This window comes from Oncorhynchus gorbuscha, linkage group LG04 (genome assembly GCF_021184085.1).
Source record: "Oncorhynchus gorbuscha isolate QuinsamMale2020 ecotype Even-year linkage group LG04, OgorEven_v1.0, whole genome shotgun sequence".
Lineage (NCBI taxonomy): Eukaryota > Metazoa > Chordata > Actinopteri > Salmoniformes > Salmonidae > Oncorhynchus > Oncorhynchus gorbuscha.
This window is the reverse complement of record NC_060176.1, coordinates 58,131,032-58,275,210: the sequence shown is the minus strand read 5'-3', so window position 1 is coordinate 58,275,210 and position 144,179 is coordinate 58,131,032. Positions and strand designations below refer to the sequence as shown.

The 144,179-nt window shown below is 41.6% G+C and overlaps 1 protein-coding gene across 6 annotated transcripts; it reads right to left on the bottom strand.

Annotated features, from left to right (window-relative positions):
* Window positions 1–31,648: 31,648 nt before the first annotated feature.
* Window positions 31,649–123,964, bottom strand: LOC124034360 (pre-B-cell leukemia transcription factor 3). Of its 6 annotated transcripts, XM_046347455.1 has the most exons (11): window positions 123,009–123,964; window positions 122,209–122,282; window positions 52,268–52,509; window positions 48,706–48,896; window positions 47,242–47,377; window positions 45,853–45,882; window positions 40,124–40,289; window positions 39,442–39,519; window positions 38,880–38,992; window positions 37,346–37,435; window positions 31,649–31,861 (listed from the first exon to the last, which is right to left on the bottom strand). In XM_046347455.1, the coding sequence occupies exons 1-11, from the start codon at window positions 123,200–123,202 to the stop codon at window positions 31,769–31,771; spliced, it is 1,407 nt and encodes a 468-aa protein (XP_046203411.1). In that variant the 5' UTR covers window positions 123,203–123,964; the 3' UTR covers window positions 31,649–31,768. The 6 variants fall into 6 exon arrangements, with proteins under 6 accessions (XP_046203411.1, XP_046203413.1, XP_046203412.1 ...); XM_046347457.1 differs by lacking the exon at window positions 38,880–38,992; XM_046347456.1 differs by lacking the exon at window positions 45,853–45,882.
* Between the last annotated feature and the right edge of the window lie 20,215 nt (window positions 123,965–144,179).

The following is a 144,179-nucleotide window of genomic DNA, read 5'->3' as shown; positions in this document are numbered from 1 at the left end:
AGCATTTCGCTACACTCGCATTTAACATCTGCTAACCATGTGTATGTGACAAAAAAAAATTGATTTGATTTGATTTGATTTGATTTACAAGCAAAAATTAAAGCATGAAGCACCAGTGACTCGGCCTATAAAAAAGTGATCAGATGAAGCAGATGCTAAAGTACAGGACTGTTTTGCTATCACAGACTGGAACACCTTCCGGGATTCTTCCGATGGCATTGAGGAGTACACCACATCAGTCACTGGCATTATCAATATGTGCATTGAGGACGTTGTCCCCACAGTGACTGTACATACATACCCCAACCAGAAGCCATGGATTACAGGCAACATTTGCACTTAGCTAAAGTGTTAACCTCTTGATTCTAGCCATCCCGGATCCGGGATCGTGAATACAGCCTCAAGCTCATTACCATAACGCAACGTTAACTATTCATGAAAATCGCAAATGAAATTAAATAAATATATTTACTCTCAAGCTTAGCCTTAGCACTGTTAGGGATGATGCAAATTGTCTCAGCTTTTCTCAGCTTTTTGTTAAAAATCGCGCAACATTTCAAAGTCCTGCTACTCATGCCAGGAATATAGTATATGCATATGATAAGTATGTGTGTATAGAAAACACTCTGAAGTCTCTAAAACTGGTTAAATCGTGTCAGTGGCTATAACAGAACGTGTTTAGGAGTAAAAATCCCAGGGAAAACTGTTCACCAAAAACACACAAAAAATATTCATCCGCCAGTCAATGTATTGTCTAAGGCGACAGAAAATAAACAAGGTTCCCATTTCAATGCCTACAGCTTCCACACGATGTCGCCAGTACTGGCATTTCATGGCTGCTTTATCCTTGGTTAGATGACGTATAGGCACTTCCTGTCTTGGGGCGCACCGCAGGATGTTATGAAAGTGAAAACATGGACGATGATTTCAAGACTTGCTGCTATCGAAAACAGATCGCCCCGTGATCAATTTGATAGATTATTAACGTTTATTAATACCTAAAGTTGGTCTAGAAAAGTAGTTTGAAGTGATTTGTAAAAGTTTATAGGCAACTTTTGTAATTTTTAAAAGTGACGTTGCGTCTTGTAAAGGGGAATTTTCCTGGATCAGACCGCCATTCATAAAATGACATTTTGGGTATACAATGACGGATTTAATCGGGAAAAGGACCCAATTGTGATGTTTATGGGACATATAGGAGTGCCAACAAAGAAGCTCGTCAAAGGTAATGAATGTTTTATATTTTATTTCTGCGTTTTGTGTAGCGCCGGGTACCGCAAAATCTGTTGTTTAGGTGACGTTCAGGTTTTTTGGGGGGTGCATGCTATCAGATAATAGCTTCTCATGCTTTCGCCGAAAAGTATTTTACAAATCTGACTTGGTGGCTAGATTCACAACATTTACATTTACATTTAAGTCATTTAGCAGACGCTCTTATCCAGAGCGACTTACAAATTGGTGCATTCACCTTATGACATCCAGTGGAACAACCACTTTACAATAGTGCATCTAAATATTTTAAGGGGGGAGGGGGTGAGAAGGATTACTTTATCCTATCCTAGGTATTCCTTAAAGAGGTGGGGTTTCAGGTGTCTCCGGAAGGTGGTGATTGACTCCGCTGTCCTGGCGTCGTGAGGGAGTTTGTTCCACCATTGGGGAGCCAGAGCAGCGAACAGTTTTGACTGAGCTGAGCGGGAACTGTACTTCCTCAGTGGTAGGGAGGCGAGCAGGCCAGAGGTGGATGAACGCAGTGCCCTTATTTGGGTGTAGGGCCTGATCAGAGCCTGGAGGTACTGAGGTGCCGTTCCCCTCACAGCTCCGTAGGCAAGCACCATGGTCTTGTAGCGGATGCGAGCTTCAACTGGAAGCCAGTGGAGAGAGCGGAGGAGCGGGGTGACGTGAGAGAACTTGGGAAGGTTGAACACTAGACGGGCTGCGGCGTTCTGGATGAGTTGTAGGGGTTTAATGGCACAGGCAGGGAGCCCAGCCAACAGCGAGTTGCAGTAATCCAGACGGGAGATGACAAGTGCCTGGATTAGGACCTGCGCCGCTTCCTGTGTGAGGCAGGGTCGTACTCTGCGGATGTTGTAGAGCATGAACCTACAGGAACGGGCCACCGCCTTGATGTTAGTTGAGAACGACAGTTTGTTGTCCAGGATCACGCCAAGGTTCTTAGCGCTCTGGGAGGAGGACACAATGGAGTTGTCAACCGTGATGGCGAGATCATGGAACGGGCAGTCCTTCCCGGGAGGAAGAGCAGCTCCGTCTTGCCGAAGTTCAGCTTGAGGTGGTGATCCGTCATCCACACTGATATGTCTGCCAGACATGCAGAGATGCGATTCGCCACCTGGTCATCAGAAGGGGGAAAGGAGAAGATTAATTGTGTGTCGTCTGCATAGCAATGATAGGAGAGACCATGTGAGGTTATGACAGAGCCAAGTGACTTGGTGTATAGTGAGAATAGGAGAGGGCCTAGAACAGAGCCCTGGGGGACACCAGTGGTGAGAGCGCGTGGTGAGGAGACAGATTCTCGCCACGCCACCTGGTAGGAGCGACCTGTCAGGTAGGACGCAATCCAAGCGTGGGCCGCGCCGGAGATGCCCAACTCGGAGAGGGTGGAGAGGAGAATCTGATGGTTCACAGTATCGAAGGCAGCCGATAGGTCTAGAAGGATGAGAGCAGAGGAGAGAGAGTTAGCTTTAGCGGTGCGGAGCGCCTCCGTGATACAGAGAAGAGCAGTCTCAGTTGAATGACTAGTCTTGAAACCTGACTGATTTGGATCAAGAAGGTCATTCTGAGAGAGATAGCGGGAGAGCTGACCAAGGACGGCACGTTCAAGAGTTTTGGAGAGAAAAGAAAGAAGGGATACTGGTCTGTAGTTGTTGACATCGGAGGGATCGAGTGTAGGTTTTTTCAGAAGGGGTGCAACTCTCGCTCTCTTGAAGACGGAAGGGACGTAGCCAGCGGTCAGGGATAAGTTGATGAGCGAGGTGAGGTAAGGGAGAAGGTCTCCGGAAATGGTCTGGAGAAGAGAGGAGGGGATAGGGTCGAGCGGGCAGGTTGTTGGGCGGCCGGCCGTCACAAGACGCGAGATTTCATCTGGAGAGAGAGGGGAGAAAGAGGTCAGAGCACAGGGTAGGGCAGTGTGAGCAGAACCAGCGGTGTTGTTTGACTTAGCAAACGAGGATCGGATGTCGTCGATCTTCTTTTCAAAATGGTTGACGAAGTCATCTGCAGAGAGGGAGGAGGGGGGAGGGGAGGAGGATTCAGGAGGGAGGAGAATGTGGCAAAGAGCTTCCTAGGGTTAGAGGCAGATGCTTGGAATTTAGAGTGGTAGAAAGTGGCTTTAGCAGCAGAGACAGAGGAGGAAAATGTAGAGAGGAGGGAGTGAAAGGATGCCAGGTCCGCAGGGAGGCGAGTTTTCCTCCATTTCCGCTCGGCCTTCCGGAGCCCTGTTCTGTGAGCTCGCATTGAGTCGTCAAGCCACGGAGCGGGAGGGGAGGACCGAGCCGGCCTGGAAGATAGGGGACATAGAGAGTCAAAGGATGCAGAAAGGGAGGAGAGGAGGGTTGAGGAGGCAGAATCAAGAGATAGGTTGGAGAAGGTTTGAGCAGAGGGAAGAGATGATAGGATGGAAGAGGAGAGAGTAGCGGGGGAGAGAGAGTGAAGGTTGGGACGGCGCGATACCATCCGAGTAGGGGCAGTGTGGGAAGTGTTGGATGAGAGCGAGAGGGAAAAGGATACAAGGTAGTGGTCGGAGACTTGGAGGGGAGTTGCAATGAGGTTAGTGGAAGAACAGCATCTAGTAAAGATGAGGTCGAGCGTATTGCCTGCCTTGTGAGTAGGGGGAAGGTGAGAGGGTGAGGTCAAAAGAGGAGAGGAGTGGAAAGAAGGAGGCAGAGAGGAATGAGTCAAAGGTAGACGTGGGGAGGTTAAAGTCGCCCAGAACTGTGAGAGGTGAGCCGTCCTCAGGAAAGGAGCTTATCAAGGCATCAAGCTCATTGATGAACTCTCCGAGGGGACCTGGAGGGCGATAAATGATAAGGATGTTAAGCTTGAAAGGGCTGGTAACTGTGACAGCATGAAATTCAAAGGAGGCGATAGACAGATGGGTAAGGGGAGAAAGAGAGAATGACCACATGGGAGAGATAAGGATCCCTATGCCACCACCCCGCTGACCAGAAGCTCTCGGGGTGTGCGAGAACACGTGGGCGGACGAAGAGAGAGCAGTAGGAGTAGCAGTGTTATCTGTGGTGATCCATGTTTCTGTCAGTGCCAAGAAGTCGAGGGACTGGAGGGAGGCATAGGCTGAGATGAACTCTGCCTTGTTGGCTGCAGATCGGCAGTTCCAGAGGCTACCGGAGACCTGGAACTCCACGTGGGTCGTGCGCGCTGGGACCACCAGATTAGGGTGGCAGCGCCACGCGGTGTGGAGCGTTTGTATGGTCTGTGCAGAGAGGAGAGAACAGGGATAGACAGACACATAGTTGACAGGCTACAGAAGAGGCTACGCTAATGCAAGGAGATTGGAATGACAAGTGGACTACACGTCTCGAATGTTCAGAAAGTTAAGCTTACGTAGCAAGAATCTTATTGACTAAAATTATTAAAAATGATACAGTACTGCTGAAGTAGGCTAGCTGGCAGTGGCTGCGTTGTTGACTTTGTAGGCTAGCTGACAGTGGCTGCGTTGTTGACACTACACTAATCAAGTCGTTCCGTTGAGTGTAGTAGTTTCTACAGTGCTGCTATTCGGGGGCTAGCTGGCTAGCTAGCACTGTTGATTACGTTATGTTGCGTTAAAAGAACGACAATAGCTGGCTAGCTAACCTAGAAAATCGCTCTAGACTACACAATTATCTTTGATACACAGACGGCTATGTAGCTAGCTATGTAGCTAGCTACGATCAAACAAATCAAACCGTTGTGCTGTAATGAAATGAAATGAAAAATGTGATACTACCTGTGGAGCGAAGCGGAATGCGACCGGGTTGTTGAGTGCGGAAGTTCTATTCAGTAGACGTTGGCTAGCTGTTGGCTAGCTAGCAGTGTCTCCTACGTTAAGGACGACAAATAGCTGGCTAGCTAACCTCGGTAAATTAAGATAATCACTCTAAGACTACACGCTCTAAACTACACAATTATCTTGGATACGAAGACAGCAAAGACAACTATGTAGCTAGCTAACACTACACTAATCAAGTCGTTCAGTTGAGTGTAATAGTTTCTACAGTGCTGCTATTCGGTAGACGGTGGACGTTTGCTAGCTGGCTAGCTGCTGGGCAGATAGCAGTGTAGACTACGTTAGGACGACGAAATACGAAGTTGCAATAGAAGTGCTGACTGTTTCACTTTGTTGTCCTCTTTCTTTTCCTTTTTCTTCTGTCCTTCTTTTGTCCTTATCAACGAGTGTAGCTTTAATTCAGTACCTTGCATGTGTGTTTTAATGAAAGTTTGAGTTTTATCAAAAAATATAGGTGGCGCTCTAAAATTTCCGCTGATTTGGTTCCTGCACAGGGACACCCATCCATAAGAAGTTTTAACAACACTGTCATCTCAGATTTTCAAAATATGCTTTTGAACCATAGCTAAACAAGCATTTGTGTAAGAGTATTGATAGACTAGCATAGCATTTAGCCTAGCATTCAGCATGCAACATTTTCACAAAAACAAGAAAAGCATTCAAATAAAATAATTTACCTTTGAAGAACTTCAGATGTTTTCAATGAGGAGACTCTCGGTTAGATAGCAAATGTTCAGTATTTCCAAAAAGATTATTTGTGTAGGACAAATCGCTCCGTTTTGTTCATCACGTTTGGCTACGAAAAAAACCTGTATCCAGGAGTGTAATACTCTCCGCTCATTAGCATAACGCAACATGAACTATTAATGAAAATCGCAAATTAAATTAAATAAATATATTAGCTCTCAAGCTTAGCCTTTTGTTAACAACACTGTCATCTCAGATTTTCAAAATATGCTTTTGAACCATAGCTAAACAAGCATTTATGTAACAGTATTGATAGCCTAGCATAGCATTAAGCCTGGCATTCAGCATGCAACATTTTCACAAAAACAAGAAAAGCATTCAAATAAAATCATTTACCTTTGAAGAACTTCAGATGTTTTCAACTCTCAGTTAGATAGCAAATGTTCAGTTTTTCCAAAAATATTATTTGTGTAGACAAATCGCTCAATTTTTTTCATATCACGTTTGGGTAAGAAAAAAAACGAAAATTAAGTCATTACAACGCAAACTTTTTTCCAAATTAACTCCATAATATCGACAGAAACATGGCAAACGTTGTTTAGAATCAATCCTCAAGGTGTTTTTCACATATCTATTGACGATAAATCATTCGTGGCAGTTTAGTTTCTCCTCTGAAGAAATGGAACGCGCATGGACCTAGAGATTACGCAATAATTTTGACGCAGGACACCGGGCGGACACCTGGTAAATGTAGTCTCTTATGGTCAATCTTCCAATGATATGCCTACAAATATGTCACAATGCTGCAGACACCTTGGGGAAACAGCAGAAAGTGCAGGCTCATTCCTGGCGCATTCACAGCCATATAAGGAGACATCTTGGTTTCACCTGTAGCATTAGTTCTGGGGCACTCACAGAAAATATCTTTGCAGTTTTGGAAACATCAGAGTTTTTTCTTTCCAAAGCTGTCAATTACATGCATAGTCGAGCACCTTTTCGTGACAAAATATCTTGTTTAAAACGGGAATTAACTTATGTGAGAATGCTGTACATTGACTACAGCACAGCGTTCAACACCATAGTACCCTCAAAGCTCATCACTAAGCTAAGGTTCCTGGGACTAAACACCTCCCTCTGCAACTGGATCCTGGACTTCCTGACAGACCGCCCCCAGATGGTTAGGGTAGGTAGCAACACATCTGTCATGCTGATCCTCAACACTGGAGCTTCCCAGGGGTGAGTGCTCAGTCCCCTCCTGTACTCCCTGTTCACCCACGACTGCATGGCCAGGCACGACTCCAACACCATCAATAAGTTTGCAGACGACACAACAGTGGTAGGCCTGATCACCGATAATGACGAGACAGCCTATAGGGAGGAGGTCAGAGACCTGGATGGGTGGTGCCAGAATAACAACCTATCCCTCAATGTAACCAAGACAAAGGAGATGATTGTGGACTATAGGAAAAGGAGCACTGAGCACGCCCCCATTCTCATCGACGGGGCTATAGTGGAGCAGGTTGAGCACTTCAAGTTCCTTGGTGTCCACATCAAAAACAAACTAGAATCGTCCAAACACACCAAGACAGTCGTGAAGAGGGTACAACAAAGCTTATTCCCCCTCAGGAAACTAAAAAGATTTGGCATGGGTCCTGAGATCTTCAAAAGGTTCTACAGCTGCAACACCGGTTGCATCACTGCCTGGTACGGCAATTGCTCGGCCTCCGACTGCAAGGCACTACAGAGGGTAGTGCGTACGGCCCAGAAAATCACTGGGCCTAAGCTGCCTGCCATCCAGGAGCTCTACACACCAGGCAGTGTCAGAGGAAGGCCCTAAAAATTGTCAAAGACCTCAGCCAACCCGGTCATAGACTGTTCTCTCTACTATCGCATGGCAAGTGGTACCGGAGTGCCAAGTCTAGGACAAAAAAGGCTCCTCAACAGTTTTTACCCCCAAGCCATAAGACTCCTGAACAGGCTATCTGCATTGTGTCCCGCCACCCACCACCCACCAACCCCTCTTTTACACTACTGCTACTCCCTGGTCATCATATATGCTTAGTTACTTTAACCATATCTACATGTACATACCACCTCAATCACACTGACTAACCGGTGTCTGTATATAGCCTCACTACTTTTATAGCCTCGCTACTGTATGTAGCCTGTCTTTTTACTGTTGTTTTATTTCTTTACTTACCTATTGTTCCCCTAAAATATTTTTTTGCACTATTGGTTAGAGCCTGTAAGTAAGCATTTCACTGTAAGGTGAAATGTTGTATTCTGTGCACGTGACAAAAAAAATTGATTTGACCTATATCCATCCTGCTCTGCCTTTCTAAAATCTTTGAAATTCAAGTTAACAAACAGATCACCGACTATTTAGAATCACCGTACCTTCTCCACTATGCAATCTGGTTTCCGAGCTGGTCATGGGTGCACCTCAGCCATGCTCAAGGTCCTAAACGATATCATAACCACCATCGATAAAAGACAGTACTGTGCAGCCGTCTTCATCGACCTGGCCAAGGCTTTCGACTCTGTCAATCACCGCATTCTTATCGGCTTCTCAAATGACTGCCTCTTCTGGTTCACCAACTTCTTCTCAGATTGAGTTCAGTGTGTCAAACCAGAGGGCCTGTTGTCCAGAACTCTGGCAGTCTCTATGGGGATGCCACATGGTTCAATTCTCGGGCCAAATCTTTTCTCTGTATATATCAATGATGTCGCTCTTGCTGCTGGTGATTCTCTGATCCACCTCGACACAGACGACACCAATCTGTATACATCTGGCCCTTCTTTGGACACAAACAAGCTTCAATGACATACAACACTCCTTCCGTGGCCTCCAACTGCTTTTAAATGCTAGTAAAACTAAATGCATGCTCTTCAACCGATTGCTGCCCGCAACCGCCCGCCCAACTAGCATCACTACTCTGGACGGTTCTGACCTAGAATATGTGGACGACTACAAATACCTAGATGTCTGGTTAGACTGTAAACTCTCATTCCAGATTCACATTAAGTATCTCCATTCCATAATTAAATCTAGAATCTGCTTCCTATTTTGCAACATGCTGCCAAACATACCCTCGTAAAACTCACTATCCTACCGATCCTTCACTTCGGCGATGTCATTTACAAAATAGCCTTCAACACTCTACTCAGCAAATTGGATGTAGTCTATCACAATGCCATCCGTTTTGTCACCAAAGTCCAATATACTACCCACCACTGCGACCTGTTTGCTCTCGTTGGCTGGCCCTCTACATATTCGTCGCCAAGCCCACCAGGCTCCAGGTCATCTATAAGTCTTTGCCAGGTAAAGCCCCGCCTTATCTCAGCTCACTGGTCACCATAGCAACACCCACCCGTAGCACGCACTCCAGCAGGTATATTTCACTGGTCATCCCCAAAGCCAACACTTACTTTGGCCGCCTTTCCTTCCAGGTCTCTGCTGCCAATGATTGGAACGAATTGCAAAAATCACTGAAGCTAGAAACTTATATCTCCCTCTCTAACTGTACGCATCAGCTGTCAGAGCAGCTGTACACAGCCAATCTGTAAATAGCACACCCAACTACCCAGTATCTCCACTTGCACATCATCATTTGCACATCTATCACTCCAGTGTTAATGCTAAATGTATAATTTTTTCACCCATATGGCCTATTTATTGCCTTACCTCCCTATTCTTCTACATTTCCACAGTGTACATAGATTTTTCTATTGTCTTAATGACTGTACGTTTGTTTATGTGTAACTCTGTGTTGTTGTTTTTGTCGCACTGCTTTGATTTATCTTGGCCAGGTCACAGTTGTAAAATGATAACTTGTTCTCAACTGGCCTACCAGGTTAAATAAAGGTGAAATAAAAATAAAAAGTAGACAATGTGTAATTTAACATGGACTAAGAAAATGTTTCCATGCTTTCTCACTGTTTTTGTTTGTGTTGGTTCCAAGGCAGTCAGGCCCCCTATCAAACAATCATGCAGAGCAGATGAAGCAAAAAACAGACTTGGGTTCAATGACAAACCTGCTTAAAAAATAGTATATTTTGAGCTCAATTCAGGCATAACAACAATATGTGAGGTAAGCCTCACTTGCTGGCCTAAGATAAACCTAGGCATCTTTTGGACTCCTGTACTCCCTTAATTTAATATGTGCTGCAGAACTTTGTTTATAGAGAGGCCTTTTTTTCAGCATCAGTTTTTTCGTATGATTTTCATTTGGAGGAAGCTGCGCTGCATTAACAAACAGCGCCCTAAGGTAGCACTGGCTGGTTAAACAACCACAGGCTATTTCCCCTTACTGTATTGCCTTGAACATTATGTGTAGAACAACAACACACTCATAAAAATATGTATTTCACAAAAGTTTGATCCCTCCCAACAAATGTTTTGATAAAAGGCTAGATATGACAGATGAAAGGCCATTACATTTATTGTTAACAGCATAATACTGTAGCATTATATCCTATACACAGGTACAGATGTTATGTAGCGATGTGTCTTTTTATACTGCCACAGTAAAACGGATACCTCTTAATGATATCACTCATAAATCATACTTGCGAAGTATCTTTACAAATAGGACAATACCTATACATAAATGGTGCCCCGTGTGAGGAAGATTTCCTACAGCTATGTCAAGTTAAGATGAATGTAAAGTTTACATGTCAATTATTAGATGAGATGTGCTAACAAGAGGTAATATCAAATTCACCCATGCATTATAACACATGAGCAAAGGAACAAGTAATGTAATTTATCATACCTGCATTTGAGTCATTGTTGTGGTTGCTAAAACTTCACAATTACCTTCAAATGAGCAGGAGAATCAACATTCTCTGTACAGAACAAAGCATGGCTCACAGCTGTAATATAAATTGGGGAAATTATTGTCACAGCCCATGTTTCTCTCTGCTTTAACATAGTTACATGGCTGTACTAGGACATTTATGGACTGCTTGATCCAGTGGTGGTAGATTAAAACTAAATCTAGCAAACTGGTTTGAACAAACTTCACGAAGGAGTCTCACTGCATACTATGCAATAAATAACATATTATGAACACTGAAGCGTTGTTATAGTTTATTTTCCTTTTCTGATTTAATCAATTTTCCTCCATTTTTGTCTTGAGGACCTTCTTCCTGCTTGTGAAAATGAGGTTTGTATTGATGAGCTGGGCCCAATATTGATTTCCCATCATTCCTGGTGTGGACATGTTCTTGTCTATTATACTACAGTCGCAGCATATTCCCCTAGCAGCCGTAAAGTGGATATATGGACAACCTGACCTTGGCAATATGGAGATAATGAAATATCCTTAATGACCCTTCCTGAAAGATTTTACAGGCCCGACTATAGACTGCCAACCCATGTACAATAATAGTTAGTGGTGGGGGATTTTAAAGGCCTACCTAAATATATAGCTTGCTAAACGTATTGGTGGAACTGTTAACTCTTCTATTTGGCAAAAGTAATGTAACCATTAAGAACAGATGGGTACATATTAGGCGCTAAAACATGAAACATGACCAGTGAGTGAAGTTTGTTTTGAAGGGTACTGTTAGATGTGGACAATGCAGGGAGAGTATTGGAAGAGTTACCTCTTGGCTTGCACTGTTTAGCATTGGTAACTACAACCTTTGTTTAGTGGTGCTTTCATGTAACTTTCATTCAATGAATACCTAAGAAAAATGTTTTACTAAGAGGAGAAACATGAACACTGATGTTAATGATTTAACCCACAATCATATAAATATACCCCAGTGGCATACTAGTTTTGGTTTAGACCTAAGCTGAGCATACAGCATGCAGGTGAATACTGTAGATCATTATTCACTCTACTATCTGACAGGCGTTTCAGCGATAGGTAGTGATAGAAGATAATCATCCACAGAGCTGAGCAACAATGAACTCGCCCCCACCACTACACTATCTTGAGGAGAGCACTTCAAACATGTTTCGCATCAAACACAAAAGCAGCCATCTCCTTTGATGTCATTGTCAAATAATGAGTTTTGCTCCATCACATTTAAACTCTACCTCTCCCACTGGGAGAAGAGGTACATCTGACATGTAGGTAAGAGATGTGCTAGAAACAGATTTTGAACATGAAAAGAGCAGCGGTGTTGTCTGATGCATCCCTCCATCCAGAGGCAATCAGACAAATAATGTGCATCACTTCTAACATAGTCACCATAGGATAATATGAGCCTCACTGTCATCATACTGGATAGGACATCACATTTAATAGGTGTTGATGAAAGTGCTAATGTAATTATGCGAAGCAAGAGTTGTGTTACATATTTGTAAAGTTACTGTTATACTTGTACTTATTGAGTTTGAACCCCTTTATGAGTTGGCTTCTGGTTGAAATAAGGTCCTAACCACAAGTCTACATTACAGTGGAATCTATGTTTTTTAAAATCTATTTCAAATCCATTGCACTCACTTTGAAGGTTGTTTAGCAAAGCATGGTGTATTTGATTGTTAAAAACATGAAACGCTAATGTACTATGCAATTCTGTATTACATCAGCTGTAAAGTGGGATTATGGGCAATTTGAACCACGGTGTAGAGGCTAAAACGTGCATTTGGTAGAGAGTGCCATCTCCATCATCATAATAATGATCATAATCCTCATTATAATTGTCTTCGTCATCTTCACCATCATCATAATCATAATTTAACTATTCTCATCAGTGTAAGACACAACACCTTAGTCCTTTGTGCCTTCCCTGTTTCCTGGTGTTGACATAAAACAGGATATTCACTGATATTAGAGAGATCACATGTTGCACTGCTGACATATTTCAAATGTATCTAGGATTAATGATATATCATGGTAAGGGATCTACAAAAACCATTAGTAAGCCTGACACTTTGATGTCAATTTTTTTTAAATCCACAAGTAATCTTTTTGATTTATGAAAATGTGTCCAGGTTCATCGAGAGTGATTTCAGATGTATCACATCCTGGTTAGAAATCTTAATGATTTTCAATTTGTAAATCTGATGCTGCCATGTTCTGAAGTGCACCGCAGAATCATCAAAGGCTGATATCAAGGTCTCGAGCTTGTTCCTGGAACCATGATTACTTTATCAAAATATCGCTACCTACAGTATGAGTTACATTTCACTTATTTTCCTCTCTTGCACTCCCCACCCGTTCATTTCTTTCTGGTCACGTTTAAGTGTTAAACACATTTTTCAAAAAGTGCCTCAAAACACCACAGCCACAACTTATTTCATTTCTCGGATAATCTTTTCAGGTAAATTAAACATGCCTTTTATATTACCGCTGACTACATTAAGTTATCTGACCTTCAATGCCTCAATAATATTTTACACCACTAATTTGCAGTGGGAGAGAAGCCACAAAGTTTGCATAAAAGAGAGAATGACAGATCAAATATTAGACAATTATGAGTTACCTTTCTGTTTATGCCTCAAATGTATTGTTATTACCATGTACCATTAAGATAAAGAAACAAGCTAAATTCCTGACACATGCACTTTTCCACACATGCCAAACTTTGAAGTGTAACATGCGGACACCTGTACAATGCAATCTTTGTAACAATGCTGATGAGCAGCAAAGCTAGATCATCACTTTTGAGATGGTGGACAATGTCTTAGTGTTGAAGTTTACTAGATGTTGATGGCTATGACATGTTAACAGGTTCACACATCCCTTTCACTCTCGCATTCTCATGGCAGCAACTCAGAGCTGTACTCACTTGTTATGAAGGCTCCGTGGCATTCTGTTCACAACATGCCCATGACAGACATGAATAAGAATGGCACTTTGCGAGTTGGTAGTTTTACAACACAACCATGTATTGTTGTAACACCTCTGCTGAAAGGTGCTGTTTCAAAAGAGTCATTTGTAGCTAACGGGGGCCAAGATTGCTCTTACCTGTCACAATGTCCATTTGAAGGCCCTTTTGGTTTGCTTTATTACGCAGTAATTTTTGCTGCATGTTGTCTGTATAATCAACAGAGGAGGCTGGTAGGAGGAGCTATAAGAGGATAGGCTCAAACATGTGGTTTCCATATGCTTGATGTGTTTGATACCGTGCCATTTATTCCCTTCCAGCCATTACAGTAAGCCCATCCTCCCATAGCTCATCCGACCAATTTAAGAGGAAGTCGTCAACCCTGTTACAGTCAACGCTGTTACTTTATTTGACACTTAATAGATGGGAATTTTTTAATTATTAAGTTGAACACCAATTTTTTTTAACAAGTTACACTACTCAAAAGGCACCTAATTGGTGAAACGACCATACAATAACCTTGATGTAAATAGTGAATAATACATAAACGGTGCCCCATGTGAAGAGAATCCACTACACTTTGCTATCAGACTTTTTCTTGTTTCTCTGTTGCAGGAATTTGCCAGTTGGTAAGTCAGTGTGATACAGTGTTTATTGCTTTTTAGTAAAGAGCCTAGGGGAGTTTGTGTGTCCTAGTGAGGGTGATTAACAAACATGGAGGGGTGGCGGGATACAACTGCAGGCAGGGGCGGATTGGGACCATAAATCGTCCCTGGCATTTCTAACACACAACCCATTTTTTCTAGAGGCCCTAATTTTGTTAATTGAAGCCCTATTTTTTTCCAGATAATGATCAATTCGTGAAAAAAAAAAATTAGACAGGCCCCTGGTAGCCTGGTAGTTAGAGCGTTGGGCTAGTAACTGGAAGGTTGCTGGATTGAATCCCCAACCTGACAAGGTAAAAATCTGTCATTCTGCCCCTGAGCAAGGCAGTTAAACCACTGTTCCTGGGCACTGAAGACATGGATGTCAATTAAGGCAGCCCTGCACACCTCTATGACTCCAGAGGGGTTGGGTTAAATGCAGAAGACACATGTCAGTTGAAGGCATTCAGTTATACAACTGACTATGTATCTCCCTTCACTAGGCTAAAATTGACCAGCCCATCTGGCATTTGCCCAAAAGCCAGATGGACAGTCTGCCGCTGACTCTGTGAGTTTACACAGGCAGCCCAATTCTGATCTTTTTTTCACGAATTGGTCTTTTTACCAATCTTTTTCAGAGCTGATTGGTCAAAATACCAACTAGTGAAAAAAATATAATAATTGGGCTGCCTGTCTAAATGCAGCATTAATGATGGCCTATCTCCCTCTCTAAATGATAACCCCATCTAAGACCCAACATTTACTTCTCTATAAGATACTATTGCTGGACACACTCTCAGAGATGCCCTTGACTTTTGCATGAAGTGTAAACTTGTCACACCCTGATCTGTTTCACCTGTTTTGTGCTTGTCTCCACACCCCACCAGGTGTCTCCCATTTCCCCCCATTATCCCCTGTGTACTTATACCTGCGTTTTCGGTTGGTATTGTCTTGTCAAGTCTTAACAGAATGTTCTCTTGTTTTCCAGTATCTCTGTTTTCTGTTTTCTAGTCCTCCAGGTTCTGAACATTCTGCCTGCCTCAACCCTGAGCCTGTCTGCCGTTCTGTCCCTCATTGACGCTGTCTTGGATTACTGACCTCTGCCTGTGGTGACGCTGAGCCTGCCGTTCTGTCCCTCATTGACGCTGTCTTGGATGACTGACCTCTGCCTGCGCTGACCCTGAGCCTGCCGTTCTGTCCCCCATTGACGCTGTCTTGAATTACTGACCTCTGCCTGTTTTGGACCTGTCATTTGCCTGCCCGCCATTTTGTAATAAACACCTGAGATTCAAACTGTCTTACTCCTGTGTTTGCATCTGGGTCTTATGCTAGTATGAACTGACCATAGCTGACCCAGCAGACTTGGACCAGCTCTACAACGCTTTCTCCTCCCAAGGTGCCACCATTGGAAGACACAAGGAGTTACTTCAAAATCTTATGAAAGGATTTCAGACCTTGGTAGAACGCCATGACTGCACTTTCAATACATTGCTGGAGCAATTCCGCAGATTGTCTGTTAGGCAGCCAGCCACAACAGTAACCTCCCAGCCTCTCTTTAACCCCGTTGTCAGCAATGCGTCTAGTCAGCCCACCCCAGCTTCCCGAGAACCCCGCTAGCCTCCTCCGGGGCACTACGCTGGAGTTTCAGGAACGGTCAGGCTTTTCTCTCCCAGTGCTCCCTCATCTTCGAGCAGCAGCCCTCTTATTTTCCCTTGAACCGCTCGAGATGGTGTACCTTAAAACGCTGGTGTCCGGGTGGGTTTGTGTGTAGGTAAGTAAAGAAATAAAACAACAGTAGAAAGACATTTGAGAAAAGAGTAGCAAGGCTATATACAGACTCCTGTTAGTCAGGCTTATTGAGGTAGTATGTACATGTAGGTATTGTTAAAGTGACTGTGCATATATGATGAACAGAGAGTAGCAGAAGGGTAAAAAGAGGGGTTGGCGAGTGGTGGGACACAATGCAGATAGTCCGGTTAGCCAATGTGCGGGAGCACTGGTTGGTCGGGCTAATTGAGGTATAGTTAAAGTGACTATGCATATAAGATAAACAGAGAGTAGCAGCAGCGTAAAATAGGGGTTGGGAGGGGGCACACAATGCAAATAGTCGGGGTAATCATTGGTTACCTGTTCAAGAGTCTTATGGCTTGGGGGTAAAAACTGTTGAGAAGCCTTTTTGTCCTAGACTTGGCACTCCGGTACCGCTTGCCATGCGGTAGTAGAGAGAACAGTCTATGACTGGGGTGGCTGGGGTCTTTGAAAATTTTTAGGGCCTTCCTCTGACAGCGCCTGGTGTAGGGATCCTGGATGGCAGGCAGCTTAGCCCCAGTGATGTACTGGGCCGTATGAACTACCCTCTGAAGTGCCTTGCGGTCAGAGGCCGAGCAATTGCCGTACCAGGAAGTGATACAGCCGGTCAGGATGCTCTCGACGTTGCAGCTGTAGAACCTTTTGAGGATCTCAGGACCCATGCCAAATACTTTTAGTTTCCTGAGGGGGAATACGCTTTGTCGTTCCCTCTTCACGACTGTCTTGGTGTGTTTGGACCAATCTAGTTTGTTGTTGATGTGGACACCAAAGAATTTGAAGCTCTCAACCTGCTCCACTACAGCCCCGTCGATGAGAAAGGGGAGTTGCTCGGTGCTCCTTTTCCTGTAGTCCACAATCATCTCCTTAGTCTTGGTTACATTGAGGGATAGGTTGTTATTCTGGCACCACCCGGCCAGGTCTCTGACCTCCTCCCTATAGGCTGTCTCGTCGTTGTCGGTGGTCAGGCCTACCACGGTTGTGTCATCAGCAAACTTAATGATGGTGTTGGATTCGTGCCTGGCCATGCAGTCGTGGGTGAACAGGGAGTACAGGAGGGGACTGTGCACTCACCCCTGGGAAGCTCCAGTGTTGAGGATCAGCATGGCAGATGTGTTGCTACCTACCCTCACCATCTGGGGGCAGTCTGTCAGGAAGTCCAGGATCCAGTTGCAGAGGGAGGTGTTTAGTCCCAGGAACCTTAGCTGAGTGATGAACTTTGAGGGTACTATGGTGTTGAACGCTGAGCTGTAGTCAATGAACAGCATTCTCACATAAGTGTTCCTTTTGTCCAGGTGGGAAAGAGCAGTGTGGAGTGCAATAGAGATTGCATCATCTGTGGATCTGTTTGGGCGATATGCTAAATGGAGTGGGTCTAGGGATCCTGGGATAATGGTGTTGTTGTGAGCCATTACCAGCCTTTCAAACACTTCGTGGCTACGGACGTGAGTGCTACGGGTTTGTAGTCATTTAGGCAGGTTGCCTTTGTGTTCTTGGGCACAGGGACTATGGTGGTCTGCTTGAAGCATGTTTGGTATTACAGGCTCAATCAGGGACATGTTGAAAATGTCAGTGAAGACACCTGCCAGTTGGTCAGCAGGATTATTGGAGGATGTAAAAGAGATCTTGCAGCCCGGGAGCAGCCCATGGATCTCAACTCTCTCATCACCTTGACCATACAAATCGATGGGCGGCTACAGGAATGTAGGAAGGAGAGGAGGTCTGTTCCCAGTCACACTTGCTCGGGCCAAGAATCCCACCTCGCCTCTGAGGAATCCCGGAAGTCCCCGACATCTACATTACCAGAGAGAATCCAAAGTGACCCGAGTTCCCCCAGGAATCACTGAGGTCTGACGACTCGCCTCCCCCGAGCCTATGCAACTTGGCAGAGCTAGATTGTCTCCTGCCGAACATTCATGCAGACGGAACACCTAGAGCTGTCTGTATTGTGGTTCTACCGGTCATTTAATTTCTCTGGTCCATTAAAACACCAGGCTAATCAGTAGGTAAGAGTACACTGGTGGGCCATACGGCAAATTTCCAATCTCCCAGTACTTGTACCCTTCTCTATGCCATCCTGCTATGGGGTAACCAGTCAAAATCTCTCTGTGTACTGATTGACTCTGGGGCCGTCGATAGTTTTATGGACACTACCCTGGTGTCAGAGCTGGGAATCCCTACTTAACCCCTCTCCATTCCCATAGACTTCAGAGCGCTTGATGGGCACTCTATTGGCAGAGTCACCCACAATACGGTTCCTATCAACCGGCGAGTGTCAGGTATGCAATAGAGAGTCCATGCAATTTCTGCTCATCAAATCTCCTCAGGTACCCGTGGTTTTGGGGTTTTCACGACTCCAGAGGCACAATGGCCCGGCTGACCGGATTATTGTCCCGGACTCTGCCTCTCCCCGGTCGTGGAATGGGCTCCTTCTTCCAGACTTGCCTGCCATCCTGGCTCCCATCGGACCCTGCCCTTTGTACGACAATGTTTTTGGTGGACCACCATGGTTCCTGATGTCTCCACGTTAGACGCTACCTGCACTGTTTGTGTTCAGAATAAGACCCAGCAGCAAGCTCCAGCTGGCCTCCTACAACCACTCCCTGTTCCTCACCGCCCCTGGTCCCATGTATCCCTGGACTTCGTCACTGGTTTCCCTCCATCAGATGGCAACATCACTATCCTTATGGTGGTGGTTTTCCAAAGCAGGCCATTTCATTCCCCTTCCGAAGTGACCCTCGGCCAAGGAGACGGCCCAGCTCGTCAGCCAGCCTGTCCTCTGTTTTTTCCCCCCAGACCAACAGCCAGTCAGAGCGAGCCAATCAGGACCTGGAGACGGCTCTTCATTGCCTCTTCTCTCCCAACCCCACCAACTGGAGCCAGAAACTTGTGTGGATGGACCACCCTTCCCTGCTCGGCTGCTAGTCTCTCCTTTCAAGTGTTCCATGGGATATCAGATGTTCGTTCTCCGCTGTCGCCATACCTGGAAGAGAGCCCGGTCCGCTCTTCTCAAGACCACCTCCAAGTATCAGAGACAGGCGGACCTCCACCGGACCCCTGCTCCCCGCTATCGTCTTGGGCAGAGGGTATGGCTGTCCACTCGGGATCTGCCCCTCCTGGTGGAGAGATCTTTCCCCATCTCTAAGGTTCTTAGCCCCTCTGCTGTTTGTCTTCTGTTGCCCAGCACCCTCCGTATAGATTCCACTTTTCATGTGTCTAGGATCAAACCTCTCTATCACAGCCCTTTGTCTCCTGAGAATCTAAATGTCTGCATCTGGGTCTTACCCTGAGTCGTGTTAAACTGATCAGAGGACCAATTTGTGTTTATAAATTCAACAGTTCAGTCTTCTGAAAACGTACTAATAATGAATGTGTGATATCATTAATCAATGCAGGATATTACCTTCACTCCATTAACCTGACTAAATAGTGTGTTTATTTCAGCTACAATGCATTAATTGTAAAACATTTGTTTAACATTACCAGATTTGAATTGTGATGGTCTTAATTTAATAATAATATAATATATATGTTATTTGGATAGCTCTAGAGCCACTCTGTCCCTGTACCAGCTCCCTCTGTGGTGGGGATGGAGAAGGACTTGTATTCCCCACCCTCTCATCCCATTTCCATTCATTGTGCTTGCCTGGGGATATAAGGCCACGAACCCTCCAGAGCAGTTGGCTCTTTCTGTTAATGAGGGTCTGGTGCTACGACAAATGCTGTCATCTATATTGCTCAGCTTCTCTGTGTTAGATTTTAAGGTGATTTAGGCAATCTGAAGAGAGATGGGGTTGAAGAGAGATGGGGCGGGGCGTCTGATCATGACCTTTATTGCAAAAATAAAATTCCTCGCTTACACAGCTAATACACTGAAAATATGTGAACATTCCTTTGCGTGTGTGTGTTTTACGGGTTTGAAGTTGCACACTAAATACAGATAAGCTGAACAATCCCATTTTCAAACAACATCCTGACTCTCATTCAGACATGCTGGTTACTTTCTCATAAGAAATCAATAGGAGGATGGAGAGTGAACAGAGATGCGTGGATGTGAAAAGCGGCTGCTCTGAGAAGACTCAGAGACAGGCTGATTTCTCTAGAGGGAGAGAGAGGAAAAGCGAAAATGTTTTCCATACCCCTAGCTAGATACCATTTGGAAATGGAGTTGGAATGCAAAACCCTCCATTGCCCCAGCTCCTCTCTGAGCTGTGAATTCTCATTTGTTAAAAACCTGTCTGTGCTAATTTGGTTTGATGTGCCTCAGTCTGTATGCCTACCTCCCTCTTTGGTCATGTTTCCCACAGGGACTTCAAAGGTCAAGGGTGACAGACAGTACTACTAGTGGGATTGTATATTTAATTCATAGCTGTGGGTGCTAATTAGAGAACTGTCCTGGAGGCGTTTTGAGGTTGAAAAAGTCAAGCGAAGGATCAGTGTGTGAGTAACCATCCACCCACTTCCATCCAGCCCCTGTTGCCCTGACATACTGTGACAAAGAGAGCTGTAAACGAACAGGCTGCCCCTCGCTACAGACTTGACAACAGCAGTCTCTGACAACCAAACAAATTAAGGATGGCTTATGATGAAGTATGGTGGTCTGAGAGGGTAGACTGCAAGTGCCAGGACTTAATTTGTGTCAGACTAGCAATGATGGTAATGAATTCCTGTGGTGTGGCCGGACACTGTACCAGGTTTTGATATTCATGCCATGAAGATACGAGACACAGATTCTGGACAGGCCATGCTGTCATTTCTAGTTGCATCACTTCCTAAATGTATTCTCCTCATATCCATACATGTGGATGAGACCTTCGATTTTAAGTCCAGATCAATTTTTGCACACAACAAACAATAGCATTTGAACCACGTCTTAAAACCACAAAGTGCAAATTATTTTGATTCTTCATGTAGTAAAGCGCCTCAGACGTCTATAAGGCTGTGGGGCCTGAGTATTTTGTAGATTCTGTAAATATCCTTTTATTGAGAATGTCGATGAGGAGATCGGGTTACCGATGCTGGGCTTAATTGCGCCCAGAGAGTTCTGTCTGAGGACTTTTTAGACCCCCAACTACTTCACATTTTCTTCATTTGTGTGGCGACGACCTTCCTCCAGTCATGACTGAAATCAGGCTGGTGTCACTTCATGTCGACAGGTCTCCTGAGACTCATGCATCAGTGATCCTCTAACCAGTAGCTATATTTATTCCATTTTAAGTTCACATTGTTCCCCAGTTTAAAAAAATATACATTCATATCAAGACAATTAACCAAATCATTTTTTGTGTTTTGAAAAAGAAAATCATGTTCATTTTTAAATGATTAGATGCCTTCCAGTCATTTTCTTATTCTGTGACTGAACAGTAGTATCTTCACTCCTGTATTTGACTAATTTCATCTGTACTTTTGTATAAAATAAATACAAATAAACATGGCTGAGGGAGCTGAGGATAGAAAGAGCTGTTTCTCTTAAGTGTACTTTTGCTAATTGTATTACATCAAGGAAAAAGAGGAACTGCAGCCAGCATAAAACAATTGAAATAATAAAAACAATAATAGCACTCAACTGAGCCGCCTGCCATTAGCAAGATGAATTAGTTGGGTCCATACTAGTGACAACAGCTACAGAGGGAAAATGATCCTGGTGCCTTGAAGACCTGAGCTCCCAGACACCACCAGGAAGCAGACAAAGGGCCAGGCAGACTGCTGAGACCCAGTGGACACACACACACACACATGCACGCACACACAGAAACATAGTTGGCACAGAAAATAAAAGTGCCTACATGCAATGAAAAATCTGAGAAATTGAATACAATAGAAAATTATACATTTATTTTTGCAATAATACTTGCAGGAACTTCCAGTATTACCTTTCATACACCATATGAAAAGTGCTCACTTTGGTACTTTGACAAATGAAACAGTGAACACAAAGAAAAAAAAGCATACTATACAGAATAAAAATATAAACGCAACATGCAACAATTAGTTACTGTTCATATGAGGAAATCAGTCAATTGAAGTAAATGCATTAGGCCCTAATCTATGGATTTCACATGACTGGGAATACAGATATGCATCTGTTGGTCATAGATACTTTAAAAAAAGGTAAGGGCGTGTATCAGAAAACCAGTCAGTATCTGGTGTGACTACCATTTGCTTCATGCAGCCAGTGCGACACATATCCTTCGCATAGAGTTGATCAGACTGTTGATTGTGGCCTGTGGAATGTTGTCCCACTCCTCTTCAATGGCTGTGCGAAGTTGTTGGATATTAGCGGGAACTGGAACACGCTGTCATACACATCATTCCAGAGCATCCCAAGCATACTCAATGGGTGACACGTCTTGTGAATATGCAGACCATGGAAAAACTGGGACATTTTCAGCTTCCAGGAATTGTATTCAGGTGATGGCGGCGGACAAATGACATGACAATGTGCCTTGGGATCTCGTTAACAGTATCTCTGTGCATTCAAATTGCCATGAATAAAATGCAATTGTGTTCGTTGTCTGTAGATTATGCCTGCCCATAACATAACCCCACTAAGACCATGGGGCACTCTGTTCACAATGTTGACATCATCAAACTACTCACCCATACAACACCATACACGTGGTTCTCGGTTTTGAGGCTGGTTGGTCGTACTGCCAAATTCTGAAAAATCATAACCATTTGATTACCTGTTCAGGAGTCTTATGGCTTAGGGGTAAAAACTGTTGAGAAACCTTTTTTTCCTAGACTTGGCACTCCGGTACCGCTTGCCATGAGGTAGTAGAGAGAACATTCTATGACTGGGGTGGCAGGGGTCATTGACAATTTTTAGGGCCTTCCTCCGACATCGCCTGGTGTAGAGGTCCTGGATGGCAGGCAGCTTAGCCCCAGTGATGTACTGGGCCGTACGCACTACCCTCTTGTAGTGCCTGCGGTCAGAGGCCGAGCAATTGCCGTACCAGGCAGTGATGCAACCGGTCAGGATGCTCTCGATGTAGCAGCTGTAGAACCTTTTGAGGATTTCAGGACCCATGCCAAATCTTTTTAGTTTCCTGAGGGGGAATAGGCTTTGTCGTGCCCTCTTCACGACTGTCTTGGTGTGTTTGGACCAATCTAGTTTGTTGTTGATGTGGACACCAAGGAACTTGAATCTCTCAACCTGCTCCACTACAGCCCTGTCGATGAGAATGGGGGCGTGCTTGGTGCTCATTTTCCTGTAGTCCACAATCATCTCCTTAGTCTTGGTTACGTTGAGGGATAGGTTGTTGTTATTCTGGCACCACCCGGCCATGCTTGAAACATGTTGGTATTACAGACTCAATCAGGGACATGTTGAAAATGTCAGTGAAAACACCTGCCAGTTGATCAGCACATGCTCGGAGCACATGTCCTGGTAATCCATCTGGCCCTGCAGCCTTGTGTATGTTGACCTGCTTCAAGGTCTTACTCAAGCCGGCTACGGAAAGCATGATCACACAGTCGTCCGGAACAGCTGATGCTCTCATGTATGCCTCAGTGTTGCTTGCCTTGAAGTGACCATAGAAGTGTTTTTGCTCGTCTGGTAGGCTCGTGTCACTGGGAAGCTCACGGCTGTGCTTCCCTTTAGTAGTTTGCAAGCCCTGCCACATCCGACGAGCGTCGGAGCCGGTGTAGTATGATTCAATCTTAGCCCTGTAGTGATGCTTTGCCTGTTTGATGGCTCGTCGCAGGGCATAGGAGGATTTCTTGTATAAGCTTCCAGGTTAGGTTGCATGTTGGCGAATAATATTGATGGTAACGGCAGCTTTCCTACTCGCCTTCTGCGGGTCCTGATGAGGCATCCGGCTCTTCATCCTCTGTACCTGCGTCGCCTTCCTCTTGCGAATAACTGAGATGTCGGCCCTGCCGGGTGTTTGGAGGGTATCATGTGAGTCTTGCTTGTTGTTGAAAAACTCTTAGTCTAATCCGAGGTGAGTGATCGCTGTCCTGATATCCAGAAGCTCTTTTTTTCTGCCATAAGATATGGTTGCAGAAACATTGTGTACAAAATAGGTTACAAATAACACGAAAAAAACACATAATAGCACAATTGGTTGCTGCAATTTCCTCCGGGGCCATTTTAGCATTCCAATTGCACGCTCCCTCAAAACATGAGAAATCTGTGGTATTGTGTTGTGTGACAAAACTGCACATTTTAGAGTTGCTTTTTGTTGCCCCAAGCACAATGTGCATCTGTATAATGATCATGCTGCTATTGATATGCCACACCTGTCAGGTGGAGGGCTTACCTTGGCAAAGAAGGAATGCTTACTAACAAGGATGTAAACAAATTTGTGCACAAAGTTTGAGAGAAACAATATTTGTATGCATTTGGAACATTTCTGAATTTCACATAAACACGTTTGTTTGTCATGATAGTATGAATGGTCAGTATCTATGCTCGTCATTGTTAATGCCAGCGGGATGAGTGATGACATGTGAAATATGACATCATGCCAGTGGTCATGCCAGTGGTCTCCTAACAACGTCCTCAGGGTTCACAACACAACCTCCTTCTGTCCAGCCCTGGGTCTCCCCTTATCCACCCCACCCTGGCCAGTGCAATGCTTGGCTAGCTTCTACGCTCATTGTCAAAGTTGATACTGTGGATCTGCCTTTGTGATAGCATAACATCTTTCCTGATACCTCATACTATTGGGAATAATGTATGTATTTTTCTGCACCTGAGCTTTACCCGGTCAGGTCACAAAAACTCCTGGACTTCAAGGATGGGGTCAAATCGAATTGAAGGAAGTCAATTCAGGAAGTAAATACCGGAAATAAGTAGAAGGTATTTATTGATAATAAAAACAATCAAACTGACTTCCTGAATTTATTTCTGGAATTCAGGGCTCATCTGTAAAGAGACCTTGGTCTCTAGGTTATCAATCCTTGATAAAATAAAGGGTAAATAAAATAAAAATATGCATTTTCACAAGTCCTGTGCCATGGTTATCCTTTCTATAGAGAGCTACTGTATAGCCTTTATGGTGGTCACTAAAGGTGTTGTTGTCACACAAACATTGCCTCTAGCCATCGCCACTAGCCACAGCCTCATATTTGTATTTGTTCTGCTATGAATCATAGGTGGCCCAAAGCTGTCTTGATAAATAGCTACTCCAGGCAAGTATGGAGTATGCTCTCTGACACTATAGGTCACATAACCTTGTTGTCGGGACTAAGACTAATGCAATGTGAAGTGTCAAGTTATTATACTGAAACTAGACTGAGGAATCTGAGCTATTCTGGTGATAGAAAATAGGTGAAACAAGGCAAGGTGAATGTAGAAAGGTCACAGAACAAAGAGATAGTGAGGAGCAAATGAGAGCGTACGGTCGGGGAAGTATTACATATTAACGGTGGCCTGTTGGAGTTAAGGGGCAATGGGGGTACTTGCTAGTTGATATGAATAATAATTGGCTGCACAGAACAATTGAACACGTGAAATGTAATAGCTACACAATGCAGACTTGGTAGCACACAATGTTTGTAAGGAACTTGTTTGTTTATTTCAAGACTAAATAATGCAATAATAATTCAACTCACTGTGTCTCCTGAGCAAATTCCTCAACACCTGTCAGAGATTGCGGTATGGTGCCTATTGAGAGAGATGCTAGATGAAAACATGCTATTATAACAAAGCCAAGTAAACTCAAAGTAATTGTCTACAGATGGTGAAAACAAGCTGCAGCTGTTAATACTGTGTGAAACATGAGATATAAAATATGAATGTAACAGCAAGGGATTGAGAACACACAGCACACAGACCCAAAGCTAATGACTTCCCATTACAGAATATAACCTACTGATCTGACTGTGCTCTAGGTACACAGAGCATTTAAAGAGAACAGTCCATGACCTGCTTGTAATGGTGGTGGTGGGGTGGGATGGGGGTGGGGGGGGAAGAGAGGATGTGCCTTTTCCCCTCTTCTATTTTTGGGACTTGATGTCAGTGTACTTTACCAGCACAAAGGCTTGCTGACATGCCTCTGCTGAGAGGTAAAGAGAACATCTGTCTGCTGTCACAAACCTTCACAGGTCTGCCATTACCCAACAAGGTAAGATAAGCCACCATCAATTTTGGGAGGAGGCCACTTGAAACCTTGTTGCAATCCTCATATAACAGCATATGTTGCACTAGCTCTAGGAGGGCAAGATGGCTGAATGGGTTCAGTAGGCTTTGAAATGGAATTGAGAATGAACATCATAGATGCAAGGATAGGTGGGATCAAATGTTAATTAACTGAACTGTTTAAAGCTCAAAGGCCACTCAGGACTCATCTCTTTATAGAAATCAGCACTCCAGATCTACTCAGTATTGCGAGTCCATGCCCCATTATGCTCACACTCAATAAATCAAACTAGTCTATAGCTTGTGCGCTATGTATGACAAAACAAGTTCTGGTAAAGTAAGAGGAGTGTATTATAATAAAACCATATTCACTGAAGGCAAACTGCAGTTCTGTGTAATGAGTGATGACTACATCCAGACTGGCAACATTTGCTCTATAAATATTAACTGACTTCTTTATAACTATCCCATTATCAAAATGCAAGAATATTGCAAAATACATGCTTTTCAAATAGTATTATGACAATTCTTTCAGAAGTCTTTACCTGCTAGTAAGGGTGGTGGGTAAGTCTACTGTAGATTATTTGGTGACGGGTGGCAATTTTAAACAACAGAATAAGCCTACACAATGCTAACATACTTAACCTAGGTCATTTACATATGCATAGAAACAAACAGAAAACAGCAATACTTTTTCAGCTTCATCGCTATTTTCCTGCAATGGAGATGTCTGTGCACATTGTTAATAAAATGTGTGGTGGAAAAGCAATGCATTTGTCTATACATCACCCGCCAAGCAGGGAGAGCCAGGCAGGCCCTGTGCAGTAAAGGCCCTGTGTTGTAATGGGAGTGTGGTACTTCAATGAAATATTAAAGGATCCTAATGAAAAATAGGAAGATTGCCTTTCTCTGTACACTTTCAAATGTGTTTATTAATTTATGTTTTAAATCATACCGATTTCATTTGGTGAGTAGAGCCAGGCATACAAGAGTAGTTTACATTTTAACGTATAAATATTGTCCCCTATTGAAATGTAACATGGGTCTTTGAACAATGTACTAGCAGCAATAAATCAAAAAGAGTAGAATATTTCATTTCACATTTACATTTAACAGAATATGAACTCTACCTTAATAAAATAAATGATATCTTTCTTTAATTTAATAGGCACCATCTCAGATCTTGCCGATTGCTAGTATAATTCAGGATTTCCATATTTAATGATGCATGATTTTCATTGTAAATTTTACTTGGAAAATGTTGTCTTTAACGAACCTTAGAGAAAACTCTAGTGGGCATTTCTGTGACAAATATTACTTCTAATGGTGTTTTGGTCCTTTTGATTATTTTAATACAAAAGCCCAATTCATAATATTTGACCAATAAAGACAGACGTAAATGTGTGTTATTTATGTTACATACCACATAGGGTTCCTACGGTATGTGCAGTACTCATTCATAGTTTTGTAACATTACTATTGAGCTATATAATATCAATACAACAGTAGCAAATTATCTATTGTCACGCTTGGGTCATACTGCCTGATGTACAGTGCAGGTGTGGCTACAGTAGCCAGTTTGTCAGGTGCTAGCCTAAATTAAATAACGCCATATGTTTTACATTTGTGATATTTCATTCATCCATTACCGCTGAAACTGAGATTTCATAGTAAATAGATTTCTTGATGAACAAGAAATCAAAGGGCTCCCTCTTTGGTTCTCAGTTGAAGCATTGATGATGGAGCGGAACTGTGTACAACAGTCCCGGCACTCGTGATACGGTTTTGGAAACCTTTGGACTTTACTTTCATATAATCGAGAAAGAATTTTCATAAAATAAAAGGTACAATTCCATGTCCAATCTAGTGTCTCCACCTGTGTATAAGAGAAGAAGGACACGAGAAAACTGTTGTAAATGAGAAATACTGTTGGCTGCAACTGTGTTAAACCATGTCCAGTAAGTGTAAATTTGTCATTTGTAAAATTATTTTGATGTGAAATTAAAGTAAAGGGCTATGTTCGCAATTGAGTATTTGGCTGGTTTGGCTGCCAGAGACAGTTTACCTCTGAACTTAACATGTAAGGTCCTTGGGCGTTAAAGGAGTAGCATACAACAGTTAGCTCTTAGCTAGTGTTACTAAAATGGAACACAGTGCTTCAGGGGTTCATACTATAAACACAGCCCTTACATAGCTGCATGCTTCCCTTTTCAGTCACAGTGAATGCATGGTTCATTTTCAAGGAGTCTGCTACGAAAATAGGAATACATGGGTGTCAATTTCCATTTTATATTGGTAACCAAGGACCCATTGAGACAACCTTTCTACCACAGACAGAAAGAATAACTGGAATTAGAATTGCCTGACATTTCAGTTAATTGCAGAAAGGATGCTGGCTAAGCAGTAACCTCAGAACCAGGTTCAATGAAGTCTTCCCCTTCCAGCCACAATTTCAAATGAGAGGCCACTTAAACAGTCCTATGAAATAAGAGGTGTACTATATGATATTGGGTAGCAGTCTTTTGAGACAAGATCCTGTAGGAAAACCACAATGGATCATTGGATTTTGTACACTCAATTCTGTCTCTGATCATCAATTTTCTGATGTTCTATTAGACAGGTGATTTTGTCTATTTATTCACTCTAATCTTCACACCAATCTTCATAATTGGCAGGCTCTACAATACCCAACTCATTGCATCTAAATGCATTTCCATGCAGACCTTCATGAAAAGCTTACTTCAATGTCCAATGGTATACATGTTGTTTATTTAGGATAATCCAGGATTTGGGATAATCCCAGATCTCCAAACAGCCTAATTACTTGAGGTAATTAATTTAGTTACATTTGTCAGAGGGCTCTGGCAACAATTAGCACTATTAATATGATCTTGTCACATGTCAGCCTACCACATGTAACAGCAAGCTGTTCCTCATATTTCTATCAAAGAAAATGCCTGAAATGAGCCCTGAAGTCTTAAAGTCTTTGACGCAGGCCTGTTCCTGTGGATAAACCATGCTTCTTTTAAGGGCTGAATTCACTCAGAAATCCTACCAAGGTCTAGTGTGATATTTCAGCATAGTAATTCTTCGTGAGATCATTTTTATAAAGATGGATTCCGTTAGAAATGATTGGTTGGTTGATATTTATTTAGTTTGCCACAATAGAATGAAGTATCCAGACTGGTCATAATTTTGGCAATGACTGTAGGGGTATAATGAGCCATATACAGTCATGTTATTACTTTTCACTGTATTAGTTTATGTAATGCATTCTGGTCATGACAATGTCAGTCAAAGAAACTGAAATGATCTACCTTAAGAGTCTGAAACATCAAGAAAACCAGATTTTTCCATGACATACACTGACCAGGTGAATCCAGGTGATCACTATGATCCCTTACTGATGATGTCACTTAAATCCACCTCAATCAGTGTAGATGATGAGACAGAATAAATAAGGATTTGTAAGCCTTCAGACAACTGAGACAAGGATTGTGTACACTATGTGTGCCATTCAAAGGGTGGGAGTTGGGGGTGCAACAATATTAGGAAGGTGTTCCTAATGTTTGTTATACTCAGTATACATGGAGAAAGACTGTTAGTAGTAATGTATAAATTAACAAATTAATAATAATAATAAGAGGAATTTCTGTCTTGAAAGCAAAAAGTTTATTCATGTTTGAAATTACACAACTACCACAAGGAAGACTTTTCAGTCCAGGGTGTAGTCTGGTTAGAAAGAAACACTAAACATTTGTAATACATTAGAATCACTGCCACAAATCATTTGTCATGACTTTTCTGTTTCAGAATCACATACAATACAAAAAAGACAAAGAAAGTTTGAACCCTGTCAAACAGAGCTTGAAATGTACAGTTCAGAATACTGAAACCTCTATGCATTACCATTTGTATGTTTTTTTTTTGCGTGAATTAGTAACAAGATGAGAAACATTCAAAATGTTCTTCAGTATTTACAACAGTTTTACTGTTTGGTGTTAATTTATGACCAACATTCTCCCAACCCTCCCTCAAAATCCACCAACCAACAATTTTGCACCTCTCCCTCTTATTTTTATGTAATTGAATTTTTTCACTATTCTTAGTATTAATATTATTGTTAACATCATCAATGTTCTTGTTTTTGTTTTTTACAGTTGCAACAAAGCAACTTTGTTTTCTTAAAAGATTAAAATATACATTAGATTACATGAACAAAAACAAAGTTAATTACAAGATATAATCAAAACAACTAAATAAAAATGTTAAATAAAAAGTCAAAAACTATGGTGGTGATATTGTTTAGAGGTAGTAAGTGAGCACTCTAAGCTATAGAAATGTTGAAAATCTATTGGTTTCTATGATTTTGAATGAGGTAATAAAGCTGTGTATTGATTTTGTGGGATGTATAAATACTCTTAAGCTATATTATATACAACATATTTTGTGTGACTGGTATCTTGTCACATGCCAAAAGGAAGTGCTATAACTGGTTGGATTTACGGTTAGACCCATGACTATGTCAACCCATAGCAAAAACAAAAACATATTTAAATATCACATGACTTTCATGCTTTTCTATGTTTGACAATCACCACAGTCTTTTTATGCTTTTTTTGTTGATAACTGTCAAATATGTTGCAAGTTTGTAAAATACAGAGTTATCCCATTAGCATTGTCAATGAACTTCTACTGTCAATTACTTCTAACACATTTCAAACTGGTGGTTGTAAAGCAAAACTAATATTGAAAGTAACTCTCCCAAGCTGCCATAGAGTTTACAATGGGAGCCTTATTTAGTTGCTGTACAACATTACAGACAAACATCACTCCTGGCATTCAGTGATAGAACCGCTAGGTTGTTAGTCAATATACGGAAAAGACCAAGAAACAAGGTAATTGTTTGATCAACAAACAAAAAAATAGATAGGAAATATATACAGTACCAGTCAAAAGTTTGGACACAACACAACTGATTGGCGCAAACGCATTAAGAAGGAAATAAATTCCACAAATCAAGGTACACCTGTTAAATGAAATGCATTCCAGGTGACTGACTACCTGATGAAGCTGGTTGAGAGAATGCCAAGAATGGGTAAAGCTGTCATCAAGGCAAAGGGTGGCTACATTGAAGAATCTCAAATTTAACGCTTTTTTGTTACTACATGATTCCATATGTGTTATTTCATAGTTTTCATGTCTTCACTATTATTCTACAATGTAGAAAATAGTCAAAAGGAAGAAAAACCCTGGAATGAGTGGGTGTGTCCAAACATTTGACTCATACTGTATATATATTGCATTTCAAAACCAAAACGTTTTAGAATACCTATGACAACACATAATGTCATACACTCAGCACTGGGAATCATTTCAGCTTGGGAAAGATCATTTCTTAAATCAATTGTCAATTGAAATGAATGTTGCACAATAAAGAGCTGGGTCTTGTTTGATTTGTACAGTACGTGCTTACCCCTTCAAATGACAAACATAACTATAGCAATGGTGAATTATAATCATGAGACTGATGAAGTTTGAGTGACAACTTCACTGAACTACCAAGAAAACATCAGGTGTCCACATTGTAGAAAGTCATTGCGAGGGGAGTTGAGGACTCTGGTAGATGCAGCAGACAATTAGTTCTGAAAAAAAAGTTTTGTTTATCCTCTCTGGTTGGTCAGTCAGTGAAAGTTCAGGCTCTAAAGCTTGGGGATCAGATGCATCGATAACAGATCAATTTGAGGTATCAGAGTGCACACTTCCAGGTCCTTCTGTTGGGGAGATTACAGCAGATGGAGTAGTTGTATCGTGCCATCCCCCGTTAGCCTAGGAAGGAAGCAGAAGAGAAGGGATCACAATTAAATACTTAGTAATATAATATCTCACTACAAATGAAGAAGTCCATGTTAACAACCTAATGCAGTTGTAAGGAGCCTCTATTTGTAATCAAGACCAGTTATTATTCCCCAAGACATTTTCATGTGAGGGAGAATAAGATATCTCTGTACAATAAAATATATTTAGTAGAATACAGATAACCAAAACATAAGGTATAATAGTCATTCTCATTGTGTACACAGTGTGTGTGTGTACGTATGCTCATTTACTAATTAATTAATAAAAAATAGGTGTAACCTTTAGGGCTGGACGATATGGCTTAAAAATCATAGCTACATATTTACACACTTGGGCGATTCACGATATATATGAACAATTTTCTAAATAAGCTCTGTTGTACAATGAAATGTCAACACACTGCATTTTAAACAGTCAGCAATAAACTAATGAATTCAGGGCTTGTGAAATGACACCTACAATAGACTAAATATAAGCATTGCAAAAACCAAAAGCGACAGTAATAATTGTATTATTTCATCAAAATAGTTTAACCTGGGATTTTTTGGGGCAATAATCAGTGATCTGGCTTTCAAGTCTGTTTATGAAAATGCACTTGTATTACTCGTGTTACATATATTTTCATTTGAATTATTTTAAACATAGTTTGGAATTCCTCGTAAGCAAGCATTTCACGGTAAAGTCAACACCGGTTGTATTCGGTGCTTGTGACAAATACAATTTCATTTGATTTTGATTTGACTAACTTCTTGCAGCAGGCATGATAGAAAATGAACACAGGTCTCATAAACAATCAGTCAAGCACAAGCTTACATTTCAGTGAGTAGCCAGATAATCTTGATATTTAAAGTTGAGCAAAATTGTATCTATTTGCTAGTTAACAAGTTTGAACAGTTGAATTGTTGTTAGCATGCTAGCCTGTCCACTTTGTTCAGATGTTGAAATCAAGTGGCCTACCTTATTTCTCAGAATGAGAACGAGTTGCCAATTCTTTATATAATTGTGTTTTATGTTAATTGCATATCTATAAAACACAAACTAGACAGCTAGTATAACTGCTGCTAGCTGGACAAACTGAGCATACATTTTCCACAATCATGTTAATTGATACTCAGGTTTTAGTAGCATCTGCTCAGCGCACAATTTGAGGAGTTGAGACACAAAGTGTATCGTTAGAAAGGTTAACTTTTCTATTACAGTAAAATGTCTCAATGTGTTTCTGTGTCCATATTCTGTTGGACCAAACCTCAAATGCAAATGGCGAGTTGAAACCGCTTGTCAGAGAGGAAGAAGTGCTCTCTCATCTTTGTTGTTGTGAGTGGCAGGGGGAGTGGCTTGGTGTGTGTGTAAACAGAGAGGAAGAGGCGAAGCAAGAGGTTTCACTCTCACTAAAATCTGTCCATTTTGGACGTAAGCTTGTCACCTGCCTTCCCGCCTTTGGCACAACAACTCCCATTGTTAGGGTGGAAACATGAGCATCTCGTCATTGGATACAGATCTCAGATGTAAATCGGAAGGTGCACAAGACAGAGGAGCAAAATACATTAGACCAAAACATTATGAGAACAAGCGGACATAAATGTTCATAAAAATAATTTTAAAAAAATGATTATTGCCATACAGGTATTTGGAATATTGTGCAAAAGGATGCATTAGAATTCATTGACTTAATCTCCCATCCATAGTCTCCTTTGATGTAGTATAACTGCCAAGCAAATGGGCATTCTCTGCGTTATATTAGGATTAGCAATGAGACTCATTGAAACAAATTGGCCTATGTCTCAGCCAATGGGGGCGATCTCTGAAATCAATGTCCAATCAGATTTCAGCAGCTTGTCACTACATATTCTTCTGTCAGTCAGGAAGAGGGAAGGCTGGGGCTGGGTGAGGTGGAAGTGAGTGAAAGTGACAGGGCAGGCCATTTCCAAGAGAGCCAGTCTGAGCCAGCCTTACTTGGCTTGGCTCGCAGCAGGGACTAGCCTTTGCTGGATCACCTTCGTCACGTCAACAAAACAAAAGGTTAGCTAGCGTATGCTCATTTACCTATGATGCACTTCATTATCAAAACAATTTGTCTGCATTACCGTAAACTGGGAGCTCTAGTACTCATGTGGCTCATTGGTGGAATTAGTATTTTGGTGATTTAGATCGCCTGGAATAGGTCAATAAATAGCAATAGCTGGTCTGCATTGTCACAATGTTGGTACTGCATTGAAATAAGAGTATTGCTGGATGAGAAGGCCTCTCCATCTCTTGAAATGAATTATTCAAAGCATGTTTTTTTGTTGCCTGGATATTTTTCCTCTTTTCGCAGGTGCCCTTATTGGATGTGTTGTCATTAATGTTGGATTTCAGAGCATATTCTCATGTGGTGATTAAGTGAGCTCTGGCTTAAACAGTGAAGGAAAGTGAGAAACCTTGTGGGAGAGTGTGAAACACTTCAGTTGAGCCTGCTAGAGGTTGACACTTCTTCTAAAGGCCTGCAGGCTAAAGGGTGCTCAACAAAACCAAAATGACAGCAAGCTGTGTCTGAGAACACGAATGAAGGCCTGTGTTATAGTTTAGCAAGAGAGTGCTTGCTTACATTGTAAACACCACAACAAAACTGTGCTTATTTAAATGTTGTTCCAAATACAGTTGAAGTCGGAAGTTTACATACACCTTAGCCAAATACATTTAAACTCAGTTTTTCACAATTCCTGACATTTAATCCTAGTAAACATGCCCTGTCTTAGGTCAGTTAGGATCACCACTTCATTTTAAGAATGGGAAATGTCAGAATAATAGCAAAGAGAATGATTCATTTCAGCTTTGAATTCTTTCATCACATTCCCAGTGGGTCAGAAGTTTACATACACTCAATTAGTATTTGGTAGCATTGTCCTTTAAATTGTTAACTTGTTAACTTTAACTTGGGTCAAAAGTTTCAGGTAGCCTTCCATAAGCTTCCCACAATAAGTTGGGTGAATTTTGGCCCTTTCCTCCAGACAGAGCTGGTGTAACTGAGCCAGGTTTGTAGGGCTCCTTGCTCACACAAGCTTTTTCAGTTCTGCCCACACATTTTCTATGGGATTGAAGTTAGGGCTTTCTGATGGCCACTCCAATACCTTGACTACGTTGTCCTTAAGCCATTTTGCAAAAACTTTGGAAGTATGCTTGGGATTATTGTTCATTTGGAAGAACCATTTGCAACCAAGCTTCAACTTCCTGACTGATGTTTTGAGATGTTGCTTCAATATATCCACAAAATTTTCCCTCCTCATGATGCCATCTATTTTGTGAAGTGCACCAGTCCCTCCTGCAGCAAAGCACCCCCACAACATGATGATGCCACCCCCGTGCCTCACGGTTGGGATGGTGTTCTTCGGCTTGCAAGCCTCCACCTTTTCCCTCCAAACATAACAATGGTCATTATGGCCAAACAGTTCTATTTTTGTTTCATCTTACCAAAGGACATTTCTCCAAAAAGTATGATCTTTGTCCCCATGTGCAGTTGCAAACCGTAGTCTGGCTTTTTTATAGCGGTTTTGAAGCAGTGGCTTCTTCCTTGCTGTCGATATAGGACTCGTTTTACTGTGGATATATATACTTTTGTACCTGTTTCCTCCAGCATCTTCACAGGGTCCTTTGCTGTTGTTCTGGGATTTATTTGCACTTCTTGCACCAAAATATGTTCAACTCTAGGAGACAGAACGCGTCTCTTTCCTGAGCAGTATGACGGCTGCGTGGTCCCATGGTGTTTATACTTGCGTACTATTGTTTGTACAGATGAACGTGGTACCATCAGGCGTTTGGAAATTGCTCCCAAGGATGAACCAGACTTGTGGAGGTCTACAATTATTTTCTGAGATCTTGACTGATTTCTTTTGATTTTCCCATGATGTCAAGCAAAGAGGCACTGAGTGTGAAGGTAGGCCTTGAAATTCATCCACAGGTACACCTCCAATTGACTCAAATGATGTCAATTAGCCTATCAGAAGTTTCTAAAGCCATGACATTTTCTGAAATTTTCCAAGCTGTTTAAAGGCACAGTCAACTTAGTGTATGTAAACTTCTGACCCACTGGAATTGTGATGCAGTGAATTATAAGTGAAATAATCTGTCTGTAAACAATTCTTGGAAAAATTACTTGTGCCATGCCCAAAGTAGATGTCCTAACCAACTTGCCAAATCTATAGTGTGTTACTGTAACAAGAAATTTGTGGAGTGGTTGAAAAACTAGTTTTAATGACTCCAACGTAAGTGTATGTAAACTTCCGACTTCAACTGCATGTATCCAACTTTTATACAATGAATTGGGACTGGAGTGATTGTCAAGTTTGAAGAAAATAATTATAATCGAAACGGTTGACCAAGGTTCATAATGTCGAAAGTATTCGGTTTATCTCTTTGTATTACTGAAAATGTATTTTATATAATTGTATATGATTATGATTATTATATGATTATTTTAGACTGTACATATAAACTCATGATATTCAAATGCCTCTCAATAACAATAGCTGTCATGATGGGAAGCTGAAGATGAGCCTTCACTGTACCAACCATGGCAACATAAAGACAACAAATGGTAATATTTTCTCTCTGATATTGCTAAGGGAAATATGTCAGTAGCCATTTCTCATCCTCCCTCTGCTTCTCTCTTTTCTTGCTCTCTCTCATCAAATAAATGAATCTTTACTCTGATGGCTTCAGATTATGCACTGTATTACAAAAAAGCACCATATCAGGCCTCATCAAGGAAGATGGAATTCACGTCTGTAAAAGTCTGCAGGCGATCTCACTTTCATATTTTATCATCATGATAAGGATATGGCGATGTCTCTGAAGCATTTCAAAAAAGCTAAACCAAACATAGATACACAACTAAAAGCCTACTCATTTCATTTTGATTTCAGTCACATAAGGTATTACAAGATGTTTATAAAAGCAAAAACAGGGGGATTTTATTCCACCTGCACTATGTGTGCTTTATTAAACTATGCTTTTATCCTCCTGCAATGAAAATATACCAACATACCTACAATCTCTGATCTCCTGTGTCACATGTTCGCTTCATCCTTTAAGAAGCTCAATCATTTGCTATGGCAGTGCTGAATGGAGTTTCTCACTTCCCTGGCTCACTGAGCTCAGATTAGCCATCTATTCTTACTATGTTCCTGACAGCCTAGATTTCCATAAAACCTTTTCTAGTAACATTCAAAACTTTGTTCTGAGAAAATGAAATGTATAACGTGTCAAGAAAGAAAATAAATGAGTGCAATTCATTTGCCTAAGCTTTTACTTTTATCACACAGTTGGAAGCAAGTCAAGGTGAACTGTATCCGAGCTTACTACTAACATACTCTGACTAATGTTTGCAGTAGAATGGATCCAGTTTGGACAAGGTCTGCTCAAGGTATAACCACTGTCTCCAGAATAGTACCCACAGAAAGAGGAAGCAGAGACACTTACATCCAAGCCGTGTGGACTGTACATAGTGTTCACCCCTAGAGCTTCACTGTATCCTGCCGTCTGACTGATAACATGGCGCAGGGTATCCACCTGATGGGAGAGAGAGGGTGGGCATGGCTGTCAACTCACTATGGCATGGGGTTTTACATTAACACACATGCTCAATGCCATGTTTCAAAACATACAAAACTTACTCCATGTGGGAAGGGACTATGAGACACAGACAACACGTTAACCAGACTAATCTCTCCATGATGTTATGATTGGTGTGTGCACTTTATGAAACCATGGCAGCTGGAAGATGGGTTGGTGGTGCTGTTGTTGGGAGGGGGGGGGCACCCTCAGCACCCCTACTTCCTGCGACTATGTCCAAAACCATTCATCTCTAGTTCTGATGGGGGCATCTGACATGTTTATGGATATGTTTCTCTTTGCCAGAAGATACTGACCCTACCGTTACACTTGTTTACACTGAGCTTCATTGGGGTCGGAACACAATCATGGTTACATTAACAGCAGGGAGCCGGCGCAGGATACTGGTCGGGAAACGTACCTCAATGCAGGGATGGGATATGCCACTGTACTCCAAATTTGATCTTTATCCATACTGATACACTGACAAGAATGAAATGCTTCTACTTTTCGGGGAAAACTGCCCTTTTCATCCTCAATGTTGGCTATCATTTTGGAATGGCAGTGTCAGCCAATCAGCTCCTTTGTTGTTCAACGTCACATGTCATTCAACAATGGCTGATGTGGCTAATGCTAGCTAGAAGGAGGGCAGGTTTCTGGGAAAACTGGTAGTATTCCAGTCTTCTATATGGAGCAGTGTGGATAAAGGTAACATTTTTAATACAGTGGCATATCCCATCCCTGCATTGAGGTACGTTTTCCAACTCATATCTCACGACGGCTCCATGGTGTCTTAATGTAACCATGATTGTGTTCCGACCCCAATGCAGCTCAGTGTAAACAAGTGTAACGGTAGGGTCAGTATCTTCTGGCAATGTTTCTCTATGTCTGTCTCTGAACCTGAAGAAATAACATAATGGATGACAACACAACCAAAATGAGACAAAGACAGGAAAGAATACAAGACAGGACTGTAGGTTGAATACAATACAATAAAACCCAACACCAACCCATGAGCTCAAGTCAAAGCCAAATGCATTCACAAAATGGGAATCTTCAATCTAGTCAGTTACAGAGATTAAATAATTACATTTTCTGGAGTATTTTAGAAATTATTGTTGATAGCAATGAGGTGGGATATTTTTAGGTAAGCCAGAATATTCCATCCAAAGCGAATTGCATTCAGTAAACACTTTCAATGTTCTGAAAATAGACAATGGAGCCCACATTGTCACTTTTACAGTAGAGACTGTGACACTGGGAATCTGAGCTGGCCCAATGTGGGAAGCATGTCTTAGTTACTGTACTTCAAGACTGCACTGTGGACGGCTCAGCACACAGGCAAAACCGGGACGGCTCTGTGCACTTGCACATAAGACCTGTCCCTGTTTGTGGCTCCTACCTGTGACTGCACATTGGCTCCGACTTGTGCCCCTTGGTAAGAATCCCCATTCAGAGACTGCATGCTCAAGAACATGTCCCCAGAGTTTGGGAGGTTAAAAGAACCTGAAGAACCTGGAAAGGGAAGATGTAAGTAGCTGAATAACTATATAGAGGGCTACGAGGAAAGAGTACATACTAACTAAACACACACACACAAGCACACAGAGAGACACAAACACAAACACACTCTACTGTACATACACAACACCCACTACTACACTCAGTTACTAGATTCCCAAAAAGCAAGCAACTACAAAAGCAAGGGAAGCAAGGAAACACATGATAAAGGAGAGGATAGTGGTCATGTCATAATTCTGAGGAGGGTATTCAGATTGTCCACAAAAAAAGGAGGTAAAACAGATTGAATAAAAATCACATGAAACAAACAGTGATCCAACATGTGGCTGATCGCTTTAAGATCCCAATTTTCTTCCACATCCCTGACTTCCTATCTACTGTTAGTGGGGAAATATCATATACCAATGACAAGGACAATAAGAAGCTTATGAAAAGAGCAGTACCAGTAAACATGTTGGTTAAAAGAGTGTTTTTGCTCTCTGCAGAGTCCAGCTGAAATTCTTCATCTTTCATCTGGAATCCTGGGTGCAAGAAAAAGGGGACCACTTCAAATAGCTATCGCTTACCAGATCACATCCCCTTGTCAGGTCAGCCAAGTCCAAAATCACAGTCATTCTCCTGGACTATACATTGTGTTGGATGTCTTTGTACTGTCATTTGTGAGTCCCATTATTCATTAACAATTGTGTGCATTGCTGTTGTTATTTCACATTGGTGTAACCTATACAGTCTACTCTAACTGCTCCCAGCTATTATTTTCAATCTCTCTTAGAATAAAATGCACTACCATACAGTGGAGCTACAGGTTGACAAATTAGAGGGGGGGCTGAGGAGAAGTCAAGGGAAAACAAAACCTCAGTGACATCATTTTGAATTGTCTTTTTGTCAGATACACATCTGTTCTCGGGTTCACAAACCAAGAATGCACTCTTTATGCATGAGTTTGCTTGTCTTATTTGGCATCGACTGTATCAAAGACAGGAGACTCTGTGATCCCAAGGCTGGGAGCAGTGCCTGTCACTCCTGCCTGTGTGAATGGTGCGTGAGTGGGGGTTGAGCATGGGGGGCTGGGGGCTGAGGGCTGGGGGTGGATGGCAGAGTTAGGGCCTGCACAGGGGTGCCTACCGGAGTTGGGTGTGGTAGGGGAGTTGGTCTGGCTGTTCTGCACTGCGGCGGCCACTGCATGCGCTGCTGTTACTGCAGTCTTAGCAGCGTACAGGTTAGCTTCTTCCTGGAACTTGCCTATGTTCTTCTTGTACCGGATTCTCTTGTTGCCGAACCAGTTGGATACCTGGGGGAGAGAGCAGAGGGAGAGCCGAGGTGTCAGACGTCAAGCAGCCAAGGCACTGTGCACTGAGCAGTGTGATTGTTTCAAGATGTCACGTTTGGGTCCATCAAGTACTCAATTCCCAGCCCCTGCAGTAATGTCCACTGGGTATGCAGGCTAATTAAGCAATAATCAGGAATCACTTGTGCGTTATCATAGAAAGGAGCATGACATGCTCTCTGTTTGTCTCTTGACAAAACCAACACACAAGGGTCTGCTTCTCTCCCACAACACACACTGAACATTTCTCAGATTGTATTACATTGCCAGGCCTAAGGAAATAAGTTCTGACATGTTATGTGTAGACTTGTTTGCTACTGCACTGGTGGTAGAAGTTGCTTAACAGATAGACAGATGAATATTAATGAAGATGATTTCTTAGTCCACCAGTGCTGAGCATCAAACCCATGTCTGGCCACTGCACATTCAGTCAGCCAGGCTGCATAATACAGGACGCAGGCATTGTGGTGCTCTGGTGAAGTCAACGAGTTACAATGAGGCCTACAACACAACGTTCATGAGGAACTTTTGTGTCCATATGAAATACAATCTCAGGGCAAAATGTTTGCTGTGTCTCTATTCATTGAAACTCTATCATCACAGTTTAGCTAGCACTTTAACAACAATACATGCTAACATTAAAATCTGTAAAAAGTGTAGCTTCTATAATTAAAAAGTGCAGTTCCTATATTACTATTTCTAAATGCTTATATTTGTATTATATCATTATGACTAATACTACAGTATTACAGCACAGTGGCAGAAATAAATTGTTCCAACCTCATGGTAGAAAGAAAGAAAGAAAATAAATGAATAAATGTTCCAGGTTGTGAGGGCTGGCTCTGCAATAAGAGTGGAATAATAAAGAGATTAGGGTTGTGTTTTAATAGGCCTATAAATTAGAGTGGCCTGTCGCCGTGCTATGGCTCCCCTCAGCTCCTGCAGCCTTCTGCCGGACCAGCCAAAGAGCAGCTGCCCGTAATGAAGCTTTATTTCATTTCCACCCCTGCGCTTACATTTTAATATCTCCAGCAACCCGCCAATGCTGCAGCATGCGCAAACCAACTGGATTTGCATGACATCAGATCGTTTCTATCCTGCATGTCTCCGTGCTTCTAAATCTTTAATATCTAGGCAATTAAAATGAATGACCATTCTGGCGAAGCCACTGTTGGCAGGGTTTCCTTGACATCAATTGTTTAATGTGTTTACCTAGAGGTTAAACTAACAAGCAAGGTTTAATTGGAGGCAATGAAAGCCCTAGCCATCATCCTTTTTACTTAACCAGTGGCTGTTAAGGGCAGTGAGGGTGCAGGCAGTCTCAACCTTTGAGCCAGATCACAGCACTGCAGAGCATAAAAACCTCTCTCTGAGTGGTATCATTATTGGGATTTTACTGTGAATATATATATACACACACACAGTAATATCCCAATAATGATACCACTCAGAGAGAGGTTTTTATGCATAGAACTATAATGCCTTTAATATCAGTAATGATTCTGCGGTACAGTACTTGGGCTAACATTTAAGAGAGCTAAAACAAAGCATAGCTAAAAAGAAGCCTCCAGACAGCTCTCTAAAGCCTCTGGCCTGTTTCATCTAATAGTAACGACTGAGTTGAGCTGCCTGTCTGTCTGCCTATGTGTGTGTGTGTGCTGCTGGGTAATGGCTGTAGCAACCTTTAATCGATTCTTTATGAAATCACATGGAGGACCGAGGCCGTACCTGTCTGCTTCAATGGCATCTATGGGCCTCACAGCGCATCATAAAGAAGTCACTTATCAGCAGCGCTGTTTTAACACAAGGGCCACAACATAATGAAAACTACCTAGCCACACCACAGCCAGACACTTTTATGAATCCCATCTACATGGCATTATAGTGCATAATAAACACAATGATAAGGACAATGAGCTTGGATTAGCAATATATGAAAGGCCTTTGAAAAATTGTTATAATGGTAATCACCATGGTGACTATCGCTGGATTTGGTTTTGCTATAGTTCTACTGGGGCTATCGTTCTACTGGGGCTATAGTCCTACTGGGGCTGTAGTTCTACTGGGGATATAGTTCTACTGGGGCTGTACTTCTACTGGGGCTGTAGTTCTACTGGGGCTATATTTCTACTGGGGTTATAGTTCTACTGGGGCTATAGTTCTACTGGTGCTGTAGTTCTACCGGGGCTGTAGTTCTACTGGGGCTATAGTTCTACTGGGGCTGTAGTTCTACTGGGGCTGTAGTTCTACTGGGGTTATAGTTCTACTGGGGTTATAGTTCTACTGGGGTTATAGTTCTATTGGGGCTTTAGTTCTACTGGGGCTATAGTTCTACTGGGGCTATTGTTCTACTGGGGTTATAGTTCTACTGGGGCTATAGTTCTACTGGGGCTGTAGTTCTACTGGGGCTATAGTTCTACTGGAGTTATAGTTCTACTGGGGTTATAGTTCTACTGGGGTTATAGTTCTACTGGGACTATAGTTCTACTGGAAACAGTAGTTCTCAAATATATTTGCTTCTGATTATTGATAGAAATAATGAACTCTCCAGTATTCAACATTGTGTTACATGAATGCTTGAAATATAAAAGTATTACAATCAATTCAAAAACAGAATTGCTTTTGACAGATCATGGGGAAATTCTATTGAATATATCAGTTTGTGAAGACCTGGTCAGTGTTATTCTATTATTCAGGACAAGTTGTTATGACTGTGTTTAACCACTGTACGGTGTTGTTAGATTGCACAGCCTCAGCGGTGTTAGCATCCTTTACCCTGGGTATTAAGGGACCACTTCCCCTGGTCACACACATTTTTCTCCTGCCCACTCAACTCTGGCTTTGGTGATTCACAGTTGAGCTAAACATTGTGTAAATGCAGGCACCGTAAGGTAGGGACCACAACCCAATCCACAGAACTAATTCCCTTTTATCTTGTGACAGACTGTGCATTCAATTGACTTCCCTGTGTAGTGGGAGCCAAGTTGAAAGACTGAATTACCATGACCTCAGCAGCTGCATCAAAAGGAGCGATTGTATAATGGTCATGCAGACTCCTTGCAAGAACACAACACCGGGTTTGTTCTCAGTGACCCACTAGAGGGGCCATGTAACAGTAGTTAATAATTCACTAACATTTCTAACCCACTCCGGGTCAATACACTGCTCTTGTCATTGAAAGGGAATAGATGATCTTTCCAAGATCTCAATACCACTGGATTCATAAGGTCTTCTTCGGGAGACTCTTTAACGAAACCTAAAACATGGGTCTTAATTATACAGACGAAGGTGGTTTCAGTGGCCATCCTGATGCTAATATTATCAATAATAGAACAGAGAACATGAATACTTAACACCTTAACCCAAGGCATCCCTCGCCTAAATATATAATGACCTGAAATATTGATGTGTGAAGACTGTGAGCTCTGAAATTGGTAAACACAGATTGTGGTGCTGAATCGGCCCTGTGTTCTGAGCTTTCTCTCTCTCTCTTGTCCGTTTAGAGGGCTGCCTGTCCCTGTCTGTGCCCTGGGAGCAGAGTGCCCCCTCACAGCAGCATTGTCTGGAGATTATATCAATTATGGCCCCTGACACATCCATAAACACTGACAGAAACCACTGCCGTCCAATCCCACACCTTTATTGTCACACATGCATACTGACAGAGTGAAATAATACAGTAAGACTGCATCCTGAATTTAGAGGGCCATTGCTTCATGAAGTGAGGTAATATCTTGACCAACAGAATTACAGATGTAGGATCTTAACTTTAACACTCTTTTGGTGCTGAGGATTTTCCTGCAGATCAGGAAATGCAAACTTGTCGAGTATTCAAGGTTTTAAAATGCTTCTAAAGTTTGTAATATCCACTTTAAAATGTCAGACTTGATTTTCCCTAAGGAAATATTTATCAACCACTACAGAAAATGTCCATGAATTATAATACAAATAATAATTCACATTTCCTGTTGATGCCGGATTATTTTCCTGCTGTAGCAAAATGGCTCAAATTATACTGAACAAAAATACAAATGGAACACGTACTGTCAAGGTGCATCTGTATAATGATCACTCTGTTTAATCAGCTTATTGATATGCCACACCTGTCAGGTAGATGGATTATCTTGACAAAGTAGAAAGGCTCACTAACAGGGATGTAAACACATTTGAGCACAACCTTTTTGAACAATAACCTTTTTGTGAGTATGGAACATTTCTGGGATCTATTATTTCAGCTCATGAAACATGGGACCAACACTTTACATGTTGCATTTATAGTTTTGTTTAGTATATGCTCATGCAATGAAACACACACTCAGTTCCCTCTAGTCAAAGAACAATATTGGCATTGTGTAATGTCCACCTAAACCTACTTAGTCAATCCATAAATCAAAGCAGTAGATTCCACCTAGACATCTGTGATAACCATCAGACTGATATCTAATGCTTATTGATTCACATATTTATACTACAGTCACTGTAGTGTATATGAAAGAAAGTTCTATAAGGAAGTATACAAAGGTACTGTAATACTGTACATAATGCCTTCCTTAGTGAACAAACCTCACCATTGAGTTTGAGAGTATCTGGAAATACCCAAACACGCCATTACTGCCCATTCTCGGGAGTAACTCTTCTGACTTCACCAGGCTCTCCTATGCTTGGGTAAGACAACAAACTCAGAGAGGACTTGACATAGTCTAACTCACTAAGACTGAGCCAAAGCACTACAAAGTAGTCAATAGGAGTGGCTGCAGTGGACTAGGGTTGTCAAGGAGAACCCTGCTAATGGGGCTTGAGATGAGTTCAAGTGAATTCTTAAAAGGCCTCTTATTTCTGGACTGATTTGTCCTCCTGGGAACTCCTACAGTGCCCTGTTAAGTCAAGCACTCAGAACAGAGAACTGTTCCACTTGTGAGGGTCAATGCCCACTCCTTCAACTAACATGAACCACACTGGCAGAAAGCAGAACATTAGACACACGCTGCATGTTCTAAAACCAAGAAGGACATAACTAGCAGACGATCTACAACTAACAAAAAATGCATACTGTGTAGAAAACAAATGATTTGTGTTATATAAATAACAAAAAAGTAAAATTATATGACATGAGACATCAAAACCAACATATAATGTGGTGGTATGGTTGTCGTCTTTTAATGGTATTTAGCAATCATAAAGAATGATCAAAAGTGTGCTGAAAATACAAGGAAAATGTTGTATGATACCTAGTCTTGGCATATGATTTGCTCACCCAATATTGTGTGATATTCAACAGCAAAATAACACACATTCTATGTATCACAGTGGAACTTGCTTGGTGCCAAACTTACAGTAAAGCTGTAAGCATGGTACGCCTACAGTAAAATAGCATCAGACTGATTTTGAATGCCAGGATATCAGTCCATTTGTGTGAGGAAGGGGATCTGTGTGCAGTGGTAGACTGTGAAGGTGCACATACAGAAACCAAGAAAATATACAAAAGAATGAAAACAACAACAGTGGATCAGGAGAAGTCATGACATACCTGTGATACTGTGATGGTGCTTCCCACCCCCTGAAGGCAAAAAAGAATGGGCTTTTACAGTATCTGACTCTGCATGACTACACTCAATATACCCCCCACGCCCCCTCCCCACAGACAAGAGAGAACATTGCAAATCAGTGTTTATTGTATAGGTCATTCTCAAATTGGAACAACCATGGATTAACATCTGAACTAGAATACACAAATCTAAATTATCCAAAGTTGAACAATAGTAGCAGAACAGAGTGAAGGAGGATAACAATGCTGAATTGGTTTGGGTGTGGGGGTTGGGTGTGAGAGATTATATTGCCTTCAGGTTAACCCATCTATTAGATAAAAGGTCAAGTGGGAAAGTCACATAAATTGTTTGTAAAAAGAAAATGTTTATTGGGTGAAGCAGTGTCGTCTGCATGTACAAGTCTAAGCCTGAGCACTGTGACTTAACATGTACCTTAAACATCATATGGATTACCTGGATAACCTATACAGGTTGACATCCAGCCACCTGGACTGATTGAGCAGACAGAGAGAATGACAAAGAAAATGGCAGGAGACCCAGAGTGGACATCTATGGAGGACTAACAGGCCCAGAGTGGACATCTATGCAGGACTAACAGGCCCAGAGAGGACATCTATGGAGGACTAACAGGCCCAGAGTGGACATCTATGCAGGACTAACAGGCCCAGAGAGGACATCTATGGAGGACTAACAGGCCCAGAGAGGACATCTATGCAGGACTAACAGGCCCAGAAAGGACATCTATGGAGGACTAACAGGCCCAGAGTGGACATCTATGGAGGACTAACAGGCCCAGAGTGGACATCTATGGAGGACTAACAGGCCCAGAGAGGACATCTATGGAGGACTAACAGGCCCAGAGTGGACATCTATGGAGGACTAACAGGCCCAGAGAGGACATCTATGGAGGGCTAACAGGCCCAGAGAGGACATCTATGCAGGACTAACAGGCCCAGAGTGGAAATCTATGCAGGACTAACAGGCCCAGAGAGGACATCTATGGAGGACTAACAGGCCCAGACTGGACATCTATGAAGGACTAACAGGCCCAGAGAGGACATATATGGAGGACTAACAGGCCCAGAGAGGACATATATGGAGGGCTTACCCACTGTAGGCCTCTGATTGCGGCCAATATTAGGACGCTGACCTCCCCTCCCCGTGGCCACTGCTGTGATAGGCTGAACCTGCCCTAGCTGGGGTGTCATTCGTCTCAATGTCAAGGTAAGATAAGGACATTGTTCTCTGATTGTGTGGCCTAGCCGTCCTTCCAGAATGGTATTGAGTTGCAGCCAGGGGCCTCGTATACTGCCTTTTCTCTCCTGAATACCCACCAGCCACTGCGTCTGAGATAAGGAAGCTGCACCCACCTGGGATACTGTAATGCTGCACTTTTTGGCCAACTCCTCTTTGGCTTCTTCACTGGGATATGGGTTGCTGAGGTGCGAGTAGAAATACTCGTTCAAGATTTCCGTCGCCTGCTTGCTGAAGTTTCTCCTTTTCCGCCTGAATAGTGAACAAAATGAGAGAAAGGCCAAGGAAGCTCATTAGCGAAACCAGCATTAACTCATCCATTTGGATCGGACAAATAGCACAATCAATCTCAAACATAAATGGTGAAAATAATGAGGAATGGGGGTCTCAGGAGCGGAATATTGTGTCCTCCTTTCAGCACCATCCTCATCAACACACACCAAGCCATCCTCCAACCGCTAAACCCGCAAACACACACAACACACACAGAAACACACAAACACATACATTGCTTAATTTGGTCTGTTGGTCTCTGATCTCCAGGCCAAGCATGTAATGTGTAGTGTTTAGCACAGCAGATGGACAGGCTTGGTGATGGAGTGCTAGGCCCAGTTGCATCTCGGTACATTATAGAAATCAAGACATGCCCAGCTGAGCATTGTTCCTGGAATGCCACAGTCCCAGGGAACTCCAGTGGGAAAAAATCCCCTCTAACTAGATCTGGGTCTTCTTTACCCCCCCCCCCCCAGGGCACTACTTATCATGTTATTGACTATTTGCTGCTTATTTTACCTTGTTTAATACACTTTCACGCAAGTAAATGGGCAGCAACTGTGCATCTGCTTGGTTTCTGCTTCCTCCCACTCTCCTTAGAGCTCCACTCCACAACAGGGAACTCCAGTGGGGACAAACCAACTCTAACTAGATCTGGGTCCCCTTCTACCCCCCAGGGAACTACTTATCATGTTATTTAGCATTTGCTGCTTATTTTGCCTTGTTTACTGCACTTCACACAAGCAATGGGCAGCAAATGTGCTTCTGCTTGGTTTCTGCTTCCTCCCACTCTCCTTAGAGCTCCACTCCACAAACGGTTTGTGATTACAGTAATCCAGAACACCTGCTGATTACATATGACTTTGTTCCCACTTCATTTAATCTAAAATGCTTTCAGGTGATAGCGGATGATTATCTTGAAAGGTGGCTATAACACATAACACGTGCGCTTTATGGCAAGATCATCTATGAATATTTGCAGTGTACTGTTTGGCGCTGTATGTTGTTGATTCGTTTTTCGCAGATATAGAAGTACATTTTATAGGAAGTGTTGTTATTACGATCATATGTCTCCATATAGTTCTGTCTCTGAGTGCCTTCCTACTGTAGGCTCCAGGATAGAAACATTGGTTTTGTGGGTCTAGAAACATTGGTTTTGTGGGTCTAGAAACATTGCTTTTGTTGGTCTAGAAAACATTTATTTTGTGGGTCTAGAAAACATTTATTTTGTGGGTCACGGTCTAAGAAAGGTTTTGGAACACATGGACACACAGTAACACACATGCACGTCATATATACACACTGACCTGGCATCAAGGAATCTAGAGCGCAGGATCATGACGGCCTCACAGGTGCTCTGCTTGAGCTGCATCTGGATGGAGCTGAATTTGCGGTGGATGATGCCAACCATGCGTTCTATCTCTTTGGGAGAGATGGGTCGCGTGCGGGACTGCTCCCTCAGCAGGTTCATCACATGGGTGGTGAACTCGTTACACGCCTGAAGAGAAATCACAGACCCAACCCTGTTAGTACCCTCCTGGCTAGTATCCTTTGGTTAGGAATAACTTTCAGTAGCTGAATTTGTTTATTAGCCTTCTCCCTTAGTTAAAAGTATCTTCACTGATCGTGCTTTTGAAAAACACAGCCCAGTATTTATACGACTGCTGAGCACTTCAATTACTTAGTTGGTGAAGTCATCTATAAATGCAAATGCCGATTTGCAATTTGGCTTTGGCCCAGCACAGGGAGAATTTAAACAGCTTTTCGTTAAACCAGTAGTTCATACATGATTAATTAGAATAACTCATTTACGTAGTGCACACTTTAGCTCATTACTCTGAGTAAAATTCGTTAAGTATTTACATTTAGATAATTAAAACCTGGAAACACCCCTAAGAAAGATGCATTCACTCCAGGCAAAGTGTCGTGTGTCCTCTTCTCCCCTCCCTCCTCCCCTCTCCTCCCTCACTCCTCTCCTCTCAGAGTGCTGGGAGTAAATTAGTCTAATTCACCTCGCTGCACTGCTGAGGCATCAGTGTTCCACCTTTCATTTTCTCTTATAATGTGTCTGTTTTATTGCTGAAGCTCAACAAGGCACCTGAATGAGTTGATCATATTCTCATTTTACTGAGACGACGACATTACTTAGACTACACTACTTCCCATACTTAGTTAACTTAGACTACATAACTCCCCAGACTTAGTTAACCTAGTTACCTTAGACTTACAGTGGGGCAAAAAAGTATTTAGTCAGCCACCAATTGTGCAACATGAGAGAGGCCTGTAATTTTCATCGTAGGTACACTTCAACTTTGACAGACAAAATGAGGAAAATAAATCCAGAAAATCACATTGTAGGATTTTTAATGAATTAATTTGCAAATTATGGTGGAAAATAAGTATTTGGTCACCTACAAACAAGCAAGATTTCTGGCTCTCACAGACCTGTAACTTCTTCTTTAAGAGGCTCCTCTGTCCTCCACTCATTACTTGTATTAATGGAACCTGTTTGAACTTGTTATCAGTATAAAAGACACCTGTCCACAACCTCAAACAGTCACACTCAAAACTCCACTATGGCCAAGACCAAAGAGCTGTCAAAGGACACCAGAAACAAAATTGTAGACCTGCACCAGGCTGGGAAGACTGAATCTGCAATAGGTAAGCAGCTTGGTTTGAAGAAATCAACTGTGGGAGCAATTATTAGGAAATGGAAGACATACAAGACCACTGATAATCTCCCTCGATCTGGGGCTCCACGCAAGATCTCACCCCGTGGGGTCAAAATGATCACAAAAACGGTGAGCAAAAATCCCAGAACCACACGGGGGGACATAGTGAATGACCTGCAGAGAGCTGGGACCAAAGTAACAAAGCCTACCATCAGTAGCACACTACGCCGCCAAGGACTCAAATCCTTCAGTGCCAGACGTGTCCCCCTGCTTAAGCCTGTACATGTCCAGGCCTGTCTGAAGTTTGCTAGAGAGCATTTGGATGATCCAAAATGTAACTTTTTGGTAACAACTCAACTCGTCGTGTTTGGAGGACAAAGAATACTGAGTTGCATCCAAAGAACACCATACCTACTGTGAAGCATGGGGGTGGAAACATCTGCAAAGGGACCAAGACGACTGATCCGTGTAAAGGAAAGAATGAATGGGGCCATGTATCATGAGTTTTTGAGTGAAAACCTCCTTCCATCAGCAAGAGCATTGAAGATGAAACGTGGCTGGGTCTTTCAGCATGACAATGATCCCAAACACACCGCCCGGGCAACGAAGGAGTGGCTTCGTAAGAAGCATTTCAAGGTCTCCAGATCTCAACCCCACAGAAAATCTTTGGAGGGAGTTGAAAGTCCATATTGCCCAGCAACAGCCCCAAAACATCACTGCACTAGAGGATATCTGCATGGAGGAATGGGCCAAAATACCAGTGTGTGAAAACCTTGTGAAGACTTACAGAAAACATTTGACCTTTGTCATTGCCAACAAAGGGTATATAACAAAGTATTGAGATAAACTTTTGTAGGTGACCAAATACTTATTTTCCACCATAATTTGCAAACAAATTCATAAAAAATCCTATAATTAGATTTTCTGGATTTTTTTTTCTCATTTTGTCTGTCATAGTTGAAGTGTACCTATGATGAAAATTACAGGCCTCTCTCATCTTTTTAAGTGGGAGAACTTGCACAATTGGTGGCTGACTAAATACTTTTTTGCCCCACTGTAGATGACACTAATCCCCAGACTTAGTTAACTTAGACTACACTGGGCCTCCCAAGTAACGCAGTGGTCTGAGGCACTGCACTGCAGTGCTAGCTGTGCCACTAGAGATCCTGGTTTGAGTCCAGGCTCTGTCGTAGCCGGCCGCGACCGGGAAACCCATGGGTGCACAATTGGCCCAGCGTCGTCTGGGTTATAATAATAATAATATATGCCATTTAGCAGACGCTTATATCCAAAGCGACTTACAGTCATGTGTGCATACATTCTACGTATGGGTGGTCCCGGGAATCGAGCCCACTACCCTGGCGTTACAAGCACCATGCTCTACCAACTGAGCTACAAACCCAGGGGGAGGGTTTGGCTGGCAGGGATGTTCTTGTACCATTGTGCTCTATTTACTCCTGTGGTAGGACGGGCGCAATGCACGCTGACACGGTCACCAGGTGTACAGTGTTTCCTCCAAAACATTGGTGCGGCTGGCTTCCAGGTTAAGCGAGCATTATGTCGAGAAGCAGTGCGGCTCAGTTGGGTTGTGTTTCGGAGGACACACTGCTCTTGACCTTCGCCTCTCCCGAGTCCGTACAGGAGTTGCAGTGATGAGACAAGACTATAACTACCAATTGGATACAATGAAAAAGAGGTTAAAAAAATATATTATAAATTATATATATATATGTTTTTTTTTAACTCAGACACTACTCCCCAGACTTAGGTAACTTACTAAGACTACTCCCCAGAGTTAGTTAATGTAGACTTAGATGACACTACACCCCAGACGTAGTTAACTTAGACTTAGACCACATAACTCCCGAGACTTAGTTAACTTAGTCTACACTACTCCTGAAACTTAGTTAACTTAGACTTGTTAACGTTTCCAATATTAAAACAAATATTTTGTTCCTGGTTTTGTACTCTAATAATATGTCTATGAAGCTTAAAGGTGTGATGTGAAGCTGGTTAAAGGTGTGATGTGAAGCTGGTTAAAGGTGTGATGTGAAGCTGGTTAAAGGTGTGATGTGAAGCTGGTTAAAGGTGTGATGTGAAGCTGGTTAAAGGTGTGATGTGAAGCTGGTTAAAGGTGTGATGTGAAGCTGGTTAAAGGTGTGATGTGAAGCTGGTTAAAGGTGTGACTCACACCAACCTGTTCGTATTTCTCCAGCTCTGTGTGGTAGATCTGTCTGATCTGGGTGAGTTTGGCTCTGTAGTCTGAGTGTTCGATGGAGTTGTCTGAGGCCCCTCCCGAAGCTGCGGCTGCAGCGGCGGCAGAGGCGGATCCACCCCCTTTCTCTGGTCCTGACACACCCTCCGCCAGCAGCATGTTGTCCAGACGCATGAGCTGGGGGTCGGGAGGGTCCTCCTCCTGGGCACCACGGATGCTGAGGCCTGAGAGACATCAGAGAGAGAGTGACAGTTAGACATGAGGACATCCAGACCTCCAGACATGACACAGACACAAAGTAGTTTTGATACTGTTCTTTTGTTTGATAGGGCAGAACCTCCATGGTAACTGAATAATAATTTGTGATATGTTTAGTGTTCATTCTATACCAGAGGGTGGGTTTGATGGACTCACCAAGAACCACACCGAGACACACCCTTAAACTGACTCCTCCATGGCTGACTGGCTGATTTCCATGAGGGTAAAAAACATACAACAGCCCAGATTATGCAGTTGCCAGCCTCACAAGTATTGTCTTGTACAGTATCCTGAGCAGTGAGCCGCTAAAGCCAAAATTATTTTCTATAGGTACCTTTCCCTGGATGTCTGTCATATAGCCAAAGTGCAGTGCGGGTAATCCCCTGTGGGAATGGATTGGGTACCTCCTGTGTACGTGCTGTGTTCCTGTCGCCTAAAGCCCGGGCCTGCCTTATTTTATCTACACACTGCACTGCACACTGTGTGTACAGGGAGGCTTACATGACAGCAACATCCATAAACTGACAAATGCTCAACTGCGAGGTGGCACTTCTATTCTCCGAAAGGATGCTAAACAGAGGAATAAACCTCAAGCATGTGTCTGCCTTTTCTGCATGATGCAAAGCCTGAAATCACAACTGTCTGTTGGTTTTCTGTGATTAACAACAGAGCCAGGGTTCTTCCACATTCTTAACGTTAACATATTTAGCATTATTCTACTTCATTTACAACTACTCATAGACAATATTTTCCCTTTTTCTCTTCTAATTGTGCACTTGATTACTGTGCAACTCTAAGATACCTCAGGGCTCGCAAGCAACCACGCACACACAAACACGCGCGCCCGCACGCACATACACACACACAAACAACACACACACACACACACACACACACACACACACACACACACACACACACAAATCATTGAGCGCTGACTTTCGCTATTGTTATCGGGACCTTCTGTTTCCTTTTCTCTTTTCATTCTTTCCTATATATTTCAATCCTAATTAGCCATCAGTCAGCATAGGAGTACACCTGCATGCATAGAGAATGTTGTCATGACGGCAACAATGAAAAAAAGACTGCAGCCAGTCAGAATTACCAGCCAAATAAATCTCCATTATTCAGTCCAATAAATTCATAAAAAGGGCACCCAATCTGCAGTAAACACTGAGTGCCCACTTAGATGTTATGATTACCAGGGTTATCTCTATTCAATAATCTGCCAGAGATGTAGGGATTTAACAGTTTCTTAAGGCTTCATTAAGATATTGTGAGCCCTTGAATTTTAAATAAGAAGATTCGTCATTCTATTGTGTGAGGCAGTAGCCTAGCAATCAGAGAGGGGCTCTACCAGGCACTGACTGTGACCCAGCACACCATACTATATGGATATTTAAAGTAACACACTATCGCCTCTCTCATTACATACCCCATTAACAATCCCCATCGACATTGGTGTGTGTCTCAGATGTGGAGATGCTACTGCAAGACAAATTTGCGTCTATCTGTGGATCTATTGGCTGGATGTTTGTCTTGTGGTTGTAATGGTGTTAAAGGATGCATGTGGCCATTTGTGTTGGAGACATTGATGCTGGAAGAGTTGAAGCATCAGGCATGCCAAACCAAATCCCCCATGTGAACAATATGCCATTACTCCACTAACTTTATCCCATTACTATAATATCTTTAACCCCATCACCATCATATCTTTAACCCATCACCATCATATCTTTAACCCCATCACCATCATATCTTTAACCCATCACCATCATATCTTTAACCCATCACCACCATATCTTTAACCTATCACCATCATATCTTTAACCCAACACCCTCATATCTTTAACCCATCACCATCATATCTTTAACCCATCACCATCATATCTTTAACCCATCACCATCATAGCTTTAACCCATCACCATCATATCTTTAACCCCATCACCATCACAACTTTAACCCCATCACCATCATATCTTTAACCCATCACCATCATATCTTTAACCCCATCAACATCATATCTTTAACCCATCACCATCATATCTTTAACCCCATCACCATAATATCTTTAACCCCATCACCATCATATCTTTAACCCATCACCATCATATATTTAACCCCATTACCATCATATCTTTAACCCCATCACCATAATATCTTTAACCCCATCACCATCATAACTTTAACCCCATCACCATCATATTTTTAACCCCATCATCATATCTTTAACCCCATCACCATCATATCTTTAACCCCATCACCATCATAACTTTAACCCCATAACCATCATATCTTTAACCCCATCACCATCATATCTTTAACCCCATCATCATATCTTTAAACCCATCACCATCATATCTTTAACCCATCACCATCATATCTTTAACCCCATCATCATCATATCTTTAACCTATCACCATCGTAACTTTAACCCCATCACCATCATATCTTTAACCCATCACCATCATAAATTTAACCCAATCACCATCATATCTTTAACCCATCACCATCATATCTTTAACCCCATCATCATCATATCTTTAACCTATCACCATCATATCTTTAACCCCATCACCATCATAACTTTAACCCAATCACCATCATATCTTTAACCCCATCATCATATATTTAACCCCATCATCATATCTTTAACCCATCACCATCATATCTTTAACCCCATCACCATCATAACTTTAACCCCATCACCATCATATCTTTAACCCCATCACCATCATTTCTTTAACCCATCACCATCATATCTTTAACCCAATCACCATCATATCTTTAACCCATCACCCTCATATCTTTAACCCCATTACCATCATAACTTTAACCCCATCACCATCATATCTTTAACCCCATCACCATCATATCTCTAACCCCATCATCATATATTTAACCCCATCATCACATCTTTAACCCATCACCATCATATCTTTAACCCCATCACCATCATAACTTTAACCCCATCACCATCATATCTTTAACCCATCACCATCATTTCTTTAACCCATCACCATCATATCTTTAACCCATCACCATCATATCTTTAACCCATCACCATCATATCTTTAACCCCATCACCAGCATAACTTTAACCCCATCACCATCATAGCTTTGACCCATCACCATCATATCTTTAACCCATCACCATCATATCTTTAACCCCATCACCATCATAACTTTAACCCCATCACCATTATAACTTTAACCCATCACCATCATATCTTTAACCCCATCACCATCATATCTTTAACCCCATCACCATCATATCTTTAACCCATCACCCTCATATCTTTAACCCCATCACCATCATAACTTTAACCCAATCACCATCATGTCTTTAACCCATCCCCATCATATCTTTAACCACATCATCATATCTTTAACCTATCACCATCATAACTTTAACCACATCTCCCTTATATCTTTAACCCCATCCCCATCATATCTTTAACCACATCATCATATCTTTAACCCATCACCATCATAACTTTAACCCCATCACCATTATAACTTTAACCCATCACCATCATATCTTTAACCCCATCACCATCATATCTTTAACCCATCACCCTCATATCTTTAACCCCATCACCATCATAACTTTAACCCCATCACCATCATATCTTTAACCCCATCACCATCATATCTCTAACCCCATCATCATATATTTAACCCCATCATCATCTTTAACCCATCACCATCATATCTTTAACCCCATCACCATCATAACTTTAACCCCATCACCATCATATCTTTAACCCATCACCATCATTTCTTTAACCCATCACCATCATATCTTTAACCCATCACCATCATATCTTTAACCCATCACCATCATATCTTTAACCCCATCACCAGCATAACTTTAACCCCATCACCATCATAGCTTTGACCCATCACCATCATATCTTTAACCCATCACCATCATATCTTTAACCCCATCACCATCATAACTTTAACCCCATCACCATTATAACTTTAACCCATCACCATCATATCTTTAACCCCATCACCATCATATCTTTAACCCCATCACCATCATATCTTTAACCCATCACCCTCATATCTTTAACCCCATCACCATCATAACTTTAACCCAATCACCATCATGTCTTTAACCCATCCCCATCATATCTTTAACCACATCATCATATCTTTAACCTATCACCATCATAACTTTAACCACATCTCCCTTATATCTTTAACCCCATCCCCATCATATCTTTAACCACATCATCATATCTTTAACCCATCACCATCATAACTTTAACCCCATCACCATTATAACTTTAACCCATCACCATCATATCTTTAACCCCATCACCATCATATCTTTAACCCATCACCCTCATATCTTTAACCCCATCACCATCATAACTTTAACCCAATCACCATCATGTCTTTAACCCATCCCCATCATATCTTTAACCACATCATCATATCTTTAACCTATCACGATCATAACTTTAACCACATCTCCCTTATATCTTTAACCCCATCACCATCCTAACTTTAACCCAATCACCATCATATCTTTAACCCCATCATCATATATTTAACCCCATCATCATATCTTTAACCCATCACCATCATAACTTTAACCCCATCACCATCATATCTTTAACCTATCACCATCATAACTTTAACCCCATCACCCTCATATCTTTAACCCCATCACCATCATAACTTTAACCCCATCACCATCATATATTTAACCCATCACCATCATATCTGTAAAAATGCTGAGCTATTAGTATAGTACCTCTGGTGGTGGTAATATCTGGAGGTTGATTGAGTAGGTTTGCTCAGTGCAGTACCTTTGCCTACCCTTTGCTGCAGACACAAGCTCAAGTCCGCACTTTCCTTTGTGATGGAGGTGATAGTAAGTAGTTAGGCATGTTTTTCATGTCAGGTACATTAACTAGAACTCTGAGAGCAGCAGTGCACATTTCCACACCAAACCCATGTTGTCACTTTTACTCCACTCACTCTTTATCCAGGGGAAGCACAGCTGGGGGAATTTACAGGGTTTCATTCAAACCAAATAATCACAGGCCATAAAGAGCTACTTGTCTCAGCATATATTACAGTAAAGTTCCTGTGAGCAATAATGTGTCCATTCAGAGCATGGGCAAACAGAGCGAGACATTAGGAAGTGACGTGCAATCCTATTAGGAAGCTAACGTGTGGAGTGGCCATGACATTTTTATCATACATGTCCATTTCTATTTGGGAAATCAGCGGGATAAAAATGATTACTCCACTGGTCTGAGATTGTTCCACCCCTCCAGCAGCCCACTAGCGTGTGTTTGTGCCAGAGCAGCTATCAAGGCCCATCCATAACAAACGGGTTTGGAAACACTCCCCCCCCCTCCACCTGCCTCAACATACAGCAGGGAGCAGCTCCCAGCCAAAAGACCAAGTGCTGTGAATTTCCATCTTCTACTGGATTTCTCTCTCCTTGGACTTCTGTTTTTCTCTCATTGAAATCTGTGTTCATATTGTTTACCTAATTTCTACTCTAGGGTTGAAAGGAAGTCAACATTGTGATTAATACATTCATATCAGTGAGGTGTGGTTTTACTTATTATTTTTTACATGTTTCAATGTCATATCTGATCTGATGAAATAACACAACTGACAGATGAAGACAAAGCAGGCCTTTCTCTCCCCTCCACTGTTTACAATCATTTCCGGTTTAGTGCCATTGTCTCGTTTATCACCCCTGCTTGATGTTCTGACAGTGATTTGAGCAATGCCTCTGGCCACTCTCCTTTCCTCCCACCTCTTTCCCCCTGTGCCTTCTTTTATTCCGGGGGCTTAGCTGACCTTTGGCCCAGCGTTTGTTTACTCTCATCACTGAAGTGTGAGCAGGAGGGTCATAAAGGCAGAGCCCTGCTGGGTTTATGTGAGCTGCTGAGGAGTGGAGCAGGATCAGGGGCTGGAGGAGGGTTATCCACCAGATCATACTGCAGTACTACACTGTCACAGAGAGAAGACCATAACACCTCAGTACATCACAGAGGAAAAGAGAGAGAGATTTTTATTTAGTGAGATGATTTTCCCTTTTTACATTTACTTTGTTTGGATATTTGCTCCACATATTTAATTATATACCTACTTATTTTCTCACTACCGCATTTGGTTATATAGAGGGATAAAAACATGAACAAATACAAACTGCACAATAGTGTGTTGCAAATTGATTGTGAACTGTGTGCCGTGTTGTATTTTAAAGAACACATTGTATCTCTGTTACTTCCACTGCTTTCAAAATATCCTGTTCGATACACCTAACCCTGACCCCATGCAGTTCCTTTCCTACTCAATGCGTCCAGCGAAAAGGCCCAGCGAATATCGACACACTGTGCATCTAATTGCATCGATCCACAAAGGTCTCCTAAAGCTAACTAATCGAAACCAAATTTATTTTCTGTCAATATTTGCAAAGGTCATCTCTCTTAGAGCAGGATACAATCCCAAGCAATACAGAGACAGGCAGGCCGTGGCTCTCCTCTCAGCCTGCTGAACAGATCCCACCGAGGTGGCCCCTCTCTGGGTGAGTATTAGTGAGGATCCCTGAATCTTAACCCACCATGTGATTAGAACACAATGCCAAAGCAACACACAAGAGACAACAGAACACAAAGAACACTGTGTCACTACAGACCTGTTTCCATGTCTCTTTTGACTTAATATCATCTCGTTTTCAAAGCCTCCAGATTAGTGGCTCTCGCTTTAGAAGCAGAGAAGTGCATCAAATTACCATTGAAAATCTTTTGTTCTGGCCAATAAAACATAAAGATTCGATTTCATTGATGTCCTTAAAGTCTTTTTTAAGCTTGGCCTACATCCACATGGCACAGAGAATCTGGGAGAATGCCTTCGGGCTCTCTCAAGCATGTACAGTAATTAACACATTAATACACATTAGCTATTCCCAATGTTAATGGTAGGGTAATTACCATACCTGATACCACACTGAGGGAAAGCTAGCACGCATTAGCCACATTTGGTTTCACTTTCTTTCTTACGATTAAAAAGCTGAAAAGGATTCTGTCTAATTCAGGGGCTAAATCATTATATTTCCCCACAGACAGAAACGGTGAATTTGACAGTTCCCTGCACATCTGTCAATGCGCGCTCACGCTACCTCTTTCAAACTGCATCAATAGGAAAAGATACACACCTTACATTACTATTCCATCTCTATAAAAGAGACTTCAAAGCATGTGAGTTCTTGTTGTATCCACTGTAGACCGCAGAGGGTTTGACTTTAGAGTTGAGGCAGGCAGAGATACTGTGAGGATGAACAAGTGAGCATGCAGATAGATTAAATACAGAGTAATAGAGGGCAGGGAAGGGACCCTAAACTGGGGAATCCCTGTCTAGCATGATGATGTATTTCCTCCCAGTGCGGTGAGTGATAAGGCCCATTGACAGTGAAGTGTTACAGCCCCCCGGTGGTGGGTCAAGACTTCTCCCATCATACACCACCAGCACACTCTAAACGGACAGCACAGGGGGCGGGGAAGAAAACGTGACAAAAAGTGGCTCCGGTCAAATAAGAAGATCCTTGTCAGTTCAGGTAGCCTTTGTCCTTCGATGATAATGCTGTCCTCTCCCAAAGTCCTTGACAAGGGAATGGGGGGGTCGGGCTTCACCGAATCAGAGAGATGGGAGAGGGGATGGGTTAGGGGGTGGGAAAAGATAACCCAAACAAATATCTTGTAGACATTTTGCCAAACACACCAAAATGAATCACTGTCCCATTGTGGCACTAACATTTGTGGAAAGTGACACATGGCATGACAGACCACGGGGAGAGGATGGGAGACAACTGAGGGAGGGACACTGGGTAAACAAGGCCTACTGTCACTTGCTGTGTGTGTGTGTGTGTGTGTGTGTGTGTGTGTGTGTGTGTGTGTGTGTGTGTGTGTGTGTGTGTGTGTGTGTGTGTGTGTGTGTGTGTGTGTGTGTGTGTGTGTGTGTGTGTGTGTGTGTGTGTGTGTGTGTGTGTGTGTGTGTGTGTGTGTGTGTGTGTGTGTGTGTGTGTGTGTGTGTGTGTGTGTGTGTGTGTGTGTGTGTGTGTGTGTGTGTCCACTCTGGATGTTGCCCTCTCAGACATTGAGTGGGCAGGTGGCCAAGTGGCGCAGTGATGGCTGACCAGGCCTGGCTGTGGCGGCCGCACGCAGTGGTCAGGGAGACTGGCCAAATGAGTGGACAGGACCTCCTCTACAGATCATCACACTGACTGACCCTACAGAACACATACAGCATGGGGCTCAAGCACAGGGCTGCACTAGCAGCCCAGAATAAGCACCAATCAGTAACTGCCTGTTAAAGCATTTACCATCAATACTCAAATAAACCTAGAATACAAAAATACCTCTTTTTTTTTAAAAATGGTACCTTCGTGTAATTATTTAGTAACAAAGAAAATGAGATTTACAGTAAAGTAGTATTATAGCATTTCAAGATAACTAACAGCATTTTCTGCTTTTTCCTCTCTTATTTCATTTCATATCTGATGTACTTTTGTTTTTTAGCTACTAGCCTCAATTTACTGCAAATGTACCCTAATTCTTTATTCAGACCCCAAGCACATAATGCAAATGTGGCACTGAAAGCCAGTTATGAAATACCCAAAGGCAACTAATCGCTCCTTCCTTTGCAGCCTTCTCTGCAGCTCCCTAATTAGAAGATGGAGATTGCACGAAACCAGGTCACACAGCAGGTCCTGTACACACAGACAACCAGGCACATATAGATACCACTTCATCTAAATATAATGTGCATGAAGCCATGCATACATTACTCTGAAGGCTAAGGGTGAAACAAATAATACTACTTCTGTCATTAATCCCATGTTTTTACTGTATTCCTCCAAATAAATGGTTTCGGCTTGAGGCATGAGTCCACGCGTGAGTGTGTGTGTGTGTGTGTGTGTGTGTGTGTGTGTGTGTGTGTGTGTGTGTGTGTGTGTGTGTGTGTGTGTGTGTGTGTGTGTGTGTGTGTGTGTGTGTGTGTGTGTGTGTGTGTGTGTGTGTGTGATCATGGCCCAACAGCTCTGAGTGTGTGTGTGTGTGTGTGTGTGTGTGTGTGTGTGTGTGTGTGTGTGTGTGTGTGTGTGTGTGTGTGTGTGTGTGTGTGTGTGTGTGTGTGTGTGTGTGTGTGTGTGTGTGTGTGTGTGTGTGTGTGTGTGTGTGTGTGCTCATGAAACATAAAGCAGCATTGGGAACATACAGCAGACCATGATCCAGTGCCAGACACAATATTCTTTGCAATGGCATTTCTACACGAGAGATGACAGTCCATCATTTAGATTTGTTTCAGTGAATCCACGGGAGAGACTGCACTGCCTGAAAAAGAGGGAGCTGTTTCCCTCTGAAGAGTGCATTTTATAGGGAAGAATATGACTCCAAATTATAGATTAACATTCTCTTCCCAGACGAGCTAACATATATAGCCCCAATTGCAGGTGGAGGCAGAGGCTGTACTGTTGGAAATGGGTGTCTTTGACAGCCATCATACTGCTGAGCAGTGAGACATGTTGAGATGCTCACCAATGAGAACACATATACATTTGTTTTTTTACAGTGTTTATAACCTAAGGTGGCTGTGATTTGGAGGGACAGAATGTTCAGCCAAAGTCTCATGTACCTGAAAAGGAGCATCATGGCTGCTGGCGTATTGTTGTGCCTGATGCTGCAGGTTGCGGTGGTCTGTAGTGTGACAGTGAGGAGGAGCTAGTCAGATCGATGTACAGTGCCAACAACACCATGTGACAGATGCAGGACAGAGAGGATGGACATTAGAACAGAGACTACCAGGAAGGCTGCCAACCTACTCTTTAATTAGCTCCACTTTTACTCAACACATCACATCACATCATATCCATCGCAAGAACTGTGTCGGGAATAAAGTGGTACTGTGGTTTAATACAGACTATTATAATAGCGATTCACAATGGAATAACCATTTGAAATAATGATTTCAACAAAAAATTGATATAGGGAAAAAAGTTTGTGTTATGATGGTGCTACTCCTCGTCTAATATCCAATGGAAAAGGTAAAAAATATGATTTGTTTCCAATTATTCTAGGAGTGTATTTTACACACCATTTAATTAGTTCGTCTGGAGACATGGCCATGGGCTGTGACTTCCTTCCCCAGTTATCCATGATGAACTGTGCAGTCTCCACCACATCACCCCCATCAAGTGAATCAAGTCCCTATCCCCACTCAATTCCCTACAAAGGGCTTCACCGGAGCAGAGAAGACGCACAACTGAAGCAGCACAACAGCTACCGTGCCATTTTGTCTCGACGTACCGGGAGAGAGGGAGGTGGGGGGGACAGAGCGAGGGGCTCGCTCCCATAATTACAGTAATTAACAGTTGCAGATTTAATTGGAAGGGAAGGCATTAACGGAAGGAACATTGCAGCGGCGCGTGCAGAGGGAACCTTTGCGGCACGGGGCTTTTGTCTGGTACACACCTAATGGAGCCCTGGCTTGATGGCTGGCTGGCTGCAGTAGCGCTGCATCCCACTGCTGACACAACAAGCGTTGGGTTCAGACGCCGGGGCTTGTCACGACTCAGACTGGAGGCAGATAATTAGGTGCCAGGTTAATGAGAGCATGGGCCCTTGATGGCATTTGGTTACTGTATGTGGGCAATTAATGATTTTGTTTTTGTGTTTTTTTGTTGCCCACTTGTGTGTGAAAATATAGCCCATTACTCACCTCGGCCTCTGAGTTGAATGTAGTGATGGAGTGGCAAAGGGTTGTAGCTATGAGCCTTTTTAAAATGGCTAACGTTGAATACCTCCAGACAACCTAGAATTTTAAAACAGATGTGTGGAAACATACATTTAATCTCAATTTCCTTGAAGCAACCAGCTGACCTTTTCAGACTGTATTGCCCCATGTCACCGCTTTCTATGTACAAAATCCCTATAGACATCAAGCAGACCATGAGGTTCCAGGTCAAATACAGTATATTGCCATGCACACACAAGAACAAAGAAACTGGGCACAAAGAAACCCCAAGTGTTAAGGTATGGTATCGACTTTCATAATGTGTTTGTGAAATCCCATACCCCTTTGAAAAGCACTGCTTTTACATTAATTAGGATTAATTGGCAACAAATTCACAGAGAGAACTTAAGACATCCTCTTTCTCAGGCAAACGGCTCCACACCTTCTATTTTGGAGTGTGTTGTTGTCTTGCCTGTGGTGGCTAATTAGTGATATTCGACAAATGGGCACCTATAAGCTTTGGTTAAGATGGTATCTGTGTGAAAGTGTAGGCTCGGCTCTAATGTATGTGCTCTCCGGCCACATGGCAAAATGACTAGACAAAACACAAGACAATGTCCAAGGACCAGTCAGCTCTTCCACTGTCAAGGAGCCAAAATATATTTCTCTCTCAACAGTATCCAGAGGATTGGCTATTGTAATGTGTGTTAGTGATGCTAATGTATCCATGTTTGATATAAAGTGCATTCAGAAAGTATTCAGGCTCCTTGACTTTTACATCCTTATTCTAAAATGGATTTCATAGTTTTTTTTCTCTCATCAATCGACACACAAGACCCCATTATGACAAAGCCAAAACAGGTTTTTAGATTTCTTTGCTAGTTTATAAAATACAATTTTATTTAAAGGAAATATCACATTTACATATGTATTCTGACCCTTTACTCAGTACTTTGTTGAAGCACATTTGGCAGTGATTACAGCCTTGAGTCTTCTTGGGTATGACACTACAAGCTTGGCACACCTGTATTTGGGAGTTTCTCCCATTGTTCTCTGCAGGTCCTCTCAAGCTCTTTCAGGTTGGATGGGGAGCGTTGTTGCACAGCTATTTTAAGATCTCTCCAGATATGTTTGATCGGGTTCAAGTCTGGGCTCTGGCTGGGCCACTCAATGACATTCAGAGACTTGTCCCGAAGCCACTCCTGCGTTGTCTTGGCTATGTGCTTTGGGTCGTTGTCCTTTCGGAAGGTGAACCTTTGCCCCAGTCTAAGGACCTGAGCGCTATGGAGCAGGTTTTCATCAAGGATCTCTCTGTACTAAGCTCCGTTCATCTTTCCCTCAATCCTGACTAGTCTCCCAGTCCCTGCCACTGAAAAACATACCCACAGCATGACGCTGCCACCACCATACTTCACTGAAAGGATGGTGCCATATTTCCTACAGATGTGACGCTTGGCATTCAGGCCAAAGAGTTCAATCTTGGTTTTATCAGAGAATCTTGTTTCTCATGGTTTGAGAGTCTTTAGGTGCCTTTTGTCAAACTCCAAGCGGGCTGTTGTGCCTTTTATTGGGGAATGGCTTCTGTCTGGCCACTCTATGATAAAAGCCTGATTGGTGGAGTGCTGTAGAGATGGTTGTCCTTCTGTACGTTTCTCCCATCTCCACAGAGCAACTCTTGAGCTCTGTCAGAGTGACAATTGGGTTCTTCTTCCATTTAAAAATGATGGAGGCCACTGTGTTCTTGGGGAGGTTCAATGCTGCAGAAATGTTTTGGTAACCTTCCACAGATCTATGGCTCGACACAATCCTGTCTCTGAGCTCTACGGACATTTCCTTCAACCTTTGGCTTGGTTTTTGCTCTGGCAACTGTGGGACCTTATATAGTAAGGGGTGTGCCTTTCCAAATCATGTCCAATCAATTATATTTACCACAGTGGACTCCAATCAAGTTTTAGAAACATCTCAAGGATGATCAATAGAAACAGGATGCACCTGAGCTCAATTTTGAGTCTCATAGCAGTCTGAAAACTTATGTAAGTAAGGTATTTCTGTTTCTTTTTAACACACCCTTCCTGTCTCAGCCTCCAGTATTTATGCTGCAATAGTTTGTCGGGGGCTAGGATCAGTCAGTTATATTTCTCCTGTCTTATCCGGTGTCCTGTGTGAATTTAAGTATGCTCCCTCTAACTCTCTCTCTCTTTCTCTCTTTTCTCTCTTCTCTCGGAGGACCTGAGCCCTAGGACCATGCCTCAAGAGTACCTGGCCCGATGACTCCTTGCTGTCCCCAGTCCACCTGCTGCTGCTCCAGTTTCAACTGTTCTGCCTACCCTGACCTGTTTACCGGATGTGCTACTTTGCCCCGGACCTGCTGTTTTCGACTCTCTCTCTCTACCGCACCTGCTGTCTCTAACTCTGAATGATCGGCTATGAAAAGCCAACTGACATTTACTCCGGAGGTGCCGACATTTTGCACCCTCTACAACCACTGTGATTATTATTATTTGACCCTGCTGGTCATCTATGAACATTTGAACATCTTGTCCCTGTACTGTTATAATCTCCACCCGGGACAGCCAGAAGAGGACTGGCCACCCCTCAGAGCCTGTTTCCTCTCTAGGTTTCTTCCTAGGGTTTGGCCTTTCTAGGGAGTTTTTCCTGCCACCGTGCTTCTACATCTGCATTGCTTGCTGTTTGGAGTTTTAGGCTGGGTTTCTGTATAGCGCTTTGTGACACCGGCTGATATTAATTAAAAGAGCTTTATAAATACATCTGATTGATTGATTGATGAGGAAAATGTTTTATTTAATTAATTTTAGAATGAGACGGTAACATTACAAAATGTGGAAAAAGTAAAGTGGTCTGAATACTTTCCGAATGCACCGCATATCAGAAACTTGTCCCCTGAGGAGAACTCTGACACTATCGACATGGATGTATGATCTCTGTGGTAACTTGTAACTGTACAGGGTCATTCTAAACCACTCTATGCAAAGGGGTTTTAGTGTCTTTAGGAATTCTGCCTTATCTGCACTGTCCTCACCCCCCCCCCCCACAAGCCTTTAGATGCAGTGACATCTTGTGGAGATTGACTGATTAGGTTACTGTAACTTGGTTTAGTTTGATTGGTCAATGGTGGTTGGTTTCATTTTTAAAGAGTCACACATTTAGATGTTATAAATGGAATGAAATGCCTTTGTTCTGCCTCTTGCTGCTGTTATCCACTCTGCAGAAAGGTTGTATGAACATTTTTCTCTTGTAGGCCTGTAATGTTTTTTATGCTTTGCTTTGTAACTCTGTGATCTTCATGCCTAGATTGTGAATGCCTTGTGATGCTAGTATTGCCATGTAACTTAAGCTTAATGGCTTGTATGTGATTCCATCCATTTTACAATGTAATTCAATATCGGCCTTTGATATAGACAATTCTTAGACCATTCTCGACCTTCCAATTCCTGTAACTCAACTATAGCCTCTCCATATTGCTAAATTATCTTTATGGAGTCAAATAATTAAATTAATAGCCATATAGTCTTATTACGGGTCGCATGTGAGGTATATACAGTATAATATACACATAGCAAATATTACCCCACTACAAAAGGTTTCAATATCCTCACAGTTGGAAATAAAAGGGGTTTATTCAGAAATAAATAATAATGTAAATACTGTCTGAGGGTTTAGGCTGGGATAGGGATCATCACTTCCACTGCGACTCATGAATTGCCCAACATACTGGACATCTTAGTTGTGCAGATTAGCCAGGGAGAGATGATGTTTAGAGCGTTTCCAGATCTTTACTTCTATTACACAGACGCATGTGCAAATAATATATATTCAACTACAATGTACAATCCTAAAGAAAATCATGTAAAGGGCTTCAAATATTTCCTTATTTGTGCATATTTGATGCATGGGCAAAATCATTGATTAAAATCAATATAAAATCATCTACAAAAACTACAAACTACTATAGTAGTGTAGAATATATAGCTATGTAGCATTTCTGTATGGTTAATGTGTAGCCTGTAACACACTGCACAGTACATGGCGATATGATAAAGTGCTTCTGAGAATATGTGCCGGGCTCCCATACATGTGTGAAGTGCGCACACCTGCTCTGGCCTGCGGACGTGCCCTTGTATATGTGTGTGTAACTCAGCCAGGAATAATGTAAACGTCTAGAGAGTCTTAAGACTGAGCAGGCCCGTATAAAAGCGCCCTATTTAAGGCTAGTAAAACAAGTCAATAAATACAGGAAGCCCGAGCTGTCTGCTGCGACTCTCCTGAACGAAAACAGGTGAACTGCTTAATTTCAACATGGCACCACTGGATGACAGCAGTATTATGAGCCCTCATACATTCTGACTATCACTCGCCACTAGCTACACATACAGTACCAGTCAAAAGTTTGGACACACCTACTCATTCAAGTTTTTTATTTATTTTTACATTTGTACTATTTTCTACATTATAGAATAATATTGAAGACATCAAAACTATGAAATGACACATGGAATCATGTAGTAACCAAAAATGTGTAAAACAAATGTAAATATATTTGAGATTTTTCAAAGTAGCCAACCTTTGCCTTGATGACAGCTTTGCATTCTCTCAACCAGCTTCATGAGGTAGTCACCTGGAATGCATTTCAATTAACTTCTTAAAAGTTCATTTCTGGATTTATTTTCTTCTTAATGTGTTTGAGCCAATCAGTTGTGTTGTGACAAGGTAAGGGTGGTATATAGAAGATAGCCCTGTTTGGCTTAAGACCAAGTCCATATTACGGCAAGAACCGCTCAAATAAGCAAAGAGAAACGACAGTCCATCATTACTTTAAGACATGAAGGTCTCTCAGAAAATGACAAGAACTTTGAACTTTTCTTCAAGTGCAGTCGCAAAAACCATCAAGTGCTATGATGAAACTGGATTTCACGAGGACCGCCACAGGAAAGGTAGACCCAGAGTTAGTTTGGCTGTAGAGGATAAGTTAATTAGAGTTAACTGCACCCAAGATTGCAGCCCAAATAAATGCTTCACAGTGTTCAAGTAACAGACACATCTCAACATCAACTGTTCAGAGGAGACTGTGTGTTTTAGGCCTTCATGGTCAAATTGCTGCAAAGAAACCACTACTAAAGGACACCAATAATAAGAAGAGACTTGCTTGAGCCAAGAAACACGAGCAATGGACATTAGACTGGTGGAAATCTGTCCTTTGGTCTGATGACTCCAAATTTGAGATGTTTGGTTCCAACCACCGTGTCTTTGTGAGACACAGAGTAGGTGAACGGATGATCTCTGCATGTGTGGTTCCCACAGTGAAGCATGGAGGAGGAGGAGTGATGCTGTGGGGGTGCTTTGCTGGTGACACTGTCAGTGATTTATTTAGAATTCAAGGCACACTTAACCAGCATGGCTACTACAGCATTCTGCAGTGATACGCCATCCAATCTGGTTTGCGCTTAGTGGGACTATCATTTGTTTTTCAACAGGACAATGACCCAACACACATCCAGGCTTGTGTAAGGGCTATTCGACCAATAAGGAGAGTGATGGAGTGCTGCATCTGATGACCTGCCCTCCACAATCACCTGACTTCAACCAAATTGAGATGGTTTGGGATGAGTTGGACTGCAGAGTGAAGGAAAAGCAGCCAACAAGTGCTCAGCATATGTGGGAACTCCTTCAAGACTGTTGGAAAATAATTACAGGTGAAGTGTTTTGGTTACTGCATGATTCCATATATGTTATTTCATAGTTTTGATGTCTTAACTATTATTCTACAATGTAGAAAATAGTAAAAATAAAGAAAAACCCTTGAATGAATAGTTGTGTCCAAACTTTTGTCTGGTACTGTATCTGTCAACAGTAAACTAGCCTGCATCCTAGGAGTAAACAAAGCATCCACTTCCACAGAGAGGACTGTCAGTCCACAGCTGGTTGTGTTGGGCAGTGACGCTGCCTAGTTACTGACCCAGGCCGTGAACTTTCTCTCCATCCCTCTCTCCCTACCCTTTTTCATTTATTCTCTCATAAGGCCCAGCAGCATGAGGCAGTGCAGGTAGGAAGGTATAGTTCCCTTCCTGTTTGCTCTCCAAATAGGAGGGGTATGACACAGACTCACCTAAATCGAAACACCATTACGAAGGCAAACACTAACTATAAAAACTGTTACCTAATTACAGGTGAGAACAAACCATGGCTTTCAATTTTTTACATTATGCCAACACTTCAGAAAAGCAAATATTCTTGGGTCCAGTCCATTTGGTGTTCTTTCCCTTGTCTCCATAGCTGCAAACCACAGAGGATATGTTTACCAATGGGAAGAGTTCCGCTGCAAACAGGCTACAGGACTGTATGTTTCATATTTCTGACTTCATGTATGAATACACACAGGTCGTATATGACATTGAGGCCAACCTCAGTCCTTTAAAAACCCACCTGATATTCAATCGCTGTATGTGTTTACCCATTTCCATTTCTTTCGCAGGTTTTTAGGGGGGGATTATGTATGAAGTATCATGACTGCATGTACTGCACACGTCTGCACAACAATGCAACATACAGTAGTAGATCTATCTCTATGGAAATGCATGGAGTGGGAGATGCCGTAAGGCAAATCTACAGGAACAAATATTAGGCATTTTTTTCCCCTCAGACAATACCACCACCGGTACTATACACCAAATGTTGCAAGCCTACAATCCTGCGGTAAGCGATACAAATCCCCTGGACAAAATGAAATGTATTAAACATGTGGATTTCATAAATCTAGCCTCCCTCGCTTTGGGTCAGAGGTAGAGTCACTATAGAGCCCAGCACGCAGTTTCTCTGAGCTCTGTTACTCAAAGTCAGAAGTGCTCTGTCAGCTATTAAACTGAACACCAGCAAAAGCAGCAAGTGTATGACAATCAGGAGACGCCTATAAATCATGCATCTCAGTCCAGGAGTTGTTGTCTTACAAACAGAGTACATTGACTTAGTAGGATGTTACATGGTAACTATTATAGATTCCAATGGTAGTGACTCTAGAGCAGTAGCTGTAACCTCTGGAAATGGCAGTAATGATGTTGTTTGCTCTTTTCTAGCTCCCATATTGATGGTTGAAAACCACCATAAAAACCATCTAATTCAGACCCAAAGACAAACAGTTCACCCGGAAATAGGAGGGAGATATTCCTCAAGGTCCAGCACCCGGCAGCATTGCTCTTCTTGTTCAAGATAGCTAGTATTAGTGTTGTCCCGGGTCCAAGCCGTGTGCAGTGTTAAACACCCAACTGGGATCCTTTTAACCTTGAGCAGCATACCAAAGGTAGAGGCAGCCTGGGGCTATGGGGGGACTGTTCCACAACTCCCAGTGCCATGCTGCTCCACAGTGGGGGCCCAACATAGCCAGATTGGTAGAGAGGCCTTGTGGTAATAGGGCTGTAATAAGGCTGAACAGGGAGGGGGTGGGGGCTAGGTGGGAGGTGGGGGCACCAAGCCCATTCATCTGGACCAGTGGTACTACATTCATTTGAGTTTTTCATTATTTATCGTCTGGCCATCTCACTAAGCAGGGATACAGGAGGAAATTGCAAACACATTCACCTTGGTAGAAACAGTGGTGCTATTTGAGCATCTGCTCCCAGTCTGTTCACAAGACATTTAGGGTAATTATTTCTCTAGCTTGATGGACAATCTGTGATCACTAAAGATCAGAACGGTTAAGAAAAGACAGACAGTAATTGTCATTGTTCTGTGACTCTCCCTGATAGTTGAATGACTTTTGAGTATCTCGTAAGTCAACTGTACAACTTGTTTTAAGGAAACAAGCACAGAAATCTTCAGATTCAGTCAGATCCTTGGCAACAAGCTCACTCTAACAAATGCAAAGTATTTCCTACTAAAAGCTCTTATTGGAGACATGGCATCTGCCATGTTGACTACAACTCAGATCGGAATACTTTAAAGACATTTCTGAAACAGACGCTGTCTATAAGGGGGGTTCATAACAAAAAGGGGCATAGTAGAAAATACCACAAATGTCACATCAGTGACTAGACTGCCATGTACATGACATTAGTAGCTAGCATGTTCTTTGCCAAAATTGCAAACCAATAGCATTTGTGTCAAAGTAGGGAAAAGAAAGAAAACAATAAGGAATGTGTGGAAAAACTGTAGTTTAGGGCAGAAGTGCAGTGGGCTAATAGATGCCCAGTACAGTAGTCCTATGAACTCCATTACTTTGATTTCCTGTCCCTCTCTACCAGGCTGTCCTTAGACCACACTGAGGAAATGAGGGATGCTCAAACAACAATGACAAAAATCATTAGAAGGGCTTACCAAGAAAAACTTCCAAAAGGACTAATTCAAGGCAGAAAGCAGTTGGACCACTCAACAAAAAAGCAGAGATTGATTTATTTTAGCTCACTTTAATCCTTTGTACAGGATGTGAATAGGTGACTGACATTTTGAGGTCAAGCTGACATCTTCCTCAGAGTGACCTGCCCATTGGGTATATGTTGTGTATTGGGTATATGTTATGAAATGGTTAGATATTACTTGTTAGATATTACTGCAATGTTGGAGCTAGAAACACAAGCATTTCGCTACACCCGCATTAACATCTGCTAAACACGTGTATGTGACCAATAAAATTTGATTTGACATTTTCACTTAGCTCCTATTTATAGCCTAGTGGCCCATTGAGAAACAACAATGTAATAAAATAATCATTATTATATGTTTCAAGGTAAATGGCAAATTGTAGCACAAAATAAAACTTTTTTATAAGATAAATAATGTGTCTCGTTAATCAATAGGCCATGTCAAAATATACATAGATATATTTTATGCCATAGGGAACTAATCCATATTTCATGCCATAGGGAACTAATCCATATTTTATGCCATAGGGAACTAATCCATATTTTATGCCATAGGGAACTAATCCATATTTTATGCCATAGGGAACTAATCCATATTTTATGCCATAGGGAACGAATACATATTTTATGCCATAGGGAACTAATACATATTTTATGCCATAGGGAACTAATCCATATTTTATGCCATAGGGAACTAATCCATATTTTATGCCATAGGGAACTAATCCATATTTTATGCCATAGGGAACTAATCCATATTTTATGCCATAGGGAACTAATCCATATTTTATGCCATAGGGAACTAATACATATTTTATGCCATAGGGAACTAATCCATATTTTATGCCATAGGGAACTAATCCATATTTTATGCCATAGGGAACTAATACATATTTTATGCCATAGGGAACTAATCCATATTTTATGCCATAGGGAACTAATCCATATTTTATGCCATAGGGAACTAATCCATATTTTATGCCATAGGAACTAATCCATATTTTATGCCATAGGGAACTAATACATATTTTATGCCATAGGGAACTAATACATATTTTATGCCATAGGGAACTAATCCATATTTTATGCCATAGGGAACTAATCCATATTTTATGCCATAGGGAACTAATCCATATTTTATGCCATAGGGAACTAATCCATATTTTATGCCATAGGGAACTAATCCATATTTTATGCCATAGGGAACTAATACATATTTTATGCCATAGGGAACTAATCCATATTTTATGCCATAGGGAACTAATCCATATTTTATGCCATAGGGAACTAATCCATATTTTATGCCATAGGGAACTAATACATATTTTATGCCATAGGGAACTAATCCATATTTTATGCCATAGGGAACTAATCCATATTTCATGCCATAGGGAACGAATACATATTTCATGCCATAGGGAACTAATACATATTTTATGCCATAGGGAACTAATCCATATTTTATGCCATAGGGAACTAATACATATTTTATGCCATAGGGAACTAATCCATATTTTATGCCATAGGGAACTAATCCATATGTTATGCCATAGGGAACTAATCCATATTTTATGCCATAGGGAACGAATACATATTTTATGCCATAGGGAACTAATCCATATTTTATGCCATAGGGAACTAATCCATATTTTATGCCATAGGGAACTAATCCATATTTTATGCCATAGGGAACTAATCCATATTTTATGCCATAGGGAACTAATACATATTTTATGCCATAGGGAACTAATCCATATTTTATGCCATAGGGAACTAATCCATATTTTATGCCATAGGGAACGAATACATATTTTATGCCATAGGGAACTAATCCATATTTTATGCCATAGGGAACAAATCCATATATTTTCCTCCAGGCCACCTACTTTGTAATAAAGGACTGGGAGTCTATAGATGTGCTAATGTCGCCGAGCAGAATTAATATGGGAGAGAAATTGCTTTCAATGATGTCAAAAGGAATATGTCACTGTATGATCATGTGGAATAAAGATACGCTTTTTTTTTTCTCCATGAGTGAGTATTTTGTTAATGGGTTCATTATTCCCTTTAAGAATAAAGAAACCAGTCCTTTTTATGAACCTTGAATCAGCTTCTATTGAAAGTGGTTAAAAGCATTTTATTTTTCAACAGGGATATTCAGTTGAAAATGTAACAGGTTTCTTATAAATTTAACAAAATAGTAACTGACAAGTGACAGTTATGGTATTGCAATTTTCTAGAGATGAGTTTATGTAGAAGTACAAAGCCTGGATGCAAGAGGGTTAAGGCTTTATATAGACATCAGGGTGGTCCTATGTTACACAACCAACATCATTGATTCTAGGAAACAATGCCTGATCAATACCCACATACAAGCCTCCTCCTAACAAAGACCTGCATGCAGATTTCATGTACAGTATCATATCTCAAAAACAGATATTTCTGGATAAACACTGTAAGACTCATTCCACAAGCATACTTCAATATCACATACTATACCCACTGTAACTCTGTAACTCTCCACTGTAACTCTGTAACTCTCCTCTGTAACTCTGTAACTCTCCACTGTAACTCTGTAACTCTCCTCTGTAACTCTCCACTGTAACTCTGTAACTCTCCTCTGTAACTCTGTAACTCTCCACTGTAACTCTGTAACTCTCCTCTGTAACTCTCCACTGTAACTCTGTAACTCTCCTCTGTAACTCTGTAACTCTCCACTATAACTCTGTAACTCTCCTCTGTAACTCTGTAACTCTCCACGGTAACTCTGTAACTCTCCTCTGTAACTCTCCACTGTAACTCTGTAACTCTCCTCTGTAACTCTGTAACTCTCCACTGTAACTCTGTAACTCTCCACTGTAACTCTCCACTGTAACTCTGTAACTCTCCTCTGTAACTCTCCTCTGTAACTCTGTAACTCTCCACGGTAACTCTGCAACTCTCCTCTGTAACTCTGTAACTCTCCACTGTAACTCTGTAACTCTCCACTGTAACTCTGTAACTCTCCACTGTAACTCTGTAACTCTCCTCTGTAACTCTGTAACTCTCCTCTGTAATTGTGTAACCCTCCTCTGTAACTCTGTAACTCTCCACTGTAACTCTGTAACTCTCCACTGTAACTCTGTAACTCTCCTCTGTAACGCTGTAACTCTCCACTGTAACTCTGTAACTCTCCACTGTAACTCTGTAACTCTCCACTGTAACTCTGTAACTCTCCTCTGTAACTCTCCTCTGTAACTTTCCACTGTAACTCTGTAACTCTCCACTGTAACTCTGTAACTCTCCACTGTAACTCTGTAACTCTCCACTGTAACTCTGTAACTCTCCACTGTAACTCTGTAACTCTCCACTGTAACTCTGTAACTCTCCGCTGTAGCACAATACTCAAGAGTAGCACAATACTGTTTTCTTCTGACCTATGGTCATCTTTAGTTGTTATTTGTTTGTTTTGTCTATCACAAGCTTTTCCTTTCAGTAACTGTTACTCATACTCACTCTCATTTCCATACACACTTCCTCATGCAATAAGCATCATTGTCACAGTTCCTTCCCTTCCAAATGGCTCTGCCTCCACCATCTGCAGGCATTCCCAGAAACACTGCTTTGAATCTGCCATAATGATGCATGACTAACTACAGTTAAAGTGTTGCAGTCTGTTGGCAAAAAGCAGTCAAGCACTTTGCCAGTGTCACTCCGGATATGTGAGACAGTTGAAGGTTGACGTTGAATAAAAGGCAGTGACAGGTGCTGTGTGTGTGATTGTGTGTGTGTGTGAGTTTATGTGTACACTGCATTTATGAGTGTGTGTGTGTGTGTGTGTGTGTGTGTGTGTGTGTGTGTGTGTGTGTGTGTGTGTGTGTGTGTGTGTGTGTGTGTGTGTGTGTGTGTGTGTGTGTGTGTGTGTGTGTGTGTGTGTGTGTGTGTGTGTGTGTGTGTGTGTGTGTGTGTGTGTGTGTGTGTGTGTGTGTGTGTGTGTGTGTGGATCATGGCCCAACAGCTCTGAGTGTGTGTGTGTGTGTGTGTGTGTGTGTGTGTGTGTGTGTGTGTGTGTGTGTGTGTGTGTGTGTGTGTGTGTGTGTGTGTGTGTGTGTGTGTGTGTGTGTGTGTGTGTGTGTGTGTGTGTGTGTGTGTGTGTGTGTGTGTGTGTGTGTGTGTGTGTGTGTGTGTGTGTGTGTGTGTGTGGATCATGGCCCAACAGCTCTGAGTGTGTTTTTCAGTGGCACATGAGATGAGGTTGGACACACAGTAAAGAAGTGCTGCACTGGGGTATATTAAATCTGGGACATGGTTTAAAATTAGCACCTCTGCCAGGGAGTGTGGCCACAGTTCTGCCAGTGCAGCTTGGTCACGCCACTGCCACTGGCTCAGTACAGCAGTTGGGCATCTCCCCCCACACAGGTGGCAGGACCCAGGTACCACTGGCACCGTCTCTTAGGCAACCACAACACCTCTGATGATGCTGGACTAGAGCTACTGCTCACACACTCCGATGAAGGAAGTGCATTGTGTAAACACATGGTAATATAATTGAAACTCTATCACATTTATAACATAAGACATCTATTGGAGAAGGCAACATTACTCTACTGTTACTGTAATGCACAGAGTGCCCCATCACTTTCAGTAAGCCTGTGAACAAAGTGCAGCTTTCCTAGTGCACTCCTCATTAATGCAGTTCATTTGGCTTCTTACTCTGGGCTGTGAGAGACGGTCTCTTTGGTGAGTCTATGGAGCAGCTGAGGCCTGCTCTGTTTGACAAAGCAATCAGAGGGCTGGAGGTTCACTCAGAGCAGGGATTTTCTTTCTCTCTCTCCATTGCCCTGCTTCTGCCACAAGATATTCAACTTACAGTCAATGAAAAGCAGACAAAGAAACACCCGCTCCCCTCTCTTTTGCCTGGGGTTTAGTGTCTACAGTAAATGCTGCATAGACTCACTCGCTCCTTTACCAATTGTAATGCCTCTGCTGCTTTCATGTAAATGATCTTGAATGCTATTTTTTAGGAATGCTTTTTTAGTAGAAATGCTCATTTTGCCTCTTCATTCTGTCACAGACCCTTTTCCTATCCCTCTTCTCCTTTCCTCTCTCTTTCCTCTCTGCCGCCACAGACTACATAATTGATGCAAATGCTGTCACATGTGTCAGGAGTGGAGGTTCTTCTGGTTTACTTCTGTGCAACACTTTATCTAGGAATATTAACTAAAGAAAACAGTCTGGCGCCAGGGGTGGAAAATCAGCTTGTCAGGGGTCTCATTCAAGCAGCCATTCAAGAGTCTCCTTCAGGATTGTTTCATCAAGGTGATTGAGAACAAAAAAGTACTGAAGCAAATTCCAGCTTATGTTTAGGAGCCTCAGCACATACATTACACTGGCCCACACTAGCCTCTCCACCTTCAGAATACATCACTGTCTGATTGTCAAATAGTTCTCCAGGTTTCATCCTATTTAAGCTATATTCTTTTCACATCAGGCCTGCCAAACCATTAGACACAGACAGCCTGCTTTTTGTGTGTGACACAGACCTGGAATTATGAATTGCTGCTTTCATGTGGGAGCAGTTGGGGCTTGATGGGAAGTCTCTCATGATTGGTGAGCGACAGGGATGCAAACCGAGTTCCATCTCACAGAACAATGTTGGAGGAATATTGTATTCAAGCCTGTTTGTAATGAGGTATACATTGTTTTCATTTATGCAATTTCCAGTATTGAGATTCAGTATATTCTTATGTCCGTGTAAAAAAAATGTAGCAGCTTAAAACTGGTTAGGAAAGATAGCTGAGAGCCAGACATTTGCAGTTCTCTAGTCTGCACATTGGGCTGCTCCTTCCGACCTTCAGCAGAGTGTCGTGCTCGTCTGCTCCTGTCTCCCCCTTTCTCTCACTCTCTCTTGCCCTCTCTCTTTCTCTTTCTCTCCCTTGTCCTCTGTTTCTGGCCCTGGCCTGTGCTACAGATTAAGTGACTTGATCCTGCAAACATCTGAGGAATTCAGTTGCACAAAGGGGTCAGAGCGAGGCCAGGGGATAGCCTTACAGATCCTGGTCCATTAGCAGATCAGCAGAGGTGTCATCTGCACTGCTCTACCGGCAGGGCAGGAAGTAGGCCTCTTACAGGCTACCTTTCAACAACACTCATTATGATTACAACCATAACTTCAGCGTGCTCACACACATGATCACACAGATTGTAGAGGAAATGAATTAGATCCACACAATAGTTGTTTATTCTGTAACATGTGTGTAGCTTTACCTGTTGTATTTAAGAAGCATACCATTGGAGATAATACTTTAGTAATTGAAATGACATAGTTTTGAAAAGTGAACAATGAAATATTGCAATATTTTTCAATGGAGTTCTTATTTTTGAACTGCACAACTCAAACTCACTAGGCTGCTAACTGGTTCTTTGTAGGTGCTTCTTGATATAAACACATAGAAATACCCTATATTTCTGGGTAATAACGTTCACAAAGAATATCTGGGCCTCCTAGAAAAACATTTCAACCATAATAAGCTTTTTTCTCCATGAGAGGCTCAAACGCTTCAGAGAGATTCTTTGAAGCTCTCACTGTGTTGACTGTTCATTCATAGATGGCTCTTGGAAAGCCTGAGCACCATATCGCTGTAACCTCTCACTGTTACTGAATTCATATTTGATTGGCAATGTGAGTAAACACCACTGTAGATACAAGAATGCCCCTAGCCACACACACACACAAGCCTGCGGGCATGCACGCACACACACACCCTCTTAAAGCGATAGACTCAACAAATTTGGTTATGCCTGTGCATACATGCCAATGTCGCAAAGATTCTGTGTACAAACTAATTGTACCAAGCACATTTTCGTGTTTGGAGGAAAAAGAATGCTGAGTTGCATCCAAAGAACACCATACCTACTGTGAAGCATGGGGGTGGAAACATCATGCTTTGGGGCTGTTTTTCTGCAAAGGGACCAGGACGACTGATCCGTGTAAAGGAAAGAATGAATGGGGCCATGTATCGTGAGATTTTGAGTGAAAACCTCCTTCCATTAGCAAGGGCAATGAAGATAAAACGTGGCTGGGTCTTTCAGCATGACAATGATCCCAAACACACCGCCTGGGCAACGAAGGAGTGGCTTCGTAAGAAGCATTTCAAGGTCCTGGAGTGGCCTAGCCAGTCTCCAGATCTCACCCCCATAGAAAATCTTTGGAGGGAGTTGAAAGTCCGTGTTGCCCAGCAACAGCCCCAAAACATCACTGTTCTAGAGGAGATCTGTATGGAGGAAGGGGACAAAATACCAGCAACAGTGTGTGAAAACCTTGTGAAGACCTACAGAAAACATTTGACCTCTGTCATTGCCAACAAAGGGTATATAACAAAGTATTGAGATAAACTTTGGTCTTGGCCATAGTGGAGTTTGGAGTGTGACTGTTTGAGGTTGTGGACAGGTGTCTTTTATACTGATAACAAGTTCAAACAGGTGCCATTAATATAGGTAAAGAGTGGAGGACAGAGGAGCCTCTTAAAGAAGAAGTTACAGGTCTGTGAGAGCCAGAATTCTTGCTTGTTTGTAGGTGACCAAATACTTATTTTCCACCATCATTTTCAAATCAATTCATTAAAAATCCTACAATCTGATTTTCTGGATTTTTTTTCTTCTCATTTTGTCTGTCATAGTTGAAGTGTACCTATGATGAAAATTACAGGCCTCTCTCATCTTTTTAAGTGGGATAACTTGCACAATTGGTGGCTGACTAAATACTTTTTTGCCCCACGGTATATTGTGGTAAGCAATTTAGGTACGCTATTTAGCTTGCTTGTTTTAGGGCCTTTACATTGCTCATGATTGGCTCTGTGGCAAAGCTTATGGGTGAAAACATGCCAGCACGGAGAAATGCAGTTAAGGCCGTGAGGGCCATCTCTGATTCACAAAGCTTTTCTCAGGACCCCTGCATAACATGACCTGCTCAGGAGGAGATTTGGGAGCATTGCTCCTGTGCAGTTACCCTGTAGCTTACTGGCGACACGCTGTGAGTTTACGGCTAACCCAGCCTCATTTATTTGATTTATAGAGAGGACCCTGGGCATGTTCTGTAGAACATGCTGACCTTGTCGTTCTGGGGGTAGGCTGGCTCCCTCCCTACGCTGCAGGAGGCTGTTGGTGCTAAGGTACTGCTACCCATCCTCCCTCTGGTCCATCACAACACAACAAAAAAGACACAGGGTTTTTGTGTAACAGCAGAAAAGATGTCTGTTGTAGGGTTAGGCATAACTAGCCTTGTTGTATAGTAAGATAACATGTTGGTCTTATCATTATATCAGATGACTAGGACATAATGGGTATATCTGGTTTTGAAAGAAGATACATATTTCCTTATACATATGCTGAGTATAAGAGAACCTAAGCATACATTACATTAGTCTTAAAGGTGCTTTAAAATGATACCAATGAGCCTTAAGGAGAGAGGAGGGTGTGTGGCTGTAAGTCAGTATCAAAGAGAGCATCTCTTAGCGCCCTATACATCCTTATTATTTCAAATAGCATTTTTGAAGGCAGTCACTGACAGACACAGCCAAGTAATATGGGTTAACGTAATATCACAGTTGGATGCCTCCCCATGCCACTTAACCTCCCTATTAGTAAAACAGTCCTTCTATGCACAGAAAACGCGAGCAGTAACATTGTCTAGGCTACTTCAGGGAGTAGACATATAGGGAGGAGATAAGGGAGAAACAATGCACAATCGATTGTAACAAACATTATATGAAAAAACAACTGTACAACGCATGTAATAATACTGAGGTTGGTAAAACAGCTTGTAAAAAATAATCACATGTATATATACACTACAGCTTTATTCTTCACTAACTGAGAAATTCATTAACCCAACTTTGGTCATAGGAGGAAGTTAAACAAAGTAGCCAATGGAAAAATGGAGTGTAAAAAAGCCATGGTCCATCTAGTGGGACTGGCATATCAATTAGGATTCTGAATAAGAGTGTAATTGGAAGCAACAGGAGCAGAAAGAAGCGGAAATTCATCAAGGCAAGCACGGAACAGCACAAATGGGTTCTGAACAAAACAGAGAGAGACGCTCCTCCACTCTCCTACTCAGTCTTTGCCAATAATAAAATCACCTACTATCTTCAATGCTTACCAAACAATTAAATCAGCAACCAGAAACCGGTCTTGTTTAGTTGTTTCCTTCCCTGGAGAGTTAATGGTTTTGCAGCAAATATTGGTGAATTATTTCAGAACCCTTGGTCCTTCAAGCCACATCAACTGAGATTAAACTGGATCTTAATAGCAAATTTGGCATTCAAGTTTTAAAGCTCAGGTGCTCCACCAAGTTTTAAATTCAGTTTTTATTAACAAAAAAAAAAGATAAAAGGGAGTACATTAATCTAACGACTGTCTGATTCTGATTGGAGCAGCTCTCAGCATCTCTCCCTCCAAATAGGATGTCATTTTGTAAAAACTGAAAATGCTATGTGGTGTTCCAGGGTGTTTTGTAGGTAGGTGGGTTTTATGGGGTGAGTGTGGCGGTGGACATACACACACATAGACACACACAGCCAATGAGCCCTTTACTTGTGCTTGCAGAGCAGGACTGGCTGCACGGTGACAGAGGCCCACTGCCTAGGAGCATCTGTGTCTCCACACGCCCTGCCCCTGCTGCCAAACAGGCACACTGGTGCAAGCTCAATGTGCCACAGCTCCACTGTCACTAAATGGCACGTTCGCTCAGCCCCAGTCCACCCTTTTCCAAGGCACAGGCTTCTCCAGCTGCAGCTTAATTTCCTGTGACTTGCCTAATTACTGTAATTAAGGATTAATTGCCATTAATTATTCACACATAAGCTCATCGCAAATCATGGGGTAAATGTCTTATGAAAGCTGCCATACAAGCAATGTATAAACACACTAGGATGCTCCAGGCTTCTGACTCGATCACTCAGCCCTCCAGCAAATATCCACGCCACACTTAAGAAAACAGCGATAACTCTCCCCAAAGTCAACAGCCTATCCAGGTAATGGAGGAATCAATCCAAATGCTTTATTTGTCTCTGTTTCAATTCATTTATTTCCAATGGTGCATCCAAACATCTAAAACATCCAACAGATATATGCTCCAGAAAGTGTTACTTCAACACAACCGTAAACGATGGTGTAACAAGGTTTTGGTTAACTAGTGAGTCGTGGTCAGAGATGATGCATGATGGTACTAAACACAGGAAAGCTACGTCGGCAGAAAGCACAGACTAGAGGAACCAAGAGGAGAGAAATAAAGTCAATGTCTGAGAATAAACATGAGCATATGAAAGGGCTAATTTAGCTTCAAACTCTGCTCCTCATCCTCTCCCTCCAGGTCAACAGCATGAGGATGGTTTATTCACGGCTATCAAAAAAAGAGAGATGCATGAAACACTGGAAGAATTTACACCATTCTGTCATGTTCAAGGTTATTCCCTGAAAACTGGCAGAATTTATCTTTGTGTGGCACATGGGGAGAATTAAATCAGTTTCATTTTTTCCCGGAGGTTTCAGGGAGTCCGCTAGGAGAAAGAGATGGGGGGTCATGCAGCAACAACCTCTCTCACTCTTTTACTGAGATGGCTTTTAGTCATGAGCTCCTCTTCAGTGGGGTGTCTGTTTGGCTTTGGTCAGAGCTACACAGACATAGACAAAGATTTACACCGGTCTGTGTGGAGCCTGAGATATCCCCATGCACTTTTAAAGCAATAGTTTTAAATGCTCATGGTTCATAAAATCATAATAATGGCCATAATGTAAATCTGCTGAATATGAAATGTCTTCCAGGGGGTGGCATGCAAACAGTATTTAAAATCAGACACTTTTACTAGCACTTAAATCAGTCGTTCCAGTTTGGCCCAACTACCTATGTGGCGAGCCTTCTGTGTGTTGAGAGAGAGATATAAAGATAAACTCTCTAGTCCTTTACAGCAGCTCTGCACAACCTCACAGCAACTCAACAAACTCAGTCATAATATACAAGTCTGACAATTATTTTCAGATTCCTGGAGTGGTGTCTGGCAAAGGTGCTGCTTCAGCAGTGACATGGCACTCCAAATCTGCTGTCCCAGGTAGTTTCTACATCAGGAGACCACCTGCTTTTGTTGTTGTTTTTTCTGGGGGGACTCAGTCAGGGTATCAACTTCCTGTTGTGAGTTAGAATAGTAGAACACACGGCAGGGTAGCCTAGTGGTTAGAGCGTTGGACTAGTAACCGGAAGGTTGCAAGTTCAAATCCCTGAGCTGACAAGGTACAAAACTGTTGTTCTGCCCCTGAACAGGAAGTTAACCCACTGTTCCTAGGCCATCATTGAAAATAAGAATTTGTTCTTAACTGACTTGCCTATTTAAATAAAGGTAAAAAATAAATAAAACACAAGGTGAAATTTGGTATTGCATCAGCAGTTTTTCTCTTGTTTTGTCAAGTCAATTTGCCCATGTCAGCTGAAATGTTTCAGATAGGTAAATTAGTCTAGCCAGCTATCTAATCATGGTCAATTTATCGACCGGGGGGCCCCATTGATTTTGTTAGTCAGTCTCACTCAGATATCGTTTTAAAATCTGCAAACATTTCTCCTCAACCTACCACAAAATATGTAGAATTGCAGGAAAATAACTCTAAAATGTTTTGATCACAAGGTGGGGGGGGACCACATTTCACTTAGGGCCCCCAAAAGGTTAGGGCCATGTGGGTATGGATGTAAGTACGCAGTTCCATGAGCCACTGCAGCCCCTCATGATGAGTACATATTTTCTTTGGCCCCCACCCCCATCAAAGTAGCCCATTCCTGTTTTACATAAACACTACTGGTACTACTAAATGAGCACTGGGTGGGGTGAGTGTGGGAGGGGTGGCAGAGGGGGCACTAATTGTAAGGCTGGTGCCGTCTGTGCCAGATTAATGCAGGGAACATTTTCATTTGGGTATATAAGTTTGTTTGTCTGATTTAAACATTTATGTTAATGGCCCTTCTGGCAGCTCTTTAATGCTTTACACACTCTTGTAAACAACTCCTTAGCAGATCCATCATTTAGCCATCCTTTCCATGCTATCCTGCTAAACCCGGGTATTGTAGAGAAAAGAGAGCAGATAGAACAGCATTTGAGATTGAGAAACGTGGATAATAAGACGTCCTAACAGAGCTGACTGGAGCCAACACTTGCAGAATTTTATAAGATCAGCATTATTGCAGCCAGTGTTTAATTTATAGAGCCGACCCGGGCCTGTTTCATGTGTTTGCTAGATTCATGTACAGAGCCATACTTTTTTACTGCTGTGGTCTTCGATCAAGTTCAATTTATTGGGATTAACCTGCGGTTCAAGCTTGGTCTGTGATCCATTCAAAATCATTATAAGAAGCCACTATTTTTTCCTCTCTATGATTGAGTCTGCAAAGCAGTTATTATATATAAAAATAAACGGTCAGGTTGTCTGTCAAGCCACTATGAAAACCTCCCCGTAGGGCTATTACTGTACATTTTGAACAAATAAAATAAATCCAAGGTAATCGTAATAAAAAGTGAATCGGGTGCTAATCCTTACACGCACAGACACGATCACCTAAAACAACACCTTAAAAAAGAAGTGTCTGGGGTAACGTGCTGTTAAAGCAGCAAAGGGATATGCAGCCATTGTGTCATCACCACCACAGAGTATGTCGATGTGTGAGCTGGAGGAACCCCACAGCCTCTGTCTATAGCTAGCTATCTGTAGATCCCTCTGCCCCCGCATGGAACACTCCTCACTCCTACCTCCACCCAATGCATGACACCTCCCAGCACGCACATGCATCACTGTCACTGCCTCTACTTAATTGATAGTTCCCTATTTATCGTCACCTTCCTTCTTTGTCAGCTGGCTAGGTTCTCCATGCCGCTTTGCATTTATGGACTCCCAACTGCCGTGATCTGGGTAATTAGAGTTTATGTGTTAATTGATGTAAATACAAAGATGGGAGTTGCAGCAGGCGAACATTTCACATTGCCAGCTATAAATTGTGGCTCTGATAAGTGTGGGCTGTCTTTTTGGAGGGACAGCAGAAGTGTTTACAAAGGAACAGAGTGAGATTTCTGTCGCAGGTTTTTAGATCTTCTCCTTCCAACTGCAGCAACAAACTTGATGTTGTGATTGTCACAAAGTGTTTCCATACCTATGAACACATGGTGAGTGGGGATTAATATCTACATTACCTTCTTCATAAAATCATCAGATATTGTAAATGTAATATAAAAAAAATTGTATTTCTGTACAAGAAAATGGACAATGATCAGCAGAGAAGCAAATAAAACAATGGGAATTGATGGACAATGGAAATTGATGTAAAATATATCACTAGCCACTTTAAACAATGCTACTTAATATAATGTTTACATACCCTACATTACTCCTCTCATATGTATATGTATATAGTGTACCATATAACATCTACTGCATCTTTATGTAAAACATGTATCACTAGCCACTTTAAACTATGCTACTTAATATAATGTTTACATACCCTACATTACTCCTCTCATATGTATATGTTTATACTGTACCATATAACATCTACTGCATCTTTATGTAATACATGTATCACTAGCCACTTTAAACTATGCCACTTTGTTTACATACCCTACATTACTCATCTCATATGTATATACTGTACCCCTATACCATCTACTCCATCTTGCCTATGCCGTTCTGTTCTATCACTCATTCATATATCTTTATGTACATATTCTTTATCCCTTTACACTTATGTGTATAAGGTAGTAGTTTTAGAATTGTTAGGTTAGATTACTCGTTGGTTATTACTGCATTGTCGGAACTAGAAGCACAAGCATTTCGCTACACTCGCATTAACATCTGCTTAACCATCTGTATGTGACAAATACATTTGATTTGATTTGAACAAATAACAACGGGGAAATGGAAACACCATAAAATGTTTGAAAGCTATCAATTAAATAAGAAAATAAATATATAATAACATGATCAGATATAATATACAGATCAATCACACAACTTGGAGCTGATTACAAACGTGCAGGTTGACCTTAATTGTCTTAAGTCTTGTCCTGGAGGCAGAACTGAGCGATTTCCCCTTAAAAATGGGCTATGTTGTAAAAAATAATGAAAACAAAACATTTTTTTTGGTCTTAATTTAAGGTTAGGGTTATGCATTATGGTGAGCAGTGTGGTTAAGGTTAGGGTTAGGTTTAAAATCAGATTTTATGACTTTGTGGCAGTGCCAGCTAGTGACCACTGCAGAGCTCCCTCCAGAAATTGATTAATGACAAAAAACACTAACCTGCTACAAAGGTGGCCCAAGTAATGTGGCCAATGCCTGTGCTTTTCACATGCAAACACACAGATGGATGTTTCTTTTCACCCCCTTTTCATTCTCAACTTGGTTCATTTTAAACTCTGTGTTGTCAGCAGATGTTCTTCTAACGGAGACAAAGTAATAATAATAATATATGCCATTTAGCAGACGCTTTTATCCAAAGCGACTTACAGTCATGTGTGCATACATTCTACGATGGGTGGTCTTACCCTGGCGTTACAAGCGCCATGCTCTACCAACTGAGCTACAGAAGGACATGACAAAGAAAATGAGAAGGGGCTGGATATATTCAGCATAGGAATGAGGCTCCTCTTACTGCCCCCTCTAAGGCACAGCCACAGCACCACTCCAGCCACTGCACTACCTTTCAACTTGCAAATGACAGTGTCACCAAATGCTATCCTTCCATCAATCAAGTCGGGGGGGTCATGAATATACAAAAGGCAAAACGGAGACTGGCTGCCTCCCACCGCTCTACTTGGCCCAATTATACAGGCTCAGCTTTCTCCTCTGCACTCTCACTTTTTCTTGCAGTTGAAAGGGTACAGTCCAAGGCAGCCCTGGGCTTAATCAAGGTAGGTCATGCATACTGGCCCTTTCAAGTGGACTGAAAATGCAAGTTAAATGTAGACACCAAATGTCATATTTCATTTACATCATTAGTGCTATGGGGCAAAGACAGGAGGGGACAGTTGTGTACCCCTTACCTAGACATATCCCATATACCACAGTCCTCCTCTTACACCAGAACCACACCAAAATCCTACACCTCCTACACCTCCTTTCTGATCCTTCCTCTGGCCCAGCTCATAGTAGAGAATTAGCATTCTAACGGATGCACTGCAATCCAGGGATGAATTAGTGCACTGAGCTAACTGATGACCTCCATGCTGAAAGTGGAACTGATAGTCAATGGCACTGCTGATCAATACCCAATCCTCAGCTCTCTGTTTTTTGTTTAAATCTTTTTGTTGATTTCCCAGGCTCATAAGACACAGTAGATGCATCTTCAATACAAAGATTAAATCCTTTGTTATCATGAAAGTCATAAGCATGAAACAAGAGGGAGAGAAATTGAAAATGATCAGGGCTGTGTAATCAAGAAAACTATAGAAACTATTTGTGACTTGTTTCAGGAAAGCGTATGTCCTTTCACAGGAGAGGCATTTGAACGTAAAAATGTTTTTTTTTTTAATCAAAATGCATTTTTTGGAAGAAATGCCTTCTGGAATGTGAATTTTCATGTGCTTTAATCTCAAACTTTTATTCCATCCGTAAGTACAAATGAAATTGTTAAATTATGAGCCTAGTTGGTTTAGCCACGGAAAAAGTCAGGAACCTTCCCGCTAGCCATGATTGGCTGAGATAATGGATGGGTTGGACATGCCAGGAGATGAGTTTGAATTGGTCTGCCATGTAGCATGCTTCTGTCTGTAATGTGAGCTGCTAAGTATGTGTTCATAGTGCTTTCTACCAAGCCATTTTTGAAAGATATCATGAAGAACTGCAAAAGTGTTGCTAAGGCTCTCTACTTTCTGGAAGGCCGAGTTTTGAAATCAGTGGAATGCCCAGTGGAAGCAGAGTATGATAGCTAAGAAGATGGAGAAAATTCAAGTGTTTGACTGCAAAGAGAACACAGGCTGTTGTATAAAACACCTGTCTCTGGATTATATCTTCAAACTAAGGGCAACCATGGCATATGTGATATGTTTCTAATTTTGTCAGAATGTTGTTTCATTGCAAGTTAAAGCATACTGTTAGCTAACTAGCTAACATTAGCTGGCTGGCTCGCTAGATAATGTTACATGTATGATCTGTGTAGTAATATTATTTGAATCTTGGAGCCATTTGCATTGCTTGTTATAACCTAATATTAGCTAGCTAGCTAACATTGAACCTACTTGGTTAGCTTTAGCTACATGTAGATTCATGCAGGGTAGTAACGTTATGAGTAGGGATTATGATTAATTGCTAGCTACATGTCTAAACAAAAGACTACATTATGCAAGTAACCAATTCACTCTACTGTAAGGATTTCACTGTACACCTTCTGTATCCTGTGCATGTGACAAATAAACTTTGATTTTATTTGATATAGTATGTGTTTACCAGAGATGGTAACCAACATGACCTGCACCAAAGTCAAATTAGGATATAACGCTAGGCCAACAAAACAGTGTCCAAGTTTTACAATTCTCCAGTAGAATGCCCTGCTTTTATTTAGTCATACTCACAACCGTAAGCTATTTTTCTGTAATTAGCTCGCCATTAACTTGTAAATAATGATCGTGTTGTGAGTTTATTTTCCTGTAATAATGAATACAAATTAGATAGCATGGCTAATAGAGTACAAGACATCAATCACCGAATACAGCAACAATTTATGTACTGCATTGACAAAGTTGTAGTCTGAGATGAGTAATTTATCATCTTATTAAAAGTGATGGCTCTAATTGCTTTGATTAGTGCAGCTCGGAAACAAAGGTTAAGGCCCTTTCTTTGGGCTCAGCCCAGAGTGGCTGATGTGCTACAGTATGTCGGAATTTGACACGTGCATTTGTGCTTTACTGATGGAAGGGGAGTAAGATGTTCCTCAGCGTCTGACCTGGTAGGCTACGCTTTGTTCTGACATGACGATGACCACTCCCTGACCTTAGTCGGTTTGGCATTTCCTTGAGAAGTTTGCACTCCCTTTCTCAGATCACTCAGACAGACAATGTTATCAAGAAAAACATAAAAGCATATGTACTGTTAAAGGAGGAGGATTACACCAGTATTTCTCCATCTTCACAACAGGCCGTCTCAAAAAAATCTAGATAGTGAGCGTCTGAAATATATTTGACAGCGTCTCACCTAGCTTTGATCATAGCTTTGATCATCTTTTGGTATGTGATAATGTGGCAGCAGCACCCTGGTAATTAAAAAAGATACAGAGTCCCACAGGAGAATGAGAAAGCACACAGTTAACGTAGTCCCAGGGCTGAGAAAATAAATAACTTTAAATATGTAAGTGGACATTGGAATTACCCCTGCAAGAGTGGAGTGGGTTTGGGTAAACCAACAGTCTGTCTCCAGTAGTTTATAGACAGCTATGATAAATACTATTTTTCCATGACAGTCACATGAAATAATAAACCTTGTCTTGCTATAAACATTACTAAATCCTGACACTATTGATTTATAATGTCTAACAGTGACATGAAACGAAACAACTGACAGAAACAATGCCAGGGCTTTAGGAGCAGTTTGTCAACTATTAATTCTGTCAAATGCTGTTTCGCTCTAAACTGGAAGAGCTTTTCTTGCAGTTGTCAATCCCTGTACTGAGAATGAGTGCAGTACGTCCGCGGGTAAGGGCCCAAGGCACTGCTTCGTTAGCCCTAATTACCCACAGTCCTGCCTTGGCAACCACAGGGCCAGCCTCTGTTAAAAATGCATGTTAATTATGCTAATTATTAATTGGGCTGGTGCTTGAGGATTTGTGTTTATGCCCGGATTACAGGTAATAACTGTATCAAGCTGCATTTTAAACCTGACCTATGACAAGTAATGCAATATTTTCCAATACATTACCTTCTCTTCCCTTCCAAGTCCATTCCCCATTACTACGAGCTGAATAAATGGCATAAGCATTTTCCAACATAGTGGAAGGAAACAGGGTATGAATACCCTCCTGAAATGCTATGGTAAGTACATTAGTTCTTAAGAATAAATAGCTCATAATGTGTAATATTATCTATAATTTGTATAGTTTATCAAAATCCAGATGTTTATTGCTTGTGCACATGCATGCACACACAAGCATTCTAGAAGAGGTCCTATTTCATGGCTGTCCAGGATTAGCTGTCAGGCTAATTGCACACACCTGTGTCGGGGACCACACATGCCCTGTCACCACCTGCCATAGGGAGCAGGCTGAGTGCACGCTGTAATCCCCTCACTATCAAAGTCCTGCCACTCAGCCCCAACCCCAGCTCCAATTCTCAATGTCTATAATGGAGTCTTATGAAAGCAGATGTATGTCCCTCTTACTCCATACCAAACCTACATGCCCTCTCCAAAACTCTCAACAGCACTTTGAAGAACACTTTTTGGTTTACAGAGATTTCTACATGAAACTCAAAAGGGTCCTACCTGGAACCAAAAATGGTTCTATCTGAAACCAAAAAGGGTTCTCCTATGGGGACAGCTGAACAACCCTTTTGGAACCCTTTTTCTATGAGTGCAACATATCTTAATCCTGGCAATGACTCACTCACACAGATCTTGCTGGAGCTTGCAGGACCCTTGGGATGGGGTTTCCTGGATGAGGTTAAAGCATGATTTGGTGTGCAGACATTCATGCATGAGTGAGAAAGTGCTACACAATACCCAAGAGCTATGAAAAGAATATCCTCGGCATTAGGGGATCTTCAGTGAGCCAGGACACCATAGCAAGACATTTAACCCTATGATTCAAAAACACATGCATAATAACAGCCAGAAGACATTATCTGATGTTAAATAAGAAAGCATTGTCAAATGTACAGATACTTAATGGCATTACTTCACAGCAATATGGGTTTCACACATTCCTGACAAATCTATTAACCAGAGTTAGCTAGCTAACACAGAGGCCTATGGAAGGGAGGAAGCAGTACGACTAGCCCAAAGGAGAGTTGCTATGCTGTTGAGATTGCATACTGTAGATGAACACACTGAGAGTCACAGTGTGTGTACTGTTCCTTGGTTCAAGTGCCAGCTGGCCAGCAATAAGCAGCAGTTCTTCTAGTTGCTGCCAGCGCTGAAATGGTTAAGAGAGCATTAAGCCATTTTGCTCAATGGCCCTTGACCAATAAAGAAATACTGGATTGCATGTCCTGATTTATGCCCTGTGAACACATGCCTATGCATGTATACAAACACAAACAAACACTTTGCTCCAAAAGCCTCGTTATAACACACTACAATTGTCATAAGTTCATAAGAAGGAAAACAAAGGACTGAGATGTTAAAATAAACCTTCCGAAGGACTTGTGTTATATCACATTTGAATTAGAATTCTAACCATTCGCTCAATGGATTTAAATTATGGTTAGATTAGAGCCTAGTAGAAGGCTACTGTAAATCCTACTCTCCTTTAATGTTTGCCGCAATTCCTCTCAAATAGTCAATATTGATCAACGTGATTTCCCTGGGTACCCCAGGAGCCAGAGCCAGGCAGAGCGAGTGAGATACATTATTTAAGGGACATGGAGCCAAAACGTAGAGTAGTAGAGGAGATGTTTGTGCAGACGATTTATACATCCCAACACTCCTGTCAACAAGACGACAGATGACAAGCATAATTGCCTCATACTATATGTGCTGTATGTGTTGTGAATTTGGAACAGGCAACAGGGACTGTTGGCTACACTGTCTCTAGCTCAACATCTAATGGATGCCATAGGAAAAGCTATTTACTTCTTCCTTCTAAACTGTGGAGAGGAATATGCCATTATTTGCACTAGATCAAAGCATGTGATCCTGTTTTAGAAATCAATCATTGCAATTCTGTTTGAGTTGCCTGTTTTTCTTGTCTGAAAGAGAGTGGAGGGGCTTTAGCTGGTCAGGTATAGGGCATGCATCACTGCCTGGGAACCAGTGGGTTGTGATTTCATGTTGGTATTTCATTATTCATTTGAGACACACAAGGTCATTGGGGCCTGATAGTCCTGGGAACTGGTTGTTATCTTAACACAGTTGTCAACCTGCATTGACTGATATGACACTGATTGATAACACAGGGCTGTGCAGCGCTTCTGGGTAATCTTTGGTGATCTCTGAAATGTAAATGCCAGACATTTTGGTCTAAAAACAAAAAAGTCATTTTTTAAATATTGAAAACAAATGTTTATTCAGTCTGCTTGATGGCAAACTGCCAGAACTAAACATACAGTATTGCCCCCTTAAATATAGCTTAAACAGAAATGGAAGGGGAATATTGTCAAAACATCTGTCCAATTGGAAGAGAAAGCACGTCTATTGTTAAAAGAAGAAAAATCAAATCAGAAAATAAACATTGTTAAAACCTGCAAAATCTTGAACAAAAGGGTTGAATCCTGAGCAGCTGGCATGAAATGAACTATTCTGGAGAGGGAATGCCAGTTTCAGAGCGCCCCGAGCATCGATTTAGAGCCAAGGCAGTAAACAGCTTTTATCAGCAATAATGATGGCATAATCCCAGCTAAAGAGGAAAGTAGCATATGGCATCAGGCTTACAACTGCAATTCCATCTAAGTGTGTGTGTGTGTGTGTGTGTGTGTGTGTGTGTGTGTGTGTGTGTGTGTGTGTGTGTGTGTGTGTGTGTGTGTGTGTGTGTGTGTGTGTGTGTGTGTGTGTGTGTGTGTGTGTGTGTGTGTGTGTGTGTGTGTGTGTGTGTGTGTGTGTGTGTGTGTGTGTGTGTGTGTGTGTGTGTGTGTGTGTGTGTGTGTGTGTGTGTGTGTGTGTGTGTGTGTGTGTGTGTGTGTGTGTGTGTGTGTGTGTGGGGGGGTGGTGGGTCACAACGTCTACTTGAATGATATTCAGCCAATACAATTGTTTTAATTGCACAGGTTATCATCAACACTGTCAAGAGATTAACCTGACTAATGGGAATGTACAGGTACTGAGGATCTTTTTTTGTTGTCCTGATTTGAATCTGGGATAATAAAACCCATAAAGATCATGTCAATATACATCACAAGAGCGTACTATTGCAACATAAGCACTATAATGCACCATGGCACCATATGGTTAATAGATTACAACTGGCACAAGTGGGGAAGTATCCATGTTACCCATCCTACCATGTAATACAACTTGTCACAATGTATCAGTAAAATAAATCCTTTGATAGATAAAAACTATATAGAAAAGTATAATACCTCAATATTGCAGTGATGGCTGTCGCCTTGTGAGCCCCTGCACTGACAAGCTACAGTACTGTATGTGTACGCAGAGCAAAAGCTGTCTCTTAACTTCCCTTAAGCAGCCAATTAAGACGTATTATCAATCCGGCCTACTGCATTGCTGGGGCTTGCACAGAAGTAGAAATACACCGTTCTGCAATATCTATATTTCTGTTGTCAATTGAATAGTATCTCCCTTCATTAAACCTATCAAGTGTTCCCTTTGATCATGCAACCAAGGCCAGAAGACAGATCTGTTCTTGGAACAGTGTGCGCCTGCCAAGTTGCTCTCGAGACTGACTTCAACCTCCTCCATTGATTTTCCTCCAAGCTGCGACCATTCATTGTTTGTGACATTCTCCTGTCGCCTCTTTAACACCCTTCAACCAAATCCATTTCATACTTTTGTCAAAGCATGGCAAGAGGATGAGCCCAATGGAAAGGGACTTCACATGATTTAGCATTTCGATTTTCTGCAACAGTTTTATCTGCAGTTTTTACAAGACTTATAAAGCTGGCACTACGTGTTCATTTAAGGACATATAATAGAGAGGAGGAAAAATGTGCTGTCATTTGCCACAAGCTACCCATAGTCCTCTAAACCACCTGTCTAAAGAAATGGTTCATGGAAAAAGGTAATAAAAACATGTTAATTCTATGAGACAAGAGATACATTATTTGTGTACGTGGAGCATGAAAAAAATAGACAATTTTATTTAATAATTTAAAAACAAAATAGTCCTAGTTTTGAACCAAAATGCTAATTAACTAACTAGCTGAAGGTAATAAATACTTGTATTATGACTAGAATGCACTTATGTTGTATGCTTTACATTGTAGGAATTGTTTTTCATCTCGTCTCAGCGTATGCCATATTGCTTTGTCCTCGATTCTAGTATTGATACCAGAGTCAAAATGACAACAATAATACCAAAACTGACCTTGACTTCCAGCATGAATTCTAAGAGTACTATTTGATAACAATATTAACTGCAGCCATAATGAGATGAATATTCCCTATTTAGCGTGGAAAGCATTAGGACAAATTCTGAGGGGAGAGCTGCCTGCTACAGATACATGCTGGTCACTCTTAGTTGTCAAAGCTGATTTATTGCCTCCTAGCTATTCAATTTCACATTTTGTCCTCGTCATATCCCCGACTCATGATCATTCTGCGATGACCCTTGTAGGGCAGGAAGGGAATATTGATAAAACAATTATCATTTGATTTTCCATTTCAATTACGGATTGGAGAAGGCAAAAATAAAAAGATTGCAGCATTGATTTTTTCCCTACCTTACAACAGGAAAGAGCCTGGCTTTGATGGGATGCTTTGTTGACATGGGCTTTCTACATCTCCTTTTCTGTTGCAGTTGTAAAGGCTTTACTTCATGGCCTGTTCACAAACTAGGTACAAAGGTTTCATGGGGACCAGTGATGGTATTTTAAAATGCAACAGGGTGGCAATCATAAAGGTACAGAACGGTTACACGTTTACCAATTGAAAATCTCAAACAAAATATATACCCAATTTCTGTCCTACTCTATAGGCAAATGGTTTGATGGCTACCTTCTCCACCAGCAGAGTCTTCCTGCGATGGGATGAGCTGCTTTCCATGAGGGAGCACCGTGTTCGCACCACTGCTGACCTGAGGTGAATCTGTGCCTGGTTCTCTGGAGGCCAGGGGCCCTAGAGGTCAAGGCACTTTGTCAGTGGCACCATTCCATCCTCTCCCCCATCCTGATTGTCTGCCAGTGAGTATTTGTCACTATGAAATGACAACATAGCTGCATCATACTAGTACTCCCCATGGCGCTGACACAATCCCTCCTCAACATGGGGCTGTGCTATGGATGAGAGGCTACACTGTGAACAGACCAGACAAGAGAGCCTAATGTATTCCAATAAGAACTAAACAAATAAAGGCTGCAGGCTGCTGCAGGCATTTGAGTGCAAATTATGAATGACTGAATCTTCTGTCATACATAATGTAAATGTACAGTACCAGACAAAAGTTTGGACACACTTACTCATTAAAGGATTTTTCTTTATATTTACTATTTTCTACATTGTAGAATAATAGTGAAGAGATCAAAATAATGAAATAACACATATGGAATCATGTAGTAACCAAAAAGTGTTAAACAAATCAAAATATATTTTATATTCTTCAAAGTAGCCACCCTTTCCTTGATGACAGCTTTGCACACTGTTGGCATTCTCTCAACCAGCTTCATGGGGAATGCTTTTCCAACAGTCTTGAAAGAGTTCCCACATATGCTGAGCACTTATTGGCTGCTTTTGTTTCACTCTGCGGTTTGGTGGGTTGAAGTCGGGTGATTGTAGAGGCCAGCTCATCTGATGCAGCATGCCATCACTATTCTTCTTGGTCAAATAGCCCTTACACAGCCTGGAGAAGCGCAAACCAGATGGGATGGCGTATCATTACAGAATGTAAATGGTAGCCATGCTGGTTAAGTGTGCCTTGAATTCTAAATAAATCCCAGATAGCATCACCAGCAAAGCACCTCCACACCATTACACCTCCACCTCCATGCTTTACGGTGGGAACTGCACATGCGGAGATCATCTGTTCACCTACTTTGCGTCTCACAAAGACATGGCAGTTGGATACCAAAAAACGCAAATTAGACCAGATTTCCACTGGTCTAATGTCCATTGCTCGTGTTTCTTAGCCCAAGCAAGTCTCTTCTTCTTAGTGGTGTCCTTTAAGAGTGGTTTCTTTGCACAATTCAACCATGAAAGCCTGATTCACGCAGTCTCCCCTGAACAGTTGATGTTGAGATGTGTCTGTTACTCAAACTCAGTGAAGCACTTATATGGGCAGCAATCTGAGGTGCAATTAACTTCTTCGAGATAGGGGGCGCTCTTTTAATTTTTGGATAAAAAACGTTCCCGTTTTAAACAAGATATTTTGTCACAAAAAGATGCTCGACTATGCATGTAATTGACAGATTTGGAAAGGAAAAACTCTGACGTTTCCAAAACTGCAAAGATATTATCTGTGAGTGCCCCAGAACTAATGCTACAGGCGAAACCAAGATGAAGTTTCATACAGGAAATGCCCCAGATTCTGAAGGCGCTGTGTTCCAATGTCTCCTTATATGGCTGTGAATGCGCCAGGAATGAGCCTGCCCTTTGTATCGTTTCTCCAAGGTGTCTGCAGCATTGTGACGTATTTGTAGGCATATCATTGGAAGATTGACCATAAGAGACTACATTTACCAGGTGTCCGCCCGGTGTCCTGTGTCGAAATTATTGCGTAATCTTTAGGTCCATTCGTGTTCCATTTCTTCAGAAGAGAAAGTCAACCGCCACAATGGATTTATTCATTTGGAAAAATGTTCACGTTTTAATGACTTAATTTTCGGGTTTTTTCTTACCCAAACGTGATGAAGAAAACGGAGCGATTTGTCAACACAAATAAATAAAAAAATGTAAACTGAACATTTGCTATCTAACTGAGAGTCTCCTCATTGAAAACATCTGAAGTTCTTCAAAGGTAAATTATTTTATTTGAATGTTTTTCTGTTTTTTGTGAAAATGTTGCATGCTGAATGTTAGGCATAATCCTAAACTAGGCTATCAATACTGTTACACAAATGCTTGTTTTGCTATGGTTGAGAAGCATATTTTTAAAAATCTGAGATGACAGTGTTGTTAACAAAAGGCTAAGCTTGAGTGCAAATAGATTTATTTTATTTAATTTGCGATTTTCATGAATAGTTAACGTTTCGTTATGCTAATGAGCTTGCGGATTGATTTACACAATCCTGGATACAGGTTTTTTTCGTAGCTAAACGTGACGCAGAAAACGGAGCGATTTGTCCTAAACAAATAATATTTTTGTAAAAACTGAACATTTGCTATCTAACTGAGAGTCTCCTCATTGAAAACATCTGAAGTTCTTCAAAGGTAAATGATTTTATTTGAATGCTTTTCTGGTTTTTGTGAAAATGTTGCCTGCTGAATGCTAACGCTAAATGCTATGCTAAATGCTACGCTAGCTATCAATACTGTTACACAAATGCTTGCTTTGCTATGGTTGAGAAGCATATTTTGAAAATCTGAGATGACAGTGTTGTTGGCAAAAATCTAAGCTTGAGAGCTAGCATATTGATTTCATTTAATTTGCGATTTTCATGAATAGTTAACGTTGCGTTATGGTAATGAACTTGAGGCTATTTTCACGATCCCGGATTCGGGATGGCTCGTCGCAACAGGTTAATAGCCAATTTCTGAGGATGCTAACGCCAATTAACTTCTCTTCTGCAGCAGAGGTAACTGGGTCTTCCTTTCCTGTGGCAGTCTTCATGAGAGCCAGTTTCATCATAGAGCTTGATGGTTTTTGCAACTGCACTTCAAAGTTCTTGAAATATTCCGGATTGACTGATTGACCTTCATGTCTTAAAGTAATGATGGACTGTGGTTTCTCATTGCTTATTTGGGCTGTTCTTGCCATAATATGGACTTGGTATTTCACCAAAAAGGCTATCTTCTGTATACCAACCCTACCTTGTCACAACACAACAGATTGGCTCAAACACATTAAGGAAAGAAATTCCAGAAATTAACTTTTAACAAGGCACACCTGTTAATTGAAATGCATTCCAGGTGACTACCTCATGAAGCTGGTTGAAAGAATGCCAAAGGGTGCCTACTTTAAAAAATCTCAAATATAAAATATGTTTTGATTTGCTTAACACTTTTTGGATACTAGATGATTCCATACAGTTGGAAGTCAGAAGTTTAGATACACCTTAGCCAAATACAGTTAAACTCCGTTTTTCACAATTCCTGATATTAAATCCTAGTAATAATGCTCTGTCTTAGGTCAGTTAGGATCACTACTTTATTTTAAGAATGTGAAATGTCAGAATAATAGTAGAGAGATTTATTTATTTCAACTATTATTTCTTTCATCACATTCCCAGTGGGTCAGAAGTTTAAATACACTCAATTAGGATTTGGTAGTATTTCCTTTAAATTGTTTAACTTGGGGCAAATGTTTCGGGTAGCCTTCCACAAGCTTCCCACAATAAGTTGGGTGAATTCTGGCCCATTCCTCCTGACAGAGTTGGTGTAACAGTCAGGTTTGTAGGCCTCCTTGCTCGCACACGCTTATTCAGTTCTGCCCACAAATTTTCTATGGGATTGAGGTCAGGCCGTTGTGATGGCCACTCCAATACCTTGACTTTGTTGTCCTTAAGCCATTTTGCCACAACCTTGGAAGTATGCTTGGGGTCATTGTCCATTTGGAAGAACCATTTGTGACCAAGCTTTAACTTCCTGACTGATGTCTTGAGATGTTGCTTCAATATATCCACATAAGGGCGCTGTACTCCAGCGCCAGCTGTGCCATCAGAGACTCTGGGTTCGCGCCCAGGCTCTGTCGTAACCGGCCGCGACCAGGAGGTCCATGGGGCGACGCACAATTGGCCTAGCATCGTCCGGGTTAGGGAGGGCTTGGTCGGTAGGGATGTCCTTGTCTCATCGCGCACCAGCGATTCCCGTGACGGGCCAGGCGCAGTGCGCGCTAACCAAGGTTGCCAGATGCACGGTGTTTCCTCCGACACATTGGTGCGGCTGGCTTCCGGGTTGGATGCGCACTGTGTTAAGAACCAGTGTGGCTAGGTTGGGTTGTGTATTGGAGGACGCATGACTTTCGACCTTTGTCTCTCCCGAGCCCGTACGGGAGTTGTAGCGATGAGACAAGATAGTAGCTACTACAACAATTGGACACCACGAAAAAGCGGTAAAAAAATAAAATAAATAAATAATAAAAAAATATATATATCCACATAATTGTCCTTTCTCAAGATGCCATCTATTTTGTGAAGTGCAGCAGTCCCTACTGCAGCAAAGCACCCCACACAACATGATGCTGTAAGCCCCCCCCCCCTTTTTCCTCCAAACATAACGATGGTCATTATGGCCAAACAGTTCTATTTTTGTTTCATCACACCAGAGGACATCTCTCCAAAAAGTACAATATTTGTCCCCGTGCGAAGTTGCAAACCGTTGGTCTGGCTTTTTTTATGGCGGTTTTGGAGCAGTGGCTTCCTTCTTGCTGTCAATATAGGACTCGTTCCACTGTGGGAATAGATACTTTTGTACCTGTTTCCTCCAGCATCTTCACAAGGTCCTTTGCTGTTGTTCTGAGATTGATTTGCACTTTTCGCACCAAAGTACGTTCATCTCTAGGAGACAGAACGTGGCTCCTTCCTGAGCAGTATAATGGCTACGTGGTTACATGGTGTTTATACTTGCGTACTATTGTTTGTACAGATGAACGTGGTACCTTCAGGCGTTTCTAACCAGACTTGAGGTCTACAATTTTTTTCTGAGGTCTTGGCTGATTTCTTTTGATTTTCCAAATGTCATAAAATTTTTACAGAAAAGCATGAAGTACATACAGAAGAAATGGGTGATATAGGTATGAAATGCTGACTTTCATGAGCATTGAGCAAGTCATGTCAAATTAATGAATTACCATATAAATAGATGATTCCGTAAATTATTTGGAACATTGGTAATGGGTTAAGACCTAATGGGAATCCTGGTAAAATAGCCTTCAGGGAGTCTGGGAAAATATGCGTCAGTGAAGTGGCCGGCTTCAGGCCAAAACACTGTGTAGAATGGAAGGGGAGAGGAGAAGCAGACTTCACAGAGATGGCAGGGTTGTGTGAGAGAAAAAAGGGGGACTGGGGATCGAGAGAGGGAGAGAGAGAGAAATAAAGAGAGATATAGAGAGAGAGAGAGAGAGAGAGAGAGAGAGAGAGAGAGAGAGAGAGAGAGAGAGAGAGAGAGAGAGAGAGAGAGAGAGAGAGAGAGAGAGAGAGAGAGAGAAGAGAATAAAGAGAGAGAGAGAGAGAGAGAGAGAAATAAAGAGAGAGAGAGAGAGAGAGAGAGAGAGAGAGAGAGAGAGAGAGAGAGAGAGAGAGAGAGAGAGAGAGAGAGAGAGAGAGAGAGAGAGAGAGAGAGAGAGAGACTGTTCTAAGAATCTTCACCCATGGATGATGTTAAGTTCCAGTGTTGAGCATAATCGTGTAAAAACGCTGAAGACTTGAAAGGTGATGATAATGCTATTGCTGGCCGGTGATCCAGCACGGTCACAGGCAGCAGCAGCAAGGCACACAGTGCTCTACAACCTCCTATACTGCAGTTCGCTTCAGCGCACACAGTAGCTCCAGGGGAATTCACATGGCTGACCTTAAGGAAGTTTGGCTTTGATCAAAGTTTAGCGTTAGCATGATTGGGCTGCCTCCTGCAAATCCGGCCAGGGGATCAGGGGATGAAGCCTGGGCTAAGATCTGTTCCCAAAGCTCCAGTGCACCCTTCCAAAACAGGATTATGTTTGGCAATTAAGGTAATGAACTGGATAACGTAAGAGCGCATAATGACCCTCTTTATCCCGATCCATTGCAGTGCCTCTCCTACTTCTTCCAACACGCTTACCACTCTATCACAACAGATACTAGGAGGGCTTGACATGTCTCTAACTGAGGACTTCCCTATGCTGTATTACACAGTATGATCATCACTATGATCATCTTAACTGGTATTCTCACATATGATACACAGAATTACATCACAAGTGCTGAAACACAAACATTGTCCAGCGTGAGCATCTGTAAAATAAAACTTCCCTGTAGACTGTTCTTCAGCAAGGGTTAAACACAACAGCCCTTGTTCAGAGAGCAGCCAACAAGGAGAGGCCATGGAGAGAGCAAAGGGGCAGACAGAAGAGACAGAGGAGAAACAGAAGAAGACCTCCAGTAGGGAGAGAGGTAGTGCTTCCAGGGCATACGATGTGTGTGTGTGCATTAGTGAGAGAAAGATAGAGCCCTGTGTCCATCTGTGTCGCTGCGAGTGCCCATGCTCTCGTTCCCCAATTCAACCTCCCACCTCGTCAAACCACAACTTGTCTGATCGCTCCCTTTTCATTTGAACACATTATCTAGCCCCAAATTTCACTTCAATCTCACCTCATCTCTCCATACTACATTAACCCCTGGCAATTGCCTTCCAAATGACCCCATTAGGCTGTAATTGCCTCAGCAGGCCTGCTCCCTCGCTTGTAATTCTGTGCAGCTCACCTACCAGACGTTACCCAGGCATTGTTTCATGTTCTGGCTCCCATCAGCGAGTTCAGCCGCTGACCCCCCTCCATCGGGGCCGGAGCCGCCGCTCCACTCACCGACCGCTAGCTAACAGTGGCACTGTCAGACGACTACTACTACCCCCACCACGCCACAGTGAGCTCACTCACACTGGAGGCGCCATGCAGTCACTTCCTCCTCAATGACCAGACTCACAGCCAATTTCACAACCTTGCAGACAATACAGGAGCCACTAATACAGGGCCAATGAATCTGAACTTCAACTTAGACTACCTCATACTCATGGACTATTTCAGTATTATACTCCATTTATGATACCTTCCGATGGAAATATGCTATGGAAGTGTGATGTAAACTCTTTTCAAATCAAATCAAATTGTATTTGTCACATGCTTCGTAAACAACAGGTGTAGACAGCGAAATGCTTACTGATGGCCCCTCCCAACAATGCAGAGATAAAGAGCATGGAGAAATACTAGAAAAGTATAACAAAAGTAATCATAAATACACAATGAGTAACATACACGGTGTACCAGTACCGAGTCGATGTGCAGGGTTACAACGTTACATCTGTGCCTTTATCAGCTATATTGAAGATGGAAATCAAGAAACAAAGCCCAGATATTCATGCGATTACGTTCAGTATTAAACATAGACAGTGAATGGTGTGGTATTTGTGCATTAACAGCCAATGAGCTAACAATCCATTTTTGCCTTCAGTATTAATCAGGTTTGTGTTGGGAGAGAGTGCAGCCAGCAGTGACACCCGCCATGACACCTCCCAACATCGCATCACCTTTCATGTTCCCACCAGGGAGCTTGTGTCAGGACTGCTCAACTTTTTTGACGAGGGCCTCCATGGGTAACTAACGTGCAAATGCAGATGGGTGGTGAAAGCGATCCTGACAGTGATGTATTGCAACTGGTTGCAGGTGTCAAAAAGAAGAGAGAGGCTTTGCCAGCCATTGGCTGAGTGTGTGTGTGTGTGTGTGTGTGTGTGTGTGTGTGTGTGTGTGTGTGTGTGTGTGTGTGTGTGTGTGTGTGTGTGTGTGTGTGTGTGTGTGTGTGTGTGTGTGTGTGTGTGTGTGTGTGTGTGTGTGTGTGTGTGTGTGTGTGTGTGTGTGTGTGTGTGTGTAGAGGGTGTTATGGTGGAGTAGGACTGATACCCTATTTACCATCCCCTCCCCTCTTAGCCACCATGTTCACACTGCCTCCCATAACTGGTTCATTACCCCATCACAGCCCTCCTCTCCTCCCATCACAGCCCTCCTCTCCTCCCATCACAGCCCTCCTCTCCTCCCATCACAGCCCTCCTCTCCTCCCATCACAAACCCCTCTCTCCTATGCTCTCTCTCTCTCTCTGTGGAAAGATACTGTACTGTTACCTGCTGTCTCACTATGCTTGTTAACAGCACTACTCAGCTAACAGCCCATTTCACCTCAATATTTGCCTTTTGAATACTGAAAACTGAGAATGACAAATAAATACTTCAGGACTGTTGCAAAAAGCAATATAGCCTCACCGTAGAGGCTATACACCACAGGTGTCAAACTCATTCCACACCATACACTACACAGCACACACATTCATACAGTGTAAACACACAAACATTCACAAGTCGTTTAAATCAATTTCATTGTTTCTGTTTTCTGTTTTCAGATAGCTCATTTAATTTCATTCTTTTCCTTAGCAAAATGTTCTCTCGGAATATCAAGGTGTTTTTGTTGCAAAGCTCTAACTGATCCAGGGGGATTTGGTTCCAACAGCCTGTCTCTCCCTGGCCTTTCAACACAAAACTCTGTGCTCCAATCAAAATGAACCACCAGGGACCCCCCTCCCCTCCCCCGCAAGCTATGCCTGCTCCAACTGCTGTGATACCAGCCTCTTTGCCATTGATCGCAGAGTATCGCAAAGAGCATGCATGCTAGTATTAGCAGAGAACAAAGGCCTGTGCTGCCTTGTTAAACTACTGCACACGATAAGTGCATCTAAGTTCTCAAATGTTTATCTCTTCTTCAAAGAATAAAAGAAAGCAGATGACTATTAAAGAGGTTAACTATGTTTTCACACTAGTCACAACTAATCTTTTTACAGAAATTGTATGACCCCCCCCACAAAAAAAAGTGCTATTTTTTTGGTTTATAATTGACTTGTCATATATGATAATAATGTGTATATACAGTATGTAATACATATACAAGGTTTTAGTGTGATGCCATTGTATGCACTGTAATTGCTTTTATTATGCACAATGTAATTTCAGGCACTGAATACATGAAATGAAATACAGTTTTATTGATCTATAAACTGACACAAATCAAGGAAATCCCATCAATTATAATTGGGATAAATCACAATTAACCCATGGCAAACTCAGTTACTGGTCCACCACTGGATGGTAATTCTTTTTCAAATCGGTGTAATTCTTCCTGGCAAAGTTTAAAAATAACTCTTCTATAAATACAGTATGTGCTCGTTTATTTAATCAAAGGCTAATTTACTTCTGACGGAGAGTAAATTCCACTATTTTCTGTGAGGCTCTTTAAAATTGCCATCATTTTTAATTAATTCTTAATTAAAATATATTACACCACAGCTTCTACTCATCTCTCTTGATATTCTAACATAATCAATTCAGAACCATTTACATATCATTAATTAAAAGCTTTCCTCTCTCATCCTTAAAATCATAATGAGGGCCTATTCCTCATTAACAACATATAAGGTAGAACATAACAATGCTGAGTAGGATGGATGTCAGATTCAACAATGTGTCCTCCATCTCTGGTTTTCTGGAGAGCTTTTTCTCATTCTAAGGTTAACTAAAATGTTATAGTGTAAATTTAAAGCACTGGAGACCTATGAGTAAAACATCATGTTTATAAATCACTATCAGAATTGTCCAAAAAGTAAACCCATTGTTCCCAATTTTGCAATTCAAAGAAAGGGGAGTTGAAACTAATTACATATATTTATAGTGCAAAAAGAATTGACAGCTCAATATCAGTAGTCCGGCATTTTACTGTATAATGAATTGTGCAGTAAAGAAAACTGCAGTGTGTTCATTAGCCAGGCTTTAAAAACGCTGCCACATTTCACATATCTCTCCATCTTGAGCTCTCTCTTCAGGAAGAGTAATAATATCAAGTAATGATAGGTATTGTTATGCCGAGGATCAGGCATATCCTGATTTTTATCGTCAGTCTCTCACAGGTGCACCAGCATTACTTGTCACGACTGCATGTCTGGGTCTTCTACACGTCAGATAAAAATCGCTGCACTTGGTGTTTCGGCAGCCTGACAGCAATTTATTTGAATGTTTTGTCACAATGGTCGGTGGTGCATTTTGTGATGGGCTGCCTGCACACTAGAATGGCAACAGCTCATACCATTCTGATACACACATGCCCGTGTGCACCACACACACACACACACACACACACACACACACACACACACACACACACACACACACACACACACACACACACACACACACACACACACACACACACACACACACACACACACACACACACACACACACACACACACACACACACACACACACACTGTAGTGCTCTCACAAGTCCTGTCAAATGAGCCAAATGGCCAGTGAGGAGGTGACACAGTTTTTAATGACTTATCCACAACCCACACCCCGGTATGTCTTATATCCAACCATCAAAACCACAAAAATGACAGATTTGTGCTAAATAAATTGAGTCAAAGACACATTGACATGTTCCACCAATGTAAGGCTTAGATACAATAATCAACACAAGAATGTTTGTGTGTTATATAGCCTCAGTCATTGTTGAATAGTAGTATTGAGCAGCTCTAGCAGGTGAAGATCATCAGTCTCTCTGCACCTCTGGGTTGTACAAACACCTTTACCCTCATAAGTATAGGCGCATGCTCAATTACACGTCTGTAAAGTCACACCCATGTAGAGAATTATAAACCGAACATACTGCAGTCTCACCCTCACACACTCTTAACAACACATGTCCAAAGCAAGGTAGCTGGCACACACATGCACACACACACCAGACATATACAGCCAGCTTGAACATTGCTGTACATCAATCTGAAACCACAAACTCGAGTCTCTAAGACCAATAAACAGAGTAGGTTGAATGTAATAGGTATTTCATTGCACTATGTGAACTGTTCTTGGCTTACAGCCTGGTCAAACACGGTGGCTTTATGTAAATAGAAAAGAATGATCATTTTCAAGATTTAGAAAAAATATATCTGGAGATGAAGTTGTTTTGGCTAGTAAAAAACAAGAAAGGATGCGTGTCATAAAACTATTATGTATTGGATTCACACCTAAATGAAATATTTAACTTACTTTACATTACAACTTGAAAGCCAAAAATAGTTTAACACAAGACTGTCAGCAAATGTCAAGATCGTTGTTGACTTTGGAAGCTGACAGGAATATGTCGCCTCTATTTTAGGATAGGTGCTTATCTTTCACTTGCCAGAATAGCCCTGTGTCACAGGCTGGCTGTGTCATTACATACATGTACCTACAACTACATCATGTAAATCAAATGAATCTTATGATTATGGAATAAAAAATGAGCACACACAGGATAGTCAGTAAGTTAATGAAATCCTCTCAAAGACAAGAACTCTATTTTAACACTGTGATAATTAAAGTACTGTGCAGTTGTAATTTACAGCCCTCGCTTAATTGCATAGGAAAAGTAAAATGGGAAAGGTCTATGAGGAGATTAAAATGGTGTGTGTGTGTGTGTGTGTGTGTGTGTGTGTGTGTGTGTGTGTGTGTGTGTGTGTGTGTGTGTGTGTGTGTGTGTGTGTGTGTGTGTGTGTGTGTGTGTGTGTGTGTGTGTGTGTGTGTGTGTGTGTGTGTGTGTGTGTGTGTGTGTGTGTGTGTGTGTGTGTGTGTGTGTGTGTGTGTGCAAGTGTGCATGCGTGTCAGGCTGCAGCCTTAACAGGGGATTTCCATGCACCTAAACAACAAGATCATATATTTTAGCATCATGGAATCAATCAAAGATTAGGTAATGAAATATGTACTGCCCTATTTTTTTCTGCTACCAGGCCCTTTGACAAATCGAGTACAATCCAAAATCTCCATAAATCACTATTAAAGACAAGTATATCATCACCACCGCATATATCTTCCCCAGCCTGACCCGTAGAGTAATGAGAAAAGGCCTAGACTATCTTGTCTGATTAATTAATTCAAAATGTCGGCTGTTATTCAAATGTGAGGCTGCTATTTGAACAAGACTTGACAGCAATGTCTGAAGAAATCATTTCTGGTTTGTGAGGCTGCTGCTGCATTACTGATGATGGCTTATGGAAATGTTAGAAGCAGGGAGTATTTTCTCCCTCTACGCCACTTCTCTCCCCCTCTCTCTCACCTCTCTCCCCCTCCCTCTCACCTCTTTAGTCATGATAGCTCAGAGAAGTATGTCATTACTTCAACCCGTTCACAATTAGGGCTCTAAGCACTTATTTCCACAGTCCTCAGTGTTTTTGCATTCCCTCCCACAGCCAGTCCAGATCTACAGGGCAGTGCTTTGGCTCCACAAGAGACATGCTGGCAGAGAGCGAGGGCATGGTTTTTACAACCGCAGCTCCCCCACTGCTGACAGCCACTGCTGCCAAAGTGACACACACTGTTCGGCTTTCCCACGTTCATACAGATCTTCATCTTGATCACACAACTAATCACAATTACTCCTCACTCGGATTTCCCAGCATCGCTCGCTTTAGCTCACCATACTAAATTATAGATGAGGTACACTACAAAATTATCACAGGTGTACAGCCAAGAATTGTAAAACACCTCACTCTATGGCACCTCACTCTACACCTCACTCTATGGCACCTCACTCTACACGTCACTCTATGGCACCTCACTCTACATCTCACTCTATGGCACCTCACTCTACACCTCACTCTATGGCACCTCACTCTACACCTCACTCTATGGCACCTCACTCTACACGTCACTCTATGGCACCTCACTCTACACCTCACTCTATGGCACCTCACTCTACACCTCACTCTATGCCACCTCACTCTACACCTCACTCTATGGCACCTCACTCTACACCTCACTCTATGGCACCTCACTCTACACCTCACTCTATGGCACCTCACTCTACACCTCACTCTATGGCACCTCACTCTATGGCACCTCACTCTACACCTCACTCTACACCTCACTCTACCTCTCACTCTACACCTCACTCTATGGCACCTAACTCTACACCTCACTCTACACCTCACTCTATGGCACCTCACTCTACACCTCACTCTATGGCACCTCACTCTACACCTCACTCTACACCTCACTCTATGACACCTCACTCTACACCTCACTCTACCTCTAACTCTACACCTCACTCTACACCTCACTCTACACCTCACTCTACACCTCACTCTATGGCACCTCACTCTACACCTCACTCTACACCTCACTCTACACCTCACTCTATGGCACCTCACTCTACACCTCACTCTACACCTCACTCTATGGCACCTCACTCTACACCTCACTCTACACCTCACTCTATGTTTTTCCCTAAGCCTTGTTTCTGATCTTTACTGAAGGTTTGGGGAAAGCGGCGGAGACAGATAGAGGGGGGTGGGGAGGAGAGAGGATGGAGGAATCGGAGCCTGTGGGTCTACGTGCATGAGGCTGGTGCACACCACTCTATCGCTTCTCTCATCAAGCAAGGATTCTAATCAGGGCTCGGGAGATATAAGACGCTCAGTCATTAAATAAATTAACTCTGCCACTCCATGCTCTCCTTCAGCACCCGGGAGGCCAGGCAATGCTCGGCATACTTACAGACAGAGGCACCAAGTGCCCTCGAACCAAGCCTTCACACCGGGACCTGACAGGCTGGCTGACTGACTTGCGCACATGCACGCACACACACACACACGCACACATGATGTTCGGGTCTATTTTTCAGTATTTAGAGAAAGAGGGGAACCACGCCTTCTGTCCTAACACAGCTATGTTTACCCTTGCATGGGAGGCCTCTCAATTTACATAATTATCTTCAAAGTCCAGAAGCAAATTGAGGACATTACAGTACAAAATACAGACTGACATGTGCAGCAACTTACTATATAGAAAGGTAAAGGGGGATACCTAGTCAGTTGTACAACTTGAATGCATTCAACTGAAATGTGTCTTCCGCATTTAACCCAACCCCTCTGAATCAGAGAGGTGCGGGGGGGGCTGCCTTAATCGACATCCACATCTTCGGCGCCCGGGGAACAGTGGGTTAACTGCCTTGCTCAGGGGCAGAACAACAGATTTTTTCCAACTACCTTTCAGTTACTGTGCCAAGGTTGAAATAGTCAACAAACCCCTGCAACTATGCTCATTCATTGACTTTATGAGATCTTGTTGATGTGGGCTTTGAGTCTTAGTACACTGCAGTACAAATCATCAACAGGAAACAACTGAAATGATGAATGCTGAGACAGTAACTGTTCAGATAACTGAGAACCAAAATAAAAGCTGACATTGTCTTCCTACACACCCATCTGAGAGCAGAGACAGAATGTTATGAGGCTTAGTGATTGACTGTTTAAAATGTTGATATTTCTGCTGCTTGCATAAACTCCTACCTTCCACAGTAGTACGAGGGGAAAAAGGCTACCTAAATATGTATCAATCATTCTGAAAGAGCTAGTGTTTATTTGAGAAGCAGAAGTGAGAGAAATACTCTGCGTCAGCAAAATGTCCGTTGTCAAAACTTGCTTTTGAATTTGTGCAGAGACACGTGTCCTTAGAAATCAGTTACAAGGTGCCTGGTATCATCCTAATGCATGCTTTAATTCCACATTACGTAGAAATGAAATACCTGGGAAGGTGAAAAAGACATTAGTGAAAGTAAAGCCTGAAAAGAAGGGTCTGGGGATCTCTATGGCAGACTGGATGAAATATGAATGTGTCTCCTGCTAGGACACAACAGATACTCATATCATGGCTACTGCACATCAGTTCATTGTGTTCACACATTGTGCCCTGAATCGTTCATTTTCAGAAAAGCCTCAATGTTGAAGATGTTAAAGGCCCAGTGCAGTCAAAAACGTGATTTCCTGTGTTTTATATATTTCCACACTATGAGGTTGGTATGATACTGTCCAATTGTGAAAGTGTTGATAATGGCATTTTAGCGTATGAGCTGTTTGAAAGGAACGCTTGAAATTTCAGCCTGTTTTGGTGGGGTGGAGTTTTGGCAGTAAAAAAGTGAATAGACCAACAAGAAAGACAGTTCTTACTAGAGGTCGACTGATTAAGTTTTTTCAGATCCGATATCGATACCGATTATCGGAGGACCAAAAAAAGCCGATACCGATTAATCGGACAATTTTTATTTTTTATTTTAATAATGACAATTACAACAATACTGAATGAACACTTATTTTAACTTAATATAATACATCACTAAAAATCCATTCAGCCTCAAATAAATAATGAAACATGTTCAATTTGGTTTAAATAATGCAAAAACAAAGTATTGGAGAAGAAAGTAAAATGCAATATGTGCCAGGTAAAAAAAGCTAACGTTTAAGTTCCTTGCTCAGAACATGAGAACATATGAAAGCTGGTGGTTCCTTTTAACATGAGACTTAAATATTCCAAAGTAAGAGGTTTTGGGTTGTAGTTAATATAGTATTTATAGGACTATTTCTCTCTATACCATTTGTATTTCTGTCAGGATTTGGCCAGGGTTGTTCCGGTTTTTGGTCACTAGATGCCCCCATTGTGCCTTTTGACCTTTTGTTTTCCCTTGATCCCCATTATTATTTGCACCTGTGCCTCGTTTCCCCTGATTGTATTTAAACCCTTTGTATTCCTCAGTCCTTTGCTCTGTGTTTGTATGTTAGCACCCAGCCCTAGTACTCTGTGAACTCTTGTTGATCCCGGTGGACTCTCTTGTGGAATTCTGTTTTTTGTTCTTGTTTGTTTGTTTTTGAGTATTTTTTGAGGCTTTTTGTGCTATACCTACCACCTTGTGGATTTACCTTTTTGTCTTGGAGGATTACCTTTGTTCTTGTGGAATTCCTTTTGAGGTTGTGGAGTTAGATGTTTTCCTGAAGAACGTGACTTTTTACTTCATTAAATACACCGTCTCAAGTACTGCTGTGTCTGCCTCATCTTCTGGATTCTGCCAACTATTCGTGGCTCAGTTGGTTAAGTGACTGTTTCTCACTCCGGAGACCCGGGTTCGTAACCGGGTCCTGACAATTTCATATACCTCTGACTATTGGATGTTCTTATAGACACTTTAGTATTGCCAGTGTAACAGTATAGCTTCCGTCCCTCTCCTCGACCCTACCTGGGCTCGAACCAGGAACACGTCGACAACAGCTACTCTCGAAGCATCGTTACCACATCGCTCCACAAAATCCGCGGCCCTTGCAGAGCAAGGGGAACAACCACTCCAAGTCTCAGAGCGAGTGACGTTTGAAAAGCTATTAGCGCGCACCCTGCTAACTAGCTAGCCATTTCACATCGGTTACACCAGCCTAATCTCGGGAGTTGATAGGCTTGAAGTCATAAACAGCTCAATGCTTGAAGCACAGCGAAGAGCTGCTGGCAAAACACACGAAACTGTTTGAATGAATGCTTGAGACTGCTGTAGCTCAGTTGGTAGAGCATGGCGCTTGTAACGCCAGGGTAGTGGGTTCGATCCCCGGGACCACCCATACGCAGAATGTATGCACACATGACTGTAAGTCGCTTTGGATAAAAGCGTCTGCTAAATGGCATATATTATTATATTATTATATTACTGCTGCTGCTACCTACCACCGCTCAGTCAGACTGCTCTATCAAATCATAGACTTAATTATAACATAACACACAGAAATAGGGGCTTTTGGTCATTAATATGGTCGAATCCGGAAACTATCATTTCGAAAACAAAACATTTATTTCAGTGAAATACGGAACTGTTCCGTATTTTATCTAACGGGTGGCATCCCGAAGTCTAAATATTGCTGTTACATTGTACAACCTTCAATGTTATGTCATAATTACATAAAATTCTGTGAAATTACTTCGCAACGAGGCAGGCGGCCCAAACTGCTGCATATACCCTGACTCTGTTGCAAGAGAAGTGACACAATTTACCTAGTTAAAATAAATTCATGTTAGCAGGCAATATTGACTAAATATGCATTTTTTTAAATATATACTTGTGTATTGATTTTAAGAAAGGCATTGATGGTTAGGTACACGTTGGAGCAAAGACAGTTCTTTTTCGCGAAAGTGCACCACATCGATTATATGCAATGCAGGACACGCTAGATAAACTAGTAATATCATCAACCATGTGTAGTTAACTAGTGATTATGATTGATTGATTGTTTTTTTATAAGATAAGTTTAATGGTAGATAGCAACTTACTTTGGCTTCTTACTGCATTCGCGTAAAAGGCAGGCTCCTCGTGGAGTGCAATGAGAGGCAGGTGGTTAGAGCATTGGACTAGTTAACTGTAAGGTTGCAAGATTGAATCCCCGAGCTGACAAGGTAAAAATCTGTCGTTCTGCCCCTGAACAAGGCAGTTATCCCACCGTTCCTAGGTCGTCATTGAAAATAAGAATGTGTTCTTAACTGACTTGCCTAGTTAAATAAAGATGTAAAAAATTAAAATTAAAACGGCCAAATCGGTGTCCAAAATACCGATTTCCGATTGTTATGAAAACTTGAAATCGGCCCTAATTAATTGGCCATTCCGATTAATCGGTCGACCTCTAGTTCGTACTCTTTGCCAATAACAGCTAGTTTTCTGTTTTTACCTACCCACTCAGACCTATCCGCGACAGTACTAGCTACATTCTTATTTGAGAAAATGTTCTTTGCTAAGAAGCAATTTTTTAAAAACATTTTAATTGAAAATAATCACAGTAAGATACATAATTGTTACCCATAAATTATTTGAGATAAAAATGGCTGCAACATACAATCTATGTTGGTAATTTCAAAAACACAGATACTATGAAAAAGCACATTGTCATCATTCTTTTTTCACAACATTGAATATATCTTATTTTAGTTTTCTGTTCTTTTTCCAAGTGCACAGACACCATAAATCATTTTGATATATGGATATAGGTTGCCAGCATGTCATTAACTGGTTTATAATATCTATAGACATGTAGTAAAGATGTTAATAAGATAATCTGATAATCAAATGAAACATACATTTGTCAATAACTGTTATGTTGTAATATTAGTAATTATCTATATCAGTAGGTGCTTTTCCTTTCCCATGTAGTTCCTAACAGCGATAACTCCAAGGAAGACTGAGTACTCCCACCAGCCTGCTACTGGACAGGATGGGTCAACTCCCAAATCAGGGTAGCGGAGCCACCCTAAATTCATTAGGAGGGACCATCCAATCCCCCACCGCATTCCTCTTGAGGAAAAACGGGAAAGAAAAACAGCAGTAATGTACTCTGGGTGACATCCACTTTCTAAAGAGAAGAGAAACCAGCCTCTTTCGCTTTTCAATCCCCATCAAAGTGGAGTAAGAGGAGGGACTGCGTTCCCCTACTCGCCGTCATTAATCATGACTTTCTGGGAGCAAGCGCGTATTAATTTCTGTCATCCCAAACATCACTGCATATTGTTATGGCACGGCTTAGTCCTCATTCACCACCAGACGTTACCCGCTTGTCCTGGCTGAGGGAAGACTATGACAGTGTGGCTATGTTCAGAGCAAGAGGCCTTTATCCCTGGGGCTCTGACACCAATTAAGCCATTTCACCAAGAGAGGAAAACAGGACCTGCCGTTTCACTTTAACATGAGCCATCACCGAGCCTTTGGCCACTTGCCACCTTTCCGTTGCTTCAGCCCACAAAAACGAACTTCTAGGAAGAAAAGGAAAGGTACATTTAGAGTAGTCTTATACATTCACCAACCAATAAGAAAATATGACGATAGAAGTGGAAGGGCTTTTCAGTCCCTTGTATATTGTTTTAGGAGTAAAGATAGTAATTCTGAATCACTCAATAATATAAGGTTTCTCTGTGTTCAACACCAGGAGCCAATAAGTTGCCTTTGAAAACACAAATACGAGGCCATCAAGGAGTTTCAGTGAAATGATTGATGCTATGTTCCATCTGACCTGGCAAATATTCAAAATGTTCTGTTCTCATTTTAATGTTAAGTAAAAAAGACTATCAATTGATAAATGATCTCTGCCCCTAATAATAGTTAATAATGCAAGGTAGTACCATTTAGTGATAACTTCAAAACTGGCATTCCAGATGCCTTCAGACATTTACATCTGCTTTTAAGTTTTTAATGTTGCCTTTTGGCAGGCAGCAGAGTGGGGCTTGTCAGGGCAGGGGCAGAACAAGGTTTGGTATGAATTCAATATTAGAAATCTTAACACAGCAGCCAATAAGAATGATTTGCCTTATTAAAGCGGCAGAAGACGCTGATTAAATTTTCATTGCATTGCAGTCTTTTTCCCATTTCTGCCTTCAATATATCATTCTAATGTATGAACCGTGTAGAACAATGGCTTGTGGAACAATAGAAGAAGGGATTCAATTACAGATTAACAAATAAGGATAGAACTTTAGAAAACACCTTTTTGTAAAAACAACACGTGACGAGGGCAGAAATAGACAGCAATAACACATTGTTCTGTTTTCTATAATAGCTACGTAACGTTACTCAACATTGTACAGTATGTGTGTGATAACACGGATAATGATTTGAAGGCTTGCAATGTTCAAATGTTAGAACTGCTCAAATAAAATTGGTAAATCTAATAATCTCGATGAAATTGAAAATGCCAACACTTCTCTGAAGGAAAAATGATCACCTGTAAGAGTTCCATTCACTATACCCTGTTACTGTATTACATGGATAATAGGATATGTATCATCAAACCTCTAAAGATGAGTCAGTCAATCATAGGATAGATCAACACCAAAACTAATAACATCCAAATATATTTCCTGTAATAGCAGAGGGGCCCCTCTTTACTAAAAAACATTCTGGCATGTTGGTTGTCCACATTTAATGTGTATGGGGAGTAAATGAACATCAGGCATCTATTGCCCCATGAGAAAATATATTCTCTGAAACACTGGAGCTAATGAAATGAGGAACTATAAATAGCAGTATCATTACCAAGAGAGGACTTGCTTTGTACCAGTCTCTCCATCTGACAGTCTTTATACTAATAACACTCTATGGAAATATTGTTCCACCATCTAATGATACTGCGTTAAAACATTAAGACCAGGATTGGACTCAGATAAAGAAACTCTATAGGAAACATCCGGTAACCAAACCTTTGCTCTGTTTCTAGTTGTATCGTTCATATTACTGCGTAACAGTCTGCCCATTGCATTGGTCCAGTGTCTCTGTTACCTGACCTGATCTGTGATTAGCTCTTACTCAATCAATATCACTTATCGCTCCATAAGATACATTCAGACTATTCCTCAATGGGCTTGAACTGAATAGTACCAACACAAATCTGGCATACTAATGTATACTTATGACAACATCAATAAATAAACATAAAACGAATTGATTTAACAGAATTACTCGCTGTTCAATCTATATCTGACAGGAACCGTCCAGCGAGGTGAGCATGGGTAAATGGTCATTTTATATTTTGCTGTGGTTGGATGGCTTTTCAAGCTTTTATGCTTTCTGACAAAATTATTGATGACAACACATCACAAATTGCACTTATGTCATATACATGTCAGGGGAAAAGCATAAAATATTGAAAACTGCTGTGGCTGGCTTAACATTCACTTCATTGAATGAAAATGTAATGTTTCATACTTAGCACAATTTGGTTAACCTGCAAAGAATAGCTGACAAGTCAAAGGTGATATCGAATTCATCAGCCGGTCTCTTTCTGGTCTGAAGGGCGCACAACTCCAGTAATATATTAGAGGAGACGCCTCGCTAACAGATGCCAGGGTCCTGATGGGGAACAAGCTACCTCCATGTTGCAAAAAATGAACTCCAACATGAACATAAAGCACCAGGAAACGGGGAAACATTATGACATCTGACCACTGGAGAGGAGGGCCTAGCTATATGCAATGATCACAGGGAAATAAGTGTGTTAAAAAATGGATTATGATCAGTTATACAGGGGTTGAACATCTTGAATTAACTAACACGACAGACAAACTTATTCCCATTGACAAAAAAAAAAGTTTTGAAGCCAACTGAATTAATAAAGTCCAATGAAATTCCAATAACAGAATTCTGTCTATGAGGTAATATTCTACATGTTCATATTCACTGTATTTTCTTGAATAACAAAGAATGGAGCAAACCGAACGATCTGAGGTAGAAAGTAATTAAATGAAACATGAGCTCATCTCCAGAGTTGAGGGTGGGGGTGCAGGGACCACATTTATTAAATGAGATTAGCAAATATAAGACAATGTCATTGATACCCAGACTGGGTCAATGTGGGAGGAGCCTTTCTTCCTGATGGATGAGGCCGAACAATGCTGAGGAGGATCTGAGAGATTTATTCTAATTTTCTTTTCTATTATTCATCACGCTTCAGCAGCATGTTGGTTCAGGTGGGATACTCTGTTTGGTTAGCTGAGAGAGGGACCAGAACACTGAGGATAATGGAGTGCACAGAAAGCAAGCAAGGGCCATGCTGCTCCAAGCTTTACCGATGTCAAACGTTTCAATCAAGCTTTCCCTTTTGCATCCCGAGCAGCCTCTCCTGGCTGCCACCGCCTGAAGATAACTATTTCACCAACTGTACAATTGAGAAATGTTGCAATTAACCTACTAAAATATTGTTGGAGGATGCACATTTTTATGCCAGTTGCCATAAAGACTAATTGGTATAATGTATGGGCAAAAATACAATTATGGGCTGCTGTTCGCACAGGAGCCCACAGAAAATGCTTCCAGCTATAGAAGAGGTAGCGAGAGAGGCAAGCATAAGATGGGGTCTGTGTGAGTACAGACGGAGGGTCATCAGCACCAGCAGGTTATCGTATCAAAGCACCTCATTCAGATCAGAATCAGATTCAGGTGCTGTTATACTGTTGCAGTCGGGAAAACAAAATATGACAAATACTGGGAGAATGTGAACATATGACATTCCAGATTCCCTTCCCCATCGATACTGATACGCACCCCACTTTTTCTATTTTCTCTCTTTATCATATGCTTTTTTTCTCTGCTGTTAGGAGAAAGCAGGGGATTTGGGAGCTGCTTAGATAACCTCCCCATCTTCCCAATCCCCTACCCGCTGCAGAGGAAGCACAAGTAGCCCTGCCATTGAGACGGCCAGGAACCCAGCTGTGAGCGAGCCATTCTGCCGAGCGCTATCTAGTCGTTGCAGCCGCATCACTGAGGCACTCTCGAACAAAAAGCATCCAAAAGTCAATTGTCTGTCTGTTGAATGGATTTCTGTTCCACGGCATACATTGACTGTGGTATTTTGCACAAATCAACACTATAAAAAGCAAAGGGTAAAGAACAAGGCAGTCTTCACAAATATTGACATTTGATCTTGGGCCATGGTAAGGATTGTAACACTGTTAACTTCATTGTTTTCTCAATTTAATATGACTATAATCATAATATTCATAATAATCATAATGGCATGTCAAATTAACAACAAACTAGATTTAGGGGTCTCATTAACTCTTTGTCAGGGAGCTTTAAAATGAATGTTCCCTAAAGGTTTGACAAACGTTTACACCCTCAATCCTAACTATATTTACTCAAGGTAATGCTTTTAGTCAGCCTTGCATGTGGTTAATTACAACCTCAATCTGAAAGTTACTCAGCCAGTCCACTGTTCATAACCACAGCATGCACATAGATGAACTAACAGACAAATACTGTGGCATGTTCAGCAGTGGTATCAGCAGTATGAGGAGGCTAACATGTCGGCTAACCCTACCCCCCTAGTCAGATACTGTAACTAGTCTTTCTAATCCACTGCTCTACACACTGGATCTGGGCATTTATCAGCCTGAGCCTCCTGCAATCTCCTACCTCTCCAGACCAGACCTCCCATTTCTGAACTTGATGAGTCAAAGGTCAGGAAAACAACAAGTCAATACACAGCCAGGAGGAGTGCAGTGCAGCTGAGAGAGCTGTGGAGAGGACTAAGCCTCTGTGGCGCGCTGTGATTTAGCCTGTAATAGTTTTCTGTAATCTCTTTCTATTGATTAAACCTCACATCAAAGAGGAGTGCTTTTGCAGAACCTTTCCTTTTCCTGGTCAGAAATACCATATGGAGGTAATCTTTCACCTTTGTTATTCTTGCTGCTCCCGCTGCTGATGCAAGCCTCGCTTCCAGGGCAAGAGAGAGAGGAGAGGAGAGAAAACAAACTCAGCACAGAGAAACTACTGCAAAACCCATCTGATTAGCACTGAGATCTCATGCCCAATGCACTGTATGTCTTCCTCAAGCTATAGTAAAAAAATAAAAATAAAAAACTGCAAATGTATCTTTTTAGAGTTTACTTTTCTTTATCTACCTCTGACATGCTGGGCACAATTCAGAAGAGGTGTGGACAAAAGGAATGTGTCGAAGAACAAACACGTGTCCTCATTTGCAGATTGCTGGTATCAAACATGATGAGTGAGAGAGAAAATAAACAATGGACAATAAAAAGGTAAAGAATTGTAGCAGTTTCAGCAATATCTCACATTCAGCTCATTGAAATGCAAAAACAAGAGAAAGTGAAAAAACAAACCCCTCCTGCTAAAAACACTCAATTTACTGACAGGCAAATGACTTCATGCTGCCACTTAATCTAATTTCTTGCATAATGCCCCCTAATTAGCATATCAAAGTGAATTAATATTTCTAGGGCACTAGCGATGAGGAAATCTGCTCTGGGTCTACAATAAGAGTAAGAAGAGTGCCAAATTTCCTCGGAACACTACAAATAGTCTGTTCACCAGTCAAGTGCATCCCACTTTCTTTCCCAACCACACAACACGGACTACTGAGCCTCCCCCCACCGCCATGCACCAAGTTCCCTAGTGAGTTTCTGAGATTCTAGGTGAGTTAAAATGGCCTTCTTTACTTCTAACATACATATGAATGTAAAACAAAAGAATGTTCTGCACAGTATTGAAGCATATCCTGTAAACATAAAGTAGTTACAGCCATATTTGTTTGCTGCACTGCTGTCAAATTCATGGTTGGATATGGTTTTCCCCGGATGGGATCATTGGGTGGCTAAATGACATTGAGATTATGTGCCAGTGAACAGACATGAAAGGAGCAAACAATCCCTCTATATGATGCCACGGGGGCATGTGAATGACCCACAGTGGGAGAGAAAAACAGTTTGGTTAAGAAGGCCACCAGACCAGCTGAGCTCTGTCAATGGCTAAGAGGGGGAAGGCTGTGACTCCAAACCGCAGAATAACCACACACACACTCACAGACAGACACACTCTCTCACACACACAGATATATGCACATACACACACAGACAGACACACACATCATCCATTACCTCTTCAAACAGTTGTAAATCCAAGTATGTTTGCTGTCATTGTTTAGATGGCTACAATACAAACACTTCAGGTTTGATTTAGCCTGTTTCTATTTACAGCTGGTACAATGTGATCCAAGAATAATAATAAGCATTTTATATTTTCAAGGATTTCTCTCTCCTTACATGTACATTGTACTAATTGCATTTAATTGTATTATGAAACTACTGATACAGTTTTATTATGTATCTATTGATACAGTATAATTAAATAAAGCACTGGATTATCTGATTAAAATGAGATCAATAATGTCCATATGTCAAAACACACACACACACATCTCAATACCAAACTAAAACTGGATTTAAATTCTCAATAGTAAAAACAAAGACTTTACCTCTATCCCATACTTCACACAGCACACAAAACACATACTGATCAGAGGGACTGGGATAGAGAAAATGTACAACCAGCAGCATTGCTACACACAGGCTTTTTTTCCAAATTGAGTGCTCAAACAAAGTAGCACAGAAGTACAGTATATTATTTACTGGTTTAGTTCTTGTGGAAAATGACATTGAAACAAAGACCATCAAAGGGATTAAAGAAGATTACAACAACAGGAATAGTAAACAAGCTCATTTAAATAATTAGCATACTTAGAGACTCTATTTCTCATGCATAATTAATTTGATATTTAATGTCATATAAAATATAAAAATGTCAAAAGTAATCCAACATGTGCCCACGGAGATAAATCCTACAGGTGGGGTTTAGATCTGAAAGCGTGTAGGGATACATGCATATCGTGTGTGTTAATACTAATGCATGGATTAATCTATGATGCACACTCATACAGTATAAAACATACAGTATACTCACAGTTGCTCACACATCGTTACATAGAGCTAAAACATCCAGTGATCATGTTCCCCCTTTTTCTTACACAATCACTCTCTCACTTTCCCACTTTCTTCTCGACAGGCATAAAGAATACCTCAAGCAGGCTAGGCAGCCACGAGGGCCCATCTCCTTCCCCTGCAGACACCTCCTGTGGCCGAGAAGTTCATTAAGTTGTATGATCTCACCCAAGTCACTTCTGCTTATAAGCCACACAGAGGCCATGAATCTGACACCTCGTCACTATTTAAAAGCAGTAGCAAATGAATGTCATTTAAGGGGTTTCTGTATGATAGGCAACTTTCAACTGAGTTTAAGAGTTTACCGGTATTTGACAACTGTCATCCCTCTCTCTCTCTCTCTCTCTCTCTCACTCTTTTAAAGGATACCAAAATATCAAACGTGGCCTTGACCAACATGCAGGGGAAAATGCCAAACGCTTGCACCACTGTTGTAATACTGTCTTTTCTAGTCATAAACGACTGGAACTTGACATAATATGATTCACCATTGGTATCGAAGATCACAGTTCACTAGCGAGAGTAAAGTGGACAGCTTATAATGCTTCTGCAACAGCTTGATATAGAATAAAACATTTCAATAACTTGAAATTATTTAAATGTTAAATGCATAAAAGAATGTCTTGTGTTCCTGTGACATTTTACTGATGGCCTACCTACACTTCAAGTCATGTCAAATATTTAAAGGGCAATATAAATGTCTCTGTTGGCCCCTGTGATGTCAACTACAGACGAACTGGGACAAGGATAAGATCCAGATACTGAGCGCTCTCCCTGTCTCTCTGTGTGTGGAACCAGACACAGGATCATACATTCTATGGTATCTATGTGTGAGTGACTTTGAACAACAAATATTGAGTAAATATGGTGGATAAAAATGAAGAGCCTTTGCCTTTTACACTGTATAAAGTATCCCCCAGAAAATCAGCCACACACCCTTTAGCAATGACTCAACAGCAATATTTTTAATACGTTTTCATATAGGCCGTCATTGTAAATAAGAATTTGTTCTTAACTGACTTGCATAGTTAAATAAAGGTTCAATTAAATATTACAAATAGAGACACAATGGTGAAAATGTTAATTTTGTATATTGCATTGCGGTACAAACACATCTTTGTAATAGGTTTATATGTGAGAAGTTGACTAGCACTAACCTCCTTTTGGCTCATCAACATTTTCAGAAGTATCCTATCCACAAAAAACACCTTCTCCAATAGCGTGGGCGTAAAATCATAGTTTTTGTTGTCATATCGAAAAGTGATATTATATTTATTAGGACCATATGATATGCATCTGGCCTTGCAACGACTGGTCTAGGCTACCTACCCTAACAAAAGCGTATTCAAGATGCACACCGTCACATCACTGACTGTAGCATGTGGTTTGTGTCTTCTTATGAGCAATCTCCTTTCAGCAAAACCCTCAGGCTCACTAGAAAGACTTTGGGCAAAAAAAACAGAAGTGAAAATGTGCATTATAATAAAATAGTGTTCTATCGATGTATGGTGTTTGATTTGCTGTTATGTCAGGATTGCATGGCATTGCGACGCACAAGAACGATTCATAAGACAGGTTGCACAATTAGTATGCTAACCTTAGTAGCTTGTGGATTTATCGTGGTTAGAATTTGAAAAGGGTTATCTTAAAGTAGCATGGGTCCACAATTGTTCACTCATGCGCTCACGCAGACTGGCATGCACAAACTCACTCACACAGCCTGTACACACACACAATAGTGTTGTTTGGGGGAAGCCTATTTAACTTTTTGAGTTTAACTCATCACCTTGTAGAAGGCTACTAAATATACCAATACTAAATACTAAATATACCAATCTTAAATCAAGTCCTATTTTCTAACAATATATTAACCCTCATACAGTTACTCCTTCGTAGGCTACCCATTTGTATTAGTAAATTAATATTGATGTGGGCAAGAGACTGGTTCTAAAATCTGTGTCCCCACATGCTGGGCAGATATTTGAATATTATGTTTTCTATTAGGCTACACAATGCTCTTATATATACTTTCCACAGTATCGTTGCACTTAGCTTGTCACGTTAGAAACGGCTGGCTCTATTGATCGTCTGAATGCTTTATGTGCGTTACAGAAGGCAACAATGGTTAGACTCGTGCCAATAATGCCAATAGTGATCCATCCTTTGGACAGCAAACCTCATTAAGCACGAGATTACAATCTAACTGACTAAATATAGGATTAATAATTACCATCACTGTTGGCTATACATTCCATTTTAATAAAAAACGAGATGCATGGCGCTGAAACGGCTCATATAATGCACATGGTGTGGTGTAGCCTAATAAAACCAAAGCAAGTGAATTTCCTTTATTTATGATAAAATATGGAGGAATGTTACGCACCTCATTGTCCATTCCACCCCTATGTAACCATCGGACAACAACCCTATATCAATTTCTACATGAGAGCACCGAAACCTTTTTGCGGAGATCTGCAGATGCTTCTCAAAGGCTGTAACGTTAACCATAACCTGAATTTTCCCATTTAAAATGTCATAACGGACGGGAGCTGATTCTGTCTCCCGCTTGATAACTTCGGATAAAGCTGCCAACGGGGAGAGTAAAGATGGCGGTGTGCAAATGCGTTGGGGCTCAGCAATGTTGCCTATTGATACAGTCCTCCAGTTGTTACATCTTCCACTTGAATTCATGTGAAGTCTTACCTGTTTTCTCTTTGATCTCGCAGAGGACGCTGAAGAGTGCAGGTTTCATTCTGTGGCAGTTCAGTCCATGTTTCCTGTTTCAGTTTGAGACAAGAACCAACATTGAAATATAGTCACTATAACACCTCAGTTGTTAAAACTTTTGAGATAATAATGTGTCTTTGTTCTTTACAATAACTTCGAGGTCTTGCTCATTTTGCACATGTTGACATGCATCGCAAAGTTGTAGCATAAACAGTGATTTGTCAACACGAATGACGATGGATGCATTGTTTGTTGAAATGCTATTTTGTAAGACTTCAAAGTTTGTTTAAAAAAAGTTTATTAGTAGAAAATGCACAATTGAAACTAAGAGTGTAGGCCTACATTCAAAATTGTTGTTATTGGTAAATAACTTAACATTGGAATTAAATTTGGACATTAGCCAACGTTATTTTAAAATATCAGGTGTTATTGTAAAACAGTACTTTACAAATACGCATCAATGTTTACAGGAGCCCCAACCTACCAAATTCGCAACATTATATGTAAATTAAATGTAAAGCCTGCACTTTGCACATACAAGTTTTTTTTTGCCTCCCCCCAGCCAGAAGCAAGTTTCAAAACTATTAGAATTACTGGGTGACAGGTGTTACCTTTTTAATCTACATTGGCCCCTGCAAATAACTTTGACCATGGGATTGCCATATGGATCAGCCTTTTATAGCCAGCCTTTTATTACATGGATGTTAATGTTCATTAGCTATAGTGAGTAATGGTGCGTGAAGTGTTTTGTAAAGAAAACATATAAATGAACCAACTTTGCTTGCGCCTCGTCCAGACTTTGGTCAGTAATGGTCATTATTTGATGCAGAATGTCACCGATATCTTGTTTTCTCCCATCATCTATCCCATCGTGTCCATGTGGAGGCGGCAGTGCCATGCCTCCTTGTATCGAGTGGCCAGCCAAGCTGACACCGCCGAGAGCCTGCATGATCCGGGCTTGTTCGTCCATAGTCAGCCGAAACAGAATCACGAAGCCACACAAATGGAAACTTGGCTTGAAAAACTCACATACAAAAAAACAACTACAACATGTGTTGCGTTAGAGAGCTGTATATTGGTGATATTGCGTTTACGCGTAGCCTATAAGAAAAAATAAATAGGCTAACGTTAGTACCGGTAATGGTATCAATATCGCGTGTCCAAGTAATCACTTTCTTGCAATCTTCCTTCTTTATGCACGGTCCGAAGTGTGAGTATCTATAAATGTTTTTGTCCGAAAATACATATGCTATAATTGTTCAAACTTATTTGTCAAAATGACAGCCGCTGTCCCTCGTATCCTGGAGGAGTCCTCTTGTCAATTCGTCTTTCTCTTTTGAGTTGACGAGTTGTGTATGATTGCTCCTTGCTGATCTGTCATTTATTAGTCGTCTTCTTTTGATTATGTTTCCTCGTACAATTCCTCTTGAAAGTGTTCAAATCCCCATTATTGTCAGCAGGAAACAAAATATCCAGTGAAAATTAATAATAAACATGTGAATGAAAATATAAAAAATAGAACACTTAGGCAGTAAATTAGTAGGCCTACCTGCTACCTGTAAATGTATTGCAATTATTTTTTTTAATGTTTTGCATTAGTGGAAAAATTATAGAAAAAAAGAACAGCGAGAAATTAATTAGGCTACACGCTGTAAAGCGATGCGCAAAAATATCTGCCTGCTGAAATTTATGAGCGCGAGCCTCTGCCTCTGTGTGCTTTATGTTGTTTGATGGCAGAGGTAGTGAGCGATTGAAAGTGTGCCAATGCCACTCACTCAGTGCAAACGTGTCAGAACAAGAGCTGGAGAAAAAAAAGACAACATCGAAATACAAATGCACGCTCCGCCCATCAGAGGAGGGGTCTATATTCTTGTCACTTCTCTGGAACCCCGAAAGCTAAAATTCTAGTGCATTGCTTGAGATGGTGATTATAATGACGAAATAACGGTGTAGTTCCACTTGTCGTATGCCTCACAAGTGCACGTGCACCAAAATACTGTCATTCCGTTAAATGCATAGGCCTAATCAGATCTTTATATAGTTTAATACAGAACTGATAATGAATTGCACAGACTTTTTCTTTTTCAGGGCTATGGTATAGTCATCTCTACCAAGCCGAGGCTCATATGGTAGGCAAGCAGTATTTTTTTTAATAATATTTGAAATAAACCACTTCGACCAATCAATGTTGTGTTTGAATGCGACTGACGACCAGAGTCTCCTATTGCTGGCAGATGCATGGTCCTGAAAGCCCACCCATCATATCCTCTATCTTCACTGTGCTTGAACAAAAGGATAGAAACTTCTGATTGGTCGTTGCTATGGGTGACATGCATTGCACAGGCAGGCAGCACTGCTCAGCGCTCCCCTGCAGTTGCTATGGCAGCAGACAAGTTGTTGAGCTGGATGCATGGCTACAACATTTAAGCGTCATATACCTACACACCATTCATATAAGACTGTTTCATTGAAATCATGCAAACACCCCAGAATAGCAAGTGTGGGATGAGTATATAATATACAGTGCATATGGAAAATATTCAGACCCCTTGACCTTTTCCACAGTTTGTTACATTACAGCCTAATTCTAACATGGAATACATCATTTCTTTCCTCATCAATCTGTACACAATACCCCATAATGACAAAGCGAAAACAGATGTATAAAAAAATGTATAAAAAAATAAGTATTCAGACCCTTTGCTATGAGACTTCAAATTGAGCTCAGGTGCGTACTATTTCCATTGATCAAATTTATTGGAGTCTACCTGCGGTAAAATCAATTGATTGGACATGATTTGGAAAGGCACACACCTGTCTATATAAGGTCCCACAGTTGACAGTGCAGGTCAGAGCAAAAACCAAGCCATGAGGTCAAAGGAATTGTTCGTAGAGCTCCGAGATAGGATTGTAGGATTGTGTTGAGGCACAGATCTGAGGAAGGGTACCAAAAAATGTCTGCAGCATTGAAGGTCCCCAATAACACAGTGGCCTATGTTCAAGATTCTCTGGTCTGATGAAACCAAGATGGAACTCTTTGGCCTGAATGCCAAGCGTCAGGTCTGGAGGAAACCTGTCACCATCCCTACGGTGAAGCATGGTGGTGGCAGAATCATGGTGTGGGGATGTTTTTCAGCAGTAGGGAATGGGAGACTAGTCAGGATCGAGGGAAAGATGAACATAGCAAAGTACAGAGTGATCTTTGATGAAAACCTGTTCCAGAGCGCTGGAACGAAGGTTCACCTTCCAACAGGACACCGACCCTAAGTACAAAGCCAAGACAACGCAGGAGTGTCTTTGGGACAAGTCGTTGAATGTCCTTGAGTGACCCAGCCAGAGCCCGAACTTGAACCCAATCGAACATCTCTGGAGAGACCTGAAAATAGCTCTGCAGCTACGCTCCCCATCCAACCTGACAGAGAATGGGAGAAACTCCCCAAATACAGGTGTGCCAAGCTTGTAGAGTCATAACCAAGAAGACTTGAGGCTGTAATCGCTACCAAAGGTGTTTCAACAAAGTACTGAGTAAAGGGTAATCAGAGGGCTGATATAAATACTATGCATGTCAGTCTCTCTTGGCTAAGAGTTGAGAAGAGACTAACTGCATCACTTCTTTTTATAAGAAACGTTATTGTCTCAAATCTCAAATTGTTTGCAGAGTCAACTTACACACAGCTCTGACACACACACTTAACCCACAAGACGTGCCACCAGGGGTCTTTTCACAGTCCCCAAATCCAGAACAAATTCAAGAAAGCGTACAGTATTATATAGAGCCCTTATTGCATGGAACTTCCTTCCATCTCATATTGCTCAAATAAATAGCAAACCTGGTTTAAAAAAAAGATAAAGCAACACCTCACGGCACAACACCTCTCCCCTATTTGACCTAGATAGTTTGTGTGTATGCATTGATATGTAGGCTACGTGCGCCTTTAAAAGAAATCTATGTAGTTCTGTCCTTGAGCTGTTCTTGTCTATTGATGTTCTGTATTATGTCATTCTGTATTATGTTTCATGTTTTGTGTGGACCCCAGGAAGAGTAGCTGCTGCTTTTGCAACAGCTAATGGGGATCCTAATAAAAATCCAATACTAATACATATGTAAATGTGATATTTCGGTATTTAATTTTTTATACATTTGCAAACATTTATAAAAACCTGTTTTAGCTTTGTCATTATGGGGTATTGAGTGTAGATTGATGAGGGGGAAAAACAATCTCATCAATTTTAGAATAAGGCTGTAATGTAACAAAAGTCAAGGGGTCAGAATATTTTACAAATGCACTGTATGCCATTAGCAGACACTTTTATCCAAAGCGACTTACAGTCATGCATGCATAGATTTTACGTATGGGTGGTCCCGGGAATCGAACCTACTACCCTGGTGTTACAAGCACCATTCTGAACTACAAAGGACCACACCCTACCTTGGTGTAAACTAGACAGAAAGCTCAACATGTTGGTGATAGTGAAGTTCACACAAACTCTGTCCTGGTGGCACCATATGAACCATCACATAACATGTTTCTATTATCTTAATTAATTGTAAGACTGAATTAAAGAGGCCATACAGAGATTTTGCCTCTGGAGGTGCTCTTGAGCCAAAAGGGGTCCCATAAATGGACAGATATTCACCAGAAATTACCTCATTAGACAGAAAGGGGCTCATCCATGCCAATGAGCAAAAGCCCTGTTAGCCTAAAAGACAAGATTGTATGGTTTCATTAGTTATGAAATCGATTTACTGTTTTGAGGTAAAACAGTAACTAAACCTACAGACTCTTTAATGACAACTGAAGGGCACACCTTTTGACTCAAGAGCACTCCCAGTGCATTCAAAACTCTTGAGATAAGTTACAAAATGTTCTTGGATCAAACAACCATCATTGGACATGGACAAAAGTGGTTTAGTGTTATCAGAATGGAACACCAACTATTTTTGCATCACTTCATTGAACACCGTGCAAGTAAAAAAAAAATGTTTTACATTTATTTTTTGAAATAAATCATGAAATACATTTAAGAGAGATTTGGTTCTAGACTCAGTCAAGAACCTAAAAGGTCTTAGGGTTGAGATCGCGGCAAGCAGCTTCCACTAAGTCAAAAAGCAAATGAGATTCTCTTCTTTAGCGAACTGTGTGGTTCCGCTCTTTCTTATTCACTTGACCTTGAAGTATCAGCTCAACACACTCTTGAGTTTAGTGAATAGGGAGTCCCAGGACTACTGCATTTATCATTGAAATACTGAGCTGTCAAGTCAGACTGCATACCTGTCAAGGAGGGCTCAAAGGTACAGCTCGAGCTCCTCTCCTCTGTTGCAGTGCATGATTCTTCATTGCATTGCATAGCATGACTTTTCACCATTGTTCTCAGCCATATGTCAACATAATTCATTTCCGTACTATGACAGCCCCCTGCAAAACAACACAGTAACATTGTACGTTCACCGCACAGTTTACATAACCAGGAGCGCATTATTGTCATAAAACTATGATTTCAATTCTGAAACCATATTACTAATCTAACATGAATAATGTCTTTTTCTTCTATTAACTTCCCTAATCATCTGCAGTCGGAAACCACTGCTTCTGAGGGATATAAAAAAGCACCTTTTAATGCATTTGTAATTCCACCTCAGTTGGTTTAAAGAGGAGTTAGTCATAACTGAAAGTTCATTATACTGTATTCCTGCTTTTGGTTGATCTGGATTCATTGAAACAAGCCCCACTTCTATAAAGAACATATTAACATTTGAAATAAATTATTGCTGTTACAGCTACACCACTTGAGTCCAGGGCAAGAAATCTACGCATCATATTGCATAATGAAATATACTGATGATCTATGATTTACCTTCTGTGGATTTAGTTGGGAATGGGCATGGTATAGTTGGAAAGGATGTGTGGTAAAAAATGTTTAAAGGACTTTCAATTACTGAGGCAAATGAACTCATCACTAGTAATGAAATGAGGACTTTTACACAGTGAATGCTAGTCTGTTTGAACTACACATGAGTGTGCATATACAACACTTCGTCATCTGTTCAAATTGATATTATGCTTCATCTGTTCAAATGTATATTATGCTTTTCAATGTGACATCTTAAAAGACCCACAGGTGCCATAGAAAGCAGTGACTGTGTTGACATATTTCATTTAGGCATCCTTCTGCAAAGCTGTAATTGCCTAATTAGCTTGTTAATTAGGAGATTAGCATGCACTGATATAATGGCTTGCTTTGTTGTGATGGGAGGATAACGTTTAAGTGAGGATGTTATGGGTGTATGATTTCAGAAGCCTGGTGTCTGCAAGGGGTCAGGGAATACTAAAGAGTTTTTTTTTTAAACATGACAATTCTGTAAATCTAGTTGAACACAAAACGAATTAATTCAACAACATTTCCAAATTAATTGAATATTCAAATGTTTGTGCTTTAATATGTCAAAATGATAGGAATTAACAATGTATCATTTGTTATTATGACTCAATCTTTTTAGATTCAAAAGGAACTAGAACTACTGGTGATGTGTCCACCTCTTTTACCAACGGTCGTAAGGAGACTGTGAGGTGGATGCTGGTCTGAGTGGTGGCTCTGTGATCCCCTTGCTGAGGGAGATTTGAGTAAATGACCAAATTACCAGAGAAATTACGAACAGTATTTTCTTTGGTTTGTGTACGTTGTTAATTTATTTCATGGTATTTATCCCACTGGAGAGCTAGGCCCAGCCAATCAGAATAAGTTTTTCCCCACAAAAGAGCTTTATTACAAACAGAAATACTGCTCGGCAAATGAGAAATGCTCATTGACAGGGATGTAAACAAATTTGTGCACAAAATTGTAGAAGAAAATTTCTGGGATCTTTAATTTCTGCTCATGAACAATGGGACCAATACTTTACATGTTGTGTTGATACTTTTGTTCAGTGTACAAATAAAGTGGGCAAAGAAGTATGTAAACATTATTAAAGTGACCAGTGTTCAATGATTCTATGTACATAGGCCAGCAGTCTCTAAGTACCAGGCTGTAGCCTGCTAGTAACATTAGCTAAAGTTCAGGGCAGTGTACTGGGTGGAGCCTGGTTAGTGGTGACTGTCTGATGGCCTGGAGATAGAAGCTGTTTATCAGTCTCTTGGTCCCAGCTTTGATGCACATGTACTGTCTCCGCTTTCTAGAGGCCGTGGCTCGGGTGGCTGAGGAGGCGCTGTTGCACCACTGTCTGTGTAAACACACAACAGTGCCTTGCAAAAGTATTCATCCCCCTTGGTGTTTTTCCTATTTTGTTGCATTACAACCTGTAATTTAAATTTATGTTTTATTTGGATTTCATGAAATGTAGTGAAATTTTAAAAATAACTTTTAAAAAACAAATAAAGTGGTGTGTGCATATGTATTCACCCACATTGCTATGAAGCCCCTAAATAAGATTCGATGCAACCAATGCAACTTTCTGAAGTCACACAATTGGTTAAATAAAGTCCAGCGGTGTGCAATCTAAGTGTCAAATGATCTCTGTATATACACCTGTTGTGAAAGGCCCCAGAGTCTGCAACACCACTAAGCAAGAGGCACCACCAAGCAAGCGGCACTATGAAGACAAGGAGCTCTCCAACCAGGTCGGGGACAAAGTTGTGGAGAAGTACAGATCAGGGTTGGGTTATAAAAACATATGCGAAACGTTGAACATCCCACAGAGCACCATTAAATCCATTATTAAAAAATGGGAAGAATATGGCACCACAACAAACCTGCCAAGGGAGGGCCGCCCACCAAAACTCATGGACCAGGCAAGGAGGGTATTAATCAGAGAGGCAACAAAGAGACCAAAGATAACCCTGAAGGAGCTGCAAAGCTCCACAGTGGGGATTGGTGTATCTGTCCATAGAACCACTTTAAGCTGTACACGCCACAGAGCTGGGCTTTACTGAAGAGTGGCCGGGAAAAAAGCCATTGCATAAAAAAAGAAAGAAACAAACACGTTTGGTGTTCGCCAAAAGGCATGAGGGAGGCTCATATGGAAGAAGGTACTCTGGTCAGATGAGAATAAAATGTAGCTTTTTGGCCATCAAGTAAAATGCTATGTCTTGCGCAAACCCAACACTTCCCATCACCCCGAGAACATCATGTTTTTCATTGGGGGGGGGGGGGGGGGGGGGGGACTGGGAGACTATACAGAATTGAAGAAATTATGGATGGTGCTAAATACAGGGAAATTCTTGAGGGAAACCTGTTTCAGTCTTCCACAGATTTGAGACTGGGATGGAGGTTCACCTTCCAGCAGGAAAATTACCCTAAACACACTGCTAAAGCAACACTTGAGTGGTTTAAGGGGAAACATGTCTTGGAATGGCCTAGTCAAAGCCCAGACCTCAATCGAATTGAGAACCTGTGGTATGACTTAAAGAACTTGAAGGAGCTGGAGCAGTTTTGCATTGAAGAATGGGCAAAAATCCCACTGGCTAGATGTGCCAAGCTTATAGAGACATACCCCAAGAGACTTGCAGCTGTAATTGCTGCATAAGGTGGCTCTACAAAGTTTTGACTTTGGGGGGGTGAACAGTTATGTACGCTCAAGTCTTCCATTTATTTGTCTTATTTCTTGTTTGAAAAATGGTAGGTGTGCAGAAGATGAATGTGCAAGTAGGTATACTGGGGTGCAAAGGAGCAAGAAAAATAAATAAATAAAGTATGGGGATGAGGTAGTTGGATGGGATATTTACAGATGGGCTATGTTCAGGTGCAGTGATCTGTGAGCTGCTCTGACAGCCGGTGCTTAAATATAGCGAGGGAGATATGAGTCTCCAGCTTCAGTGATTTTTGCAGTTCGTTCCAGTCATTGGAAGCAGAGAACTGGAAGGAAAGGCGGCCAAAGAAATAATTGGGGGTGACCAGAGATATATACCTGCTGGACCGAGTGCTACAGGTGGGTGCTGCTTTGGTGACCAGTGAACTGAGATAAGGCGGGGCTTTACCAGAGATTTGTAGATGACCTGGAGCCAGTGGGTTTGGAGGCGAGTATGAAGCAAGGGCCAGCCAACGAGAGCATACAGGTCGCAGTGGTTGGTAGTATATGGCGCTTTGGTGACAAATCGGATGGCACTGTGATAGACTGCATCCAAATTTTTGAGTAGTGTGTTGGATGCTATTTTGTAAATGTCATCGCCAAAGTCGAGGATCGGTAGGATGGTCAGATTTACGAGGGTATGTTTGGCAGCATGAGTGAAGGATGCTTTGTTGTGAAATAGGAAGCAGATTCTAGATTTAATTTGGGATTGGAGATGCTTAATGTGAGTCTGGAAGGATAGTTTACCGTCTAACCAGACATCTAAGTATTTGTAGTTGTCCACATATTCTAAGTCAGAACCTTCCAGAGTAGTGATGCTGGACGGGCGGGGAGGTGCGGGCAGCGATCGGTTGAATATCATGCATTTAGTTTTACTTGCATTTAAGAGCAGTTGGAGGCCACGGAAGGAGAGTTGTATGGCATTGAAGCTCGTCTGGAGGTTAGTTAACACAGTGTCCAAAGAAGGGCCAGAGGTATACAGACTGGTGTCGTCTGCGTAGAGGTGGATCAGAGAATCACCAGCAGCAAGAGCGACATCATTGATGTACATGTACAGGGAAGAGAGTCGGCCCGAGAATTGAACCCTGTGGCACCCCCATAGAGACTGCCAGAGGTCCGGACAACAGGCCCTCAGATTTGACACACTGAACTCTAACAGAGTAGTTGGTGAACCAGGCGAGGCAATCATTTAAGAAAATAAGGCTTTTGAGTCTGCCGATAAGAATTCGGTAATTGACAAAGTCAAAAACCTTGGCCAGGTCGGTGAATACGGCTGCACAGTAATGTCTCTTATCGATGGCGGTTATGATATCGTTTAGAACCTTGAGCGTGGCTGAGGTGCACCCATGACCAGCTCTGAAACCAGATTTCATAGCGGAGAAGGTACAGTGGGATTCAAAATGGTCGGTAATCTGTTTGTTAACTTGGCTATCGAAAACCTTAGAAAGGCAGGGTAGGATAGATATAGGTCTATAGCAGATTGGGTCTAGAATGTCTCACCCAATGTAGCTATTTTTCCTAAAGTATTTATATTTACTTCGGACCCGGAACCCCTCAACTGAAGCTAGCCAGCTAACTACCAGCTATGCTAGCGGTCTTCTGCTAACCGGTCATCAGCTAACCTTTAGCTCGGAAAGCTCTCGCCAGTTCGAACAACGCGACTCTAACCAGAGCATAACGGACCTATTTTTTTATCCCCGGATTCCCAACGCAAACGGATCATTTTTCAGCTGGATCTTCACAACTAGCTATCTAGCTAAACCGCAACCCCGGATGATTACTCCTGGCTAGCGTTTCCACCCATTTAGCTTGAAGCTAGCCCGGCCAGAGCCCCTGTGCTACCACCGTAGCATACTCCTGGGCTACAATACCCGGACCCACGACCGGTCTATCGATGTCACCGCATGAAGAGGAATAAACAGACTCACCCCATCGCGACGTCCCCCAAAGGCTAACTCTCTAGTCCTTGCTATCTCCTTGCTTGCTAATTCGGCCTGCTAACTGCTAGCTTGTTTAGCCCCGGTCTGCTAACTGCTACCTTGTTTAGCCCCGGCCTACTAACTGTTAGCTTGTTAGCACAGGCCTGCTAACAGTCTGAATCGCCGCGTCCCAAACACTCACTGGACCCATATTTACTTTCTATCTCTTTTCGATTTTTAATTTGTTTATACCTTCCGGTAACCTGCCTCACCCAATGTGATACGGAATCGCTATTATTTTTTATTTTTAGAACACACTCAAGAACCTCCAGAAGCTAACCAGCTAACTAGCTACAAGCTATTTAGTCATTGTTAGTTTTTTTAAACCTGGAGAACACTCGCCAGTCCAGCTTCCCTGCCCCATCCACTGCTACCCCCTGGACACTGATCACTTGGCTACATAGCTGATGCACGCTGGACTGTCCATTAATCACGGTACTCCATTCTGCTTATTTATGTTTTATCTGTCGGCCCCGTTGCCTAGTCAATGCCATTTTACCTGCTGTTGTTGTGCTAGCTGATTAGCTGTTGTTGTCTCACCTACTGTTTTAGCTAGCTCTCCCAATTCAACACCTGTGATTACCGTATGCCTCGCTGTATGTCTCTCTCAAATGTCAATATGCCTTGTATACTGTTGTTCAGGTTAGTTATCATTGTTTTAGTTCACAATGGAGCCCCTAGTTCCACTCTTCATACCCCTGATACCTCATTTGTCCCACCTCCCACACATGCGGTGACCTCACCCATTACAACCAGCATGTCCAGAGATACAACCTCTCTCATCATCACCCAGTGCCTGGGCTTACCTCCACTGTACCCGCACCCCACCATACCCCTGTCTGCGCATTATGCCCTGAATATATTCTACCATGCCCAGAAACCTGCTCCTCTTATTCTCTGTCCCCAACGCTCTAGGCGACCAGTTTTGATAGCCTTTAGCCGCACCCTCATACTACTCCTTCTCTGTTCCGCTGGTGATGTGGAGGTAAACCCAGGCCCTGCATGTCCCCAGGCACCCTCATTTGTTGACTTCTGTGATCGAAAAAGCCTTGGTTTCATGCATGTCAACATCAGAAGCCTCCTCCCTAAGTTTGTTTTACTCACTGCTTTAGCACACTCTGCTAACCCTGATGTCCTTGCCGTGTCTGAATCCTGGCTCAGGAAGGCCACCAAAGATTCTGAGATTTCCATACCCAACTATAACATCTTCCGTCAAGATAGAACTACCAAAGGAGGAGGAGTTGCAGTCTACTGCAGAGATAGCCTGCAAAGTAATGTCATACTTTCCAGGTCCATACCCAAACAGTTCAAACTACTAATTTTGAAAATTACTCTCTCCAGAAATAAGTCTCTCACTGTTGCCGCCTGCTACCGCCCCCCACAGCTCCCAGCTGTGCCCTGGTCACCATTTGTGAATTGATCGCCCCCCATTTAGATTCAGAGTTTGTTCTGCTAGGTGACCTAAACTGGAATATGCCTAACACCCCAGCAGTCCTACAATCTAAGCTAGATGCCCTCAATCTCACACAAATCATCAAGGAACCCACCAGGTACAACCCTAACTCTGTAAACAAGGGCACCCTCATAGACGTCATCCTGACCAACTGGCCCTCCAAATACACCTCCGCTGTCTTCAACCAGGATCTCAGCGATCACTGCCTCATTGCCTGTATCCGCTACGGAGCCGCAGTCAAACGACCACTCCTCATCACTGTCAAACGCTCCCTAAAACACTTCTGTGAGCAGGCCTTTCTAATCGACCTGGCCCGGGTATCCTGGAAGGACATTGACCTCATCCCGTCAGTTGAGGATGCCTGGTCATTCTTTAAAAGTAACTTCCTCACCATTTTAGATAAGCATGCTCCGTTCAACAAATGCAGAACTAAGAACAGATACAGCTCTTGGTTCACTCCAGACCTGAATGTCCTCGACCAGCACAAAAACATCCTGTGGCGGACTGCAATAGCATCGAACAGTCCCCGCGATATGCAACTGTTCAGGGAAGTCAGGAACCAATACACACAGTCAGTCAGGAAAGCTAAGGCCAGCTTCTTCAGGCAGAAGTTTCCAAACGAGCTTCAATGCCATACAACACTCCTTCCGTGGCTTCCAACTGCTCTTAAACGCTAATAAAACCAAATGCATGCTTTTCAACCGATCGCTGCCTGCACCCGCATGCCCGACTAGCATCACCACCCTGGATGGTTCCGACCTTGAATATGTGGACATCTATAAGTACCTAGGTGTCTGGCTAGACTGTAAACGCTCCTTCCAGACTCATATCAAACATCTCCAATCGAAAATCAAATCAAGAGTCGGCTTTCTATTTCGCAACAAAGCCTCCTTCACTCACGCCGCCAAACTTACCCTAGTAAAACTGACTATCCTACCGATCCTCGACTTCGGTGATGTCATCTACAAAATTGCTTCTAACACTCTACTCAGCAAACTGGATGCAGTTTATCACAGTGCCATCCGTTTTGTCACTAAAGCACCTTATAGCACCCACCACTGCGACTTGTATGCTCTAGTCGGCTGGCCCTCGCTACATATTCATCGCCAGACCCACTGGCTCCAGGTCATCTACAAGTCCATGCTAGGTAAAGCTCCGCCTTATTTCAGTTCACTGGTCACGATGGCAACACCCATCAGTAGCACGCACTCCATCAGGTGTATCTCACTGATCATCCCTAAAGCCAACACCTCATTTGGCCGCCTTTCATTCCAGTACTCTGCTGCCTGTGACTGGAACGAATTGCAAAAATCGCTGAAGTTGGAGACTTTTATCTCCCTCACCAACTTCAAACATCTGCTATCTGAGCAGCTTACCGATCGCTGCAGCTGTACATAGTCTATTGGTAAATAGCCACCCATTTTCACCTACCTCATCCCCATACTGTTTTTATTTATTTACTTTTCTGCTCTTTTCCACACCAATATCTCTACATGTACATGACCATCTGATCATTTATCACTCCAGTGTTAATCTGCAAAATTTTAATTATTCGCCTACCTCCTCATGCCTTTTGCACAGAATGTATATAGACTCCCCTTTTTTCTACTGTGTTATTGACTTGTTAATTGTTTACTCCATGTGTAACTCTGTGTTGTCTGTTCACACTGCTATGCTTTATCTTGGCCAGGTCGCAGTTGCAAATGAGAACTTGTTCTCAACTAGCCTACCTGGTTCAATAAAGGTGAAATAAAAAATAAATAAAAAAATGTTGATGTTTCCTTTATTTTGGCAGTTACCTGTCCATTTTTATGAAATTAAACATTTAATATGGGATTGTGTATCGAAATCCAAAATTAATCTATGAAATGGTCTTATTCATGATAAAGGGTTAACCTGCAAAGAAAATATTCCATGGTGCCTACTTTAATGTTGATTATCTACAAGTCCATGTATGCTCTTTGCAAAGGTAGATAAATATGTTTAAAATACTGCATCTGCCATTGTCTGTTGTTAACTCCCACTGTAGTCATTAACTCATTTCAAGTGCAATCTTAGTGTAGGAGGTAAATTAACAAACCATTAAGAATGTTATAAATGCACAATTAGCATACCGACATTTATACGACATGTTCATAAGACAGCAGTAATTTTTGAGAGGAAATTTGCAGACCCTTTTCTAAACACCATCTAGTTTGCAGTCTGTTTGAAAAAGAGGTCTCAAGATGTGCCCTGATTTAATGGGTCATTAGAAATGAGTAACTACCCAATAGATTTGGGTTCGAGCATGTGCATTTCACCCCTCATTTCTTTATCTTTGGTCATTCCTGCTTTGTAGACCATGGCTGTTTACACCGCTCCTCCGTAGACTCCCCTAAAGGCCCTGATACTGTATATTGGCAACCACTGGAATTTTAAAATAATAAGATGAGGGCGGTATGTTTTTTTTTATTTGACATGGTTGCTGGGTTTTATGACAGGTTTTACAATTGAAGCAAAAAGGAGAATTGTAGTCAATACAAAATGAAGCTTGAGAATTTGAACATTCAGCTTGAGGTACAATTTGATGTTTTCCGTTTTTGGGCAAACTCTTGCGAACCGGTTACCATGTCGCTAACCCTAACCCTGAACCTGACCCTAATCCTTACCTTAACATACTGTAACCCTAAAACTAACGCTAAACAATACAACAACATGTACAATTTAAAATACTGGAAATCACAAAACTATGGTTTGAATGTCTTGTCTCTAACCCCAAAGTTCCTCTCACCCATAAAAACAGAGTTAGGAATGTAACTGTGAGAGGTATCCTGGGGGACTGTTTCTTTTGGAAGTCAAGACAGATGTGAGAGATCAGAACCAGGCAATAAGCACGAGGGGAAGGTGAGAGGTACACAGCTATACTGCTCCCAATGATCAATCATACTCTACTTGTCCTCCCTAGACTCCAGCTGTTACACCGTCTCCACTGAATGCACTGGTTTCTTTGCTTAAAATGATTACACAGACCATAAACCCTGAGAGTGAGGAGTCCATGTAGTCATCGCAGTAAGCTTTAAGACTGGCCAGTGGTGGGATGGACACAGGCAATATTTCCCGTCCAATACAGGATCAAGGTTTGACGTGAGGAACCATTTTAAGGTCTTTCCCTTTAATTGCCATTCGCTGACTGTTTACTGCAGTTTCCTTGATTATCTTATGACCACATTGGACTCAGGCCTTTATTTCAAGGCTGCACTGGAGAGCAAATAAAGAATGTCTGGCATCGTAAAACCGACCATGAAATATTGGAGGAAATTGCACTGCATTGTTGATGAAGTAATTATGCATATAATTAGCCTAACATGACAGTATTTTCCCATCAAACAATGCATTATAAATCAATGAGTAATCAATATGCCAGATATGATTCACAAGCAAGTTTTGTGAGATAATTGTTGTGTATTTATCATAGAAGCTGTGAGGATGCTAACTAGCAATAATGATAATCGCGAGAAGGGTGTGAGTTCTAGTTATTCAGTTGTTTTAATTGTTTAGTATGTGTGTTAGTGTGATATGATAGATTTTCTTTATTACTAAAGTATCTTCCCATCAAGAATAAAAGTTGTTTGCCTTGTCAGTGATGTGATGTGCTGTAACCTATAATTATGTGAAACATTCTGATAACAGTGTATTATTCAATATAACAGTTAACAGCTTGGAACGTAAACTTTGAATATCCATCATCTTATTCAAATATCATCAGACAGATATCTAAAAGATTAGAACATTTGGATGACTATGAGAAATAAAGCAATTGTGTTACCTGAATGATACACCCACAATTCATATCAAAAGTGTGATCACGCTCTTCGCAGCTGATGTGAGTAAGAACTTTAAACAGGTCAACATTCACAAGGATGCAGGGCCAGACGGTTTACCAGGACGTGTACTCCGAGCATGCGCTGACCAACTGGCAAGTGTCTTCACTGACATTTTCAACCTCTCCCTGTCTGAGTCTGTAATACCAACATGTTTCAAGCAGACCACCATAGTCCCTGTGCCCAAGAACACTAAGGTAACCTGCCTAAATGACTACCGACAAGTAGCACTCACGTCTATAGCCATCAAGTGCTTTGTAAGGCTGGTCATGGCTCACATCACACCATTATCCCAGAAATCCTAGACCCACTCCAATTTGCGTACCGCCCTAACAGATCCACAGATGATGCAATCTCTATTACACTCCACACTACCCTTTCCCAACTGGACAAAAGGAACACCTATGTGAGGATGCTATTCATTGACTACAGCTTAGCGTTTTACACCGTAGTGCCCTCAAAGCTCATCACTAAGCTAAGGACCCGGGGACTAAACACCTCCCTCCGCAACTGGATCCTGGACTTCCTGACGGGTCGCCCCCAGGTGGTAAGGGTAGGTAACAACATGTGATGTGAAGCAAGGACAACAGTCTCTCCCACAACGTGATCAAGACAAAGGAGATGATTTTGGACTACAGAAAAAGGAGGACCGAGCATGGCCCCATTCTCATCAACGGGGCTGTACTAGAACAGGTTGAGAGCTTCAAGTTCCTTGGTGTCCACATCACCAACAAACTGGTCCAAGCACACCAACACAGTCATGAAGAGGGCACAACAAAATCTATTCCTCCTCAGGAGACTGAAAAGATTTGGCATGGGTCCTCAGATCCTCTTATCCTCAAAAGGATCTACAGCTGCACCATTGAGAGCATGTGGGATCACTGGTGGGATGATTGCCTCTATTACGCTGCTGCGGCTCTTTGTTATTATCTATGCATTGTCATTTTAATAACTAATAATATTACCTCAACTAACCGCTGCCCCCGCACATTTACTCTGTTACCGGTACCCCCTGTATATAGCCTTGCTATTGTTATTTTACTGCTGCTCTAACCTGCCCCCGCACATTTACTCTGTTACCGGTACCCCCTGTATATAGCCTTGCTATTGTTATTTTACTGCTGCTCTTTAATTATTTGTTACTTGTATTTCTTATTCTTATTTTTTGTAGGTATTTATTTTAGTATAAAAAAAGTAATTGCATTGCTGGTTAGGGTTTGTAAGTAAGCATTTCACTATTAGGTCTACCTACACCTGTTGTATTCGGGACATGTGACAAATACGATTTGATTTGATTTAAAATGCTACAGCATTTTTTTTCCTGCTACATGAATTAAACATTGTGCAAAGGTCATAGCACAGTGTGTCTAAATCACTGTAGCCAGGCTGCCCTCAACTCTACTTGAGTATTGACATCATGCCAGATATGACACCATAACTCAGCCCACTGCGATGGTCATTTGATAAATTGTACCATAAATTTATGACAAAACAATTTGTGATGTATTATGTTACCAATGATTTGTACTGCTTATCAAATCAAGTAATCTGGCAGTGTGCTCCATTCATCAGTGTAATGCAAGCACTTGTTTGGGTGGGATAGAGACAACTTTCCTGTCCAGTGGACATAAAGCCCCACAGTGGAGGTGTCATAATACCCATAAAACCTAGCGGTCAAACAGGGAAATGGTTCCAATCATTTTTCTACCATTAACTTTTCCCATAGGGAATATTAGAAACACTTAAAATAAGGTCTGTGTCTCGTGTAGGCTTACCCTGGATTGACGTTTGGATAAGCATGTTAATCTCCCTCGGACAAGGTGACTTTTATCAATATACTCTATTTACTCTCAGATTCTAAAATTCTAATTAACCTCAAAGTAGATATCATGCAAGACTACAAATCCCTGCAACTCCTGCACGTCATCTCTAGTTGACACCTTTGCTAACAGGTATTGTGTCAATTTAAAACTTGCACAAGACAGTTCACAGAATTGTCCATTTAAAGCAATGTAGGCAATTTATTAATTACAACATTTTGCTTACATTAGATAGTATACATTCTTACCTTTGCTTTGCTTTGGCAGTCTCGTCCAGATCATCATGGCATTTGTAGTTCTTAGTGATAGCCACATTAGCAGTTAATTAGCATTTTAGTTTTGGGGGGTAAATACATGAGATTTACACAGTTATCAAAACGTCACGCCAGGGTAAGCCTACACAAAACACAGCCCTTATTTTAAGTGTTTCTAAAATCCCCTATGGGAAAAATGAATGGTGGAAAAACGATTGGAACCATTTCCTTATTTGAACGCTAGGTTTTATGGGTATTATGACCCATACTGTGGTGCTCTTTTACAGATCTTCTTGGCCGGATTGGCAAAATTTTGTAATCATATTTTTCATATTTCATTTTTTTTCACAAAAATACGTTCAGTAGAACAGAGGAATGCAAGAAACCTGCATTTTTGTTAATTGTAATTTGTCTTTTTTAATACTTCAGCGTATAAAGACAAATTAGATTACCTATTTTTCCCTGTTGTTGTCTTTATTATGCTATGTGCCGAATCATCACTTCTAATGTATTCTTCAGGACTTTTACTATACTGTATACTCTAGGTCTAGGACTTGGATTTGATTGTTATTGTAAGACTGTTTCTCTTGCTGGACTGGCACTGTTAAGCAGTAGAAGAGATTCACTTCATTTGACCCATATCACCAGTCGTCTTTCACGAGAAATGCCACAGATGCCACAAAAGCACACTTTATATTTCACAATTGATGAAAAATAGTTGATCAATGTTGGACAGCACTGTGTGAGAGTCACGTTTGGTTTCAAGTCTTTCTTTTGTGTCCTCGTCTAAAAGCTCAAAGACATAACAAGCAGAAAGGCAGGCAATAGAAAGGTAACAGTGACTGAAAAAGAAAACAGCTTGTCTGAATGAGGTGTCTGTGCATTCAGGTACACTTACAGCATCATACATGTTAACAACAATCCCCTTATTTTTTGTTCTCATCAACAGAAAATGCTTTCTATTGTTTCTATACTTCAAACTCCTTTGTTGAGCATGTCTGTTAGTATCATCATTGTGACTGGTTTGTCTGTTGGCTACTCATTAATGTGAAACGTGAACAATAGTAGTGCAACTCTAAAGCTATTCAGCCCATGCAATAGTTTGTTTGAAAAAATGAAAGAATTTATTGTAAAACAATGCCATTGCTCAATAGCGGTTGCATTTTCTTGATCAAGAAAAATGTCTGCATAACGTCTCTTCATCATGTCTTTGATGGAAGTCGGCTGCCCATTCTTTAATATATAATGTGCAGTATCTGCTCGGCTGACAGTGGCTGACCTGTGGGCTTCAAAGACACATTGTTCAGCAAATAATTTGTCTGTCATGGAGACTGGCAATGATCACACGATTTATCCAAAACATCAACGACCTGTCTACTGTTGGCAAAATTAATTCAGATTTTCATCATGACTACATTTTCAACTTGCCTCTCCCTATTCCTCCTGCATGCTCTGTCACCTGGTTAATCGTTGACTTTGTTTTAATGCAATCTTGTGTGAAAAAGTGATCAGATGATCTCCTGACCTGTACTTATTAGTGTCCAGCAAAAAGGGCCAGGGGATTTATGAAAGGGTTCATAATGACACCCATAAGTCTTACTTAGGCGTAGAGTTAAAGTCACACAACCTTGAGAGCGAGCGAAACAGATTGCTAGAAAAAAAGTTCACATAGTGCATTCTGCCTAGATTAATTAATAAGGCAATTACAGTACATTTTTTAAGTAGACAAATAAAAATGGAAGTTTAGATTGATTCTTTTCACTATATCTTGAACATTAAGGTAATTTTCCCTTTAGCTTGTGGAATATGTGTAATTTGTTAGGTGGTGATATCATCATGCTATTATTATTTTTCTTCCTGTATTATGTGATTGAGAGAAAATTGATTATTTGAAAGCTTTGTGGTCTGCCAGTGAGAGCATCTTTAAATGCTGTAACTAAGCCCAGCTGTCAGTCTCTGGAGGAAACGGAGGGGTGGAGGGAGTAAAGTTGGACTAGGGATGGGATAGGGGGTGGTGTGGTTGGAAGTTGCAGACATTGGTGTTCTTCCTTCACAATGGAGTGAGTTAGGCATCTATTTGCTGATCTGGCCTGTGGCAACTCTGGGCAGACCTGGTTTTAATATATCTTACAAGACTGAGAAAGTTCTCACTAGAGTGAGAAAACTCAGCTCTTAAACTATGAACAGTTTCCTAGTTACCAAACATTTCTGACCACAATATGGCAGTCAGAATGAAGGGATTCGAATAAACTGGCCCGGGCAAAGCCGGTGAGGGAGGCACGCCCTGCTCAAATCAAACAGTAATCTGAACCGCTCTGTCATTTTGTCAACAAGGCAGCATGATGCATACATCTCTTTCCGTAAAATATGTGTTCACATTTTCAAACTAGGTTTTATTTAAATCATTTTTAGATATAAAAACATAGAATCCTACGCATTACTCCACGTACTTAACGTCACTTTTGTTTTAAGCCGAATTCGACGTCAGCCAGAACGGGGCGCCTAGCTCACGCCCGGTTCCGCCAAACCCAGGCACCATGGGCCAGCTTAATCAAATTCCCTAAATGGCTTCTGCCCTTCCTGTCAAACCCACTCTCTACTTCAGTAAAACCAGGAAGTGACTCTTAGCCACCACTACTGTATATCACTTGCTGGTTTTACCATCGTTTCTAGTGGGTGTTTTTAGTCTCTCTGTCCCTAAAGTCAAAGTAATCCATAACACATTCCATAAGAACATGTAAAGTGTTCTGCAGCTTCTTGTTAAAAAACACGAACATTTGATTTGTTGTCAAGCAAACCTTGAATACCAATGTGATGTAAAAGCCCTTGTGCTGGCCTTTTATACAGTTATTCTTGGAATTAGGCTTTTACCTCTTGAAATAGTGCCGGAGATGAAGAGGCCAGCTTTAAGTGCTCTTAAAGTCTGTGAGAAGAAGATAACATAGAGTTCAACAGAAGGATAATACAGTAGTATGGTGATTTCAGTAATGGTCATTGGATTGATTTTATTTTATTAGGAAAATAAAAATAATAATTTATTATTATTATCTCTTTTTTGTCATCATTTGGACTAATCTTCCAAGAGTCCTTGAAAATAAAAATACAATTTATAATACGTTCACATTTTCACTGTTACAAACAGACATAATACACTGACATATTGACCAGATAAATACTTTGGAGAGTTGAATCAAGCAGGCTGATAACAGTTTGATGGGTGCCCCCTGTAATATCAGTGCTCCACATACTAATGCATGTGCTGCATATGTGGTGTAGAGACCTGGGGCACAGGTCGTAACTGTACTGGAACTAGGAATTATTGAAGCTCTGTAGAAAATCAATAAAAATACATTTTATTGTCACATGCACCGGATAGGTGTCGTGAAATGTGTTGTTTTACAGGGTCAGCCATAGTAGTATGGCGCCCCTGAAGCAAATTAGGTTTAAGTGCCTTGCTCAAGGGCACATTAACAGATTTTTTTATCTCCAGTATTCAAACCAGAAACCTTTTGGTTACTAGCCCAACGCTCTAACCGCTAGGCTACCTGCTGACGGCACTCATTCATAGCTTTAAATAATCTTCTTCAGAAAGGATATAATGATGAATGCTATTGAATTTAAATTGTATCTACATAATTGACTTTAAGGTTTTTATAGATAGGAAGTAAAAGAATGAGGGACATTTGTACCCTTTTTTCTTTTTCTCATTTATGGGGAGTGTCGTTTATGAAGTAGGCTTCGACTGATTCAGACAGAACATCTGAGACTCAATTCCATTCTTTCAAAATAATGTTCCTCGTTTCCCATTTTTGATATTGGGGGGGGGGGGTGCAACTGAATTCTGAATTCCTTCAAGATTAGTTTCTTTAGTGTTAGAGGAGGACATTATCCTTGTGAAAAGAGATAGCTGTTGACCATGAATACTTTTTTTGGACAATTTTGTTACTCTGGCATATCCTTCACTAGGCTTTCAGCATTAAATTAGAATAGTACCAGTTTCCAATAGTAATTAACTTGA

What these genes read in the sequence shown, in the direction of transcription:
- LOC124034360 (XM_046347455.1), bottom strand. Translation starts at nt 123,202, where the DNA reads ATGGACGAACAAGCCCGGATCATGCAGGCTCTCGGCGGTGTCAGCTTG. An exon ending in GCAGCATTACAGTATCCCAG is followed by an intron (nt 45,883 to 47,241) that starts GTGGGTGCAGCT and finishes TTTTGCCTTCAG; the next exon opens with GGGGTGGGAAGCACCATCAC. An exon ending in ACAGTCCACACGGCTTGGAT is followed by an intron (nt 31,862 to 37,345) that starts GTAAGTGTCTCT and finishes CTTCCTTCCTAG; the next exon opens with GCTAACGGGGGATGGCACGA.